This window comes from Mobula birostris, chromosome 7 (assembly GCF_030028105.1).
Source record: "Mobula birostris isolate sMobBir1 chromosome 7, sMobBir1.hap1, whole genome shotgun sequence".
Taxonomy (NCBI): Eukaryota; Metazoa; Chordata; class Chondrichthyes; order Myliobatiformes; family Myliobatidae; genus Mobula; species Mobula birostris.
The window spans coordinates 66160503-66282398 of NC_092376.1; the positions used below are offsets into that span (position 1 = coordinate 66160503).

Genomic DNA, 121896 nt, shown 5'->3' on the forward strand with positions numbered 1-121896 from the left:
AAACTCAGACAATGAACACAGTTAGCCTCTATTTTTATTGGAGTGATCACATTTACAATAATAGAAGTCAGAAAATGAATGAATCACGATATTATGACACTCAATATTTCATAATGCATTTTGCTTACATGTCGCAGTGCATCGAGAGTGTCACTCATTTTTCACTTGCTGCTTCCAGACATCTGACATCTCTTGGCTTTAACCAGCCTGTCAACATCAGGGACCAGTTTCTGGGCAGTTGTGATTTTCATAATGTCATTTAGATGTCTGTGTGTCAGCTGCTAGTTCAGTTTGGATTTATTAGTGCTCATCATGGACAACGCCTGCTCACAGAGATATGTCGTCCCGAACATGCAAAGGATCTTTGAGGCAAAGTCTGTCATCTTGGGGTACATCGGTCCCAGGTGTTGATAGAATGAGTCCAGACCCACAGTCTCAAATTTATATTTCAAAACCGAGTTACACTGAATTTCAATTAGTTCCATTTGGAGCTCCTCCGGCACATCTGATGCTGCGTTGACAGCAAATGGCGAGCAAAATAGTGAGAATTCCTTCTCGAGCTGAATGAAGACTTGGAAACAATTCTGAAACTCATTTTTCAGCCAAGATATTTTGTCCTTGTACCTGTCCATGTTGTCATTATTCCCATGAGTGACACGCACAGACTGCAAAGAGGGGAAATGAGCTGGGTTGTTCTGGGATAGCTGCATCTCCCACAGGCCTAATTTAATTTGAAAGGCACGAATGCTGTCGTAGTATTCCGTAACAAGTTTGCATGTTAACATTAAGCATATTTAAGTGCTCTGTTATATCCACCAAAAATGCAAGATCATGAAGCCAGTCTGGGTCATCCAACTCTGCCCCTGACTTCCCTTTCTCATTCATGAATAGTCCAGTTTCTGCACATAATTGAAAAAAACGTTTGCGTACAACCCCTCTGCTCAACCAGTGGACATCAGTGTGGTCGGGTAGGCCATGTCCAATATTACTTTCAGACAAAAGAGTGTCAAATTGCCGATGGTTGAGTCCCTTGGCTCTAATATTAACCATTTTTATTACTACATCCATGACATTGTCCATTTTCAGGCTCCTGCTACATAATGCCTCTTGCCGTATAATACAATGAAAATTCCAGAATTCCTGCTCTGGATTCTCTGTTTGAACTTTCTCTCTGAGTTTCGCAACAACACCTGCCTTTTTCCCGACCATGGACAGTGCGCCATCTGTTGCCATGTTAACAGCGTGACTCCAGTCAACCCCAGTCTGTCCAAGGCCTCGACAAGGCTGGAGAAAACGTCGTTCGCTGTTGTGGTGTTTGTCAAGGGCACCATCTCCACAAACTCCTCAGTGATGGTCAAAGATGCATCAACACCACGAATAAATATTCCTAATTGAGCTACATCAGTCACGTTGGTGCTCTCATCAATTGCAATAGAGAAGGCAATAAATGACTTCACTTCATCTTTTATTTGACTGTTCAAATCTTCTGCAAGGTCCCTGATTCTACCACATATTTCTTGACAAGCTGATATTACCAAAAGCGTGCCTCTTCTCAGGGCACACCAGCTCTGCCACCATCAGCATGCATGCTTTGATGAATTCCCCCGAGTATGGCTTTGACACAGCAGCTATTTTGTTGGCAATAATACCGCTGGCCTTGATAGCTCCATCATGAGTCTCTTGACTTTTGGTGAACACTGATTGCTGCTTTTTCAGAGCTGCATCAAGCTACGCAAGAAACCAGGAAAAATTTAAAGTTTCTGAAACAGAGACATTATGAAAGTGGATCTAAGTCTATGAAAATACTGGTGTGGAAACTGAAAAAAAAGAGCAGAAAATATAATTCATAGAATTAGGGATCCAAGAACAAAAATGATAAAAAAATAAGCTAAGTGAAATTCAAGAACCTTTTGAAGTGTTTTACAAAACTTTATATTCCAAAGTTCCAGGGGGAAGCATAACCCAAATTGACACCTTCCTAAATTCTCTAGTTACTCTCTTTAAGCAAAGAACAAAATAGAACAATGACTGCTGACATAACTGAAGTTGAACTAAAAGCTGCAATTAGTAGGTTTAAATTAAGCATGTCACAAGGATCAGATGGGTATACGGCACAGTGGTACAAAAAATGAAAAAATGAGTTAATTCCTGTCTTGCTGCCCACACTGAACTGGGCTCTAAAAAAGGTACAAATGCCACCCAGCTGGAAGGAAGCAATAATCTCAGCTATACCGAAAGAAGGCAAGGATAAAATGGAATGTGGGTCATTCAGACCAATATCCATTCTTAACGTAGATTATTTACCTCCACCATGGCCAAACGATTAGAAGGGTTTCCACGCATACTGATACATAAGGATCAGACAGGTTTTATACAACACCAAACACAAGACAATATACAAAGGACACAACATTATGGATCATATACAAAAAAATAAAATTGAAGCGATAGTGATAAGCGTAGACGCTGAAAAGACATTTGATTCCGTCAATTGGAATTTTCTTTACAGAATTTTACATAGATATGGTTTCCATGGCACAATTATTAAAACTACACAGACACTATATTAAAACTATACAGACACCAGGACAATCTCACCTGGTCCAGGAACACCACTGGGATTGTGAAACAGGCCCAGCAGAGATTGCACTTGCTGAGGAAGCTTAAAAAAGCATCGCTCCCCACTAACATCTTAACTGCATTCGACAGAGGCGTGGTTGAGAGTGTGCTGACCTTTTGCATCACAACCTGGTACTCCAGTTGCAGTGCTGTCGACAAAAACGCCTTGCAGAGGGTGGTTAGGGGAGCAGAGAAGGTTATTGGGGTCTCCCTACCTTCTGTCTAAGACCTCTTTCAGAGTCGATGCCTCCAGAAGACACGGTACATCATTAAAGACCCCTCACACCTTCTCCAAGAACTGTTTGTTCTTCTGCCATCAGGCAAACGTTACAGGAGCATCAAAACTAAAACCACAAGGCTACTAAACAGCTTCCTCCCACACGCAGTCAGACTGCTAAATAGCTGCTCCACCTGACTCTGCTTTGGACACTTTTAACTTGTACTGGACACTTATAACTGATTTTAACTGACATGTGGCTGTTGTGTTTTACTATTTATTGTTATGTTTATTATTTAGTGTTACGTTTGTTATGTTATGATTGCACTGCCCCTGAGAAATGCTGTCTCATTCTGCCCTGCAGAGCTGATGTATGGTTAGAATGACAATAAAGTTTTTTGAATCTTTGAATCTTGAATATGGTAACCCTACTGCTAGGATTAATATCAATGGATACTTATCAAATAGTTTTACCCTAGAAAGGGGCAAGAGACAGGGTTGTGCATGGTCACCGCTACTCTTCGCATTATATCTGGAACCATTAGCTCAATACATCAGACAAAATGAAGATATCAGGGGAATTACTATTAAAGGGACAGAGCATAAATTAGCCTGTTACGCGGATGACATTTTGATCTATCTAGGGCACCAACATACTCTTTACCTAAATTGATGCAATCCTTTGAACAATATGGTCAATTATCAGGATACAAGATCAACATAGATAAAACCCAATTACTTTCATTTAACTATAGCCCACCAAGAGAAATTGAAAGTAGATATCCCTGGGCATGGCAAAGAGTCTTTCAAATATTTGGGCATCATTATGCCAAAAGACTTGGCAAAATTACCAGAATGTAATTATCAGCCTATATAAAAAAATTAAGGAAGATATAACAAGACGGGACCTAATTCCTTTTTTTAGTCTCAGTTCAAGGATTGAATCTATTAAAATGAATATACTGCCCAGAATATTATATCTCTTTCAGACCCTACCAATAGAGATTAATCAAAATCAATTCAATGAATAGAATAAAATGTTATCAAGATATACATGGCAAGGTAAAAGGCCTAGAGTTTGTCTCAAAACTTTGCAATTAGCCAAGGAAAGGGGGGGGGGTGAGAATGGGGCCTACCTTCTCTTAGAGATTAATATTTTGCAGCACAGTTGAGAGCTGTGATATGTTGGTGCAAGCCATCATATGACGCTCAATGGAAAAACATGGAGGAGGGGATACTTCCCATCCCCATACAGGCAATTTTGGCTGATAACAACCTAAAAAGGTACATAAATACTATTGATAACCCATGAGTGAAAAGGACTCAAAGTATGGAAAACTATTACAAAAGAACATAAACTAGAGGGAGATATTGCAATTCTTACATGGTGTGCATATGACTCGGATTTTATGCCGAATAAACGGGATGCTAGATTTAAGGACTAGACAGCTAAAGGAATAACAGTTCTTTGCAATACAATGAAAGAAGGAACACTGTTCAGTTTTGAAATGCTTAAAGAGAAACACCTATTAGAAAAACAAGACTTTTTATTTACAGATGCGACAGTATGTTAATAGGACGGTTAAAAATGTAACCAAGGCAAGTACATGATTGACAGAGCTATTTAAAAAAGCATATAATTGAGCTAACAGTAGTAGAATAATTTCAAGCATGTATAAGGGTTTGTCAAATCCTAAAACACATTCGACTTCATACATTAAAACAAAATGGAAGAAGGAAGGAGGGATAATTATATCTGAGGAAGAATGGACAATAATATGGAGGTATCAATGGAAGTGTACCAGTTCACAGGGAAGGAGGGAGTTTGGATGGAAAAACTTGATAAGATATTTTTATTACACCCTCTCAGAAATCCCATTATGATAGTAACCTCCCTGTTTGCTGGAGAAATTGTGGAGATCAAAATGCAAACCATTATCATATTTTCTGGGATTGCCCCGTTATCAAAGACTATTGGAGTGGGATACACAGTGCCCTACAAGACATTTTTAAATGTGAAATACCCTTTGAAAGTATTTTGGGTAAGTACCTCAAGAATGGTTGAAAATAGATAAATATTTAATGAATATACTGCTGGTGGCTGGTAAAAAGACTCTTACCATGAAGCGGTTATCACAGGAGAGTACCAACTTTAAATGTATGGATGGAAATTACAATGGACATTTACAGAACGGAGAAGATAACAGCATCTGTTAATTATAAGTTGGAACAATTTGATTCATGCTGGGAAAAATGATTTAACTACATAACACCTCATAGGCCTGATTTTATTCTCACAAATCAATGAATATGTTGTAAAAAAAAATCACTCCCTACTTGTACATAGTTTTCTCTTTTTGTTTCTTACTTTCCTCTCTTTTCTATAAGTGTATACCTCAGACAAATATTATGTAGAGACTTGTGGCATATATATGTACAATGTCTGAAATACATCTTACGGAAATGTTTGTTTGATGATGAACTTCAATAAAAAATAAATTACAAAATAAAAGTCACTGTTGCAAACAGTGCAGTGAACAACACGGTCATTATTTTTGACCAAAGGGCTTGCTTCTATGGTTTGACTATGACTAGGAGTTTCAATGATAGTTAAGATATATTTCTAGCTAGATACATTATATTTCTTTCCTATTTCGTCAGTTATATTTTACTGTATCTTTCATAAGTTAGTTTAAAAGGGAAAAAACATCACAGGAGTGTCAGCCCATTACATCAAAGTAGAAGCGCATAATAATAAAACCTTAAATAATATCTGAACTTGATTATTGCTACTAAATCAATAGGCAAAAACAAAACCCATAAACCCAAAGAACATTTATAATGAACATTCCATCTGACCAAACAACTGAAGGTGGATTTGGTTTCCTAAATAGTGAAATGCTATGTCAGGTGATCAATATTTCATCAGCAGCAGCATACGTCGTGTTGTATGTCATGGGCGATTATGGTCTTTTGACCATGATTGTTCTTGACAAATTTTCCAACAGAAGTGACTTGCCATCTTTGCCTTCTTCTGGACAGTGTCTTTGTAAGAGGGGTGACCCCAGCCATTATCAATATGCTTCAGAGATGGTTTGCCTAGTGCCAGTGGTCGCATAACCAGGACTTGTGATATGCACCACCTGCTCCCACGGCTCCACGTGATCCTGATTGGGGGGGGCTAAGTATACCATACCCATGGGTGATCTGCAGGCTATTGGAGGGAGGGAGTACCTTATACCTCCTTTGGTAGAGACATATCTCCACCCCAGTATCTGAAAGCTTCATAGCAGTGACAAATAAATTTACAGATCCAAGCTGCAGTAATTTATAAAAAAAATTACTTTTGCCTCTCTATAATTGCATTGTCATCATGCAGTGAACCTAACCAAGACTGTAAATACATAGCATAGTATAGCAGAGCAATACCTAAAAGTACTAATGCAAAATTAAAGGTTCTACAATGACTAACTGTAACATCCAAACCAGACCACAGAATACTTAGCTTCCAATTCATAAATAAAGCAGATACTACATCAACTCACATCTTGTTAGCGCTAGCCAATAGGCTGGTCCTGGACTTACTTCCTGGCATAATTTACATATTACTATTTAACTATTTATGGTTTTATTACTATTTAATTATTTATGGTGCAACTGTAACAAAAACCAATTTCCCCCGGGATCAATAAAGTATGACTATGACTACTAATAAACATTTAAGAATTAATTTTTTTACTGTTGCTCAACATTAGCCATAGGAATCAAGAATTTGTATCTGAATAACAAGCGATCAGTATTGCTATGTATAAACTTAGAAATCATACTTATAAGTTATAACCAATAAAAAATCATTAAGAACTAAAAAATGTGTATTAGCATATTGCAAAAAGTTCCGAAAGGAATGATAAAGGCATGAAATAGCTATAGTTGTCTATATTATTGGCAATTTATAAGGATCCACATTATTACAATGAATGAAGCTGGCTGTTTTGCTGTTTAGTTTTTACAGGGGTATGTCGTCAGCAGACTCACTTCGTTTGTATAAACGTACAATCGATCAATTCTTCAAGTAAACCCTTCTTTGATATCTTAAAAGCGTGGAAAACAGTGAATCTGTATACATCAGACACATGACTAACCAAAACAAGTAGAAGGAACCATGAGAGAAGCCGTGCAAATAGTATGTTCCTGACCTACATTTTACCACCGTATTTACGCTAGCAATACACCAAGAGCCACACAGTGCAGGGACAAATCCGTTAAATTCCTCTTCGTACAGAAACTAACGGATTTGGTCTGATGACGACGTATCGAAGTCAGTTAGGTTTTATTTGGACCAATTTGAAGAATGATAGCTTGTAGTCACAGTGTGTGCACAGTAGATGGAAGCAACACCAAGATTTGTGGAAAAGATGCCACCACACCATGGTACCTACCAGTTAATAACATACAATTAAATGAAATGAAGCCCAGATCATGAACTGGGTGTGTTTTTTTTAAAAAAAATAGGTAATTTATTCTCATTATTGGAAGATCCCCTTCCCATGTATCAATACAGGGTAATAGATTTAAAATCTCTCTCTTCTACCACCCACCCTTATCTCCAGATCAAGCTCACAGTGAAGATCCGAGGGAGTGCAGAGAGCATCATCGGTGGGTAAGTTGGAGGTTGTTCGTTCTTTGCCGGCCTACACCCCAACTACCACACACACACGGCAAAGGCCTCCCCGGGACTAAGTCTGGGTGACAGACATTTTAAACTAAAGTCTCATTCTTGGAAAGTTGGTGGGAAAGCGCCTCCCTTCCCCGCCCCTATCCCGCTTAATTTCATTTACATTTTCGTCTGGCGACATGTCAGGATTGCTGTTCTCATCGCTCAGTTTCTGCCTCTTGGCCGGCATGTCTCCCCGAGCCGCGCTTTCCGACATGATGCACACAAAGGGTCGACGTCACTCCACACAGCCGCGACGTCACCGAGTCGCAAAAGAAGCGCGGCTGTCGTGAAGTGCGGTTGTGGGCGCGAAAGGATGCGACCGCGTTGGGGTTGCTCATCTTGATGAGCGCGTCTACTCCGTAGATCGGGCGGTAGCATTTCAAATTTTTTTTAATGTAAGCTTTGTCAAGAGTGAGGTAGTGGTAGCGAACTACCTTCTTCAACCGCTGTAGCCTAACTACCGTTGGTTACTTAGGGACCGAGGAATTAAGAGCCAGGCACAGACACAAATTTCTGGAGGAACTCAGCAGGTCAGACAGCATCTATGGAAGAAAAGTACAGTTGACGTTTCATGCCGAGACCCTAAGGCAGGACTAGGAGCCAGGGTTAGGTTACTGGATCGATCGAGTCTGCACTGCCATTTAGTGAGATTGTAATGCCAAAATTATCTTCATATCCTCCAATGATAATTGTCTCATCGGATATCTATTGGTCTCTTCTCCACAGTCCTTTGACTTAGACTCTCAATACCCTGAAACAAAATATTTTGATTCATGTACCTTAAGCAAGTGACTCTTTTTAAAACAAAAATAAAGTCTAAATTTAGTTTACTGCCAAAGGAAACGCCCTCTGCATCCTCCTTATCATGACCGAATGAAATGTTTCAACATAGTGTGTTCTCGCACTCTCACTCTGATACTTTTCTTGTTAGATGTAACAAATCTCCATATTCCAGTGAGTGAGGCATTGAATACTTTTAATGTGATCTTAGCCTAACAATAATATTCGTCAATAAAACAAAATGTGATCACAAAAAAGCTAAGATCCTGTGACTAACTTGGTGATGTTAGTAATGCAATCATATCCAAATTGCAAAGTTTTGAATCCAACTTTGACTCCAGAGACTTGAGTATTAGGTTGACACTTAAGATGGGGATGTTTTAGATTTTGAATGAGACTTTAAACTGAGGCTTGATCTATTATTTCACATGGATGTAAATGATCCCATGCCATTATTTTGACAACCCTGGAGTTACTTCCCAGAGTCTCTTCCAGTAAATGGTGGGGCATCAGCCATTCCGGATCCAATCAAAGGTGTATTTCTTGGTCTCATATGTCTTTTATATGATCACCAGTCACTGCTGGATACTAAGAACATCAAGTACTACAGGATTATCCCGTCAGTGAGTTGTTCAATAGCAATAGAGCTGGACTAATTGTATGCCATTGTGGTGTTGTGGCCTGGACTTGTTTTGTCAAGACAGTGCGCAATCCAACAAGCAGAGTGAATGATGATCTTGGACATTTTACTGTTATCGCAAGACCTTGTTGGACATTGGTAACATTGTATACTGCAAGCGGTGAAAGGGTGTTCAGAGCAGGGGAGGTGGTTGAAACAAACAGCAGGATTTCATTGTTCTGTTTTGTAGAAGGCATACTTCTACTAGAGAGGGGGAATTTCGTGTATTCTGACTAGCTGTGTAGGGAACTGATTTGATCAATGGTGCTCAATTTTCTTCCTTCCTCCATTTTTTAAAAATGAAGGTGAATAAAGTTCTTCCAAATGAAAATCTCTGTGCTGAACAATGTTGTGCATGATGAAGCACATTGTGATCTGGAGACCCTCCTTCACATGAACTAAAGGAGTACGCTCGACCCATCTTGGTTGCTAAAAAGCATTTTCTTCATTTTTGACACATCTGATAATGAAGTTCTGGCTTCTTTATACCTGTTTCTTATTCACGAAGTCTCTCACAGTTGTGGAAGGGGTAAATTAGTCTCTCATCATTCAGCTTGACAATTCCATAAGTATAGTAAGGATTTATTATTGTAAATTTTATATATATCGTTTATATTGTTTACTTGGAGCCGAACTTTCCGCTGACACGGGACTTTCAAAACGCAAGGAATTGAAGCAAAAATGGCATTTTCTAATGACATTTATTGATGTATAACGAAAGCCGGTAATAAAATCTATTTGCATTAAAAGTCAGGTGCCAACCAAATTATTTATGCAATTAATTTTCAGTGAAGTAAGTGCAAAGAGTCCACGAGAAAGACGCTCGTGAGAGCAGACATGGTTACCAGGGGAACAGCGGTTCGGGGAGGGCTTCCGGTGTGAAAGGTCGGAGGGCGGTGGCGGCGTTGCGGGTTCGAGAAGATTCTGCGTTTGCCAGTGAGGGAAGGGGGGAAAGGAGCACTAACATGTCAGAGATTGTCCGGAGTTGTGTCCGAGACACTGAGTGACAGCGCATCTGTTGAGACACCATGTTTGGGTGCCTGGTTGCGGGTCGATTGGTAAGTTTATTTTGGAATTTCTTCCGTGCGCAGCATGTACATTTTGGCGTTAAAATATTATTTTTCATACCAAATAGTTTTGAGTTTGGAAAGCAATATGGCAGTTTCAGTTGGTGAGAAGTAATGTGGGGAATAAACGACTGTTTTGGGGGAATAAAAGGACCAATGGGTTTAAATTCTGTTTCTCTGCCCTGTATTATTCTGGGAACGGTTTGGCTTGTGTTGTTAGTTTGCCTTTTATGTCCTTGGTTTGAAGTCATCAATCAATTCCTCGGTCTTGATAATGAGTGCAGTGTTGTTGCAACACCACCTGACCGGCCTCCTTGTCGCCGTGTGAGGTTCTGCCAACGACAGTAGTAGTGTCATTGGTGAATTTATAGCTGGCGTTCGAGCTGTGCCTGGCCGCACGGTCAGAAGCGCAGCGAGCGTAGAGCAATGGGCTAAGCACGCATTCTTGGTGTGTGCCTGGTACATAGGCCCAGGTTTTTGAAGCTTGTCGACTAGTACTGGTGAGAAGATGGTGTTGGTTAATGTTTACTTGGAGCAAAGCTCTACTTGTCCAGTGCTGTATGTTGCAGAAGTAACTCGCCACTAAGACAGTAACTTGGTGGGAAAGGTGAGGTGGTAGTTGTGGGGTTGATAGTGAAGTAGGTTTGGGTATTCAGGTGAGAATGAGTTTCATAATAGGAGTTCCAAGACTAATATTTCTTTACTGAAGTGTGCTGCCTAAGTTTAGTGCAGTATTCAGGATCTGAGCAAAAGAGAGTGAAGATAGTTTTCTCACGTTTCTATTCCATGCCTGATGTCAAAAGTGGCTTCCTTTTTAAATTACTTTTAGCAGTAAGTTATTTAAACAACATTGTTCCTTTACTGTTTTAGGAAATGGTTCCTCCTTCCCTGGATGCAAAATAGGAAACCTTATACGTTGCCATTTAGAACTCCTTGATAGTTGAGGTGAATAGGGAATGCATTTAAGAGAAATGAGGATGCCACACAGAGAAGAAAAAGACTATTTATCTATCGATGTTATCTTGCTTATCCATCTAGCAATACAGAATGGATCTTCAGGCCACACTGCCCCAGCAACCCCTATTAACCCTAACCTAATCCTGGGACAATTTACAGTGACCAATTAACCTACGTACTATGTCTTTGGACTGTGGGAGGAAACCGATGCACCTGGGGAAATTATGTAGAGAGACTCCTTGCAGATGGTGTCAGAATTGAACTCAGATGTGCCGGACTGTAATGGCGTTGTGCTAGCATAAAAACCTTACATAATGAGCTGATGAAATACGACTTCATGGTTCATTGTAAAAAAATATGTGCTTTTGTCTCTGTTATAACTTGGCCATTGTGAAAATATTATAATATATCTTGGGCCTCTTTTTTATGCTATTTATCCATTAGTGGTGTTTCTCCTCAATATCTAGGTGCAGACAGATGCACAACAAGTTGCAGAGGGGAAATTTGTCTTTAATCTTCCTGATTATGAGAGCGTCAATCACGTTGTGATCTTTATGCTGGGGACAACACCATTTCCTGTAGGAGCAGGAGGATCTGTCTATTTTTCTTACCCAGACAAGTGTGGGATGCCGGTGTGGCAGTTACTAGGATTCATAACTAATGAAAAACCCAGTGCAATATTCAAAATATCACGTTTAAAGACACGTAAGTAGAAGTTGGCTTTCAAAGTAGTGTCTCTTATTATTGAGTATAAGGGAAAAGACAGGTTTAAATATTGAAAGAAATCTCGATAACTATGGAAGTATTTTAGTTATTTAGATTTTAAATTAAACTTTAAATATTAACAGCAAATGCAACAGTCAATTTACACACAAGGTTCTACTTGCAATGATGAAATAAATATTTGATCTTTGTTGCTGAACCATGTTGGGACTGATATCTTTCATGTCTTCCTGAAAACTGGGGCATGCCTGAAACGTCGACTGTACCTCTTCCTAGAGATGCTGCCTGGCCTGCTGCGTTCACCAGCAACTTTGATGTGTGTTGCTTGAAGTTCCAGCATCTGCAGAATTCCTGTTGCATGCCTTAATGTAATAGTTTATCAAAAAAACATCTGCCTTAGCAAAATTGTACCGACTCTTTGTACTGCTATGATGGTTCCTCAGAATGTGGAGTTTCAAGTCAGAGTCGTTTGGTTTTGCGATAAGGCAGCCATTGACTTTTAAATTACAATATCACTACTAAAACGACAAACTAGTGTACTGAATTAGGCTGCTGCCAGGAATCTCCACCATGGTTTGAAGGTGCCACCACTCACCTGACCTAATCTATCTTTCTGACCTTCATCTTTGAGACTAATTGTGAGATTGAACAATGACTGTACCATAGGCAGTGAAATGTGGGAGATCCTGCTTCAGAAAGCCCTTGACAGAAAGCAAATCTAGGGTAGACTCATCTTTGACAAAGCTTCCATTGACTATCTCTGGTATTCTAAGATAACGTAGAACAGTACATCCCAGTACAGGTTCTGTTCCCCCCCCCCCCCCTTTACGAAATAGAGCGTTCCTATGAAACCCTTCTTAAGCCGAAAAGGCGTAAAGCGAAGAAGCAGTTACCATGAATTTGTATGGGAAAAATTTTTGAGCATTCCCAGACCCAAAAAAAACCTACCAAATCATACCAAATAGCACATAAAACCTAAAATAACACTAACGTATAGTAAAAGCAGGAAAGATATGATAAATACACAGCCTATATAAAGTAGAAATAATGTATGTACAGTGTAGTTTCACTTTCCAGAATTGGGAAGAAAAAGCCAAAAAACGATTTGTAGGAAAAAAAATCGTCACGTACACGCATGCGCACACACTTGCCTGCGCAAGGCTTCACTGTCATGGTAGTCTTTCTCTATAACGGCTCGCTGCAAAACAAACGCTGAATGCTATTTTCTCTTTTCGTAAAAGCAAAAATCCTTGTTTGGTTAGCGAAAACAGGTACTAATGTATGTTTTGAGTAAAAGTGAAGTGGCGTAAAGCGACCATTTGTAAAGCAGGGGACGCCTGTACTGGCTCATTGACTGACAATATTGTGGCTATCCTTTAACATCCCCAAGATCAATCTAACTTTTTCCTACCACATAATCCTCTATTTTTCCTTCAACTATATGCCTATCTTAGAATCTTTGAAATGTTCCTAATGTATTTGGGTTTACCACTACCCTGGCTGTGCATTCCATGCACTTGCCACTCTGTGTTTAAAAACAAACTCTTACATTCCCCCCCCCCCCCCAACTTGCCTCCAATCACTTTAAAAGTATGTTCTCTTATGTTAGCCATTGCCATCCTGGGAAAAAGGTCTAAAGAGGAAATCCCTAGCTTGCTCAGCCTTTCCATATAACGTGTAAGATTAAAAAAAAACTATTAAGATCAAAATAAATAATTGGAAATCATTTCAAAGTTTTAACAAAATAGTTAGGAACATTGAGCTAAAGCAAAATCATGCAAAACCCTAAGCTTCCCCTCTGCCTTTTAACCTTCAAGTTCAAATTCCCCAGTGAAATCATTGGAGTTTCTAATCCTGCACCAGGTTTATCGTGGTATCAGATCTTAATGTTAATTCCTCCAGCATTACTCACCTTTGGTATAAAACTGAGTCAAACATCGTACTATGATGGATTCTACCTGAAGGTTTTGCTGTGTAATTTATTCAATTTATAGTCTAACTATATCGTACTTAGAAATAATTTTTAAATACAATAATTATTGAATACAATTCTACTAGTGTGCAATTTTTGTATGTGTGGTATAATTAACAATGCGCTAATAACTTCATTGGAAAAGTTTATATTGTATGCTAGAGTGTTTTATTTGTGCATATCACCATGCAGAAGAAGGGAGCCAGCATCCTTTTGGGACAATGAATATTGCCCAGACGCAGTCAATTGCCCAAATTGGCATCTCTGTGGAGCCCATGGAACTATTAACGCAGCAGACTCCAGAAGCAAGTGCATCTGTATCGACAGTTGATTCATTTACACAGGTAGGTGCAGAAACAAGAGTGTTCAGGGAAGTTTAGAAAAGTACTGTAAGTAAAAGAGTGGATTTAGAGGAAGAAAATGAGCTGAATATATATCAGAACACTTCAAACTTGAGAAGTCACTGCAAAATAAATATCTATACTTCCAACTGCTCATATTCTAGGTGAGAGGGAACCAATCACAGACATATTAATAAAAACAATATTAATAATACAATAACAAAAATAATAGTATTAACCTATTAAATGCTAGAAAACTTGAATTTTTGTGCTGATCTTTAAAGGCAAACGCAGCAACCATGTTGATAATGCCACACTTTGTTCACTTTTTTAAGTTACTTTAGTAAATTCAGCCTTGCATTTATATCAGCTGGGGCGGTAATATTTCCTGTTTTTTAAACAAAATTTTAGTCTCAAAATTGATTTAACTTTTTTGTTTGGCTGAGGTTTTACTTTTGTGTTGGAGCAAACAATAACTATTATACCAGTAAAATCTTCTTTGGTGTTTCTTCAGTATAAAAGTACTTTGAACTCCAAAAAATGCTTTTGACACTTAATTTGAGAGGTGAGGAAGATAATTGTATTGATTTAATCTATGATAGATTTATGATTACGGTTATAACTTGTATCACTGTAGATTTCTTCTTGGGAACAATAGACTTTCCCTTAAGCATTTTGGTCAACTCTGATTTAATTGTTAGATTTCCTTCCTGGCCCTACAGAAGTCAAAGAAACAGGGTAATTGTGTAAAATGACCGTAAAATTTTGAATTTGTGTGTATGGCTCATGAATATTTATTTTTGGTAAAAGAGCCATTAATGTTCTTGTTTCCCTCCTAGTCCAAAATTTAGAATGGAGTAATTTTGGGAACTCAGTTCCATTTTGGGTTAACAGTTTTTTTAAAAAAAAATTGCCTTGGTGTAATTTATGTGTAAGTTAATCTGTGAAAGAATCGTAAACTGTTAGCACAATTTTTTTTTACTAATCTGTATCATTCATGCTTCTGAGTATTTTGTAACACGAATTCAGTAGTCTGTTCCCTCCCTAAAATTATACGCACTTTTCATTCAAGAATCAAGTTTGAAAATGTCTCTTGAATACTGCTAGCAGTATTTTAATTGTAATCATTTTTGAATTTTGTGTTGAATACTGAACTTCAGAGTCTTAACTGTCCTTTAATTTATGTTTTCAGTTTACGCAGAAGATGCTAGACAACTTCTATAATTTTTCATCCTCTTTTGCACTGACCCAAGATCGGATGACTCCAAATCCTACTGAGATGTTTATCCCTGCAAGTGTTGTCATGAAATGGTAAATATACATGTCTATTGTTAACTATTTTCAATGACAGTTATAGGATGTAGAGCTGGGTTGAGAAATGGCAGATGGAGTTCAGTTTGCAAAAGTAAAGTGTGAAGTGATTCTCTTTCAATTTCTCTTTCAGCTCCTCCCAGTTTCTCCAAACTCAAGGTGTAGCCATGGGCACAGGCACAGGCCCCAGTTATGCCTGCCTTTCTCTTGGCTACGTGAAACTGTCTATTTTCCAAGCCTACACTGGTAATGCTCTCCACCTCTTTCTGTGCTCCATTGACTGCATTTGTGCTGCTTCGTGCACCCATGTTAAGCTCAGCATGTTCATCAACTGTACCTCCAACTTCTGTGCTGCCCTCAAAATTTAATTGGTCATCTCTGACACTTCTCTCCCCTTTTTCAATTTGTATCCATATCTGGATACAGATTGTCTACTGATATCTTTTATAAATCTAACTTTCACAGCTCTCTTGACTGTAACTCTTCTCTATCACATAAAAATGCTATTCCTTTTTCTCAGTTCTTCTGTCTCTGCTGCATCTATTTTCAGAATGAGGCTTTCCATTCCAGAACATGTGAGATGTCCGCCGCCTTTAAAGACCAATTTTTCCCTTCGTCTGCCAGTGATGCTGCCCCCCTCCCCCACCATTGATCTCCATTTCCCAGACATTCACTCTACCACCATAAAAAGGGTAGAATTGTCATTGGAGCCCTATTCTAAGAATGGATGTGATGGCATTTGAGAGTGTACAGAAGAGGTTCACGAGAATAATCCTGGGAATCAAAGGGTTAATATATGAGGAGCGTTTGATGGCTCTGGACCTGTACTCACTGGAGTTTAGAAGAATGCAGGGGAACCCCATTCAAACCTATAGAATAATGAAAGGCTTAGAAAGAGTGAATGTGAAGAGGATGTTTCCAATACTGGGAGCATCTAGGACAGGGGCACAGCTTCAGTCTACAAGGACACCCCTTCAGAACAGAGAATAGGAGGAATTTCTTTAGTTAGTGAGTCTGTATAGTTCATTGCCACAGATGGATGTGGAGGTCAAGTCGTTTGGGTATATTTTAAGTTGATGTTGATAAGTTCTTAATTAGGTTCTTGATATCGAAGGTTACAGGGAGGAAACAGGAAAATGAGGTTGAGGGGGGAGAGGGAAAAGAAATTAGCCATAATTGAATAACAGAGCAGACTCAAAGGGCCAAATGGTCTAATTCTGGTCCTTTGTATTATGGTCTTATTAGTCAGGAGATTGAGTTCAAGCCATGAGATAACATTGCAACTATAAAACCCTGGTTAGTCCACACATGGAATAATGTGTTCAGTTCTGTTCACCTCGTGAAGGATGTGGAAGCTTTAGAGAGGGTGCAGAGGAGATGTAACAGGATACTGCCTTGTGCATGTCTTATGAGAATGGGTTGAGTGAGCTCAGGCATTTCTCTTTGGAGTGAAGGACAAGAGGTGACTTGATAGAGGTGTACAAGATGATAGAAGGCAGAAACTTCTTTTTCCAGGGTGAGAAAGTTTAATATGAGTGGGCATAATTTTAATGTAATTAGAGGAAAGTATCGGGGGAATGTCACAGGTAAGTTTTTTTTCCCCCCACAGAGTGGTGGGTGCATGAAACGTGTTGCCAAGGGTGGTGATAGAGGCATATATGTTAGGGACATTAAAGAGGCTCTTAGATGGTCACATACATGATAAAAATATGGGAAGGAAAGATTAGATTGATCTTAGAATAGGTTAAAGGTTGGCACAACATTATATGCTGAAAGGCCTTATACTGTGCTGTAATGTTCTGTGTTGAATTGTTACATTCTTCTACGGCATTTTGATCAAATTGCTATCTTTGAAAAGGTTTTTCCATCTCTTGATCCAGTGTACATCAATAGAATCAAATATTTCATTTTAAAATATTTTAAGTTCTGTACCATGATAAGATATAAAAGCAGGAGTGGGCATGTGTGCATCCCTCAAAATAAAGCTCTATTCAATAAGTTTATCTTTCTCAAGTTTTACATTATTTATCATGGCGCTTCATTCCCTTGGTGATCAGGAATTTATTAACCTCAGCCTTGAATACACTCATGTTCTAAGCAGTCATAGCCGCCTGAGTAGAGATTTTCACAGCTTCACAGCCTCCGGAGTTGTTTCAATTCTAAATGATCACGGTTCACCTCAAGACTACAGACAAAATGTTAAGAAGCATATATTAACAAAAATAATTTGACTTGTGAACCGGTCTTTTTAACTTTAAATCTCTTCTGATGGTGATTGGAAGACTTGTGGAATAAGTGTCCAGTAACAGTAACTTATTGAAGATATCAAGCTTAACTAGGTTCAACAAATCTTTTTGTTACTTCAGTTAGTGGCAGCTTTATTATTCACACTGTATTTGAAGATTCTCCTTGTGGGGCTTTGAGCTAGAGAGATTTCTGCAGCTTTGTTCACTAAATATTTAGCAGCCTTGTGGAGCTCAGTGATGATGGCTGGTTCTTTGCTTGTGAAGATCAGGAGGGAAGAAGAGGCCTCAGGAGCAACGGCACGATCATGGTGACTGTAGAGGCCACTTCTGGATTTGCAGAATCTGGAGCACTAGGGACATGTGAACAGATGGGGTGCTGGCACTTGGGTAGTAGGATCCTTCCTGCATCTCCTCTTCTCTTCAGCAGTCGTTCTTCTGGATTCCTCAAAATACTTGGCTGCCCCATGGATCAGCATTCTCCAGCGATCTCTGTCGTAAGCCAGCTGCTGTGCTGCCACTCATTGACCTCAATGTTTGCCTGAGAGTGCTGCTGCTGAAGTTGGTCTTTGTACCTCTTGCGTGGGGCACCACGATCTCTTGCCCTGAGAGAGTTCTCCGTAGAGTATTGCTTGCGGTAAGCTGGAGTTGTCCATGCAAGACGTGGCATGACAAGCAAAGCTGCTTGAGCAGCAAAGTGGCTTCAATACTTGGAAGTTGAGCCTTCTCCAGTGGAAGCTCAGTAATGTCTTGATATTGTAGCTGGTTCAATACTGTAAATGTGTCTGATATTCCTGTTTATGATCTGTATTTTAACCTCCATGTGCCATTCACATATTTTTCAGTCATCTAGAACATAGGGAACATCAGACTGCTTGGTGATTCTGCTCATGGCCCTGGGTAAATCTTCCATTCACAAACTTAACATGAATGGATTTGATCAGCAGTTATTCCTAATAACTTAAGGATCTTTTTGGAAACCTAAGTGATAGTGGAATGTGTCCATGAGGTTGTTCCTAAACAGAGGTAAATTGGAAGATTGTATTAATTGATTAGTGTATGATAATTATTGTATTGCTTTCATGTTGACTTTGGCTGTGACCTATATTTAAGATGCCCTGCTGAGTAACATTTCTTTGTTGGTACTAGCTACTTTACTAAGTAGATGGTTTGATTGTTATTTTACAAGTGATTTATTTCTTGGGTGGGGGGGTTGGGGGAGGAAGAAAATTACACATTATCCATCTCTATAACACTTTCTTTTATCCGTTATATAAAAACAAATGTGGATTACAATGAGCGCTTACTCGGACCTGTTCAGGTATTGCAAATAAACAGCTGATTTGAGGTTTCATTTCTGTATTGACAGTGAAATATTTATTTCTTTTTGTCACCCAGCGATTAATTGATTTTAATTGTATGCTTTGTACGAAAAGACAAGAATTCCTGGCAAATACTTCTCTTCCTTTGTTATTCCCAAAACACATGGGATAATTATTGCAGTGTTTGAAAGATACTACAGGAAGAGTGATTTGTAAAGGCCAAAAAATGACTGACTTAATCTGAGCAGATATACCAAGAAAACTGATATAATCTTTGTTCCTTATTTTGCTTATTTAATTATGTTATTAATCCCTCTGTTTTCTTTTTTTCCCATTTATCAGGTATGAGAATTTTCAAAGAAGATTGTCCCAAAACCCAAATTTTTGGAAATCATAAACTCTGCTGCTGAAGCGAATTGTAACTATCAATGCTGTTCATCTGTTTAAACCATTTTTTAACAAACCTTTCACAAAATGTCACTCTGAATACAAATTTGCATAGTAGTCAAGTTGGTTTGTAATTTATTTTGGAATACCTGTCATGTGTATATTATAATTAGTAAGAAACTTTTAAAATTGTGTTTGAACTGCCACTTCTATTTAATGAATTTACTCTGAATTGGAATTCAGCAGCTGAAAATGCTTAGAAGCTCTATCACATATATTAATGGCATGAATGGGTTGTTAGTCATCTAGAAAGAAATTCAGAAGGATACAAATTCAGTTCTGCTATATGCAACTGCAATTTTTAAAATATTGTATCTAAAATACTTTCTAATTTTTTGCTAAAGTCAATGGTGTATATAACTTATGAAGACTTGGCTGTGTTTCAATGAACACTGCTTTATTAGTTTAAATTTTATGCTCTATACTGATACCTCCATTCTAGTCAGTTATTTACATGAAATACCACTTTTTTCCTCTGTATTTTAAACTTATAGTTACCAAGGTAAAGAAAAACTGAAAAATTGGATTGCAAGATATTCCAGTGCTTAAAGTGCATTGAGGGAACATTTATATGTTACCATGAATCAAGGCCAAACATCTCAAATTTCAACATCAATCAAACCTCAAAGTTCTGAAACAGGAAGTTCCATTATGATAAACTTTTACGTGAAATTTTGGTTGTAACTTGCTGGATAGTATTTTGTGACAGTCGGAAGTCATGAGTTGAATATGGCTCAGTATGGTTTTGTAGAATAGTGTTGGTTGTATATGGAGTAATATGCTTTTCCTTACATTGATAGGAGTAGATGGAGTAACACAAGTAGAAGATGATCTCTCTGTCTCTGTACTTGCATACCCAGGTCCACTTCAAAGCAAAGTGCATGCAAGAAATGCTGAAGAGCATTGTGAAGAGACTTGTGGATGGGAAAGGGGCAGGTTGTTGGAGAAAAGGCAGAAATTTGACGGTAAAGCTAACCACAGAATCGGTTTAGTAGAATTCTTAAAGATTTGTGGCAATGGAAACTTATCAATGTAATGAACACTAATGCAGCCCAATGAGAAATGAACAACATATATAGTCCTTAAAATGGGTGGATGGTACTTAATGTAGTGTTGACTGATTGGTACTTAATATAGTAAGGTAACTAAATTTTTGCCTTGAGACTAATTATCTATATAAGTCGAAAAGCTTCCAATACAGCTGTTAGTGGGGCAACAAGAAAGCTTCTTTTGCAAATTCTTCAAGTACAAATTGACAACTGGATGGAGAATCAGGGTTGCATGAATTGAAAATTATTCCAAATATCACTGGGATACAAGATTAGTTAGCTATTCTAACTAGTCTGTTGAAATGGAGGCTTTTTGTGCAAAAGGATCTTCATTTCAGCAGGTCATTTCTGAAACTGGAAGAGAATGACAAATGGCGATCCTTCTCAAGATCTTCATAATTTTCATCAAAAATAGTAAGTGATGCTGGAAAATAGCTTATAACTAAGAATTTATTTGGATGCACAATTAATTATTCAATTTGCTTAAAGCATTGCTTTTAAGATTACGTTTTTTTTTATTGAGTTCATCTTTTACTGACTGGCTGTATTGGGGGGGAAAAAGATATTTTTTAACCGCTCATCATCATCATCAGGTGCCATGCCAAGTTTGAGCTGTGACTACCATGTCCCACATACTCCTGTTTCGGGTCAAGTGGATCAATTCATTGGTATTCATTTCCAGTTCTCTGGCTGCTGTCTCCATCATCATTTGTCTTTGCCTTCCACTTGCTTTGTTCCCTTTGATCTTTCCCATAATTACCGTGCATCCTAACTCCTCTTTCCTAATCACATGTCCAATGAAGTTACATTGCCTTTTCATGATCTCATACATTATTTCTCTTTTTGTGCTTGCTCTGTTCATGACATCCTGGTTAGATGCTCGTTTCGTCCATGATATTCTTTGCATCCTCCTCAAAAACTACATCCCCATTGCTTTTTACCATTAGGTATATTTTTCAGCTAATTAATGTATACCTTTGTAAATATTTGCCTCCAGTTTGAAATCTGGCACACACTAAGGCAAACGGTTGTTGATACCAACTAGATTGTTGAAGTTTGTGCCAGATTTCTACCGCCCATAATATCTGGCATTGTTCCTCAATCAAAAGTTCATCTGAAAAGGACTAGCTTTATTATTTAGATGATGACCCCTCATTTTAGACAGCTCGAGCAGCCAAAATAATAATTTTCTCCTTTGATCAGTTCCCTTAATATTTTGGAAGATCATTTCAAAAAATAACTCGTTCTTAAAATTTAGGAGCTACCTCTTATGTATATAAAAATCTAAAATTTTATCTCTTAGTTTCCATGTGTCATCAGTGTTAATCAATGAAAAGAGAAGTGAAAAAATTCAATTGCTCTAAATTTCTATTAACTTGCAATTATATAACCATAATCATTCCTTCACAACTTTATTTCCATGTGACACACAAAATGCTGGAGGAACTCAGCAGGCCAGGCAGAATCTATGGAAGAAAGTACAGTCGACGTTTCGGGCTGAAACCCTTCAGTAGGACTTGCAGCACCTTTAGAAAAAAGTACAGTCGACAACCCTTCAACTGTACTTTTTTTCTATAGGTACTGCAAGTCCTGCCAAAGGGCTTCAGCCCGAAATGTCGACTCTGCTTTTTTTCCATAGATACTGCCTGGCCTGCTGAATTCCTCCAGCATTTTGTGTGTGTTGCTTGAATTTCCAGCATCTGCAGATTTTCTCTTGTTTATTTTCATGTGAGTTTTGATTGTCAACCAACATCTGATGTAAGGTGCCTGGTTCTTCCTCCTTCCTGTACTTTTTTTTTGAGTTTTTCTGTTGAATCTATTCAGATAATGCCACTTCATATACAAGCGTTATTGAAATATTTTTTTAATCTTCAATGGTGGACTTCTTCCTCTATAGTTCACAGTAGCCTCAATTGTTCCTCCCTATTTACTGCAGTTGTGACCTTAACCATTTTTTCCTCTCAGTTTGGAATCATAATAAGATATATATTTGGGGACGGATCACTGATGGAAGCCTGAGTACTGATATCTACGTTACCTGGAGACATAATTGGGATGAATGTGCTGCAGGGACAATCAGTGCAGACTAAATTGGGAAAATTCACATTTGGTATCTTAGTGGGATTTGTGAAGTGGTAACCTCATGAAATACCACCACCTAGTGCTGTGGTTTGTGTGAAGCAGTACAGAATAGCAGGAGGAGATTAAGAAATTTCAGATTACCATCAAGGGGTTGCTAAAACAAGGTGTGATCAGGCATGTAACCTCAAGAGTGTAACAGTTCTGTGTAGCCATTAAAGGAATCGGGCAGCTCCAGTCACTGATAAGCTGGAATCCAGGGGTGGAGAGCAGATGCCCTAAACCCAGTCACAGAAACAGTTCTGCAGCAGCAGGGAGAGAGTGGTTTCAGCCAGCTAGCTGAAATGGTGGCATGAGTTGCCTCCGCTGCACGAAATCGATAAGCTGCACATACAGTATACAATCTCTTGGGCAGTGGCATTTGTGAAAGCTGTGTGGATGATAGGGTAACTGATACAGGGAAAGTCCCTGTGTTAGCAGCCACTCTCGGAACAGATCTGGGAAACAGCCCAATGAATGGAGATCATTGCTTTCCATGTAGACGCCCAGCAGAAAGACTCCTCTCTGTCTATCACTTTTAATAATAACGTGAGCCAGTTAGAGTGAGTAGATCTCTTTAGCATTCTGGAATCCCATGTAGTGGGACAGTGGGCAGATAACATACTAATGCCACCTTTGTATGTGGCTGCATCAGGTTGTGCATTGGAACCTAAATATGTGGGCACTAAGTACCAGTATGTGCTGAGATTCTATCTATCTCTGATGGGGCCTAGGTGTGCAACAAGAATTAGCTGGAGCAAGCTGGGCAGGTAAAATAGAAATTGGGACTGTAGGGAGGGTGCCCCTATCAACCGGGAAGAGCCTAGTCATCAGATGTGAGGTGCTATTAGAATTGCTGTACTTGGTGCAGGTGTGGCCCTTCCCTGACTCCTCCAGCTTGGCAATCACCCGAGCTGTTTTCAGATTCATCTGGGGATCTAAGATAGAGCAGGTCAGATGAGTCACAATGCAAAAGTCCTTGGACAAAAGGGGCAAAAACATACCCAATATTGCCCTCACTCTGATGACCACCTTCATGTGTGGCTTCATCAGGCTGTGCATGGAACCTAGATACGTGGGCACCAAGTACTACAACGTGCTGAGTTTCTATTGTCCCCTGTGTTGAGAAGGATGGGTCTGGGTAGGGAGCCACACCACATCTCATCAGATGGTTGATGCTGCATTACCTGTCCTTTGTGGAAAAATTCTTCTAGACCAGTGTTTCCCAAGCTTTATTAGCCCAACACCCCCTCTAAAGCACTTTCATACTTGCCAATGGCCCCTTAAGCACCTTCATACTTGCCAATGCCTCTCTTAGGTACAATATACTTTTCAGCACCCCCACAATGTAAAAATATGTCTACCATATGCTTTCAAGAGAAAAAAGATTCTCCTTTAAGTTTTTATTTGTCCTGGGCTGGCTGGTGGCGCAAAAACATCAGCGCTGGACCCGGGAGCGGAAGTTCCCAGGTTCGAAACTAGTCGGGTCCGCCCCCGAGTACGCTTTCCATCCGTGCCGGGTTGAGTGCCGAGATCACAACTCGACCTCATAAAGGGAAGAATACTGCGAAAATGCCTGTGTGAGGAGTGGCGCGCCACGCAGTCTCTCTCTCTCTCTCTCTCTCTCTCCCTCCGTGCCTTCTAAAAAGCCATGAAAAAGATATCATCACGGGCGCAGGCAGGCACACGCCAAAAAGACAACAAATTTTTATTTATCTTTAAACCCAGCTTTACCAGTACCTGTACACTATACGGCAGCTTTGATATCAATGTGATCCTTGAGCTTGATGGTTTTAGCAAGAGTTGAAGTTGTGACAGCAAAAGCCTTAAGACCCCACACATAACAATGTCCAAGCAGTTTTTGTTTTTTGTGAGTATGTGGTTCACTGCACTTGAAGCCTCTTTCAACTAGGTAGGAGGATGGAAATGCAATGAAGAGCAGTTTGGCTCTTCTCCAAATACCAGGAAATTTTGTATGACAGTGTAGCCACATACCCCAAAGGCTAACATTTTTGAAAAGCATTTTTGTGGCTTCATTTTGAATTTTGATATTTTTTTTCTTGTAAGCTCTCTTCCTGTTGTTCCACCTTGTGAAGCAAGGGGTTTATTATCCAGTCCAGAATTTCCAGATCGTTCAAATCCTTGAATTGATTCTAAAATCCTTCAGTGACTGTAGGTGTAAACAGTACTCTTGCAAATTACCATCTCTGAAAGAGAGTGCTATACTTTCCATGCAGGGAAACTGAAAACATTCTTCTCCCAATGTTTTACTTATATATTTCCAATAAAAGTGGACAACTCACTTTTTCCCTGGATTGAATTGAAATCCTCACCGTGCAGTTTCATATTTAGAATATGCATTTTTTCATATAGATCAGCTAGGTATGCCATGTCTCTACATAGAAGTTCAGTCTTTCCCATGCTCTTGTCGACATTGAGCAAATATTCAACCAATGTCAAAAAGATTGAAGAAATTTTTAAGGAGAAGCCTTTTGACAGCCATCGCACTTCATTGTGAAGAAGTTATCTTGGCATAACTGGTGAAATGTTCTGCTATTTAATGGATGAGCTTCAATTTTGTTGATAGCAGATATTACAAGAGTCTTGCTTGAAGAAATTCGCTAGCTTAGGTTTTTGGCTGCGAAATGTTGACAACAAATTCCACAATGGATTGCAAACAGACTTGGAATTTCTTTTTTCATAAATGCCACTAAACCAGCAAGGTGAACTGTCATAGATGATGCTCCATTTGTTGCACAGGAAATCATATTCCTAATGGGAATACTTTTATCCTCAATATACATTCTGAGCTCAACATAGATTGATTCTCCATTGAGATTTCTTTTTAACTTTTTACATTTTTGATAAACCATACATATGCCATTAGCAATGCCTTGTTGTCTTGCACAGTTGACTCATCCAGTTGTATCCCAAATTCTGTTTTTGTAGCTTTGTGCATAGTTGATGCTCAATATCTTCACTCATTTCATCGGTACAATGAGTTAGTGTTATTACTCAGAGGAGTAATATAAACACGAACTGGGAATGCCTATTGGATGTTGACGATGGCAGCAAGTTGGAATGATGGTAGCAGCATGCAAAGGAATGGCAAGGTGAAAATGAAGACAATCACATTAACAAAAATTATGTTGACAAGGATTCAGACTGGAATCTGAATGTTAGTCGGGATAGAGCTGGTGTTCGGCAAGCTACCTTTGTACTATTCCAGTTAGCACGATTAACCAATCATGTATGGTCTCATAATCCCCAAAGATGGTTCTTGACCTCACTTATGAAGCCAGGTCCCTTTGAACACCTCAAGAGGAATCCTCAAGGTTGGCAGGTTCACTGGCTCCATTCCACAGTTCAGTTCCTGTGGAGAAAGTTGAGACTGTAGAAAAAGTTGAGAGGGTGTACTTGACTTACCAACTGTTAAATTGCATGAACTCGTTCTGTGCCGTGATTGTAGGGGAAGTTTTGGGCACCCCAGTTGTTAATTTTTGCATCCTGAGTAATGTCTGGTTGGTAAGGTCGGATGAGACTGCTGAGTTTCAGATGTGATGATGAGCACTCACTCTGTGCAGAGCTATGGTTCTTCCTGTTTTCCAGTGCCTCACCAGTTTTTTTGGGAAGTGCTTGCTCTACTAATGATTGGTCAAGTCTCATGCCTCAAGTTAGGTTGCTGCTACCCCACCCCAAGAATCTTGAATGTCCTCCCACAATTTTTGTTTTCCCATATGCCCCCTTTGGACACATCGCTGCCCCCTTGGGGATCATTGTTCTAGACCAACACCTTTGACCGCTGTTCCATCAGGCAGTGGTCAGCATGAAATGTCCTGCAGACACTGCAGAAAAAGGACTCGAAGGACACTGTGGGGTGGTTTTCTGAGCAGACTGTCTAGATAATCTGACAGAATGCCTCACCAGGCCTCACCAACACACACCAAGACCTTGCCTGGGAGAGCCCCCCGTCAGATCCTTCCAGCATATCCGGAACATCCTCCCACAACATGTTGTAATGACTAGTGGGGAAGAGACAGCACTTCATCTCATTGTGGACTGTGGGTTTGTGAAGCGGGTGTAGATAAAGAAGAAAGGGCCCGTGTCACAGTTCATTCCAGACAGCTGTGTGACAGAGGACTCTCTGAACTCCGGGCCATTCCCAGGAACATGTACAGAGACAAACGTGCTGTTGGTAGATTATCAACTTGGTGAAAAGCACTGTTTGGTCTGCAAACAGATGGAGATGTATGTGGAGGAATGTTGCTGACAGGCATGATCTAGGCTGCAGGAGTAAGTGCTGAGTGACACACTGAAGCTTGTTGCAACCACCACAGGAGCTCAGTGGGGAAGGACCACAGTGTATGGTTTTTCTCCTATTGGAGACGGAGGGATCGGGGAAGGTGAGAAAGCCACTCAATTAGTATTGTGGTGGTATACTACCCTGGAGTGCCACATGAGTGGTAGCAGTGCTATTGATGTACATGAATGCAATAGGACATTACAGAAAGCATTGACTATGAATGAAAAGACATTGAATGGGTTATTCTTGTAAATATTTTAATTTGTTTTTAAAAAAATCTGTCCTCAGTGTTGTGAAGGATGGGTCTAACCCTGTTACCACACAACGTCTCCGTTATCTGGATGTTGTCACACTACCTGTGTATTGTGGAAAAGTTTTTCTGGACCAACACCTTTGATCACAAGTCCATCAGGCAATGGTCAGCATGGAACATCCTGCAGACACTGCAAGAGAAGTACTCGATAGATACAGTGGAGTGGTTTCTTGAGCAGGCTGACCAGACCATCTGGTAGAATGTCTCATTAACAAAGATCTTGCCTGGCTGGCAGTGAGATGGGTCTCCGAGACAGATCCTTCCTGCATGCGCGAAGCACCACTCCTACAGTATGCTGCCTGCGGGATGACTAGTGAGGAAGAGGCTGCAGCTCACCTCTTTGCGGACTGTGGGTTTACAAAAAGGGTGTTGAGAAAGGTGAAAGAGCCTGTGTAACGGTTCATCCTGAGCAGCTGCATGACAGGGGACTCTGGTCTACAGCTGTTCTCATGGACACAAACATCAAGTTCTGTTGGCAAATTATCAACTCACTGAAAGATTCTGCTAGCTAAGGGGACACACAGAGGCTTGGAACAGTCACCTCAAAGGCTTGGTGGGGAAAAATTACAGTTAGTGTACTTATCCTACTGGAGAGGTTGGAGGAACCCCTCAATTATAATAATAATATTCCCCCTCCCCAGAGTGGCACACAATACCAATATGTACCAAGACTGTTTACCCTCCTTCTTTAGAATTAAATGGACGCAATCCAAGATGTCCCTGACCCTAGCACCTGGCAGGAAATATACTTATCCGTGTGTCTCTATCATGCAATATAAGCACCCGGTGTGAGAGATTTCATTAAAGATTAATGAACAGTTGGGAAAATGTAGAGTGTAGGTGCAAGGATAGGTCATTTGTCCTTTGAGCCTGCTCCACCTTTCAGTATAATCAGTTTCGGCTGAACTCTCTCTACCCCTAAAATAAATAACTCATTGAATACATTTAATGATTTGGCTTCAACTGCATTTCAGTGGTAGTGATGCCACAGATTCATAAAAGTACATTTATTTCTTACTCGTAACTGATTTATCCCTAATCCTTACTGCCATTAGAAACTTCCTTCTTGCGTCTAATCTTCCAGTCCAGTTAGAATATTAGGGGTTTCCCCTCTCGTTCTTGTATCCTGTTAGTTTACTGAGTCTAATTAATCAAACCTCTGTACATATATGCCAGTCCTGCCATCTGAGGAATCTTCACTAAACTTGCTCCACAGCCAGAACTTAAACAAGGGCTGTCTTTTCAAGTCTCTACAGCTGCAGCAAAATTCCCTGCTTTGATACTCCACTGAAGGTACAATCACATGTTTACCTTCAGAAATACGTACAAGACAACCTGGTCCAGTTGCTTTCCCAATCTCTTCCAATTCAGATGTGGTTTTTTCTATTATTGCTACCAAAGTTGCGGAGACCTTACAATACTGATGTAAGATCACTCTTTTAGAGAATCAAACTGCTAAAAGCATCTGGCCGTGTCTCTAGATCCTGTGTAGATCAAGTGACGGAGGCATCTGCAGACATTTTAACCTCTGCCTGCTTCAAGGAGTTTCCCACCTGCTCTTAAGAAGACCACTATCATCCCAGTACCAGAGAAAACAAGTCATTGTGCCTTAATGACTACAACCTGGGAGCTCTGACATCCAGCAGCATGAACACGAGATTCTAGATGCTGGAAATCCAGAACATCACACAAAATGCTGCAGGAGTTAAGCAGGTTAGGCAGCTGATGATCATTGATTAAGGGTAATTTCCAAAGATGCTGCCAGGCATGCTGAGTTCTTCCAGCATTTTGTGTGTTGCTTCACCATCATGAAATACTTTGAAAGACTAGTCATGGCACCCATTAACTCTAGCTTCCCAGACAACTTTGATGCATTACAATTTGTTTACTGCTGAAGCGGGTCTATAACAGATACCATCTTCCTGGCCCTTCAACTAATCTTTGCAGCATCAGGGCAGTAAAGACACTAATGAAAACGTATTTATTGACTACAGATCCAATTTCAGTGCTATTCCAAGCAAATTCAGCATTAGAGTCCTAAACCTGGGTCTCAACACCTCCTTTTGCAACCCGATTGTCTTTACTAACAGGCCACAGCAAGGATATGCAACAATCCTTTCAATATGATAATCCTTAGCACTGGTGCCCCATAAAGTTATATCCTCATTCAAGGCTGTGTGTTCAGATTCTGCTCAAACTCCATCTGTAAGTTTGCAGATGATACCACCATAGTGAGCGGAATTCCAAGTGATTTGAGTTGGGGAACAGGAAGGTGATAGCCTAGTGACATAGTGTCATGACAAGAACCTTCCTCTCAATATCATCAGAACTAAAGATCTGGTCATTGACTTCAGGAAGGGGATGAAGCTGTGCACATGCTCCTGTTTATATCAACACTGCTGAGTAAAATTGGTGAGAGCTTACATTTCTGTGAAATGAACAGCAATAGCCTGTTCAGTAGACATCATGATGAGACATCTAAAAAGCTTATTGGCAGCTCTTCTCCCTGGGGTGGGTAAAAAATAAAATTTGTCATGTCCCTTGTTGATGCATCAGAGGAAACATCCTATTGGCTCCATTATGGCTTGTAATGGCAACTGCTCCTGTGACCACAAGAAACAGAGAGTTATGGATAGCTTAGGACATCCTCTGCTTCATACACTACAAATCTTGCTTTCTCCTTAAAGTGGCTAACATAAGGTAAAGATGCTACCCAACCTGGACATTCCTCTCCCATCGGGTAGAGCATGTGAAAGTATGTACCTTGAGGCTCAATGTCAGCTTCTATCCCACTGTTAGAAGGCTATGGAACAGTTCTGTTAGTATAAAATTGTCATGTGGCAGCAACTCGATGCATAAAATCATGCAGACAGGTCAAGCAGTTTAGGTGCTCAGGTCAAACATCAGAATGGGGAAGAGATGTGATCTAAGTTATTTTGACTGTGGAATGATTGTTGGTGTTGAACGGGGTGGTCTGAGTATCTCAAATACTGCTGATCTGGGATTTTCATGCACGACATCTCTAGAGTTTACAGAGAATGGTGTGAAAAACAAAAGCTAGTGAGCGGCAGTTCTTTGGGTGAAAACACTGTTAATGACAAGTCAGAGAATAATAGACTGGTTCAAACTGATAAGGTGACAGTAACTCAAATAACCTCGTGTTACAACAGTGGTGTGCAGAAGAGCATCTCTGCATGTATGATACATCAAGTTTTGAAGTGGATGGGCTACAGGAGCAGAAGACCATACTGAGTTCCACACCTGCACATATAGTGGCTACTGTGTATATCATAAATTACGACGGAGCAGTGGAGACAGGCAAATGACTGATGCAATAGCTCCTGGCTGCAACTGCAAGAAGGACCCGTTTATTCCTACAACAAACAAATGATCGGATTAAGTTGGTCGAGCGGCGTCTATGGGAGAAAGGAAACTGTCCGTATTCCGAGTCGAAGACTAACATCAAGACTAGTCGTTGCAGATTCCCGTCGCCTATCCTCATCTGTTCTTTAATTCGCGTATTGCTCACTAATCTGACTGCAGTTTGCATTTTGCGTCGGAACAGTGGAGAAAGGCAAATAACAAATCTATTATCCCGATTACATCCACCCGGTTCCTCTTCTTCCCTTACCACCTTACATCAGTCTCTAGTGAAAATGGTTGGAAGATGGGTAGGCATGTTATTTTGTTACTTATCACGTACTGCCACTTGGCTTGTTTTGCATTCGCCAAATAAAATAACTACACTGAGATTAATGTTAATCCACAAGAAAAAGAGACTAACCAATTTCTGGATGTGGACATTTATTACTGGAGTTGCAGGTAAAAGAAAAGCCCTCTGACGGTGGTCCGGTAGACCTTATCAATTTAACGATCGACAAAGTATCATAACTGCTGCCCATGATAATAGAGCCTGCATTAAAAAGTAGCACATTTTAATAGTGCTGTGTTTACTGGATTTTCTTTAGCTTATTACAGGACCTGTTAATTATCGACGCTGAACAGAGGGACGATGTTTCAGCTGCGAACAGTTGGCTTGAAACCCACGTGAAATTTTTGGGACCCTGCACAGGCATTGCTGTAGAGTTTCCGGGTAAAATATGTGTGTGGGGGACACTTGCATTTTTGGGGGTGAAAATTCTTGTCTCTAATAGCGACTTCCTACTGTGTTTTTTTTACAATTTTCAAGACCAGCAGTTTGTATGTTTATGGGTTAATAGGTTAATTAGTCATATGCGTGTGATTGTGGGCCGAAAGAGACTGTTAACGTGCGGTATCCATAAATAAATAGCTGCGGCTGTCGTGAATCTGAAAGGGGGAAATGTGGGAGAGTGAAAATGAATTAACATTATTTCAGGTTGAATATATTTCGGCAGAATTGGGGAAGAAAAAACAAGTGAGTTTAAATTGCAGGGAAGATGTGAGGAGGACAAATAAGAAAACGTGAATAACTATTCTGAAATGACGCCAAGGTTCCTTTGCAGGTAAGCTATAGATAAAGTTATTATTTAGTTATAGCTTGAGGGCAATTTGAAGGAAAACAGGATCAAAAAGCTATGAAATTAGAACGGTCATTTTTTTGCCAGGCCTTTCTTCCGCCCAGGTATTGTTGCTGCCCAGGTTGGGACCCAGCCAGTTTCGAATTTAGGACCACTCCTTCAAAGTCCAGTGCTGATGCCACTACATCACCGGCCAGCATTATTAATATTACATATTGATAATCCTTTGTCGCAAGTGGGAAAACGCTGAAGTTTGAAGTTACAGAAAAAAGCTAGAAATGCAAAGAAGACGGAGTGCCCGCTAATAGGATAGTGACTACGAGAAAACACAGGCCATATTGGTGTAATCGAAGTGAGGATTTTTAAATAGGGGAAATGAATGAAACCGGACGTAAGCAAAACTGCTGGGACTGAAATATGTATAAGAATATATTTGCCGGCAAAAGGCAATTGCCAGTTAGCTGTTTAACGGACGGTGACCTAGTGGCCCTCTATCCTGTTCTGGAGATCTCGGATAGCGTAGAGAATCCGGGATTTTCAATGCCAAGTGCTTGTCCACTTCGATAGTTTCGCCACTTGGTTACATGAAGAACACTTGTTGTCCGCGACGTCACACTAGGTAACCGAGTTGGGGTGATAGGTTGCCTGTCGCGTCCTAGCAACGGCGCTGCCGGCTGGTTGATGTCGGAAGCAGCGGCGGAGAGAAAGGATCGCCGAGCCAGAAGCTCAGGGGAACGCAAAACTTTAGACAATGCTTGAGACCCTACAGTGCGCGATCTTAGAATTTGGTAGAAGCTTCTTCCTAACTCTCTCCAATCTTTCGGCTGACGGTAAAGATTTGTTCAATAATATTTTATTGAACTGATTATTCTCATACTAATAGTTTGGGTCAAACAAATTCATTTTCTTCTCATTGGCATGAGGTACAATTGAATCGCAGCGCGTGATATAGCGATTTCATGTGTCGAAAACTAAACGCTTCAGCTTTATTTGTTTTGTAAGTTACTTCAGCTTGTTTTCTCATCAGATATTGTGAACATATGGGCAAATGTTTCTGCTTTCGTGGATCGCCATATGTCCCTACAGAAGGTAAGAGTTAACTGTGTCTTGGAAGTTGCTCACCGTTGTCGATAGTAAACTTCTGAATAAAAGGTGATATAAACTCGACAGCGCAATTGCATCTCTGAAATACGAGATAATTCTAGATTTTGCTGAATCCGAATGAATAAGGAAATATTAATATTTAATAAACAAGAAATTCTGCTGATGCTGGAAATACAAAGCAACTCTGCCGGAAACATCAACTGTTCATTTCCACGGATGCTGCCTGAACTGCTCAGTTCCTGCAGCATTTTGTGTATGTTGATTAGTATTTATTACTTCAGTTAATATTTCCTCCAAAATATAAGTTGTACACGTGCTCGTTAAATTTTGCGGGTATGAACGACGAGGCATGTAATAAGTGGGGCAACGTTCAAAATCAACAAAATATCAGCAAAGGATGAATATTTTATATTTATAGTTTTAAGTATTGTGTTAATGATTAATGATAATATGGTGCGTAAATTTTTTTTTGCGAAATCTTGTATTTCAGGGAGTACACATTTCGGGACTGGGGACTTTTACTTTTTCACAGCAAAGACTGAATGTTGGACATAGATTCATATTAATTCAAAGGCCAGTATTCGTGATGTCTGAAAAACTCCTGCAGATCCATGGATTATCGCGCGCAAAACAGCACGTATCTGGTAATGTCATCTTAATACATCAATAATCAAATATATTCCAAATAATATATATATATAATAGACGTATTACGAGTTAGCTGTAATTAATTGCATACGATGAAGAAATGTTAAAAGGTTAGCAAGGCATTGGTCAGTTCAAAAAGTAGAAAAATTACGTCATCTGTTGATTTACTATTCTCATTTTAAAAAGATTAAATTTGACCAAAATTCATATAGTATATCAACACTTATGATAATACACAAACATTAATTTGCTGTGGTGAGTAGCATAAAGTATTTGGAAAGGGCTTGGATATTTCAATCAAGCCACCCTTCGCATAACAACACTCACAAAATGTTGGAATAGGCATCATCCACAGTCGACGTTCGGGCTGAAACCCTTCTTCAGGAGGGGAAAGGAAAGGGGAAGGCGCCAGAAAAAGAAGGGTGGGGAGATGGGAAGGAGGTCACCTAGAAGACGTTGGGTGAAGCCAGATGGGTGGGAAAAGTAAAGGGCTGGAGCGGAAGGAATGTGATAGGAGAAAAGGAAGGAGGAGGGGGAAGCGATAGGTAGGTTAGAAGAGGAAAGAGGCCAGAGTAGGAAATGGAAGAAGAGAAGACGGAGGGATTTTTTTTTAAACTGGAAGGAGAAATCGATATTCATGCCATCAGGTTGGAGGCTACCTAGACGGAATATAAGGTGCTGTTCCGTCACCCTGAGGGTAGCCTCATCGTGGCACAAGAGGGGACCGTGGGCCGACATGTCGGAACAAAAATGGGAATGTTGGGTCAACGGGAATTATCACTTTTGGCGGATGGAGCAGAGGTGCTTGACGAAAGGGTCCCCCAATTATCAACGGGTCTCACCTATGTGGAGGAGGCCGCATCGGGAGCACTGGTTACAATAGCAACCCTTGTAGTGAAGTATTGCCTCACCTCGAAGGAGTGTTTGGAGCTTTGAATGGAGGTAAGGGAGGAGCTAAATGGGCAAGTGTAGAATTTTAAGTGCCGGGAGGGAGATTAGTGAGGAGGGACGAATGGACAAGGGAATCATGAAGGGTGCGATTCCTGCGGAAAATGGAGAGTGGGTGGGGGGCGGGCGGGGGAAGTAAACGTGTTTGGTGGTAAGATTCCTTTGGAGAAAGGGGAATTTACGGTAAGTGTGTTGGATGCTGAGGCTCATGGGGTGATAGGTGAGTGACGCCTCCCTCTATTAGGGTCGACCATGGATACTTCGTCCTAGCTGTCTAGATATGGCGAGCAGGCTGCTGCTAATATTGCAAGCTCCCCCCTCTCCACACATATGATGAACACAAAGGAACAGCTGAAGGGTCTCGGGCTGAAACGTTGACTACTTTTTCACTTAGGTGCTGCCTAGCCTGCTGAGTTCCTCCAGCATTTTGTGTGCGTTGCAAGGAACAACAAAGACTGAGTTTTGTACCAGCAACGTCGCAGGAGTTGTCAGTCAGCGTTGAACTCAAGACTGCCTTGGGTCTAGCTCCAGATTTTTCCCTGGGGGGGGGGGGTTCCGTGAAGCCGCAAGGGTGCAGAGGTTTGAGATCAGAGTTTTCCTTCTCCTAGATGAACTACCAACCACGGCTGACGAGCCCTTTCTGTCCGAAGCGACTGGATTTAGACGCCAGTAACCCGCCTTTGCCCCTTCTCCTGTCAGTAGAAACGGTGCCGCCGGGTTTAGTAGCTAAGGCACACGTGAAGACGGGAAGGCTGTACCAGGTTGTCAGAGGCTAGCTGAGGCGCATGCCAATGGGAGCATTTAATGGGTAGTGGGGGCTTGTCCCTATTTATTACCACCCCCGGCTATAACAACCGTAAGGAACCGCAAGTGGTAGGTAAGGACAAGAAAACTCTTAAGAAGGCCGGAAGATGGGATGAGCATGGATGACCGGGGAATGGAGGGGATGCGGTGGCATCAATAGTGGAGGAAAGGAAAACCCGCTCTTTGAAGAAGGAAGACATCTCTGTTGTCCTGGAAAGGGAAAACTTACCCGGGGAACAGATGTTGCGGAGACGAGGAAAGGGAGAAAACGGAATAGCAATTTTACAAGAGGCAGGGTGGGAAGAGGTACACTATAGTTAAGATAGTCGTGGGAATTGGTAAGTTTATAAAAGATGTCGATCGACAGCTTGTCTCCAGAGATGGGGACAGAGATATCACGAAAGGTGAGGGAGGTGTCAGAAATAGACCAAATGAATTTAAGAGCAGAATGGAAGTTAGAGACTAAGTTGATAAAATTGATGAGCTCAGCGGATGTGCTTGATGTAGCACCAATGCAGTCTCAGGAAGATTTGGGGAACATTACCAGGGAAGACTTGGAACATGGACTGTTCTACCTAGCTAACGAAAAAGCTGGCATAGCTTGGGTCCATGTGACTACCCCTTGAGTTTGGAGAAAGTGGGAGGAGCCTAAGGAGAGCTGTTGAAGGTGAGGAGAGTTTCTCAGATGGAGTAGGGTGGTGGTGGAGGGGAACTGGTTGTTTTTTTGTTGAGAAAGACCTAAGGCCTTGATGGGGAATAGACTGGGCATCCACGGTGAAAATGAGGCTGTTGGGGCCAGGAAATAGAAAGTTAATGAAATCGAAAGCATGGCATGAGAAGTATCATGAATATAGGTGGGAAGGGACTGACCAAGGGGAACAGAAATGGAGTCAAGGTATGAAAACACGAGTTCAGAGGGTCGGGAGTAGACAGAAACAATAAGTCTACCCAGACAGTTAAGTTTGTGGATCTTGGGTTGGAGTTAGAAACGAGAAATGCATTGTAAGGGAACTGAGTTTGGTGGCAGTGGATGGGAGTTCTCCAGAGTTGATGAGGTCAGTGATGGTTTTGGAAACAGGTTTCTGATGGTCTGCTGTGGGGTCCTCTTCAAGGAGTAGGTAAGAAGAGGTGTCTTGAGTGTTACCACCTGGCTTCAGCAAGGTAGAGGTCAGTCTGCCATACGAAACTAGCACCCCCACCCCCCCGTGAATTTGATGGTAGCATTGGGATTGGGTCAGAGAGAGTAGAGGGCAGTGTGTTCAGAGGGGGTGATACCCCTTGAATCAGGCTGCTATAGGATAGAATTTTCTTTGTCATCAATTCTATGCGTCAGAGACTACAGTTTAAAAATTGTAAAGTACTTTATACTTTATAATCCTGATATTGCGAATGGGGAAGTATTAAGCACATTAGGCTAAAAGTAGAAGCCATAAATCTGATATTTGTAAAACTGGAAGACAAATCAAAGAAATCTTTGCACAGAGAATCTGGAAATCACAGCTATAAAAAGCAATTTAGGGAAATACTATAGGAAAGTTGCTGACGAAAATGAAAGAGAATAGAATAGAGCATTAAGCAACACACACAAAATACTGGTGGAATGCAGCAGGCCAGACAGCATCCATAAGAAGAAGCACAGTCGACGTTTCAGGCCGAGACCCTTCATCAGGACTAACTGAAAGAAGAGATAGTAAGAATAGAGCGTTTTGTTGATTGAGTTAGAAGATTGGTGAGTAAAGGTTTGTGTGATGAATGAATGTTAGCATGGACTAGTTACATCAAATAACCTGATTTGGAGCCGTTCTTTCTTTGTTGTGTATAATTTGTTTTGTTATCATTTCAGAATGAAGGAGGAATTTTACTTCAGTAGTGACACGTTTTATTACAATCACAATATAAATTTAACATGAAAGACATGCATGATATAAGTTTGGTTTTCCTTTAGCTTCCCAATTCATGCTGGCTGCATCTGCAGAGTATTTTCATACAGTAATGGTATCAATTATGTCTTTTGTGTTCAAAATTTGAAAGGAAAGGAATTCCAATTTAACTATGAAAAAGTATGTACTGTATATATATTTTGAAAATCAAAAATATTTGGATATTGAGTAGATTCCTGATTTTTTAAAAATCAAATTGTGAAAGGGAGCAACAGTTTTTATGTTATATTTGATAGTTACTTTTCTCTGTAACATGAAGCCTTCCTTCCCTTACTTTTGCTGTACCTCACCCTAAAGACCATTTTTGAATTGCAGTTTTCAGCAGTATAAGACCATAAGAGATGGAGCAGAGGTAGACCATTCGGCCTATTGAGTCTACTCCATCAGTCCATCAAGCATGATTTATTATTTCTCAACCCCATTCTCCTGCCTTCTCCCCCTAACCTTTAACACTCTTACTAATCAGGAACCTATCAACCTAATACTTGACCTCTGGCTAAGTAAATTACTCTTTATCTCTGTTCTAAAAGGATGCCTTTCTATTCTGAGGCAGGCCCACTGGTCCTGGACTCCCCCCACTATAGGGAACATGCTCTCCACATCCACTCTATCTAGACCTTTCAATATTCTATAGATTTCAATGAGATGCCCCCTTCTTCTTCTAAACTCTAGTGAGTACAGGCCCAAAGCCATCAACTGCTCCCTAAATGTTATTCCCAGAATCATTGTTGTGAACCTCCTTTGGGTCCTCTCCAATGCCAGCACATCCTTTCTTAGATAAGGGGCCCAAAACTGCCCACAATACTCCAAGCGTGGTCTGACTAATGCTTTATAATGCCTGAGCAATGCATTCTTGCTTTTATGTTCCAGTCCTCTCGAAATGAATCCTAATGTTGCACTTGCCTTCCTTACCACTGACTCAGCCTGCAAGTTAACCTTTAGGGAATCCTGGATGAGGACTCCCAAGTCTCTTGACATCTCTAATTTCTGATTTTTCTCCCTATTTAGAGAATAGTGTACACTTGCATTCCTTCTACTAAAGTGCATGACTATACACTTCCCAACATATATTTGATTTGCCAATTTGTCTGCTCTCCTAATTTGTCTAAGTCGTAATGCAGATTCCCTTTTTCCTCAATACTACCTGCCTCTTGACCTATCATTTGTAAACCTGGCCATAAAGCCATCAATTCCATCATCCAAATCATTGACATAACCTGATAAGAACTGACCCCTGTGCAACACCACTAGTCATTGGCAGCTACCCAGAAAAGGCCCCTTTACTCCCACTCTTTGCCTCCTGCCAGTCAGCCAATCACCTATCCATACTAGTATCTTTCCTGTAATACCATGGGCTCTAATTCTGTTCAGCAGCCCCACATGTGGCACCTTGTCAAAGGTCTTTTGAAAATCCAAGTAAACAACATCCACTGATTCTCCTTTGTCTATCCTGCCTGTTACTTCCTCAAAGGATTCCAACAAATTTGTCAGGCAAGTTTTCCCCTTTAAGAAACAGTGCTGACTTCAGCCTATTTTTATCATGTGCCTCCAAGTACCCCAAAATTTCATCTTTAATGATGGACTCTAACATCTTCCCAACCACTGAAGTGAGGTTAACTGGCTTATAATTTCCTGTCTTTTGCCTCCCTATCCTTAAAGACTGGAGCGGCATTTGGAATTTTCCAGTCTTCGAGAACGTTTCCAGAATCTAGTGTTTATTGAAAAATCACTGCTAATGCCTCCACAATCCCTTCAGCTACCTCCTTCAGAACCCAGGGATGCAGTTCATCTGATCCATGTATCTTATCTATCTTTAGACCTTTCAACCTCCCAGGCACCTTCTCATTAGTAGTAGCAACTACACTCAATTCTGCTCCTGAGACTGTTGATTTTCTGGTATACTGCTAGTGTCTTCCACAGTGAAGACCTATGCAAAATTCTTAAGTTTGTCTGCCATTTCTTCGTTCTCTATCACTATCTTTCCAGTGGACCAACATGTATTCTCATCTCTCTTTTACTCTTTATTTATCTGAAAAAACTTTTGGTATCCTTTTTATATTATTGGCTACCTTAATATCATATTTCATCTTTTTTCGCCTTACTGTTGCTTTAGTTTCCTTCTGTTGGTTTTTAAAATCTTCCTAATCCTCTAATTTTCCACTAATTTTTGTTACATCATATGCCCTTTCTTTTCCTTTTGTGCTGTCTTTGACTTCCCTTGTCCACGATGGTTACCTCATCCTCCCTTTTAGAATACCTCTTTATCTTTGAGATTTATCTATTCTGTGCCTTTCAATTGCCCACAGAAATTCTAGCCATTGCTCTTCTGCTGTCATCCCCGCTAGTGTCCCATTCCAATCAACTTTGGGCAGCTCCTCTCTCATGTCCCTGTAATTCTCTTTCCTCCACTAATACATTCGGTTTCAGCTTGTCCTTTTCAAACTCTAGGGTGAATTCTATTGTATTATGATCACCACCTTTTAAAGATTTCTTTACCTTATGCTCCTTAATCAAATCTGCTTTGTTACACAACCACAATCCAGAATTGCCTCTTTCCTAGTGGGCTCAACAACAAGCTACTCTTAAAAAGCTATCTTGTAGGCTTTCTACAAATTCCCTCTCTTGCGATCCAGCACTAATTTGATTGTCCCAATCTACCTGTACATTGAAATCCCTCATGGCTATTGTAACATTGCCCTTTTAAATATGCCTTTTGTATCTCCTGTTGTAACCTTGTACCCCACATCCTGACTTCTGTTTGGAGGCCTATTTATAACTCCCATTAAGTTCTTTTTATCCTTGCAGGTACCCACAAGAATCCTACATCTTCTGATTCTATGACAGCTCCTTCTTAGGATTTGATTTCATTTTTAACTAACAGAGCCACCCCACTTCCTCTGCCTATCTGTTTGTCCTTTCAATGTAATGTGGTTCCTTGGATGTTAAGCTTCCAATTGTGATCTTCTTTCAGCCATGACTCGTGATGCTTTCAGCAAGACCCACAACAATAGAGACTATGGTTGTTGGAGATGATGAAGTCCTGATAAGTCAAGTCATTCAGCACGTACACAGATGCAAATTCTAAAGATGTTACTAAGTAACAGGAAAGGCTAGAAAACCATTCAAACATGGTGGAATATCTCCACTGCAAATATTCTAGTAACTACAGTGTTAGGCTATCCCTTGAGAACTTTTGATTTTCTTTGATTTGGTAAAATTGTGAGCAGAGGCAAAAGGCTGTCAAAAATGATGTTTTGTTACTTGTCTTTCTCTAGGTGACATACCTATTGTTGAACTCAATTTTACATTCCTTGCTCTGGAGAGCCCTTATGATCGAGATACAGTTGAAGGATGTGTCAAAGAGACTTTGCAGATCATGAATCGTTATATCGCCTTTAACCGTGATGTTAATTTCACATTCGAAGACATTGGTGTGCTAACTATACGAAATAACAAGGTCAAAATGAAGTTTTATAGAGAATTTCTAAATGCAATGGATGGTAGTGGAAATTTAGTGAAATCCCTATCAAATGTAAGTAGAATAAACATTTTGAAAAGCAAAATAGATTTTTTAAAAAAAGCAATCGATTGTTTGAAAAAATTATTGCTCAGTAGCGAAGAATAAAAATCAAATTGACTATATAATGAGAGAATTTTAAAGCTATAATGCTGATCAAGTTGTTAACAGATTTATTTTTATCACTGATGTATGACTCAAATTTAAAGTGAAATTTCTAGCCAATCATTGAAGTGGCTGTTTATGCATATGCTCAGTGTCCAATCTGATCTTGAATGGAAGGAAGTTCATTGAGGCAGCTGAAGATGGTGAAGATGATTGTGTCTAGAACTCTGCCCTGAGCATTTCTGCAGGGATGTTCTAGGACTGCAGTGATTGAACACTGTTCAAAACTATCTTCCTTTGCACAAAGCAAATTCCAATTGATGGAGTACTTTATTTCCTTGGAATTTGGCAATGAAATTGGTTTATTATTGCCACTTGTACTGAGGTACAGTGAAAAGCTTGTATTATATACTGTTTGTCTAGATCAGTGTTTCCCAAACTTTTTTTTTTAGCCCAACATCCCCCTAAAACATTTTCATACTTGGGCACAATATACTTTCTGGTGCCCCCTTGGTGTAAAAACATGTCTACCATATGCTAGAATGAAAAAATGATTCTGTTTTAAATTTTCATTTGTCTTTAAACCTAGCTTACACAGTACCTGTGCATTGTACAGTAGCTTCGATATCAATGTGATCCTTGAGTTTGGCTTTTAGCAAAAGTTGAAATATCTGGTTCAAGTTGTGACAGCAAATGCCTTAAGTCCACATACCTAACAATGTCCTAGTGGTTTCTGTTTTTTGTGAATATGTGGTTCACTGCACTGAAGCCTCTTTCAATAAGGTAGGAGGATGAAAATGTAATGAGCATCTTGGCTCATCTCCAAAGACCAGGAAACTTCATATGACAGTGTAGCCACATACCACAGAAACTGACATCTTTGAAAAGCATTTTTGCTTCATCATTCTGAATTTTGATAATTTGTTCTTGCAAGCTCTGTTTCTGATGTTCCACCTTGCAAAGAAATAGGTTAATTACCCAGTCCAGAATTTCCAGATCGTTCAAATTCTTGAATTGATTCTGAAAATCCTTCAGAGACCACAGGTGTAAGCAGTACTCTTGCAAATTACCATCTGTGAAAGAGAATACCATACTTTCCATACAGGAAAACTGTGAGAGCATTCTTCTCCCAATGTTTTGCTAATGTGGTGGTAAATCTGTGGAATTCTCTGCCCAACGAAGCAGTGGAGGCTACCTCAGTAAATATATTTAAGACAAGATTGAATAGGATTTTGCATAATGGTGGAATTAAGGGTTATGGGGAAAAGGCAGGTAGGTGGAGACTAGTTAATGGTCAGATCGGCCATGATCTTACTGAATGGCGGAGCTGGCTCGACGGGCCAGATGGCCGACTCCTGGTCCTATTTCTTAGGTTCTTGTGTTCTTATTTCCAACTTTTTGATGAAAGTGGACACTGCTCTTTTTGCCTGGATTAAATTGAAATTCCCACCCTGCAGTTTCATACTTAAAATGTTCATTTTGTCATATAGATCAGCTAGGTATGCCAGAGCTGCATGTAGAAGTTCAATCTTATTTCCCATTTTACCATACTAGGGAACCATTCAATAGTCATAACAATGGGATAGAAGCTGTCCTTGAGCCTAGTGGTATGTGCTTTCAGGCTTTAGTATTTTCTATCAATGGGAGAGGAAAGCAGAGAGAATGTATGGGTTGGGTGTTTTGCTGAGGCAGTGAGGTAGGTAGGGTGTAAAGCTTAGCTTCACTTTTAAACTGTTCCATCTCAGCAATGACACTGTAGAACCAAGATTACTTAAACATCTATAGCAATAATGCTTGCACTTGCACTTGATTAGAGGTCGAGCTTCAAGACATTGTTGATGTTTTCACTGAAAACATATGAGAGATTATGTCTTACGGTAAACATCTGTAAGACGGAAGTCTTCCACTAACCTGTCCTGGCTGCATCATACTGACTTCTAACAATAAAAATTCATGGTCAGGCCCTGGAAAGCATGGGCAAATATGGTTGATTGAGGAAAAGACTAAAGACCAAGCCCTCAAACCAGGCACGCAACTCACTACATACTGGGCAGCTGTGATTCTTGTCTTCATTTATGCTTCTGGCCTCCAGATTACCTGCTGCAGGTATCGCAAGACACTGGAATAAAAATTACCACCAATACACTCTCCACAAATCTAAATTCACTAGAAGGATAAGCAAGCCAGCAATCAAGTGTGCTCTCCTGGGTTACCATCCATTTTATTGAGGCTGTAATTACACTATATCAGCTATGTTGATAGACTATTACATTTAAATGCTTGACAGCACCGTCCTGAAAGAGGTACTGTACTCCAAATTCTGTCATGGGAAAAGATCACCAAGTAGATAAAGGACCAAATTTAAGGATATGCTGGCTTATAAAGTGGAGAAGGATTGAGGAATAATCACGATGCAGGAATACATAGAGGCCCCAAACACGTCTGGAAGGAGTAAATTACCTCACAAATTTCTCACTTTCTTGCTACATTGGGCTCTGTGGTTCCCATATTGACTTCATTGGCCACCTCAGAACCCATAAAGCTTGTGGATCATCCTTGATGCTAACAAGAAAAATGAGGTTAACTGCACTCTATGTACTTTGATTCATGAGATTTTTCTCTTTGTACCTTTTATTATGGCACTATTTACTTGTCAGTTTGTTTGCTGAGCAACATGCTGGCACATTGTGTCTGTTTCTCTGGGATGCAAAACACTGCTTCCTTAAGTGAGCATGAAAAATGTACTAAGGTTGCTCTGGAAGCAAGGATTTTTGTAGTGCCACCTTATTGTAAGCTGATATCACATTCAGATTTGGAAGCAGATGAAATATTTATATATTTTGTGGACAATTATACTATCACAACAATTTTATAAACTTGTTTGTGAGGTCTTGCATGCTCAGTAGTTGATTGAATCTGATTATTGGGCAGCCCATGGACAAGCCTTTCTTACAATGCTCTCTCTGCAAATTCGCTGATTACAATCCTTTGATAACTCTTTCGGACCACCACACTAACAATTGTTCCAAATATTTTGTTTTCTTGTATCAGATTTATAATTCAGCAATTTCATAAGTTTGGGCATCAAACTTCTGAATTATTTCAAAGAGGGGAGCATATCCAACCTTTTGCAGGGAAATGGGATTAGTGAATGCGTGAGGGTTGTGTGAATAAAAATGTAATTTTTCTGCATACCTGAACTCCATTCTATCCCCCTTGGTTCAGTCCCTTCCCACCTCCATCAATGGCACTTAGTATGGTCTCTATTTCCTCAACAACATTTACTTTTTCTGGCCCTGACAGCCTCATTTTCACCATGGATGTCTAGTCCCTATATACTTCTATTCCCCATCAAGGCCTTGGGTCCTTTTCAAGAAAAAAACCTGACAGGTTCCCCTGCACCACCACCACTACCCTTCATCTGAGAGACTAGTCCTCACCCTCAACATTTCTCCTTTGGCTCCTCCCACTTTTTCCAAACTCAAGGGGTAGTCAAGGCACCTGCATGGGACCCAGCTATGCCTGCCTTTTTGCTAAGTAGTCCATGTTCCAAGTCTTCCCTGGTAATACCCCCCCCCCACTCTTCCTGCATTGGTGGTGCTGCTGCATGCACCCATGCTAAGCTCATCAATTTCATCAACTTTGCTTTCAACCTCTACCCTGCCCTTAAATTCACTTGATCCGTTTCTGACATCTTTCTTCCCTTTCTTAATCTCCCTATTTCCACCTATGGAAAGAAACTGCCTACCAACATCATTTATAAACTTACTGATTCCTATGGTTATCTTGACTATACTCTTCCCACCCTGTCTCTTGTAAAAATGCTATTCCTTTCCCTTAGTTTCTTTATCTCCACTGCATCTGTTCCAGGATGAGTATTTCCTTCCCAGGGCATCAAAAATGTCCTCCTCCAGAGAACAAGGTTTCGATTCCTTCACCATTGATGCTGTCCTCACCTGCATCTCCTCCATTTTCTGGACATCCACACTCACCCCTTCTTCCCACTGCCTTAGAGCAATATAGTTCCTCTTGGCTTCATCTCCCACCCCATGTGCCTCCGATTCCAACACACCATTCTCCACAACACCACCATCTTCAATGGGATCCTACCACCAAACACATCTTTACCTGCCCCCCCATCTCTCTGCTTTCCGCAGGGATTGCTCCCTCCATGATTCCCTCATCCATTTATCCCTTCTTATATCTTTCTCCCAGCACATATCCCTGCAAACAACAGAAATGCTACACCTGCCTATTCACCTCCTCTCTTATCCCCTTTCAGGGCCCCATACAGTTCCTCCCAATGAGGCAGTACTTCACCTGCAAATCAGTTGGGTTTTTCTATTGTATCTGGTGCTCCTACAGAGTCCCCTACATTGGTGAGACCCGACGTAAGTTGGGGGACCGCTTTGTCAAGCACCTCCGCTCCATCCTGGTGGCCAATTATTTCCTGGTGGCTAACTATTTTAATTCTTATCCCCATTCCCGTTCCGAGATGTCAGTCCTTGGCCTCTTCTATTCCCTTGATAAGGCCACTCCCAGTGTGGAGGAACAACACCTCATATTCCACTTGGGTAGCCTCCAAATTGATGGCATGAACATCAATTTCTCTTTCCAGTAATTGTTTCCCCTCCCCTTTCCTCCTCTTCTATTCCCTACTCTGGCCTCTTACCTCTTTTCACCTGCTTATCACTCCCCCCGGTAGAAACTCCTTTTTCCCTTTCTCTTACAATTCACTTGACTCTCCCATCAGATTCCTCCTTCTGTAGCCCTTCACCTTTCCCAGGCACCTGGCTTCACTTACCACCTTAATGCTCGTCCTCCTTCCCCTCCCGCCACCTTTTAATTTTGGCATCTTTCTCCTTCTCTTCTCGTCCAGAAGAAGGGTCTCTGCATGTACTATTGACTGTTTAATCATTTTCACAGATGCTGCCTAAGCTACTCAGTTCCTCCAGTTTTTTGTGTGTGTTGCACTGGATGTTACTTTTCCTTCTTGAACCTTCTGTTTAAGTGCTGTGTATTTTTAGCTTTTTAACTTCTGTAGTAGTTGTGTTAAGAATACTGAGTATGTGTTTATTTGCCTGAAGCCCAATTAAAAGGACTTGGGCTTCCAATATAATCATTTGGTTTTAGTGTGGTTTCCTTAAAAAATCATTCTGGAACATTTAGAATTGCCTTATGTCAGTAACAAACAAAATCTTCAATTTATTTTCAGCTCACTGTTTTAGGCCAAATAGTCTTGCCTTGCTTACAGTCTGAATGACTTCTGTCACTCCAATACAGTTCCCATACCTTTTAAATGGCTCCTCGCTGTATCTGTCTTCCTTTCTCTTATTCTCTCTCTACTGTGCCCAGTCCAGTCACTGCAGCAGCTCCCTCTGACTAACTGTCCCAATATCAGAGCTACAAGGTCCCACAAAAATTCAGAAGAGCAAAGAATAGGAGCAATGTTAGGTCGGTTGCCCCTTGAGCCTGAGTTGCCATTCAGTGAGATGTTGGCTTCCATCCTTTCAATCCTCCTGAGAAGGATATATGCTTCAATAGTCATAGAACACTACAGGCCCTTTGGCCCATCTAGTCTGTGCCAAACTGTTATTCTACTTGGTCCCATCGACCTGCACCTGAACCATAGCTCTCTATACGCCTCCCATCTATGTACTACGTCATGAATAGTTGTAATGCTTCACTCCCAGTTGAGCTCAGCTGCTTTTATGTACACTTTGAAAAGGAGAATAAAACCACACCTGTGTGAATCCCTGCAGCATCTGTTGACCCTGTGATCTCTGTCTTGAGGCTGACATCAGAACATCTTTCAAGAGGGTGAACTATCGAAAGGCATCAGGCCCTGATGGTGTACTTGATAGGGCACTGAAGAACTGTGCCAACTAACTGGCGGGCGTGTTTAGAGATATTTTCAATCTCTCATTGCTGCAGTTGGAGGTTCCCACCTGCTTAAAAAGGGAGACAATCATACCAGTGCCCAAGAAGAACAGGGTGAGCTGCCTCAATGACTATCGGCCGGTTTCTCTTGCATCTACTGTGATGAAGTGCTTTGTAAGGTTTGTCATGGCTCGAGTCAGCACATGCCTGAGCAAGGACTGCTACGATTTGCCTATTGCCGCAATAAACTACAGCAAATGCAATTTTATTGGATTACCTGGACAATAGCAATACCTACATCAGGCTGCTGTTTATTGATTACAGCTCAGCAGTCAACACAATCATACTCTCAGTTCTAATCAACAAGCACCAAACCCTGGGTCTCTGTACCTCCCTCTTCAAATGAATCCTTGACTTCCCAACTGGGATACTATAGTCAGTGTGGATCGTAAACAACATCTCCTCCTCATTGACAATCGACACTGGTGCACCTTAAGCATGTGGCTTAGCCCACTGCTCTACTCTCTTTACATCCACTTTGAGCTAGGCACAGCTCAAATGCAATCTATAAGTTTGCTGATGACACAACGATTGTTGGCAAAATTTCAGATGGTGATCAGGAGGCAAACAGGAGCGAGATAGATCAGGTGCTTGATTGGTGTTGCAACAGTCTTGCACTTAATGTTAGGCCAAGGAATTGATTGTGGACTTCAGGAAGAAGAAGTCAAGGGAACACACAACAGTCCTCATTGAGGGATCAGCAGTGGAAAGGGTGAGCAGTTTCAAGTTCCTGGGTGTCAACATGTCTGAAGATCTATCCTGGGCCCAACATATTGATGCAATTGTAAAGAAAGCGCAACAAGAGCTTTATTTTATCAGAAGCTTGAGGAGACTTGGTATGTCATTAAAGACTCGCAAATTTCTACAGATGTACCGTGGAGACCATTGTAACTGGTTGCATCATCATCTGGTATGGAGGAGCCACTGCATAGGATTGGAACTTCTGCAGAAAGTTGAAAACTCAGCCAATCCATCATGAGCACTAGCCTCCCCATCATCAATGACACCTTCAAAAGGCGATATCTCAGAAAGGCGTATCCATCACTAAGGACCCCTATCATCTCGGCCATGCCCTCTTCTTACTGCTACAGTCAAGGAGGAAGTACAGGAGCCTGAAGACATACACTCAACATTTCAGGAACAGCTTCTCCTCTGCCATCAGATTTGTGAATGGACAATGAACCTATGAACACTACCTCACTTTTTTTGCTCTTTTTTTTTCCACTGCTTTTTAAATTTATTTTTTTTACACACATGTATACACTGCTTATTGTTTTTTAAATATATTTTGATTATTGTAATGTCCTGCTGCTGCAAAACAACATATTTCATGCCTGTGATATTAAACCTGATTTTAATTCTGATTCTGGTGAACCTTCTCTGCAAATTCCTCTAAGGCAAGCACAATCTTTCTCAAATGTGGCAACTAAACTACAATGGTGTGGTCTCGCCATTGCCCCCAAATCCCTTGAATCTTTAGCACTACAACATTTGGTTTTTGAGTGCTGACTATCATCATGGATGCAATATTCCCAGTTCGTGGCATCACATACTACATAATAAACCTTACCAAAAAGATGGGCACGTACACAATATTTTCCATTCTCTAACATCCTTGGTCCTCATTTACTCCATTTGATTTGTGAGTTTATTTCATTGAATGGAACTCCATTTCATTGTGGTATCTGCAACTCTTGCCACATCTTTTGTTTTCTCAGTTATTTGCAGCCAATTCTTTTGAGAATTGCTGACTACCTTTAAATGGAAGGAAATGTGAAGAAATCAAGTTCATGAGGCAGTAATGAAAAGCAACACTCAACACGCTGGAGGAACTCAGCAGGTCGGGCAGCATCCGTGGAAAGGATTGGTCAACGTTTCGGGCCGGAACCCTTCGTCAGGACTGTAGAGGGAAGGGGCAGAGGCCTTATCCCTCTACAGTCCTGACAAAGGGTTCCAGCCCGAAACCTCGGCTGATCTTTTCCACGGATGCTGCCCGATCTGCTGAGTTCCTCTAGCGTGTTGTGAGTGTTGCTTTGATCCCAGCATCTGCAGGTCATTTTGTGTTTAAGTAATGAAAATCAGATTTCTTTAATTATCAAGAGGGTTCCTGATGCTCTTTCTATCTCTTCCCATCCATGTGATCAGACTTGCACTGTCAGCATAAAACACAATTTCTGGTTAGAATTGCAGCTGTGCAAATTTCTTCCTTGCACTGAGTCAGATCATAAAAAGTTAAAGTCTGTCCCGAGCCTTATGGGCTCATCAGGCCGGTGCTTATGCCGGTTTCTGTGGCGTGAAGCGACTGAGAGTACAAGACTCCCCCCCCGGATAGGACGCCAGTCTATCGCGAGGTTAACCCCCAGCATTTTGCCGGTACCCATTTTAACAGGGTGGACTGGAGTAGTGTGTGGTTAAGTGCCTTGCTCAAGGACACAACACGCTGCCTCGGCTGGGGCTTGAACCCACGACCTTCAGATCGCTAGTCCAATGCCTTAACCACTTAGCCATGTGCCACACTTCAGATCATAAAGAAGCATAATAATGTCTGAAAATTCTAAGCAGTCTGTGCCTGACTTTTTTCCCATGATTGATAAGACTCCTGGTAAACAAGTTTGAAGTTACTTCAATTTTTTTTCCATGAAACAAAATTGTAATTATTTAGAGGTTGCTTCTTTCATCAAAATCAGAGTTGATTGGAAATTGCCATGGAACTGAGAATGAACAACTTCATGTAATTGAAATCCTCTCTTCCTGGAAGTTTGGTAAGGAATGCATATTTTGTTTTGGCAGTGGAATATGTTTCATTGTTCCATTTTTGAACATTTAATTTATGAGCTTTAAAACAATAGTGTCTACTTCTATTAATGTGAATTTCCTTCATTTAAAGTACTGGATAATGTGACTGTTTTGCCAAAAGTTTAAAAAAAATACAACTAAAGAAAAGGTGAATAAACAACACTGATAGCTGAACTGAGGTAACAGTACTTTTAAGAATCAATACAATTATTTCTCTTATAACAGCGACCTGGAACTGCGGACTCAATAAAATCAATCAAAGATGCATGTTCAGTTCGGCCTGCTACAGCTAGTTCTGTTCTGTTTCCCAGGTGAGGATCCTTGCACACATTGCAAAAGTAATTCTTGAGAAGAAAATATTGAGTGCTTTATCAATTTTATTAAAGAATGTCATGAAAGCATTTGGTTCAATATAACCAACAATGAAATGACATGATTATTGTAATTTAATTAAATATTATCAACAGAATTATATTTAAACATTTTTCTTAGTTAATTACTATACTTAAGATGTGAGGACATGTTCTACACTGATAACTTGAGTTCAATACTGAAGAATACTTCTGTTAAAGAAGATAGTGTTGTTTAAATGAAATATTAGACTGGGTTGCTATCTGCCAGTTTCAGGAGATTTAGAGTATTCTACAGTAGAGAAAATGAGCCAATTGTTTTGTTTATGGAGTGTTAAAAAAAGATGATCGTGCAGAAGGTTAATAATATCTGTCACCTATAGCCCAATGTGTTCATGTTGGCTTTCGATCAGAATAACTTATTAGCTCACCAATGCACCTTCTCCCTATTCCTTCTGAGGGAGAAATTCTATCATTCACAAGGTTAACCAGAAAACCCAGAGAAAGGCAGGAAGCCAATCTCTCAATCAGGCTCCAATCCGGGAGCGACACTCTCTCTTTTATGTTATATAGTCCATTGGATCCCCATTTGAGCTGATGAAACCACTGAGGCAATTCAAAGTTGCTTTCATTTCATTACTGTGAAATATAAGTAACATATAGTTATTGGTACCTGTGGATTCTTTGTTATCTTTAAACATGTATATACCTACAGTATCTCTGTTCCTAACTTTACTCTAGGATTCAATCAGTTGATGTCAATGAAAGGAAATCAGTGATTCCGACAATTAAAGAAGAAAATGAACGAGAAAGTGATGAAAACCCATGTAACATTCAAAACAGTGAGTTAAGCAAAGAAAATGAACAAACTGAAAAACTGAAGGAAAGTGAGAAAAGTAGAAAGACAACAGGTATGGGGAAGGAAACTACTCGTGACAATTCTATTGTCTTGAAAGGAAACCTAAGAGAATGACTCATTTAACTTGCTTTTAATTGCTAAATAACAGGTAGTATATCTTTTCATGCATGTTCAAAAGCTCCCATATCCCCAAATCAGCTTTTAATGGTTTTGCTTAAAATTAATCTCAAAGTACCTCAATTTATTTTTCTCAAATGTGACTTGATATACGTATCACATCCTTTGCGCATAGTTAATATTTCATTTTATTGCTAAAGTTTGTGTGATTGTTATACTAAATAGCATATATTATGGTGGCCCTTGGACAAAGATCTTGACTTAAAGACTGGGATGGTGGGTGGAAGAGTATCTGTAAAGGGTGTTGCTGAGAGGGTAGAATACCTGCATGGGTTGACTTGCCAATTCTTTTGGAACAAATTCAATTTATTTTCATCCTTTATAAACATTCAGAATCAGGTTCAATATAACTGACATAGGTCATGAAACTTACTGTTTTGTGGCAGCTATACAGTGCAAGACATAAAAATTATGAAAGTTTAAAAAAAACACACAAAAAGAAAGACATAGTGCAGTGGTGTTTATGAGTTCAAGATCCATTCAGATATCTGATGGTAGAGGGGATGAAGCTGCTTATAAAATGTTAAGTGTGGGTCTTCAGGCTCCTGTTCCACCTTCCTAATGGTAGTAATGTTGGCAGCAGCTCAGTGCATTTGAAGTAACTGATCTCAATCATAGTGTGTGACTGTAATTGCTCTTTCTTTTATTATTACTGTTTGATTACCTGTCCAAGAATATTTGTGGTTATGTTCTGCCTAAGTTAACAGATCTATTCTCCTTTTTGTATGTGATATGCCTATCTGTTGACCTGCATCTGTAAATGTGACCAAAAGCTATGTCAGTTTTACCTGTGGTACTCACATTGAAGAATAAATTTAAAAAGATAGTATGGGAAATGACCACATGAATCATGATACATTTCCTCATGCTACAGAGGAATTTCTTACCAAGAGGAGAAGGCATGATGCTAATGAAAAATGTGTGCAATTGAAATTGGCTTAATCTAGTTCAGGGGTTCCCTAATAGTAGGGGTTCATGGCATAAAAAAGGTTATGAACCCTTGATCTAGTCGGATGTCCAGGGTTCAGTGAGGAAGTTTAACTCCTGACTTTTTGACAGGACCTCTGTTTGTCCTAACACATCGCAGTAGATTATGTCAACTGTAGTACAGCATGATGCTTAGCTGTACTATCTCAGTCCTAATGGTTTGGAAAGCGTTTCCTTTTATTTACTCACAGAACGAGGAGATTTTATTAACCCCAGTTTCATTGTAACCACGCTATCAAAAGGGCCAGTATGAAAGCTGCATTTCTAATATTCATTGAGACCCGTGACCAGCTACAAACTCAAACACCGCTAAACGTATTTGGCTTTAATGCTTTGCAGAATTAAAGTCATTCTTTGCTTTTGAGTCTTGGGATATTTTTCAGCTGCTGCAGCTGCTCTGCCACATTTCATATTTTGATACTCATGGCCATTTTTGAAAGATCATCTCACACTCTACACTGAAGGAGAAGATTCCATCTACTTTTTCTTTAGTCTACAGAAGCTACTGATGGGCACAAACATTTTCTGAGATTGTTGGCTTCTCTGAAATGCAGGGAACCATAAACTGTTCAGGTCTGAGCCACCAGGAGATAAGCAGACACTTGGATCTCACCAATGGAACATTAGTTCAGACTCCCTGGTTAAGCAGCATCATTCTGTACTACAAATTTAAATGCTTTGCAGGTGTACTGCTAGTTCTTGTTTTTGCAGGGAATAGTGACATATTTGGCTGAAGAGATTTTAAGGTTTACCATCTTACACAGAAAGACCCACCTTCTCTCCTTCTGATTTAGTTACCTCATTGAAACTATTATACGTATTTTACTACCAAAAAAAAAAACAAACTGCTGGAGGAAATCAGTGGGCCAGACAACATCTGTGGACACAGTGATAGTCATTTCCCTCTGCTTCCAATATGCATTTTTTGACTAATCATACTCATTCACACTCATTCAACTCATTCTGCAACAGGTTTTGCCTTCCCATCGTAGTTTATGCACAGATATATGTATGTACAGGTGCAATGAAAAACTTGCTGCAGCAACATCAGAAGGATAGGGTGGCACGATAGTGTAATGGTTAGCACAATACAGTACAGGGGACCGGTGTTCAAATTTCTTCATGATCTTGCTGATCTCTAACTTTGCAAATTTCTCCAATCATATGCCCACAACCTGGTCCTATTTCATCCCATGTTTGATAGGCATAACTTTACCAATCAAAGCATGAAATCTCCCCTCAATCTCCTCCAGTTTCTTATTCTCCTTTAGTTCTTTTGGTAGAACCAGTTCGTGCGTGCGTGTATATCTCTTTCATTTACTTATTATACGTATTTGCTCTATTAGAGTTAAATGCAATTGTCTGAAGTCTATCCTGCAGATTATTTTGGCTGAACGTGTCTCCAGCTGAACTTTGCTCTTCCAATTTTCTTGAATACTCTCTCCATCTTTCTCTATTTGAAAATCATTTCTTCATCATCTCACTATTGCAACATCTGGTCTTTCACCCTTTAGCTAAACTCACCTTCTACTATTTTATGTTACAAAAAATGTATTAGATCAGTATCGGGTCAATTTTAATAGAGATAAGAATAGGATAGAAGTTGTGCAATTTACAATCACGTTGCTGTTTTCTTTAATACAATCAGAAAAATGACTTGGGCAGTTAGTTTAGTAGCCCACTATACATATGCAAATTAGTGTCCTATGTTGATTGTAGGATCACAGTGCAATTGTGACATAGCAATGGGCAGAACATGTCCTGTCCATAATTAGCTCATTGGTATTCATTATTAAAATCAGAATAATGTATAATTTAGGACACCATTGCTCCTAAAATGGGTAAGTTTCTAAAAATTCAGTGATTTTAGTGGAGTCAAGTGAAGGGTGATAATTCCTTTGGCCTTCAGTAAACATCTAGCTTTTTGTTGTGTGAAATGATCATTGACCTCAGGAATATTTACCCTAATATATCTGTGTCTTACTGTATACCCTGTAGTTCTCCTGAACTTACTATGATTCAGACACTTCACTTTGTTGTTCCCACCTTTCCCACTTTTACCCTATTGAATCCCCCTTATGCATGCCACTCCATCTGCCAACAACCATTCGTCTTGTCTTCATTCCACCTGCAGAGGTGGAAGACTAGCATTAATCTTGTTCAGATTGGTGAGCTCTCTGTGAAGATGAGTACCCCTCTCAGTTTATATTAATGGGATTTGATGTTCAGTTTCTCAGCCCATCTCTCAGCCTGGACACGTTAGGCCCCTTTACTGCCTTCCTATTCCTAATACCTATTTTCTTTTAACAGAAATGCCCCTTGTCAAGCAACCTACTATCACACAACCATTGGTTCCCACTAAAATCTCTTCTGTAGGCATGAAGGAAGATTTTCAAAAAAATGTTGAACCCAAAGATTTATCAGAAAGGTAATATCTGATTTGGAGGCATCCAATTTATTCCTTGTTTCATTTGTTATAACTTACCGCATTTGTGAAATGTAAGTGGCAAAAGTTCAATTTTTGTCAATATTCAATTTATCATCACTTCTGGGATGTGATCCTAAGTATTTCTAAGTAAGTGAACTTTTCACCATTGTTCTTGCAATGAACGTGACTAACTAATTTACGAAACATAGCATTCTAAAATACACTGTACAGTTTAATTTTGCTGCTAACATCAGTTTATAACTTGTGCCTTTTATCATCATGCATCATAAAGCAACCTGTGAGCTTTCATAAGGCAATTGGTAGTTGTACCTGCTCTTTATTGTGTGATGCATTTGTATTATCTTTCAATATTTCTATAGGTCTTTCCATTGTTTTACACTATACCGTATAAAAACAATATAGAGCATATTAGACTGGAGGAAATGGAGTTCAAGTGTATGGTTGTGCAGTGTAGAATCAGGAATAAAAATAAGTGTATATTTAAAAAAAATAGTACTGTAATGCAGTTTAGATTCGTATCCCAAAAGCAGTCCAAGCTAAAGACAATGGTCTTGTAATTACTATATAACCAGGCATATGAAAAGGTAATACTTACTTTGCTATAATTGCAGCACAGGTATAGTATTAAATGATGAATCCGCAGAATATTGTGAGATTAATTTAAGACTATAGGATCTTCTGTGCACACTTCTTGCAGGTAGAGGAGATAGTCCTTGAATTGAATGAGTGACAAAAAGGACTAGCAATTCCAGAATTGGAACAAGTGACAAAATCAGTTTTGGAAAAATAAATCTGCCGAGGGTAGAACTAATATAATGGAGAAAAGTTCTATTACATAATTTATGCAAAAGATAGTGGAATATTTTGTAAATAAAAGTTTGTTCAACACGCTTGTAGTTGGTAGCAGAAAGTTGTTGTGGTCCTTGTAAGTTATTGTAAGGTGCATTTGTGCATGGAGGCAGCTGTGTGGCATAATAATGCTTATATAGATGAATTTCCAGACTATTAACGAAAATTAAAATATTTAAGACAAAATAATTACAGAATAGTTATATGAGTTGCCTGTGAGTCCACAACTTTTCACAACTTGCATTAAGTACATATCTGCTTCAGCTTTGTCTCAGTTGTGTTGGGCACGTGGCCAAGTGGTTAAGGTGTTCGTCTAGTGATCTCAAGGTCGCTGGTTCAAGCCTCAGCTGTGGCAGCATGTTTGTGTCCTTGAGCAAGGCACTTAATCACACATTGCTCTAGTCTGTGCGAGGAATGGCGCCCCACACAGACTTCCAATCTGCGCCTTGTAAGGCATGAAAATGCCCGACGCAGGTCTCTCATGGTCTGAGTCGACATTCCCTCCCCCCTTTATTTCAGAAATATTCATCAGGTGGTTCATCTAAGATTTTTTTATGGTTAGCTTGTGAAGTGGTTTGTGTACTTAAGCAATGCCAAATGATTTTTTCCCCCAACTTGGAATCACAGTAATTGCAAGTAATTTCAGGAGTACAAGTGAATCATTCAAAATTAATCTGCAGTAATAAATGTTATGACATCACTCTCCAAATTAGAGGTGATTAATCACTACTGTAGGTTTTTATAGAGCTTCAGGCAAACTGATTAGAAGGAGCTTAGATGTGGGTGCAAGCATCCCAATTCTTCTCATCTTCAATCAGCATGCTCATGAAAGATGTGGATGTATGGACAAGAGCATAACATTTTTGACCCAGAAAACCTTTTATATCAGAAATAAAGATAGTATGGGAGGCAGTGTCCCAGGAGTTAAATGAACATAGTGATACTTGTAGATAGCATGGTTTCAGTGCCACAGGAAGTCTATTTGGCATTAACATATACTAAAATCCCATTCACTAGAATCTGCAAAACTACATTCATACACTGCTCTATTCAAAGCACCCATATAGTCAATGAGCTTTACCAGTCTTTACCAGTCAACCTTTCAATTTAATATGTCCCACACAAATTTGCACAGTTACCTAAAACCATTCACAAATATCAAGCTATTCACTTATGGCAGGTACATTGCAACATACTCATTAATGCTTTCCTCTCTCTACTGCAGTGGTGGGCTGTGATTTCAGTTTTGCAAGATTGTGGCTGTTGCTGTATTCTCCACAAACTGTGACACCCACTCTGTGGAAGAAACTGTAGAGCACCCTAAGACAAACACAAGCAATGTGCTTGAGTTCCTGTGGGAGTCTTCATTCTGTTCCTTGGCTGGGGTTGTAATTCTGCTGTTCAGCGCTACTAGGAATTCCACAGAAATTAAAGGTCTTGTATGCAAGTGATGGCCCTCAACTCCCAAGAACCATGGCTGCCATGCACATTACCAAAGAAAGAAAGGATCATGCTACCTTCCTAGGTGGCTGTCAGGATATTTTGATATTTTGGGGACTGATATGTTTTATAATGATAAACAGAGTTCACATTAGCTCCATTACCTCGGTGTAATTCATCACTTATTGAACCTTCAAGAACCTTAAGGAGAAAATGAGTTCCTCTTTCCTTGAGCAGGAAACCTTACCAGTCATATGCTACAGTATACTAAAAAGCAACTGAACTCCTGAAATGATGTGAAAAAGCTCATGGCTACGGTTATCTTCACTTCCTTAGGCAGAAATGTCTAGACATTGATAACACACGCATGCAGACACAGACACACACAGCTGAGGAACTCAGCAAATCAGGCAGCATCTGTGGATGAGAATAAACAATTGATGGCTCAGGCCTGATGAAATGGAAATGGTTTAACAGAAATTCTAATAATAAAAGAAAGAACACATGAGGAAAGTGAGAAAGTCACTCATGAATTTGTTCAGGCAAAGGTGCCTATGGAGATCATATTAAGTCAAGTGGATGGATACTTTGTGATCAAAAAGTACAAGAACTGTAGATGCTGGAAATCTGTAATAGAACATAAAATATAGAACACTACAGTACAGGCCCTTAGGCCTACAATATTGTACCGACCCTTTAACCTACTCTAAGATCAACCTAACCTTTCCCTCCTACATAGCCCTCCATTTTTCTATCATCCATGTGCCTATCTAAGAGCTTCTTAGATGTAGTTGCCTCTATATCACCCATGATAGGGTGTTCCAAGCACCAATCATTCTCTGTGTTTAAAATAAAAGGTACTTAACTATGACATCCCCCTTATACTTTCCTCCAATCACCTTAAAATTATGGCACCTCATATTAGCCATTTCCACCTTGGGATAAAGTCTCTGGCTATCCACCCAATCTATGCCTTTTATCATCTTGTACCTCACTGCAGAGAGAAAAACCCTAGCTTATCCTATCCTGATAAGACATGCTCATTGACCCATTCAGCATCCAGTAAATCTCCTTTGTGTCCTCTCTAAAACTTTCACATTCTTCTTATAATGAAGTGACCAGAACTGAACACAATATTCCAAGTGTGGTCTAACCAGCATTTTATGGTGCTGCAGCATTACCTTGTGGCCCTTGATTTCAATCTCCAAATTAAGCCCAACGCACTATATACTTGGCTTAACCACTCTATCAATGTGCTGCTACTTTGAATGATCTATAGACATGGACCCCACAATCCTTCTATTCCTCCACACAGCTAAGAATCCTGCTATTAACCATATATTCTGGCTTCAAGTTTGATCTTCCAAAGTGCATCACTTCACACTTTTCTGGATTGAACTCCATCTGCCATTTCTCTGCCCAGTTCTGTTACTGCCCCATTGTAACATAACAACCACACTATCAACAACACCACCCACCTTCATGTCATCTGCAAACCTATTATCTCATCCTTCCAGTTCCACATCTAAGTCATCACAAAGAGCAGGGGTCTCAAAACAGATCCTTGCAGAACATCACAGATCACTGACCTTCCACTCACAAAGCCATGTTGACTATGCCTAATCAGATTATACTTCTCCAAATGTTCATGAATCTTGTCTCTAAGAATCCTCTCCAATAGTTTGCCCACCACTGACATAAGGCTCACTGGTCTATATCAAAATCAGAAAATTTAGGTAATCAACCTAAAATGTTATGTATTTTTCTCTCTTAGCAGGTGCTGCTTAATTGGCTGTGCATTTCTACTATCTTCTATTTTTACTTGGGACTCTTTAGTGAACTGGTTTTCAAAAGGGTACTGAAGACGTAACTGTAGCACTACTTAAAACAAGAATTTCCCAGAGATCTTTGAAAATAAATTGAACAGTGTAAGCATGATGGAAGGACACAATCAGATTAATTGCCCCTAAATTATGTTTAACAGTTTGAATCTTTCAGGGAACACTGAAGGCACGAGTGAAGAAATGAAACCACCTCCTGGTTTGATTTAAAAAAAATATAGAACCTGAATATACCAGCCCTTGTATACCTAGCTTACAACCTTCTGAACTTTATGGGATAAACAGCAAATCTGTAATTAGCAAAACAGGTGTTGAACTTACCTTGACTATCACCTTTGTTCATAAATCTTGCAGAGTATTTGCATTATTTATTTATTCTCTTTGAGGTTAATGTTTAATATGTTTAATTAATTATGGAGAAGTTTAAAGCCATTAGCTTACATGATGGTCAAAGGTTTCAATTATCTCTTTCTTTCAATTTATTTAAGAATAACAATGGTCTGAGAAATGTGTTGAAAGGAAAACAAATATGATCTGAAACAAAACTCTGAAAAAGTATAACAGGTTCCTTATTAGTGAAATACATGATGGATGACTGAGAAATGCTAGTAAACATTGAGTGCCAAATAAAGATAATAAATTATTTTTTAATACACTTTTTTATTTTGCATTCATTTTTAGAAAAGAGTATTTGTTTGCTACACTTTTCCGTTTTTACATTTAGATAGAAGACTATTTAAAATAGGTAAGATGAGTTGAATTTTATATGGAACTCAGCAGGACAGGCAACATCTATGGAAAAGAGTAAACAGTCGATGTTTTGGGCCAACACCCTTCATCAGGATTGGAAAGAAAGATGAAAGGTCAGAGTAAGAACTTAAGAAATAGGAGCAGGTGTAGGCTATCTGGCCCATCGAGCCTGCACCGCCATTCAATAAGATCATAGCTAATCTGTCCGTAAACTCAGCTCCATCTGCCTGCCTTTTCCCCATAATCCTTAATTCCCTTACTCTGTGAAAACCTATCTTAACTGTTCCTTAAATATAATTATGAAGAAGCCTCAACTGCTTCCTTGGGCAGAGAATTCCATAGATTCACCACTCTCTGGGAAAAACAGTTTCTCCTCATCTCCGTCCAAAATCTTCTCCCCTGAATCTTGAGGCAATGTCCCCTAGTTCTAGTCTCATCTACCAATGGAAGCAACGTTCCTACTATCTTATCTATCCCTTTCAAAATTTTGTATGTTTCTATAAGATCCCCTCTCATTCTTCTGAACTCCAGAGAGTATAGTCCCAGGCGACTCGATCTCTCCTCATAGGTTAACCCCTTCATCCCTGGAATCACCTGGAAGAAGATGGGGGGGCTGGTGGGAAGGAAGAAGTACAAGGTGGTAGGTGAAACTGGGAGAAGGGAGGGGTGAAGTAAAGAGCTGGGAAGTTGATTGGTGAATGAGATAAAGGACTGGAGGAGGGGGAATCTGACAGGAGAGGGCAGAAGACCATAGAAGAAAGGGAAGAGGGAGGAACACCAGAGGGAATTGATGGGCAGGTAAGGAGTTAAGGTGAGAGAGAAATGGGAATGGGGAAATGATGAAGAGGGCAATTCCGGTGATTAGTTTATGGTAGTTCATTTCCATAGATGATGCCTGACCTGCTGAGTTCCTTAAGCATTTTGTGCATGTTGCTTGGATTTCCAGCATCTGCAGATTTTCTCATGTTTGGATTTTATATGAGGGTTCTCTGAGAACAAATGCATCTAAATAAGTAAAGTTTACCTAAACGTTAAAAGAAAGATTTAGTTCATCATGGACAGAAGGCTAAGTTAGAGTGAATGTGCCTAAATGAAATGAAACCTAGCTCCCCTGTGTTGACTGTACTCTTACACAAAGACAGTGCATTTAGCTACATTATGTTCCATCCCCTTTGCCAGTTTAACTGTGTGACATTGGACTCTGAGGATTCTAGCAATGCAACAAAAACTTCCTGCTTTTTTTTCTACAATCATACTGGGAAATCTGGCTGTAGAAGCTCTACCAGCTTAGCAGGTTCAGTGGCTCCAATCATATCAGAGAGTGTGAGAGGGAGTGTGTGTGAGAGAAAGAGAGACAGAGAGAGAGAAGACTGACTTTGTAATTTACATTTGTTTAATTCAATTGAGATGATTAGTTTGGTTAAATGACTTAATTATCTCATCTGTTCTTAAGTTTTCTAACTTAAAATTGCCCTTTAAAACTTTGAATTAATTTTAATTTTGAATCTTCTGGAAATTTCTGGGTGCTCTTTGATAATTTGACAATTTTGACTGCCGTTCATTTTAGGAAAGTGGATTATTCACTGTCAAAGCAGATTTGTAGGATTTTTGACTGGAAAGTCCTTTGCTATGTTGGGGCTTACTGGTCATGTTGGAGCTGGCTTTATTCAGGATTTTGTCAAGATTTAGGCAAGCAGAGAGAACAGGTGGTTCACAGCTCTGGATAATTATAATAAATGTGCATAGAAACAAGCCCTCTTAATAGGGTAGGCAGAGAGGTGTTTTTGAACAAATATAGGTCCCAAATTTTGTAGTGGATTGCACTTCTCTGTATTGTGCCAAGTTCTAGATTTCTGCACTTGTGTCAACTTGTCAGCTGTTCATCTGTAATTCAATAACTTTCATAGATTCAGCACATAAATGGATCCTTTGTATCACGATTTCCATTCCAAACTTTATGTCCATCTATACTTATCCCACTTCTTCACAACAGGACTGTATCCTTTTATGCCTTGCCTATATAAGTGAGTGTCTAAACCCCTCTTAAACCTATAAAAAGTATTCCCCCCTCAGAAGTTTTCATGTTTTATTGTTTTACAACATTGAATCACAGTAGATTTAATTAGGCTTTTTTGACACTGATCAACAGAAAAGACTTTCATGTTAAAGTGAAAACAAATTTCTACAAATTGGTCTAAATTTATTACAATTATTAAACACAAAATATTTGGTTGCATAATTAATCATTTCCTTCAAGTTAGTATTTGTTAGATGCACCTATGGCAGCAATTATAGCCTTGAGTCTGTGTGGATAGGTCTCTTGTCAGCTTTGCACATCTGGACACTGCAATTTTTCCCCACTCTTCTTTACAAAACTGCTCAAGCTCTGTCAGATTGCATGGGGATTGGGAGTGAGCAGCCCTTTTCAAATCCAGCCACAAATTCTCAGTTGGATTGAGGTCTGGACTGTGACTTGGCAACTCCAGGACATTAACTTTATTGTTTTAAAACCATCCCTGTGTAGCTTTGGCTTTATGATTGAGGTCATTGTCCTGCTGGAAAACAATTCTTCTCCCAGGTCACAGCTCTCTTGCAGACTGCATCGGGTTTTCCTCCAGGATTTCCCTGTATTTTGCTGCATTCATTTTACCTTCTACTTTCACAAGCCTTCTAGGCCTGCTGCAGTGAAACATCCCCACAGCATGATGCAGCCACCATCATAATTCACGGTAGGGATGGTGAGTTTTTGATGATGTGTGGTGTTAGGCTTACGTCAAACATAGCATTTAGTCTGATACCCAAAAAGCTCAATTTTGGTTTCATCAGACTATTGAACCTTCTTCCAGCTGACTTCAGAGTCTCCCACATGCCTGCTGGGAAACTCTAGCCGAGATTTCATATGAGTTTTTTTCTACACCGGCTTTTTCTTTACCACTCTCCTATGAAACTGCAACTGGTGAAGCACCCAAGCAGCAGTTGTTGTATGCGTGGTCTCTCCCATCTCAGCCACTGAAGCTGTAACTCCTAAAGAATTGTCATAGGTCTCTTGAGAGCCTCCCTCACTAGTCCCCTTCTTGCATGGTCACTCAGTTTTTGAGGACCGCCTGCTTTAGGCAGATTTACAGCTGTGTCATATTCTTTCCATTTCTTGATGATTGACTTAACTGTACTCGAAGGAATATTCAGTGACTTGAAAATGTTCTTGTATCCATCTCGTGAGTTGTGATTTTTCAATAACTTTTACACAGGGTTGCTTGGAGTGTTCTTTTGTCTTCATGGTGTAGTTTCTGCCAGGATACTGACTCACCTGTAGTTGGACCTTCCAGCTACAAGTGTATTTTTACTACAATGAATTTAAACACCTTGACTGCACAGTGGTGATCTCCATTTAACTAATTATGTGACTTCTAAAACCAACTGGCAGCACTGTAATGATTTGGCGTGTCATACTAAATGGGGTGAATACTTATGCAATCAATTATTTTGTGTTATATATTTGTAATTAATTTAGATCATTTTGTAGAGATTTTTTTTTTACTTTGACATGAAAGAGTCTTTTCCTATCGATCAGTGTAAAAAAAACTTTTTATAGGCACTGTAGTTGTTATGTTTTGTAGGGGAAATTTTGAGAGTGCAGAGTTTGTACGTTCCTGTCAGGATTAAAGGCAAATTGAATAGGAATAAGGAACCTTGGTTCTCAAAGGATATTGCAACTCTGATAAAGAAGAAGAGGGAGTTGTATGACATGTATAGGAAACAGGGAGTAAATCAGGTGCTTGAGGAGTATAAGAAGTGCAAGAAAATACTTAAGAAAGTAATCAGGAGGGCTAAAAGAAGACATGAGGTTGCCTTGGCAGTCAAAGTGAAGGATAATCCAATGAGCTTTTGCAGATATATTAAGAGCAAAAGGATTGTAAGGGATAAAATTGGTCCTCTTGAAGATCAGAGTGGTGGGCTATGTGCGGAACCAAAGGAAATGGGGGAGATCTTAAATAGGTTTTTTGCGTCTGTATTTACTAAGGAAACTGGCATGAAGTCTATGGAATTGAGGGAATCAAGTAGTGAGATCATGGAAACTGTACAGATTGAAAAGGAGGAGGTGCTTGCTGTCTTGAGGAAAATTAAAGTGGATAAATCCCCGGGACCCGACAGGGTGTTCCCTCGGACCTTGAAGGAGACTAGTGTTGAAATTGTGGGGGCCCTGGCAGAAATATTTAAAATGTCGCTGTCTATAGGTGAGGTGCCGGAGGATTGGAGAGTGGCTCATGTTGTTCCGTTGTTTAAAAAAGGATCGAAAAGTAATTCGGGAAATTATAAGCCGGTGAGTTTAACGTCGGTAGTAGGTAAGTTATTGGAGGGAGTACTAAGAGACAGAATCTACAAGCATTTGGATAGACAGGGACTTATTAGGGAGAGTCAACATGGCTTTGTGCGTGGTAGGTCATGTTTGACCAATCTATTGGAGTTTTTCGAGGAGGTTACCAGGAAAGTGGATGAAGGGAAGGCAGTGGATATTGTCTACATGGATTTCAGTAAGGCCTTTGACAAGGTCCCGCATGGGAGGTTAGTTAGGAAAATTCAGTCGCTAGGTATACATGGAGAGGTGGTAAATTGGATTAGACATTGGCTCGATGGAAGAAGTCAAAGAGTGGTGGTAGAGAATTGCTTCTCTGAGTGGAGGCCTGTGACTAGTGGTGTGCCACAGGGATCAGCGCTGGGTCCATTGTTATTTGTCATCTATATCAATGATCTGGATGATAATGTGGTAAATTGGATCAGCAAGTTTGCTGATGATACAAAGATTGGAGGTGTAGTAGACAGTGAGGAAGGTTTTCAGAGCCTGCAGAGGGACTTGAACCAGCTGGAAAAATGGCAGATGGAGTTTAATACAGACAAGTGTGAGGTATTGCACGTTGGAAGGACAAACCAAGGTAGAACATACAGGGTTAATGGTAAGGCACTGAGGAGTGCAGTGGAACAGAGGGATCTGGGAATACAGATACAAAATTCCCTAAAAGTGGCGTCACAGGTAGATAGGGTTGTAAAGAGAGCTTTTGGTACATTGGCCTTTATTAATCAAAGTACTGAGTATAAGATCTGGAATGTTATGATGAGGTTGCATAAGGCATTGGTGAGGCCAAATCTGGAGTATTGTGTTCAGTTTTGGTCACCAAATTGCAGGAAGGATATTAATAAGGTTGAAAGAGTGCAGAGACGGTTTACAAGGATGTTGCCAGGACTTGAGAAACTCAGTTACAGAGAAAGGTTGAATAGGTTAGGACTTTATTCCCTGGAGCGTAGAAGAATGAGGGGAGATTTGATAGAGGTATATAAAGTTATGATGGGTATAGATAGAGTGAATGCAAGCAGGCTTTTTCCACTGAGGCAAGGGGAGAAAAAAACCAGAGGACATGGGTTTAGGGTGAGGGGGGAAAAGTTTAAAGGGAACATTAGGGGGGGCTTCTTCACACAGGGAGTGGTGGGAGTATGGAATGAGCTGCCAGATGAGGTGGTAAATGTGGGTTCTTTTTTAACATTTAAGAATAAATTGGACAGATACATGGATGGGAGGTGTATGGAGGGATATGGTCCGTGTGTAGGTCAGTGGGACTAGGCAGAAAATGTTTCCGTACAGCCAAGAAAGGCCAAAAGGCCTGTTTCTGTGCTGTAGTTTCTATGGTTTCTAAAACATTAAACTAATTTAAAGGAAGACACGGCAGTCCAAAATGGGAGTCCAACTTAAGCAAGGTGTGCATGTACCATGTGATATTGTGATGATGTATGTAATTCATATATTTTGACATACAAGACCATAAGATATAGGAGCAAAATTAGGACTTTGTCCCATCAAGTCTGCTCTACCATTTCATCATGGCTGATCCAAATTTCCTCTCAGCCCCAATCTCCTATCTTCTCCCCATATCCGTTCATGCCCAGACCATCAAGAATCTATCAACCTCTCTCTTTAGTATATATAACGATTCAGCTTCCACAGCTGCCTGTGGCAAAGAATTGCACAGATTCACCACGCTCTGGCTAAAGAAACTCCTTCTCGGCTCCCTTCTAAAAGGATGCCCCTCTATTCTGAGCTGTGTCCTCTGGTCTTAGACTATGCCACCATAAGAAACATCCTCTCCTCATCCAGTCTATCAAGACCTTTCACCATTCGATAGGTTTCAATTAGGTCACCCCTCATTCTTCTGAATTCTAGTGAGCACAGGCCCAGAGCTATCAAATGCTCTACATATGACAAGCCATTCAATCCTGTAATCATTTTCGTGAACCTCCTTTGAACGCTCTCCAGTTTCAGCACATCTTTTCTAAGATAAGGGGCCCAAAACTGCACACAGTACTGCAAGTGAGGCCTCACTTGTGCTTTATAGTGCTTTTATATTCTAGTCCTCTTGAAACGAATGCTAACATTGCATTTGCCTTCCTCACCACAGAAACAACCTGCAAATTAACCTGAAGGGAATCCTACAGAAGGACTCCCAAGTCCCTTTGTGCTTCAGTTTTTTTTGTATTTTCTCTTCAGTTAGAAAATAGTCTACCCTTTTATTTCTTCTGCCAAAGTGCATGGCCATACACTTCCCAACACTATACAGGTGCCCCCCGCTTTATGAAAGATCTACATTAGTTCCCTGTTTTCACTAACAGAAGGTGTTTTCACTGTTACGAAAAAAGCAGCGCGCAAAAAAAAATCAGCGTGTGCCCCGAACAGCCGCTCCCTCCTGGATTTGGAACAGCATTCTCGCCGGCATTGCTTAAACACATGCCTGTGAGCAGCCATTTGCAAGATGAGTTCTAAGGTATTGGAAAAGCCTAAAAGAGCTCGTAAGGGTGTTACACTTAGTGTAAAACTAGACATAATTAAGCGTTTCAATCGTGGTGAACGAAGTAAGGACAAAGTGAGTTTGGCTTGTGGAAGTTAATGTTGAAGAGGTTTTGGCATCCCATGACCAAGAACTGATAGATGAAGAGCTGATGCAATTGCAAGAGTAAAGGATAACAATCAAAACCGAATGCAGTAACGAAAGTGAAGTCGTCCAGGAACTGGGTACGTTGGTTTAGGGCATATTTGCAGGATGGTTTGAGTGCTTACAAAGAACTGTATGATAGAAAAATGCGTGAGGCTAAGCAGTCAAGCAAGCCTTCCACATCAGCCATAGCAGACGACGAACCTCGACCTTTGCCGTCGAGGCAGGCAGACATAGGAGAAGATGATCTGCCTGCCCTAATGGAAACAGACGACCAGATGACACCCCAGTGTCCCACCACCCCAAACCCTGGACCGTGGACAGATACCGATCCACGGAGAATGCAGCGGTAGCCGGGAGGCACCCAGCACATCTTTAAGAAAAAAAGCCGAAATAAACAAGCTAATTAATTAGGTGCCACCCAGCGCGTAAATGTTGGCCCAGATCAGAGGTGATTGCTGATTGCATCGCCTCTGATCTGGGCCAACATTTACGTGCTGGGCGGCACCTAATTAATTAGCTTGTTTATTTCGGCTTTTTTTCTTAAAGATGCGCTGTGTGCCTCCTGGCTACCGCTGTACCCCTGCATTCTTCGCGGACCGGTATCGGTTTGCTGCCCAGAGGGTGGGGGCCACTGCACCACCCCAACCTGCGACAACTCAGCCTAACACACCATCATCAGTGTGCTCTGCGCTGTCTTCCCGATTCCCATAAGTGATACTACGCTGTACATAACATTATTTCTACTTTATATTGACTGTGTATTTTTCCGTGTTATTTGGTATGATTTGGCAGCTTCATTGCTTAAAGGTTACTGGAGAGCGCTTGCGCCGTGTTTTGCCGAGAGCGCTTGCGTGAGATTTTCGCTACGGAGAAAAGTGCAGGCAATTATTGTGGAAAAGTACAGTATTTCTACTTTATATAGGCTGTGTATTCATCATATCATTCCTGCTTTTACTATATGTTACTGTTACTTCAGGTTTTATGTGTTATTTGGCATGATTTGGTAGGTTATTTTTGGGTCTGCGAACGCTCACAAATTTTTCCCATATAAATAAGTGGTAATTGCTTCTTCGCTTTACGACATTCCGGCTTACCGTTTCCGAAGGAATGCTCTACCTTTGGAAGGCAGGGGAAACCTGTATTCCATCTTCCATTTCTTTGACCATTCTCCTAATTTGTCTAAGTCCTTCTGTAACCTCTTTACTTCCTCAAAATTACCTGCCCCTCCACCCCAATGAATTATTTAAATAAACAAGAATGTTTAATCAAACAACATACTGTATATACAAGATTACTCAAATATTACTGAAATGTTAAATACACAATAGTGATTGCACCTGATTCTATAACCTCTTCTTCGTCACAGCACGTCCAGATATTAACAGTCTCTGTTTAAAAAAAAATGTTGGGTCCCCTTTAAAGCTTCTTCCTCTCATTTTAAACCAATGCACGGTTGTTTTTAGTACCCCTACTGTGGTGGGGGTGGAGGGGTGGGAACGAGGGAAGGATTCTGAGTATCTCCCCTCTTCTATGCCTGTAATAATTCTGCATATCTTTGTCGGGGCACACTTCAGCTCTTTCACTTCAGGCAACATGGATCAAATACCCTCTGGAAATCTATAGAGTTAATGCCCACTGAAATTCTTAGTTAACTGCTCAAAAAGAAACACAATGAAATCAATGACATGGCATTTTCCTTGTATAAAATCACACTGATGGTCCCTGATCAGCCTCGTACCCCTCGAAATGCACAAGTCTCATCCTTTTGAATTTACTCCAGAAAATTTCTCACAACTGATACAAGGCTCATTGGCCTGTTGCCCCTCTTAAACAGAGGAACAACACAGGCCATCTCTATTCTTCCAACAGCTTGCCTGTTGCTAATGAAGATGCAAAGATTACCATCAGAAATGTCTCCTCACTTTCTTCCCGTAGTGTCTGGAGTTAAGTTTCCATCCACCTCCACATGTTCCAAGATAGCTATCACATTCAATCTTAGCTATCAATCTTCACATTCCCGATACTGACATACTGACTAGCAATTTACCCTTTCATGATCACATTGTTTTCCAGGTCCTTCTCCTTGGTGAAAGCTTATGAGAAGTGTACGTTTAGGACCTCACCCACATATAAATTATCCTTGTGGCTCCTATGGTGACCTAATCTTTCCCTGGCTACCCTCATATTCATTTCTAACATTTTTTTTTACTGTGTTCTGGCATTTAATTACAAATAGAGTGAGTTGAAATTCCATTACTTTTCCAGCGCTTCTGGGAAATCCAGCTGAATCAGGCAAACAGATTTCAATATTGATATACGAGGAGTGATTGATAAGTTAGTGGTATAGGTAGAAAGAGTCAATTTTAGAAAACCTAGCACATTTATTTTTCAACATAGTTCCCTCCTACATTTACACACTTAGTCCAGTGGTCATGGAGCATATGGATCCCTTCTTTATAGAAGTGGTCCACAGCAGGGGTGATTGATAAGTTCATGGCCTAAGGTAGAAGGAGATGAGTTATACAGCTCTCGTTACATGCATGTGCAGTTAAACTCTTTGAGTGATTATGCAGAAAGTTTGAAGTTAATAACTCATCTCCTTCTACCTTAGGCCACGAACATATCAATCACTGTGCACCACTTCCTGGAGGTCCAAGACGCCGACTTCTACAAAGAAGGGATCCGTTTGCTCCACGACTGCTGGACTAAGTTTGTAAATGTAGGAAAAATAAATGTGCTAGGTTTTCTAAAATTGACTCCTTCTACCTTTGGTCACAAACTTATCAATCGCCCCTTGTATGTGGGATGATCTATTTTGGAAAGTCAAACCAGCAGAGGACATACTATGAATAGTAGGGCACCAGGGAGTGTAAAAAAACAGAAGGGCATAGGAATACAAGTGCATTGAAAACAGTGTCACAGGTAGGCAGGTTGATAAAAATAGTGTTAGTGTGCTGGTCTTCATCAGTCAGGGCTCTAGGAGCTAGGATATTATGTTGCAGTTGTAAATGACATTCATGAAGTTGCACTTGGAGTACTATGTTTGTTTTTTGTCATCTTGTTATGGGAAAGATGTGGTTAAGATGAGTGCAGAAATGATTTGCAAGGATGTTGCCAGGTCCAGAAGGGAGAAGTTGGCTAGACTACTACTTTGTTCCTTGAAATGTAGGTGAATGAGGGGCAACTTAATAGAAATGTGTAATAATTTCAGAAGCATTGATAAAGTAAACAGTAACAATCTTTTCCCCAGGGTAGTGGAATGAAAAACTAGGGGGCATAGTGTAGGGTGAGAGGGGAAAGATTTAAAGTGGACTTGAGAGCAACTTTTTCCACGCAGGAAGTGGTGAGTTTATGGACCTGAACTGGAACAGCTCCATTCAGGAATTTCCCACAGGGATTCTGCACCAAGTGGCCAGAGGCAGTGGTTGAGCAGGCAAGATAGTATAATTTAAAAAGCACTTGGACAGGTAACACGGACGATCAGGGCTTAGCTGTGTACATACATCTATTGACGCTGCTGGACACATCTTCAGTGATGTTCCTGGAATCATCGGGTGTTTCGGGTCTTTCAACATCATACAACCTCCTCCAGGTGACCCAGCCAGGGCTGATCAAGCCCCAGCTTGTGTCCAGATGGCCAGCTACTTATGACTCCATGGCTCCCCTCTTTTGAGCCACAGCCATCTTGAGGCCCTCTCTGCCGCATCGGTGGTACTGCGGATGGCTCTCCTCTTCCTCTCTCCCTCGGTGCCCAAAATGCTGAATGCTCTAACTAAAGAATGGGCTACGAATCCCCTACAACCAACCTTCACTGGGAGACACCTCGCTCTCCATCCAGCCTGCTGACAGTTGCTGACCAGTCCTGCGTACTTGGAGAACTTCCTTTCAAAGGCCTTCTGCAAGCTATCTTCCCATGGGACTGTCAGCTCCAGCAGCACCACTTGCTTAGTAGACTCAGACACTAGGACAATGTCTGGTCGCAGGGTGGTGGCTGCGATATGGTTGGGGAACTTCAGCTGCCCTTCGAGGTCCACCAATAGCTGCCAGTCCCTTGCAGAGGTCAGAATGCCTGCAGATGTTCTTTTGGCAGGTATTGGCTGCTCCCCAGCTCTGACAAAGGCAATGGTCTGCTTGGAGGGTCGGGTCCGCTTCGCCCACTCAACTCCTGCGCTGACGGCTTCAGCGATGGTCTTCAGGACCTGATCATCCCTCCACCTGTACCGTCCCTCACCAAGAGCCCTTGCGCAGCCGCTGAGGATGTGCTCCAGGGTTCCTCGCTTGGAGCATAGTGGGCACGCAGATGACTCTGCCTTGCCCCATGTGTGCAGGTTTGATGGGCTTGGAAGCACATTGTCCACTGCCTGGATGAGAAATTGGATGCGGTGTGGTTCGGCTTTCCAAAGATCAGCCCAGGTCACTTTCCTCTCAACCGCATTCTCCCATCTTGTCCAAGCTCCCTGTTGCTTCATTCCCACCGCCTTGCAGGCTGTCATCTCCTCCACTACTGCTCTCACCTCCTCCTGAACTAGACGACGCCTTTCCTTCCTTCTGGTGTCCATTTGGGGAGTTGGAAAGGATCCTAGCCCAGCTTGGCCTCATGTGACCATTCCCACCAGCCTCCTGTGACGCAGCCTTGCCTCTGCCTCCTGAACAGCTTCCTTTGCCCTCCACTTCCTGCCAGTACTTACGGATCCCTGCTCTAGCCACCTTCGGGTCACTTGAGTCCCTATACTGTAGCACTTCTCTGGCTCTTGTTACCTTGAATTCTTCCTCCAAGGATTTGAAGGGCAGTTGCAGTGTCCATAGAGTGCGATGCTGCTCATGCTCTTTGGCAGCCCCAGCCATCTCCTGAGGTGGTTGCTAACCCTCCTCTCTGAGGTTTCGACTATCGAGATCGGAACTGCATAGACGGGGAGGGGCCACAGGATTCCAGGAAGAATGCCATGCTGATACACCCAGGCTTTAAACTTCCCAGGTAGGCCAGACTTGTCCACAGATTTCAGCCAGCCATCCAACTCGGTGCAGGTTGCCTGAATGGATGTTGCGTCCCTTAAAGAGCTGTCAAAAACTTTGCCTAAGCTCTTGACTGGCTTTTCTGTGTTGGTTGGGATGGCTATGTCTGTGATGCTGAACCGGAACTTGTTCTCCATCTTCCCTTTCCTCAGTACCATCGATCTTGATTTGGCAGGTTTGAAACGCATCCGGGCTCACTCCACCAGCTTTTCGAGCCCTTGCAGAATCCTCCGGCAGCCTGGGACTGATTCTGTGGTGACTGTGAGGGAGAATATAGGCTGAACACATGAAATAGTGAATAGCTGGGTGGGCATCATGGTTAGCTTGGGCTCATTGGGTTGAAGGGCTTGTATTGTGCTATATTGCTTTATGACTGAGCTACTTGAATCAGATTGAATGTAGTGCATCGATTCAATTCAATACAGTGAAGTAGTTGTAATGAGCTAAATAAATCATCATTTTGCATTCTTTTTCAATGTTTAAGCTGTTTAAAATAGTTTAATTGTTTCTGTACTTTTAAAAATGTTTTAAAGTATTTTTAATAGTTTTATTACTTTTTAGTAGTTTTTGAATATGTTAGATACTCAACTGGTTAAGCTGAATGTATAGCTCTGTTATCTGTCTGTTCTTTTCTCTTCAATTGTTGGGCAAGATAGTGTGCACTTCCCTCCAGCCTATGACTAAATTATATTACGTAAGACCCTGTCACAGTGCAGAACCTCAACAATAAGGATTGGAACAGCTCCATCCAGGTATTTCCCACAGAGACTCTACCTGCTCTGTATATTCTTGGCCCCAACCACCAAAAATTCTTGGCCATTTTAATTGTCTATAATCATTAAGGACCAATTATGTTATGGAAAGTATGCTAAGAACATGGATCTCACTACCACAAGAACAGCTGAGGTGAATACCATGGACGGAAATGAAGGGAAACTGGATAAGCGTGGAGGAGATAGAGCTGAGGTTAAGCTGACAGTTAGATAAAGTGATATGGGATGAGGCTTGAATAGAGCCAATGCTTGGTTAAGGTAATTGGTATGAATAGTCTGTTTCTGTGATTAAATCCATTGTAATACATTCTCTTCTATTGTTTCTTCTATATAATGATATTCTCTTTTTATGACACAACAGTGTAGAATGTCTGGTCTGGGAGCATGCAGATGAGGCAGCTGACACAATGGAAATGACTGAGTGTAATTAGAACACGTACGTTTGAGATGTTGGCATAGGGAAAGATATTAACATTGATTTACTTCTGCTGCCAGTGAATTTGAAGGATTTTTGTGGAACCAATCATGATAGTGTTGATTGAGTGCTTTGAATTGTCTCTTGGTGGAAGTCCATGGTGGAAGCATACTGGAATATGGGGATTATTGCCACCCAGTTAACTATAAATTCTGTACCTGATCTGAGGTCTTAATAGTTAATGTTTTTCCTTAAATGTCCAAAGCTGTGCTGGCATACTGAAGGCAAAGGTGAATTTAATTTTTTGCATTTACCTTCAGAGAGGTCTTCTGAGACATGGAGAGTGGTCCATATTTCCAGAATCCAACTATGAACCTTTATTTGTGGGATATTACAAAGCAAGGCTGGGCTTTCAGATAGTTAGTGTAAGGCATGCAGTGCCCTAAAAATGTATTTAGCCCCCAACCCTTTGTTCACATAAATGAGTATTACAACCAGGGATTTTGATCAATTTAACTGAGAATTTTTATTTGTGAAGCACTTGCTTCTCTTTCACAGTAAAGACAAAAAAAAAACAAGGAAAATTGTAAAGCATGAAAAACTAAAAATTTAAAAAATTCAAAAGTAATCATCTATCTCTTGCAACTATTACAGCTAGTAGTCTTTTGGATAGGTGTCTCTTAGCTTTGCAAAATGTAAGGAAGCAAGATTTGCCAATTTCTCCTTGTAAAATTGCTCAAGTTATGTCAGGTTAGATGGGGATCAGCAGTGGACAGCAAACCTGCGGTTACGCCAGAGATGTTCGATCAGGTTAAGGTCAGGACTCTGACTGGGGCACTCAAAGACATCAAATTTCTTCATTTGAAGCCATTCTAAAGTTGCTCTGGCAGTGTGCTTTATGTCGCTGTCCTGCTGAAAGATAAACATCCTCCCCAGTCCAAGCTTTCTTGCAGAAGCTAACAGGTTTTCATCCGGGATTTATCTGTACTTAGCAGCGTTCATCTTCCCATCAATCCTGACTTGATTTCTAGACCCTCCTGCTGAAAACATCCCCATAGCATGATGCTACCTCTAACATACTTTACAGTATGGTTGGTGATATCTGGCTGATGCACAATATTATAATTGTACCACATGTACTGCTTAGTGTTGAGGTCAGTAAGTTCCACTTTTGTCTCGTCTGACCACAAGACCTTCTTCCACATCTTTACAGTATCTTCTAAGTGACACTTTGCAAAGGCTTTACAGGCAAAGATATGTTTTTTTTAGTTGGACTTTTTCCTTACCACTCATCCATAAATATTCCTTTCGTGCAAGGCCTTAGAGATTGGGGAGCCATGATCTTCATCTCTAGTTGCAGCCACTGATTTCTGCAGTGTTCTGTCACAGTTGCTTCTCTTACAAGTGCCATTCTTCTCCGGCAACTAAATTTAAAGGGGTGGCCTGACCTAGGCACTGTGGTTGCATTTATATATTTTTTCCACTTTTTCATGATAGGCTGCACTGAGTAAGTGTAGAAGTATGTTCAGTGTCTTTGAGATAGTCTTGTACTCTTCGTCAGATTTGTGTTTCTCTATTATCATTTCCTTGACTTGTCTTGAATGCTCTTTTGTCTTCATTTTGGATTGGTCTGTTGAAAATTTACCATACTTTACAGAGGGGGTATTTATACTTATGAATTCATTGAAAACTGGTGATCCTCCAGTTTTCTACATTAACAAACTGGGTGAGTTGGTAAGGTAATACTGCACCTGAGGAAAGCTGGAGTAGTAATTATTAAGGGGATGAACAGTTTTGCAGCCTCACATTTTTGGTTTTTAATTTTTAGTAAATTGTTGACAGGTTTGGGAATTGGGAATTTTTCTTTTGATTTGACATGCTGTACAATGTTTTGTAAATTAGCTCAAAAATTCTACTTCAATATATTTTAAATTTAGAAAATGAGACAGCAAAATGTGAAAATGACTGTATGGTGCAAATACTTTTTCCAAGATACTGTATTCTCTCATTGAATAAGTCAATAATGATATTGTGCTCAACATGCCCAAATATTATCACTGTATTGCAGCTTCGTAACTGGGGTTGAAGTGTTCTTGGTTGTGCTGTTGTTGGAATGTTAATGGAACACTTTTCCACATGTCTTTTAGTTTGTGTAAGTGGGGTACTGTACTGCAGCAAAAAAAATCAGAAGAGTTTTGAGATGCAGATGCAATCTTGCTTGACACTTGTCTACACTGAGATGTAGCAGATTTAGGATGGAGGCAGCTTCATGAAGTCAGCTAAATTTGAAGTTTATTTTACATTCCTTCATGATTGATCAAATAGGAGCTTTTGTGGGGTCAGAAATGCCATGTACAGTGACTGATACTGCTCCCTGCATTTCTCTTGGGAGTGTTTGTATGGTGAATCATATGTATGGTTCCTGTAGATAGATAAAGTCCACATTGTGATTCAGAGAGGAGCTTATTAGCGACAGGGAAGAGGAGGTGAGGAGAACTCTTGTGATAACCCGTCCTGCAACAGATAGTGGTGAGATCCATCTATAGTTTCCATGATCAGATCTTTCATTTTTAAGATGGTCACAATTACACTGGCTTTGAGATTCTCTGAAATGTCCTCCGCACTTGGCTCCACCAAGTGTTGGAACTTCACTATGAATTCTGTTCGCCTTTGAAGCTTTGTAACTTTCCAGTTGGTATATGGTCTTATCATCTTATCGCCAGTCAGTGGCATTAGTGATATTGGGCCAAGTTGCTCGATGTGGGATGGAATCAAAAGGAGTTAAATTTTTAAAATGTTACAGTTCGAAGAGTTCTTTTAAGTACTTCTTTCAAGGTTACTGACTCCATCCTTCTTGATAAGTTCTCCTCAGCTCTTAGATCAACAGTGAGGTGAACCCTTGATGTTTGAGCCCTGACAGATCCAAAGAATCCTTGCATCTTGTGGTTATCACTGAGTTCTAGATGTCATGCATTCTTTCCATGCATTGTCATTTCTTTAGGTTGTAACTCTTCTTTTGAACCTTAACTGTCAGGTGTCTGTAGCATTGTTTCTATTCTCTTGAGGCATGGTGGTGTTTCAAATTCAAGAATGCCTTGTATTTGCAATTAATTAGCTCCAGGATGTCCTGGTCATTCTCATCAAAGCAGTTTTGGTGTTTTCTGCTAGCTGAGATTTTAATACTTCTACCACTAATTATGAAGTACCGTAGGCCAGGCCTGGTGCAGAGCACACTCTGAGGCCCCTGTTCGTTGAGGGTCATCAGGTTGTCTGTGAAGTGCTGATATTGTGGGATCCTTGAAACTATTAACACTTATTTTTTAAAAGTAGTTCTGTGGGCAAAATGTTTTGTTAATGAGAGAGCTCAGATAGATACATTCAGAGGCCACTGTATTAATTACCTTCTGTATTAGGATTGAGATAGTACGGGTGAGTTTTTCACTACACATCAACACTCAGTGGCTACTTTATTAGGTAACTCCTGTACCTAATAACAAAGCCACTAAGTATATGTTTGTGGCTTTCTGCTGTTGTAGCCCATCCACTTCACGGTTTGACGTATTGTGCATTCAGAGTTGCTCTTCTGCACACCACTGTTGTAACATATGCTTATTTGAGTTACCATCATCTTTGTCAGCTTGAACCAGTCTGCCATTCTCCAAGGCTTCCCCCCACCCCCCACAGAACTGCTGCTCACTGGAAGTTTTTTGTTTTTCGCACCATTCTCTGTAAACTCTAGAGACTGTTATGTGTGAAAATGCCAATCAGCAGTTTCTGAGATGTGTTGTTTTGTGGCAACAGCACAGTGCAAGACATAAAAATTGCTATGGGTTACAATCAATCAATAAATAAATAGTGCTAAAGAGGAATAATGAGATAGTGTTCATGGTTTGATGGACCATTCAGAAATCTGATGATAGAGGAAAAAAGCTGTTCTGAAAGCACTGAGTGTGAGTTTTTAATATTTATTTAAGTTTTATAGACCCCAGTTGATTTTTAATGCATGGGTATTATTTCCTATTTATTAATGTAAAAGTTTTAATATAATGTAATATTTTAATTTTTTATGTGGCTTGAGTGTAATTGAATATAAATATCATTGACATTAACAAATATTCAGTGGTAACACTTGCATTTCACAGCATTTGAGTCTGGGATAAGATTCTCATCAGTTATGAGTGAGATTCTGATCCAGCCAGCTGTCAGTGCTGATATAGTCTAGGGGTGATATGCGGTATGTGGATGTGTTGGGAACCAGGCTCTCAATGAAGGACGCAGCCCTGGGCCACACTGGAATAAACAGCATGGCATAGGGCCAGGCAGACCATAAGGTTCGACCTACCCCCATTACTCTGAAGATGTTAAATATAGTGATTTAATGCAGTGATTTTAAATCATGTATTTTTTTTCTCAATATATCTTCAGGTGGCCTTCTCCACATCGTTCTTTATCCTGTCAGTCTGCCATTCAAAGTACAAATGTGCAAACCATAAAGATCAAAACACCACCTGCCACTGCCTGTTCTGATCATTGCAGGGCAGGACAGGTATGTAATACTTTAAGTCTGAGGAATCAGTATAGGAATTTTTTTTTTCTCATAAGTAACTTTTGTGTTGTAAACATTATAGACAACATCCAAATGAAGGTTGGAGGACCAACACTTGATCTTGATGGATGCAATTTCTTAAGGCATTGGGCCATTTTTTTATCTTCTAATGGTCTATGCCATTTGTTTAAGTTCATAGGTTCACAAGGAGAAGAGAGAAATCTAATGCTATTTCCAACCTTATATATGAATGCAATACTTAAAACTTGAAATAACAAGAGCCTCATTGTAAAGTGTAGACTATTTATATATATCACCCATGTTATTGAGTGTCTAGGGTTACTGGACATAATCACATTCTGAAATGTTAATCTTTCAAACTTTGTGCTTCTCTACTATGATACAACCCTTTAGTCTTTATCTCTTTGCCGCCAGTTTTAATGAGAACAAGAACCAAACAAGCGCTCAACTCTTATGACATTTATATCATTTTAATTCTGAGCCTTATTTTCAAATGCTCTCACTCTCCTTTTCTCCTGTGTTTGGTAATTCAAAAACATGATATATGAAATTTCACATGGTACTTAAAAGGTGCCTCAACTGACCCTTATTTAAATTGTGTTACATCTCATCTGGCAAAGCTATATCCACTGTTTGCTCTTTGGTTTGCCAATTCTGAAGCCTTTTTTGGCTATGCAAATTGGTTGAAAACTTTCTTTCCCACTTTTTTGATGCCTATCCAGAGGTCCTGGTGGACAAACTGATGACGTGAGGTGAGCACTATTTCTTCAAAAACATCCTTAATGAAAGAATTAAATTCTTCTGGATGGCAGTGCAATATTACATCAGGTTAAAATAAAATGAATGGAAAGAATATGCCCTAGCACAACCTATTGCAAATATTTGTTACTCAGATATGCCCGAATGCTAAGTATGCCCCAAACTTGCAATTTTACAGGCTTCAGATAACAGATGAAATGTAAAGAAAGATATTGTGATTTGTTTCTACCTTAAGTATAATATATCAGATTTTGTAAACACCAAGAAATCAATTGTACTTATGCCTAACATTGAGGAAAGTTGCCAATGAAGGAAGAAATCTCTTTGGGGTGTCAGTAACCCTTCATGCCTGGTACCTCCAGATAATACCTTACTTTCAATAACAATAATGTAATCAGGCAGGGTTCTACAGACAATCATAATGGGTTAGATTTTGCTGACCTAGATCCAGAATCACTGTTCCTCCCTCCCAAATCCTATTCTTACTTAGCTTGATGTGGACGACCACTCTTGCTGATCCAAAGCATGCAGGGCTACATTGGCATGTGAGAAATTCCTGTGGGGAGAATTCCTGTGAGAGTCTCTTACCAGGAGAAGAGATTAACCAATTATGAAAACTGTAAATCTTTTGTAGTAGTTTTTACATATCCTTGCATGTTATTAGTAAAAGAAAATAATTTAAGTAAAGTTATACCCTCTGCTTTGATTCCAAGTTGTAAGATCTATGATCCCAATTGAAAATACTTAAAATCAAATCCCTGAGTTAATGCAGTCAACAAGACGGGGCTCCACTGTTGCACCACAAGGGGGGCTCCAGTGGTAGAAGTAACAATATATTTTTCACTATTTTTTTAAGCATGGGAATTCGAAATTATTATCTGAGGGAATGATAATGCATAAATACTAAATTAGCTATTTTAGAGTCTGGAACAATGGATCTCAAAGTGGGCATTATCACTCACTTGGGGGTGGTGAGAGTTTCTAAGGGGGCGATAAAGATAAAGGGGATGGTGGGAAGGGCACTTGGTAGCAAGGGGGGCAGCTGAGGGATTACAAGCTTAATTTAAGAAATAAATAACATTATAATCATTTGATCCTCAGTTCCTGGAAAATGATTACAATGATCATGTAATTACCTCACCTCTTGCTAACCCACCATTCTCTTAACATGCTCAACGCATGTTATAGTTGTTGAAAAGCAATGAGACACTTCTGTATTTGGCATATCATGAGAAATCTGGACTGAAGAAATTGTGTTATTTCCAGGCCTGGCCCATGCATTATTGCTGTTCACTAGTACAGTACAGTACTAGCTAGTATGATTCCCATACTCTAATCATGCAGTGATGCAATTCCTGTGAATTAGGTTAGGCATTCGATGGGGTAAAGTTCAGAATCTACCCTTTTGAATGTACTTGATCATATTGGCCTAACTGAGATATTGCTGCCCCACTTCAGGCAGAGAGTCATATCTTGCCTGAGCAATGATGACATCATACCTTTCCCTTTTATTCGTTACAGCACTTGAGGTTGGATTTAAACAATAGCCGATGGACTATGATCATTCATCCATAATGAAAATGGCAACAGCAGACCAAATGAAAAAGAACTAGTCAGTATAGAGTGGAGTATCTGAACTATAAATCTATACCAGCACCAAGCAACTAAAAGCAGCCATTGTGTCTGTTGTGTGGAAAAAAAGTCTTTTACAAATGAGGCAATGAAACTGGCCAGGCTCCTCAAACATTTGAAGGGAATACATTTGGATAAAGCAAACAAGAACTTGCTTACTTTCAGTCGCTTCGTGAAAACTTTCAGAAATGGAAAACACTGCAAAACATGTTTGCCAGCACTTCACAACAAAACAGTGACAGTTTGCGCTTCATACAAAATTTTTCATTGTTCATTGCTAAATTTAGAAAGCCCCATACAATTGGAGAAGAACTGATACTGCCAACAGAAAGGGATGTTCTGAGTGTGGTTTTGCATAAGACACTAGACCAAATAATTAAAACGGTTCTGCTCAGCGACAACTCCGTTTAAAGATGAATAAATGAAATGTTTGAAAATGTGGAAGATGCATTGTGCAACATACCTAGGACAACAGAATTTGCTCTGCAGTTGGATGAGTCAACCTTGCCGGGCTTAGTTATGTTAGCTCCTTAAAAGAAGAAAGCATGTTTCAAAAACAATGTTATTTGCAAGGGCACTAGAAATACAATACCTTGTAGAAATATTAATCCTGCAACCCTTTGTTCACAAAAATGAGTATTACAACCAGGGATTTTGATCAATTTAATTGAATTTTTATTTGTGAATCGCATGCTTCTGTTTGCACAGTAAAGCCCCAAAACAGAGAAAATTGCAAAGCATGAAAATCTAAACATTCAAAAATTGAAATGTCAACAGTTCAAAGGTATTCATTGCCCTTTGCTCCGTACTTGGTTGAACCACCTCTTGTAGCTATTAGCTTTGCATGATGTGATGCAGCAAGATTTGCTCAAACTGTGCCATGTTAATTGGGGAGCGGTGGTGAATAAAAATCTTGAAGTCTTGTCAGAGATGTTCGATTGGGGCCTGACTTTGACTGGGCCACTCAGGACATCAATTTTCTTCATCTGAAGCCACTCCATGGTTGCTTTGGCAGGGTACTTTGGGTTGTTGTCCTGCTGAAAAATGAACTTCCTTCCCAGTTTAAGCAGTATTCATCTTCCCATCAATCCTGACCAGATTTCTAGTCACTGCAACTGAAATGCATTCCCATATCATGATGCTACCTTTACAGTAATGTTGGTGTTACTCGCTGATGCACGGTATTAGATTTATGCCCACATACCGCTTAGTGTTGAAGCCAATAGGTTCCACTTTTTGTCTCATCTGAACACAAGACCTTCTTCCACATCGTCACAATATCTTCTAAGTCATGTTTGCAACGTCTTTACAGACAAGGATAAGCTATTTTTAGTACTTGTGATATAAATCTAATACTGTGCTTTAACTTATTATGACATTGTTTATTTGTCAGAACTATTCACAAAATTTCATGAAATCAGTCTTCAATTGCAAGGAAATGATATGAATCTTATTAGATTAGATTAGGTTCAACTTTATTGTCATTGTGCCGAGTACAGATACAAAGCCAATGAAATGCAGTTAGCATTTAACCAGAAATGCAAAGAACAATGTTATTTACAAAATACCTGCGAATAAAAAGTAAGTGCTACAGCACACAAATATAAAAGTACTGAGTCTGTACAATATGGGTACAATACTGCTTAGTGCTGTGATGTGAGGTTCAGCAGGGTCACAGCCTCAGGGAAGAAGCTCTTCCTGTGCCTGCTGATGCAGGAGTGGAGGCTCCTGTAGCACCTACCGGATGGGAGGAGAATAAATCAAAGTCATATCAGTCATCTCCACATTTCTGTCCAAGTTAGCCCTATTTAAGTGCAATTTAAGACCTTTCTGAGTTGGAAGAGAAAGAAAGAGTACCAGATGATGATCTTCAAGTATACTGTGCCCACATGGGTGAGCTGCATAAAATATGTCAGATACTTCAAGATCTTAATCTAAATTCCACATTGAGTAATAAATCCATTCTTGAACACTTGTAATGAGGAATCAGGAAGGATGGAGGAGGAACTGATCTTGCTACAAATTGACTTTGAGCTGAAGCAAAAGTTCAGTAAAGCATCGAGACTTCTGGTTGCAGAAAGAAATCTCTGAACCTATCCTTCACTGTGGAAAAAGGTCAAGATGTTCATTATTTCCAACATCATATTTAATGAAGTGCAGTTTCAATACAATCGTCCAACTTCTTTAAAGCAATGAAACAAACTGCAAATTACTCAACATGGGGTACTGCGATTCTGTCTGAGTGACATTCAGCCTGATGCTGAGAAGCTGATATTATGGCACCATCTCACTGAAAGGTGAAAAAACAATGAAGTAGTGAATAGTTAGACGACTAATGTATGCTCTAAAGTTGTCAATGATTACTGTTATTAAATGAAGAAGTAGTTTTATTTAAAGCTTTAAGTAGATTTAAATAATTTTTTCAATTATTTTTCTCTGCTTTGAATTTGCAGTTATGATTTTCTTTCACTGCATTGTAAATCAGAATTATTTATATTTTTAATGTAATTGCTGGAAAGTGGGGGGGGGGGGGTGGAGGTGGTGCTTGGGATGTGCTCTGAGAACTAAGGAGGAAGAAACCCGGAAAAGTTTGGGAGCCACTGGTCTTGAAGTTCTGTAATAATTAGTCATGGATTTGTAAGCCATCACAAACAACGTTAAACTTCTTGCAGCAAAGCACAACATTTTCAAGATTTTGTTTCACATATATAGTTTCCAAAGTTCTTATCAGTTCACTTATTCAGCAGATTTTGCTGGAGAATATTGAAAACAGTGCTTCCTGTGAAGGAGTGGGTATTCCATATTTAACTGCATACGCATATATTCCAGAAGTAGCTGTCATATCTCTCCCATTAAAATAGCAAGAGCTGATGGCATCACTATTACTTTTCACTACAAATCCATACTGTTACTGTGCGTATTAGATTGCTTTTTAGAAAATGGAACTATAAGTAAGGATGAGAATATAATAAAAAGATAGAGATCTTTAGTCATAAAATGATTTTCAAAGCATGCAGTCATACAGTGTAATTAGAAGCTTTGGAATGTGTCCCAAACAGGAGAGTGACCTGAACTTGCTGTTTGTTCTATGATATTAAAGGAGCTATGTTACCTTTGCATGCAACGAGCTCTGAAAAATTTCCCTATTGACATTTCGGAGAGCAGAAGAAGAAAAGAACTGGAGGAGGAGAAATTACTGCAGCAGTATCAACAAATGAAAAGCCAGGAGGCCATCTTCCAGGAACAGGTATATTAAAAACATTGTGAATAGAGAATCTTATTGAATTATAGAACCTGCACACTATAATGATTAATTGTTTACTGCTTTGCAGAGCAATTGATAAAGGAATTCTACAAAAAGCTAAGGCTCTGTAATGTGGAAAATTACACAGGCATGCTGCATGACTTGTTTCTTTCAAATAAAAATCAATTCTATGCTTTATTTTGTCTATTTATAGTGATCACCCTCTGTCAGAAGGATAGCAGTAAAAATACAATAATTTAGCTATAAGATGGACATTGAATAGCGGATGATTAGGAGAACAGTTTAAAAGAATTTGGTATTTATATTTTCAAGTTCCTCTATACATGTACAGATCGAAAAGGAGGAGGTCCTTGCTGTCTTGAGGAAAATTAAAGTGGATAAATCCCCGGGACCTGACAGGGTGTTCCCTCGGACCTTGAAGGAGACTAGTGTTGAAATTGCAGGGGCCCTGGCTGAAATATTTAAAATGTCGTTGTCTACAGGTGAGGTGCCGGAGGATTGGAGAGTGGCTCATGTTGTTCCGTTGTTTAAAAAAGGATCGAAATTATAGGCCAGTAAATTTAACGTCGGTAGTAGGTAAGTTATTGGAGGGAGTACTAAGAGACAGAATCTACAAGCATTTGGATAGACTGGGACTTATTAGGGAGAGTCAACATGGCTTTGTGCATGGTAGGTCATGTTTGACCAATCTATTGGAGTTTTTCGAGGAGGTTACCAGGAAAGTGGATGAAGGGAAGGCGGTGGATATTGTCTACATGGGCTTCAGTAAGGCCTTTGACAAGGTCCCACATGGGAGGTTAGTTAGGAAAATTCAGTCGCTAGGTATACATGGAGAGGTGGTAAATTGGATTAGACACTGGCTTGATGGAAGAAGCCAGAGGGTGGTGGTAGAGAATTGCTTCTCTGAGTGGAGGCCAGGGATCAGTGCTGGGTCCATTGTTATTTGTCATCTATATCAATGATCTGGATGATAATGTGGTAAATTGGATCAGCAAGTTTGCTGATGATACAAAGATTGAAGGTGTAGTAGACAGTGAGGAAGGTTTTCAGAGCCTGCAGAGGGACTTGGACCAGCTGGAAAAATGGTCTAAAAAATGGCAGATGGAGTTTAATACTGGCAAGTGTGAGGTATTGCACGTTGGAAGGACAAACCAACGTAGAACATACAGGGTTAATGGTAAGGCACTGAGGAGTGCAGTGGAACAGAGGGATCTGGGAATACAGATACAAAATTCCCTAAAAGTGGCGTCACAGGTAGATAGGGTTGTAAAGAGAGCTTTTGGTACATTGGCCTTTATTAATCAAAGTATTGAGTATAAGATCTGGAATGTTATGATGAGGTTGTATAAGGCATTGGTGAGGCCGAATCTGGAGTATTGTGTTCAGTTTTGGTCACCAAATTACAGGAAGGATATAAATAAGGTTGAAAGAGTGCAGAGAAGGTTTACAAGGATGTTGCCGGGACTTGAGAAACTCAGTTACAGAGAAAGGTTGAATAGGTTAGGACTTTATTCCCTGGAGCATAGAAGAATGAGGGGAGATTTGATGGAGGTATATAAAATTATGATGGGTATAGATAGAGTGAATGCAAGCAGGCTTTTTCCACTGAGGCAAGGGGAGAAAAAAACCAGAGGACATGGGTTTAGGGTGAGGGGGGAAAAGTTTAAAGGGAACATTAGAGGCAGCTTCTTCACACAGGGAGTGGTGGGAGTATGGAATGAGCTGCCAGACGAGGTGGTAAATGCGGGTTCTTTTTTAATATTTAAGAATAAATTGGACAGATACATGGATGGGAGGTGTATGGAGGGATATGGTCCGTGTGCAGGTCAGTGGGACTAGGCAGAAAATGGTTCGGCACAGCCAAGAAGGGCCAAAAGGTCTGTTTCTGTGCTGTAGTTTCTATGGTTTCTATTTATTTATTTATGAATAAATACTCCTTTTATTTATGTAGTACCATTAACATGGTCATTGTAAAATTGTCGCATGATTAGGCATGGATTAAATCTGGAGATTACTGGGCAGCATGGCTCGAAGTGCTGGAAGGGCCTATTCTATGCTATATCTCAATAAGTGAAGAATAAGTAAGTAAACATGGTACAGTATCGTAGGACCATTATCAAACAAAATTTGACATCAGGTTACAAAGTGAGATAGAGTAAATGAGCAAAAGTTTAATCAAATAGATTTGCATTACGATAATTCTTATAAAAGAGAAGAAGAGAGGCTTAACAGTTAAGAGAGAGAATTTCTGTGAGTAGGATTTTGCAGGCCAATGGTATAATTAAGGTGGGAGTTGAATTTGGGAATGTTCAAGAGGGCAGAATTGGAGGACTGGAGATATCTTGGAAGGTTATAAGGTTGAAATAAATTGTAGGGGAAGGAAAGGCCAGAAACGATGAACACGAAATTCTGCAGATGATGGAAATCCAGAACATCATTAACAAAATGCTGGTAGAACTCAGCGGGTCAGGTAGTGTCTATGGAGAGAAATAAACAGCTGATGTTTTGGAATGAGATCCTTGTTTAAAAAGACTTGATGAAAGTTAGTAAATGAGTTGTGGATTTTAAATGCTCCAAAGCTTACGAAGGGTAGAATGCGCAACACACATCAAGTTGCTGGTGAACGCAGCAGGCCAGGCAGCATCTCTAGGAAGAGGTACAGTCGACGTTTCGGCCCGAGACCCTTCGTCAGGACTAACTGAAAGAAGAGCTACTAAGAGATTTGAAAGTGGGAGGGAGGGGGGAGATCCAAAATGATAGGGGAAGACAGGAGGAGGAGGGATGGAGCCAAGAGCTGGACAGTTGATTGGCAAAAGGGATATGAGATGATCATGGGACAGGAGGCCCAGGGAGAAAGAAAAGGGGGGGGGAACCCAGAGGATGGGCAAGGGGTATAGTCAGAGGGACAGAGGGAGAAATTGGAGAGAGAGAAAAAGAATGTGTGTATATAAATAAATAACGGATGGGGTATGAGGGGGAGGTGAGGCATTAGCGAAAGTTTGTCTATCCACGGCCTCCTCTACTGTAAAGGTGAAGCCACACTCAGGTTGGAGGAACAACACCTTATATTCCATCTGGGTAGCCTCCAACCTGATGGCCTGAACATTGACTTTCCCAACTATGATTCCCCGAGACCCTGACGAAGGGTCTTGGCCCGAAACGTTGACTATACCTCTTCCTAGAGATGCTGCCTGGCCTGCTGCATTCACCAGCAACTTTGATGTGCATTGCTTGAATTTCCAGCATCTGCAGAATTCCTCGTGTTTATGAAGGGTAGAATGAGATTGATTGGTTAGGTACGTGTTATAATAGTCAAATCTAAGTGCAGCTGTGAGACTAAGAAGAGCTCCAACACCTTATTTAGGTTTGCTGACAACACCATTGTTGTTGTCCAAATCAAAACGAATGACATATCAGCATATAGGAGGGGGACTGAAAATCTAGTTGAATGGTGCCATACAATAAAATGTCAACAAAACCAAAGAGCCGGTTATTGACTGCAGGAGGAAGAAACCGGAGTCCTCATCAGGGGATGGGAAGTGTGAGGGTCAGTTGTAGTGTATTTAATATATCAGTAATATTGTAAATATATTGTTTGATTAAGCATTCTTTGTTTAAGTAATTCATTATGGTTATATTTGCACTTTAACAGGTACAGTACTGTGCAAAAGCCTTAGGCACATATGGTATGTATATCTTGGCTGCCTAGGACTTCTGCACACTACTGTACTCATTTTCTGTATTGCACTGTACTGCTGCCTGAAAAAATGTCTTGACATATGTGAGCAATGATAAACCTGATTCTGGTAAGTGTCTCTATAGTGGACTGAGAGTGACAAAGGAGCAGGGAGAGGGGAATCATAGTTGGGAAAAGAGGAGGGGAGAGGGGAAGGAACGGAAAGCACCAGAGCGACATTCTGTAATGATCAATAAGCCCATTTTTTGTAATCAAATGACCTTGCTTGGTGTCTCAGGGCTGTGTGTGTCTGCATCTGTGCCAGTCCCAACCCTGGCACCCCTTCTCTGTCACCTGTTCCTCGCCTCTCCTACGGTGTTCCACCCTCATCATTCCCAGCATCCTTTTCTCCTGTTGGAGTTACAAACTTGCTCTCCGCTGCACGTTGACGAATACAAAAGTCTTAGGCATATATATATAGCTAGGGTGCCTAAGACTTTTGCAGAGTACTGTACCTGCTGAAGTACAGCGAGATGTAAGAGTAAAAAAAAAGGTGCAGTGAGAAACGGTTGAGTAAAAAAAAAAATCAGCGCTGCGCATGCTCTTCAGAAAAGGAGACAGACTCAGCCAAGCCTTTTTTTTTAAAAAAGCAAGAAACGGAAGAACTCATAGTTTCATAAACAGAGTACTGGATGATGATAATCATAAGAGAAGAGCAAAAATGGTTGTCTACATTAGAAAGATTGAAGCATTCAAATATTGTTCCTAACTAAAGCACAGCACATATTTTAAAGAACAGTTGAAATAGCTATATCAGAAAATGCAACAAAGAGTAACATTAAATTACACTGCATATTTCAGTGGTATTCAAGAGAAAACTGAAATATGCTGTAGCAGTAAATAGCAACTAGTAATATTTCCATCTACATTCTACCTTGTGACAGAAGAACAGAATAAATGCTTTAAGGATAATCCCGAAATCTTTCTAATATGGCCATAACTTCATATGACTCTCCATTGCCCATTACAGCTGAAGCTGGAGGAGAAATATATGGAAAGCCATTAGCAAGTGGAAGCAGTAGAAGGAAGCGTGCAGTAATTCAATCACCCATTCATATCTCAAGCACTATAAGACGATGAGATGGCAACAAGGAGGTATATGGGAGTGAGAGATTGGCTGGTTGAATGGTATCGCAACAACACCTTCATACTCAATGTCAACAAGATCATGGAATTGATTGTGGAATTCAGGAAGGGAAGTCAGAGAACACACATGAGTCCTCATTGTGGGATCAGTGGTGCAAAGGGTGAGCAGCTTCAAATTCCTGCATGTCAACATCTCCAAGGATCTATCCTGATGCCAACATATTGATGTAATCACAAAATGCCACACCAGTGGCTCTATTTCAATAATAACATTTGATATATTGCTAAAGACTTACAAATTCCTGCAGATGTATGATGGGGAGCATTCTGACTGGTTGCATGACAACCTGCTGTGGAGTCTCCAATACACAGGGTCACAAGAGGCTGCAGAGGGTCTCAGACTCAGCCACCTCCATCATGGGCATAGTTCTCCCTACTTTTGAGGAAACCTTCAAAAGACAGCATCCATCACTAAGACTATAAGATATAGCAGAAGTAGGCCATTCGGCCCATTGAGTCTGCTCCATCATTCAATCATGGGCTGATCCAATTCTTCCAATCATCCCCACTCCCCTGCTTTCACCCCATACCCTTTGATACCCTGGCTAATCAAGAACCTATCTATCTCTGCCTTAAATACACCCAATGACTTGGTCTCCACAGCTGTTCTTGGCAACAAATTCCACAGATTTACCACCCTCTGACTAAAGTAATTTATTTGCATCTCAGTTCTAAAAGGACATCTTTCAATTCTGAAGCCATGCACTTCTAACATTCCGTTATATTGGCTCGTGTATGTCTAGGGGAAATCCAGCCCAGCACCCGCCTCAACACTCCCCACAGGGTTGGTCGCCGCCCGAATCAATCACAAACATCAATCATCAGCCAGCACACCCAGTAAATTTTAACAAATACACTTTATAGATATTACTAATTCTATGACATTAATATACATTTGATACAGAGAGGAAAGTAATGAAAAAAAAAGGCGCCAACACTTATCAAAGTCCAAGTTCTTCGCGCGCTACCGTTGGAGCTCAATTCGACTTCAGACGACCACCCGAATTCCGTCGACTCACGGCTCGGGACCACCCTGAGTGATCGACCGGAGCCTCTCCATACGTCCACGGTCTTCCTCGTCTCTCCTCCAACTCGCCGCCAAAACCCCGTCCACAGTCATATGATACAGCATGGCATCCGAAAACAAAACGATACATAACCACCCATTGGCTAATAGAAGGCTGCTATCTCAACTTAAAGTAAAAGAAACTGCTAGCGCAAACTCTCTTCAGCATTAAAGCACAACAGAGCTGCATTCCCCAGATTAACATAACAAAGTCGCCATTTTAAATGTAACAAAAGAAAGACCCCGTACACACTGTTGTCCTAGACTCCCCTACCATGGGAAATGACTTTGCCATATCTAATCTGCTCAGGCCTTTTAACATTTGGAATGTTTCTATGAAATCCCCCTTCTCCTGAACTCCAGGGAATACAGCCCAAGAGCTGCCAGACTTTCTTCTTATGGTAACCCTTTATTCCTGGAATCTTCTCTGAACCCTCTCCAATGTCATTACATTCTTTTTAAAATAAGGGGCCCAAAACTGCACACAATACTCCCAAGTGTGGTCTCACAAGTACCTTATATTCTATACCTCTAGAAATGAATGCCAACATTGCATTCACCTTCTTCACAACCGACTCAACCTGGAGGTTAACCTTTAGGGTATCTTGCACAAGGACTCACGAGTCCCTTTGCATCTCTGCATTTTGAATTTTCTCCCCATCTAAATAATAGTCTGCCTGTTTATTTCTTCCACCAAAGTGCAGGACCATACACTTTCCCACATTGTATTTCATTTGCCACTTCTTTGCCCATTCCCCTAAACCATCTAAGTCTCTCTGCAAGCTCTCTGTTTCCTCAACACTACCCGCTCCTCCACCTATCTTTGTATCATCAGCAAATTTAGCCGCAAATCCATTAATACCGTAGTCCGAATCATTGTCATACTTTCCGTCTTCTCATTATTACCATTGGGGAGAAGGTACAGGAGGCTGAAGAAACAGACCCAATGTTATTGAAACAGCTTCTTTTCCTCGGCCATCAGATTTCTGCACGGTCCAAGAACCCACAAACACCACGTCATAATTTCTCCTTTTAACACTATGCATTTATTCTGTAACTTATAGTAATTTTTATGTCTTTGCACTGTACTGCTGCAGTAAAACAATAAATATTACGACGTCTCTTGGTTGTCCATTGTATTCAATGATGGTAGTGAGACCTGTGGGGGAGAGTTTTTAAAGTGAAAAAGTACTGAGGCAGTTCCACTTGTTCTCGGAAGTCAGAATCCACTGGTACAAATAGTCATCGTAACTGGGGTCTTCCTTGGTTGCAGTGGATGACCATGATGACTTTAGTGCCTTCAGTCTCCATAGAGCATTGTAGAACCATCTTCCTGGCAGTTGGATCTCACTGTTGATCTCATCTGCCCAGTCTGCTGGAGCTGACTTCACATACTAGGGACAGGCATGTTCCTATCTCACCGGGTTAGGAGGCCTGCCAGCTATCTTCACCTGGTTTTGCCTGCCTGCCGAAGTGGTGTAATGGATGTGGCTGCTGTCGTATGCAAACAGCTACCTAGAACCACAGGTGAAAGCTGAGTGTCCGGTGGGGCCCAAAGATGAGTGAGCTGTTCCAGAATGGACATAACAAGCCCCTTCACCAGAGGTAGTACTCCTCCCTGGACACCCCATACATGATTTATAAGTGATAATAAATCTGATTCTGATTTTGATTTGCCCCTCCTGAGGTATATCTATAATTTTACATTGGACACATCATCCACTTCACATTTATATGTGCATATGAGAATAGCAAGTGCAGGCCACTCAGTTTCTCAAGCCTCTTTGACTTCAACAAGATCATGGCTGGTTTGCTCTACGCCTCATCTCTTCTTTGGTGCCCTATTTCCATATTCCTCGATTCCCTGAATTTTCAAAAGCACTTAACTACTTCCTCTTTAAAATACCTCAATGATATGGCTTTGCCAAGGTAGACTACACATTCTGCACCCTATGCATCTCAGGTTTAAATGATCATCTCATTTTCATACAGAATTCAAGGACTCAACCATGACCTTGGGGACCTACCAAAGACTTGTCCCATATGCCAGTTGTAGTGCTTTTCTTCTTGTTCCTCTCTGCACCTTGTGGTGTATTGGACACGAACTTTGCTGTTTGTTCAGCATTTGTCTGTTTTTGACGAGGCTGAGTTGCTAGCTCGACGCTCAACCCAGCATGGACAGAAAGTGTGCAAGGAGCCAGCCAGATCTGAACCCAGGACCACTCGCCTCAAAGTCCAGTGCGGATGTTACTACACCACCAGCTGGCATGTGGTGGTGCTCTTACTAAGCTGATTTTTCCTTTCACAACTTGGCTGTGAGTCAGCCAAGGTGTAATTTGTGTGAACTACTGGATCTGATTCAGTCAGGATTTACTGATTCCGTTCACAGTTATTGTGTAGTCTCAGCATAATAACTCCACTGTCGGGTAACCTTCCCCTCCTTTGTCGGTTTTCCCTGTCCTAATCTACCCAATTCCATGTACACTCACCCCCACAATCCCCTTTCACCTGTTTGTTTCCCATCCTCCATCCACTCTATCTACCTTCAGTCCTTGCACTCCTTCCCCTGCTGTTCCTTGTCTGTCAGCTTTCATCATCTGTAGTTCTTTGCTACCTTCATCTGTCACCTCCTAGGCTCTGTTGCTATTTACAGCCTTTTGTCTTCCGTTTGTCAATCACACTTCCTCACTTTTAGAAACATAGAAAATCTACAGCACATTACAGGCCCTTTTGCCCACAATGTTGTGCCGACCATGTAAACTACTCTAGAAGCTGCCTAGAATTTCCCTACCGCATAGCCCTCTATTTTTCTAAGCTCCATGTACCTATCTAAGAGTCTCTTAAAAGACCCCCTGTACCTGCCTCTACCACCTTTGCTGGCAATGCATTCCATGCACCCACGACTCTGTGTGGAAAAACATACCCCTGACATCCCCCTTATACCTATTTCCAAGCTCCTTAAAACTATGCCCCCTCATATTAGCCATTTCAGCCCTGGGAAAAAGCCTTCGGCTTCCCACACAATCAATGCCTCTCCTCATCTTATACATCTCTATCAGGTCACCTTTCATCCTCCATCTCTCCAAGGAGAAAAGGCCAAGTTGATTCAACCTATTCTGTTAAGGCACATGCTCTCCAATCCAGGCAACGTTCTTAAATCTCCTCTGCACTCTCTCTATATCCACATTCTTCCTGTAATGAAGTGACCAGAACTGAACTCAGTACTCCAAGTGGGGTCTAACTAAGGTCTTATATAGCTGTAGCATTACTTACTGAAGCTGGGTGCAGCCACAGCAAGGGCTCTATGTGGAAGAGCCACACTTTAGGGCTCCTGTTATTGCCTTCTAATTAGCTGAGATTCAGGATACAATACTGTGAGCTATTTGCCTTAAGGTTGAAAAATGATGTGCTAACGTTATAACATATGAAAATGTTGACCTGAATGCTCTAAATTACATTTACATTTTGCATGATAAAATGTATTCTGAAATTTAAAGAAAAACCTTTTTCAATTAGTTCTAAATACTGGAATGACATTCTGAAAAAGAATCCAGTGACATCTTCACCTTGTGCCATGGTTTCCCAGGGGAATAATGTTTCCTGGAAGCTAGAGTCCAGCCAATCCATCTTGAAAGGACAGTAATTCATAATAGTCCCCAGGTGATCCTCAGTGCTTCTTGAGGTACTCATCTGTTAGCAACAACTTCTGAGATTTCAACATGAACTGTTCATAGCTCCCGTTGCTGTACTTCTGTTCTACTCCATCGTCTCATCTCTGGCTATCTACCTCCTACCTTCAAGTCCAGATGAAGTGACTTGACCTGTAGCTTGTTTTTTTGCTCCAGATTCCAGCATCTGTCGTCTCTTCCATCCCCAATGAGGCCTAATGCCCTGATGGTAGAAAAGAAAATTCTGTTTTGGTAAATATATTTGTGGCCTCTTTTTTCCAAGCTCCAATATAGTTGTATATTTTTAAGTGTCTAAACCCTTTGTTCTTGTTGCCTGCTCCTATCCACACACAAGTTGCTTAGTTCCATTTCAATAATATTATCCATTCTACTCTGGCTTCATCGTATCTCCTGTTAGCAAACTGATTCATAGAGATTTGAAAGCTTCAATGCACTGCTGATGGAACATTTACCTTCCATTTTTTTTCATAAATATGACTGATGCTGTCATCCTTTCTTGCACTGATTTTAAATCTCTGCATGCTTTGGATGTGCAGGAGGCAAGACTTGTGCAAAATGCTGACCTAAATTTCAGGTCTCAAATTATCTAGGTGGATCTAGGTGAAGAATAATAGCTGGCAGAAAAGATGGTGGATTGAGGTGACTTGCTGAAAAGAAAGTTCTTTTCAGAGTGAAATTGTAATGCAGCAATGCCACATTATATTGTAGCATATATCAGTGGCATGAGAATGGAAGGATACCAAGGCTGGACTGGGTTCTTGACTTCCATGGGCAAAGTAGACCGGGGGGTGGGTGGGTGGGTGGGTGGGTGTGTGTGTGTGTGTGTGTGTGTGTGTGTGTGTGTGTGTGTGTGTGTGTGTGTGTATATATATTTAATCTCTGTTTAATGTCACAGTAGTTGCAGATCTCATTGTGTACTGTCATTGCAAATTCTAGCAGCACAGAAGTTGATCCTTTGGTCAGTAAAACTCCGTATACTGTAGGTTGATGATTTGTTGATGACAAGTTGATATGTGTCCAACCGTGTTTTAGGATTTTTTTGACTGCAGAATTGTTGATGCCATGCTGAAAAATGGAAGGTCATGGATCTAATTTTCCAGCAGGTACTAAGACATCAGAAAAGGGGCTCAACATTGCACTTTTCTAAGTTAATCTTGTATTCAGCTGTACAGCACCTTTTGTTTTACCTTTTTGAAAAATGAATGTCCAGATCAATGAAACCATTGTGAAACTTTCCTTGAAGAAGAATTGGTTATGCTTCTTCTCTTTTTCCTGGTAAAAGACAATTGCCTGTTCATACCTTCTGCATCATTTCTGGTAATCTAAATCTAGTACATTACCAAAGCTCCTTTGCTCATGACGCATGTTACTTCTTCAAAGAACTGCAATAACGTGGTCAAAAAGGATTTTCTTTCACAATGCCATGTTGATTTTGATTACTGCGATTTTTTGTTTTAAAAAGAGCTTTGCTCTAACAACGATTGATGTTGGAGGTGACTATTTAAAGATTTCTGCTATAGCTCAGTATTTGCTTCTAACATTTTCTTTACATAATAATTGTCTATTGTGCTTTTGAAAATGTTGATTTATTAGTTGCTTTCCATTTAGCTGGTGAAGACCTGTGTGATGGTGGATGCTGACACAGATTAAACTGTTCTGTGATGGGCTGGAACATGCCCTGCCTACAAAATAGCTGAAAGATGTTTTGAAAGCCAACTAAGCTACAACCTTCGTCTTTACTGCATATCAGATTTGTCAAGAATATTGAATGCTTCTAAATGTCACTAAAATAGCACAAGCACTAATAATTGTTTCTTATTTTATTTGCTTAAATAGCAATATGTTCTACAAATATTATTTGATGGCATTTTGTTTTAATGGCATTTAATGTGTTTCCACCATCAGTGTGAAATGTTGGCTGGCAGAGAATATAATCAAAAGATTTCAGCATTCAACATAGGAGTTGCTGAAGCCAAAAAGCGACGGAAGAATTCAAAATGCAAAGATGTCAATGTAAGATAGAAGCAGCATACCAGAAACTTTTATTTATACATTTTTACTTTGAAGAACTGCATTACTTAGAAATTAAATCCCATATATTTGAAACTATGAGAGTTATAATTAGAATATGTAAGATTATGTTATTTCAATATAGTTCATTGGTTCTAGAGTGAATAGCACAGAAATTTTGTATGCCATCCCCCAGTTAAACTCCCCCCCCCCCCCCCCCAACATACCATACACCCATTTTGACTCTAGTATTTGTTCGGTGAGCCTAATCAGTTGTCATAATCAAAACTACTGAAGACTAAAACAAAGCCGTAAATTTTTATATTTAAACACGTGGAGCTATGAGGGGCAGTATTTGTCAGCTCCTACTTTTATGTTCTCCTCCCTCACTGACATATCTGAAGACTTGTGGAGATGAGGCAAATAATCTAAATTAAAAGTAACTTCAGGAGTCACAATGGATGAGAGTTGATCATTCTGATTGTTAGAGAGTCAAAGACTAATTTACAACAATCCTTGTGCTTGGATCTTTTGGTTTAGACATGTGCCATCTAAAAATAGCTAAGGATAAATTTAGTCACTAGAAGTGATCTTCTTGGCCAGTCTTATAATAGACTGATTTGTCAGTGCTTTGAAAGTGTTCTTTTCTAGGCTACAATAGAAGCAGTAGTAGCTGAAAATGTTAAAAGATCTTCCTTTTGACTTGTGAAATTAGGCATATGTTCTCATCAATATTTTTTTTTCTGTTGAGCTCTGGATGTCAATTGAGCATTGGGATGTTGGTTACAAGTTTCAGGGTCACCTAAATAACAGTGACCTTTAAAAAGATACTGCACTAGTAATAGAGGAATGGGGAAGCAAGAAATATAGGCTGTACTATGGAGCATGTAGAAGGATATGAATGCACTGGAGAAAATACAGAGAAGATTTACGAGGATGAATATTCAACACAACTGTTCACAATATACATTAACGATTTAGAAAAGGGGAATGAGTAAAGCAGAGTAGTTTGCCTTTGACAGTAAACTGAGTGGAATAGCAAATGGTGCTGAGTACGTGGAGAATCTGCAGAAAGATATAGATAGGTTGAGTGAGTGGGCAAGGGTCTGACAGATGGAGTATATGTTGGTAAATGCAAGGCCATCCTCTTTGGAAGGAAAATCAAAGTAAAAGATGAGGTTAATATTCAGTTGGTGGTGGACTGCAGCACACCATTGCATAAAGGTATTTGGGAGTGCTTACATGAATCACAAAAGGTGCAACAGGTTTTGAATAAGACAAATTGAATGCTGGTCTTCATTGTCAGAGGGATTGAATTCAAGAGCGGAGATTATTTTGAAACTGTACAGGCTATTGGTGATGTCACACCTGGAGTACTGCATGCAGTTCAGGTCTGCTTATTGGAGAACCATAGAGGCAGGAAAATTATTTCCACTGGTAGGTGAAAATAAAACTCAGGGACATGGCCTCAAGATTTGGGAAGTAGGTTTAAGATAGAGCTGCGGATCTGTTTTTCCCAGAGAGGAGTGAATCTGTAGAATTCTCTTTCCTGGGTAGCAGTAGAGGCTACCACATTAAATATATTTCAGACACAGTTAGATAAATTATTGCACAGCATGGGAATTAGGTGTTATGGGGAAAAAGCAGGTAGGTGGGGCTGAGTACATGGCCAGATCAGTCATGGTCTTAATGAATGGTGGAGCAGGCTCAATGGGCCAATTGACATTTCTTTTCATATTTCTTAAGTTCTTTTGTTGTCAAAATTAGAGGACTTTAGTTATGTGGAGAGATTGAATAAGGCTGGGTTTGTTTTTCCTGGACAGAAGGAGACTGAGGGGTGACTTGATAAAAGTATACAAGTTTATTAAAGTATAGATAGGTTGATCGTCAATTATTTTCCCAATAATAGGCATACCAGAAACAAATGGGCTTAATTGTAAAGAGAAATGTAGGAGTCTTAAAAGTGATCTTGGGGTAGGTTTTCTACATGGAGAGTGGTTGATATGTGGAATACATTACCTTGGATCGAACTTAGAACATACAGCATTGGAACAGGCCTTTTGGTCCATGATGTCTGAGCTGAGCATGATGGCAATTTAAACTAAACCTTCTGCCTCCGTGTGGTCTATATCTATCCATTTTCTGCTTGCTCATGTGCCTCACTAAATCTTCTCAAACATTGCATCATATCTGCTTCAACCACTTCTCTAAGAGCACATTCCAAGACTCTACCATCTGAGTAAAAAATAAGTCTCATAAATTTCCTTTGTTTACCCTTCCTCACCTTAAAGCTATGCCTTGCAGTACTTGACATTTTTATCTTGAATAAAAGACTGATTACCCACCCTTTCTATGCCTCTCATAGTTTTATATAGTTTTATCAGGCCACTCCTCAGACTCCTTATGTTCAGGGAAAACACTCTGATCCTATCCAATCCTCCATAATTCTCCAATCCAGACCATAATCTAGTGAATCTCCTTGGCACTCTCTCCAGCATAATCACATCTTTCTGCTTGCTGCATCATACAAATCTAAGTGCTGTCGGCCTACATTCCCTGCTCCCCCACTTCTCCAGAATTTAGTGGAATCAGATGCAATTACTATACCTACCAGACTTCAAGACACACACTTAAATAGGTGAGGCGTAGAAGGCCAGTGTCCTAATGTGGGCAAATGGAATTAGTGCAGATGAGCATAAAGGTCAGCATGGATGAGGTGGGTCAAAGGGCCAATTTTTATGGTGTACGACTATGTAGATACATTAGAGTGAGTTGTAATTTAAAAATGTAATTTTCTGTTTGACCCCATCAGAAGTGTATTTAACAATTGCTGGTTAGCTTGCACAGCCCTATAGATTTTATTTTACTGGAGTTGTGAAGACCTAGAGAACTCTATACACTGTCCCCATTCATATTGAAAGGATTTAAGGCATTCTCAGGATGTGGAACATATTCTTGTGAAATTGACAAATTAATTCAGAAGCTACAGGTTCACATTATAATGCTATAAGTGCAGATTGCTTTACAAACTGAGCTTTAACTGCATATATTTTAGTAAATGCTTGTTCTGTGGATAGAATCTTGCACAACCAGATGTCTTTAAAACAGATAAAATTATTAATTTTTTTTGAATGTGTATTTTATACAAGGTAGACAAAGAACAAAAATTGAACTTAAAAAGGCAGCCCGTGACATAGTTCCCTAGGATAAAGCCCTAACCCAACTTCCCACAATCATGCTGAGTGACCGTGTGTGGTCCTAGCCCCTGTGACTTTAGAGCTCCATTTAATACATCAAATTTAAACTCCATTTCATACATGGCTTCCCTTTGGGACTTTGCTGTTGCTTGCATGGTAGGTAGGTCATGGTAATGCTTATGCTTTCGGCTCGAATAAGTGGGAAGGGTTAATGTTACTTGTTGATACTTGTGCGTGAGAGAGGTGGGAGGGGCCTTTGGGGTTCTTATGTTTTTTTCTCTGTCATTCATTCTTTGGGACTTCTATCGAGGATGTCTGCGAAGAGTAAGAATTTCAGGTTGTATATTGTATACATTCTCTGATATTAAATGGAACCATTCAACGATTGAACATTTACCTCAAATCATTACACGGGGTAAGGACAGCAACAATTTATCAATAAATAAGAATTACTGGGGATGCTTTTTACATGGAAAAACCATGTTCTGGGGATCACATTAATTCATGCATTGTTAATTGCTTTCAATAAGATGTACTACTTAATTTATTATGTGTTATTTATATGTTAAATTATAATGCTTAGATCAAATGTTGCCATTAAGTAATTTAAATGAGGTTCGTATGATTATATAACCATGTGCATTAAATGTGGTTGGGGTGAATCATAGCAAGAATTGCCTGGTCCAATTTCCCAATGAAAGTGTGAGAATTTAATGCTTAACTGTCTTGAAGTAATGTTTGGGATTTCCTCTTAGAATGGATACATATTCCAGAGGAGACTCTTGACACCACCAGTCATTCTGAAGCAACAGCAGTATGCACAGTGCTTGAAGAAACAGATGGAGGAGAAACAACAAAGAGAAAACAGAAAAAAACAAGATGAAGATTTTCTGGACCGATTAGAGCAAGTACAGTTAGCAGAAGAGTATGTGTTTTCAGTTCATTCTTGGAATACTGGAATAAAGGCAGTATTTATAACCTATACAAAATAATCCTAAAGGCATTAAGAGACAAACATATTTTAATTTTATTTATTGATGTAGCAAGATCAAATTTTGATGCTCATAACTGAATGTTCTTCAAAAGATTGTGGTGAACTGTCTCCTTTGTCCACTTCAGTCCTTTTAGTGGGGAGGCTCCCATAGTTGAATGAGAGTGTCAAGATGTTGACTTGAGGAAAGAGTGGAAATGTATTTCTAATTCAGAATGATTTTCTACCTTGAGGGAAAAGTACAGATAGTGAAATTCCAATTACTTAGTCCTTTTACATTCTTTGGACTGATGCATTCGAGAACTGACAAAGCCTTGGTGAGTTGCACTTTGCTGATTATACAGGCTACAAAGCAGGTCTGGTAGTGGAAACAATTAAAACAGAGTGTCAGAAAGCATGTGGATGACTTTCATTCCAATAGAATGGACTTTCACTGATTAGGCCAGTGGCTTGTCCAGATCAATTTCTCATTAACAATGACTCTCAGAGTGTTAATTGAGTGGATTGAGTGATGGGAATACCATTGTAAATCAAGGTACAGTGACGAGATTCTGTTCATTGGAAATGGTCATTGCCTACAGCCTGTGTGATGCCATATTAATACTCTGGCTAAATGTACTACCTCAGACGTGAAATGGTTCATGTTCAGAGAGAGTGACAATGGAATAGAATATGTGCTATGGAATCATAAATGAGCATTCCTACTTCTGACTTTATAAGAAAGGGAGAGTCATTGAGGAAACATCTGATAATGGTTGTATACCACAGAATTATCAGTCAAAGTCCTTAATTGGTGAATGGACTCCAACAATCACAGCAGTCTTTTATGCAGTGTCTATAATAAGAGGAATAGATAGAGTGGACAACCAGCACCTCTTCCCCAGGGCACCACTGCTCAATACAAGAGGACATGGCTTTAAGGTAAGGGGTGGGAAGTTCAAGGGGGATATTAGAGGAATTTTTTTTACTCAGAGAGTGGTTGGTGCGTGGAATGCTCTGCTTGAGTCAGTGGTGGAGGCAGATACACTAGTGAAGTTTAGGAGACTACTAGACAGGTATATGGAGGAATCTAAGGTGGGGGCTTATATGGGAGGCAGGGTTTGAGGGTCGGCACAACATTGTGGGCTGAAGGGCCTGTACTGTGCTGTACTATTCTATGTTCTATGACTCCAGTCAGTGGAGTACTTTCCATTAGACCATCTTTATCATGCAGACTGGATGACAGCAGCCATGCAGTGCTGTCCCAGGAAAAATTGAAAAACAGCATCAGCAAACAGGCTCAAGTTAAGAAAAAGTGACTTGACGACATTGTTTGTGCCATTTTTCAGCACTGCTGTTGACTGAGCACATATTAGCAAAGTTCAGATTAGTTGGATTGGCTTTGATTTGTTATTTGCAAGAAACAGATTCTTGGGCAATTTTTCTCATTTTGGGTATATTGTAAAGTTATAACAATATTTAAATAGCTTGGGCGATGCTTTGGCAGATTTGGAATGAATAAACACAATGAGCCGGTGGTCATGAGTCCTACCAATAGTTCTAGGACAGATGCAGATTGTTTGGGGTGCTGTAAAATTCATTTTTGGCTCTTACCCAGTCTTGAAGCTACATCCTTCAAATATCAGACAGCTGGTCAGTGGTGATACTTCCCAATCCACTTGTAGTGAAGGACATTAGACATCCTCCACCCAGTCCATGTATACTTTTTATCTTTGCTCTTCGACTTGTGTTGAATACTGAGTACTGATCTATCGTATGCATGAGGAGGGGAATAAGTTGTATCAGCAGAATGTTTCCTTGCTAGATATAATTTGAAACAATGTTAATGTTGAGGACACCCAAAGACCTGGCATCACCAGTGAGAATTCATATTTTAAACAGCCATCTTTTTTCAATCAGTCTTCTATTTTGGTCAATAGGCTCTCAAAGTTAGTTTTCAGTGTTATTATTTATTTTCTTTTGTCTCTCACATGCACTAACTCTATGGCTCAGTTGGCTTAGCTCTTAAATCAGAATATGTTGGGTTCACGTCCTACTGCAGAGACTTGAGTACAAAGATCAGGCCTGAGTGTTACCCATTCTGAGGAAGTGTGGCACTATGAAATTGCTGCTTTTATGTGGATAAATGTGAAGTTATCCACTTTGATGGCAAAAATAGGAAAACAGATCATTATCTGAATGGTGGCCAATTAGGAAAAGGGGAGGTGCAACGAGACCTGGGTGTCGTTATACACCAGTCATTGAAAGTGGGCATGCAGGTACAGCAGGCGGTGAAAAAGGCGAATGATATGCTGGCATTTATAGCGAGAGGATTCGAGTACAGGAGCAGGGAGGTACTACTGCAGTTGTACAAGGCCTTGGTGAGACCACACCTGGAGTATTGTGTGCAGTTTTGGTCCCCTAATCTGAGGAAAGACATCCTTGCCATAGAGGGAGTACAAAGAAGGTTCACCAGATTGATTCCTGGGATGGCAGGACTTTCATATGAAGAAAGACTGGATGAACTGGGCTTGTACTCGTTGGAATTTAGAAGATTGAGGGGGGATCTGATTGAAACGTATAAAATCCTAAAGGGATTGGACAGGCTAGATGCAGAAAGATTGTTCCCGATGTTGGGGAAGTCCAGAACAAGGGGTCACAGTTTGAGGATAAAGGGGAAGCCTTTTAGGACTGAGATTAGGAAAAACTTCTTCACACAGAGAGTGGTGAATCTGTGGAATTCTCTGTCACAGGAAACAGTTGAGGCCAGTTCATTGGCTATATTTAAGAGGGAGTTAGATATGGCCCTTGTGGCTACGGGGATCAGGGGGTATGGAGGGAAGGCTGGGGCGGGGTTCTGAGTTGGATGATCAGCCGTGATCATAATAAATGGCGGTGCAGGCTCGAAGGGCTGAATGGCCTACTCCTGCACCTATTTTCTATGTTTCTATGTTTATATTTGACATTGCATCAAGATGCTGCATTTGCTTACATGTGTGGATATTTCAAAAAGTGCCATGAAACTAAATTGTAGAATATTTTTCTGTTACTCTACAGTACTAGAAACAGATTAATTGGACATTGTTGTTTGTGGGAGCCTCGCTGTCAGCAAATTGGCTCCTGCATTTAGCATAAAGCGACCAAGCTACTAAAGTAGTCCTTTGCGTATGATTTGCTTGGAGATATCTTGAAAGGGATATATTTAGATACATGCCCATTCTCTTTTCCTTTCTTTGAATCATTAAATGTCATTTTCAATAGAAGAATTGCAGTGGATCAAAGAAGCATTTCTCCACCACTTTTCAGGGCAAGTAGGGATGGGCAATAAATGTTGACAATGCACACATCCCAAAAATGAATATAGAGAAAAGATATAATCTAGAAATACTCTAGCGCATGTTCAGATGACAACCCTGGAAGAAGTTTGAAGAAACAAAAAGGGAGACAAAAATAAAGAAATGATTAAAAATGTAATTTTGAAATATTTTATACAGTGGTGACAATTACTGAGAGCCCCAGGTAGAATGTTGTCTTCACTTATTTATTTCTACTCTAAAACCAACTGGAATGTTTTGACAGATAATGTATCTCTCTTTAGATTTTACAATGGTCATATCATTTATAAATGAAGTAAACCTGGCAATTATCAGCCTGTGAGTTTGACGTCAGTGGTGGGTAAATTGATGGAAGGTATTCTTAGAGATGGTATATATAATTATCTGGATAGACAGAGTCTGATTAGGAACAGTCAACATGTATTTGTGCGTGGAAGGTCATGTTTGACAAATCTTATTGAATTTTTTGATGAGGTTACTAAGAAAGTTGACAAGGGTAAAGCAGTGGATGTTGTCTATGTGGACTTCAGTAAGGCCTTTGACAAGGTTCCACATGGAAGGTTAGTTAGGAAGGTTCAATTGTTAGGCATTAATATGGAAGTAGTAAAATGGGTTCAGCAGTGGCTAGGTGGGAGACGCCAGGGAGTAGTGGTGGATAACTGTGTGTCAGATTGGAGGATGGTGTGTAGTGGTGTGCCTCAGGGATCTGTACTGGGTCCAATGTTGTTTGTCATATATATTAATGATCTGGATGATGGCGTGGTAAATTGGATTAGTAAGTATACAGATGATACTAAGATAGGTGGCGTTGTGGATGATGAGGTAGGTTTTCAAAGCTTGCAGAGGACAGTTAGAAGAGTGGGCTGAAAGATGGCAGATGGAGTTTAATGCTGAAAAATGTGAGGTGCTACATTTTGGTAGGACTAATCAAAATAGGACATACATGGTAAATGGTAGGGCATTGAAGAATGCTGTCGAACAGAGGGATCTAGGAATAATGGTGCATAGTTCCCTGAAGGTGGAATCTCATGTGGATAAGGTGGTAAAGAAAGCTGTTGGTATGCTGGCCTTTATAAATTAGAGCATTGAGTATAGGAGTTGGGATGTAATGTTGAAATTGTATAAGGCATTTGGTAAGGCCAAATTTGGAGTATTGTGTACAGTTCTGGTCACCGAATTATAGGAAAGATGTCAATAAAATTGAGAGAGTACAGAGGAGGTCTACTAAAATGTTGTCTGGGTTTCATCTCCTAAGTTACAGAGAAAGGTTGAACAAGTTAGGTCTTTATTCTTTGGAGTGTAGAAGGTTGAGGGGGGACATGATAGAGGTGTTTAAAATTATGAGGGGGATTGACAGAGTTGACGTGGATAGGCTTTTTCCATTAAGAGTGGGGAAGATTCAAACAAGAGGACATGAGTTGAGAGTTAAAGGACAAAAGTTTAGGGGTAACATGAGGGGAAACTTCTTTACTCAGAGAGTGGTAGCTGTGTGGAACGAGCTTCCAGCAGAAGTGGTTGAAGCAGGTTCAATGTTGTCGTTTAAAGTTAAATTGGATAGATATATGGACAGGAAAGGAATGGAGGGTTATGGGCCAAGTGCAGGTCGGTGGGACTAGGTGAGAGTAAGAGTTCAGCACAGACTAGAAGGGCCGAGATGGCCTGTTTCTGTGCTGTAATTGTTATATAGTCATATGGTTATATTTATCATTTCTGTTCTTTACTGGCCCCTGCACCCAAAATATTGATCTGAAGATTCACATTTATAATCTCCTCTGCAAATCCCTATGTAATCTTACCTTGTTCTCCTTTTTGTGCTGTCCACTAGCTATTATCTATATCAGGCTTGCACATCCATCTATCTACAACCATCCCTTCTTCACCAGGGCTTTTACTCCTTACATTCAAACCCTCCTGAATTTTACTCCAAAAACTTCTCTATTCTTCATCTCCCTCTACTTCTACCTAATTAAAGTTGCATCTTTATTAATTTTTCATAAACTTTCTCAAGTTCTGTGTGATGGTTGTTCTCTTGCAAAATATCTTGAAATATTTTGTTGCTTCAAGGTACTCAGTAATGGTATCTTATTGTTATATAAAATATTCTGCAAATATACAAAAGCTATTATTGTCTTCATTTAAAATGCCCAAGTATCTTTACCAAGGAATAGCTTTTGTTTTACAGTCTTGCTGTCCAGAGAGAGATGTATTTGAAAGAGAAGCAGGAACAAAAAGAAGCCTATAAAACTGCATTAGATATACAGGTAAAGAAATGTGCATTCAAATGTAGGACAACTGTAAAAACTGCTGTTTTTGTACAAAAAGATAGGGGAAGCAATAAAGCAACTTCTGTGGGTTAGTTCTTTGAAAATTATACCCTCTCTTAAGACTGTTGATGTTGCAGGATTTCTTGAACTGCTTTGAAAGCTTTTTTCACGATAATTTTATTTGTCCTGGTAGACAATAGTAAAAGTAAAATCATGATCAAAATGTAAATTTTACAATATTGATGTTCCTCCAATAAGTAGTGTTATTATCAGCATTATTGCAAAAATGAGCCATCATGACAAACATATTTGCTAGGTCATGTGATACCTCAATTAGACTATTTGATTCTATTATTGATTACCAAAAGTAGGTGTTCTTTTGCCAAGTTAACTATTGTTCTTGATAAATGTGAGTGAAGCCTCCATCAATCAGGGTCAACCATGGAATTTGCATCCTAGCTGTCTTTGTGATACGCAAGTCTGAGCAATACAATACGAAGAGCAAGCTCCCCCTCTCCACACATCTGATGAATCTAAAGGAACGGCAGAGATTGATACATTTTGGCACCATGAGCTTCGCAGGAGTTGCAAGTTATCATTGAACTCAACCTAGGAGTAGCCTAAGAACTCCAGCTCTGGCATTTTCCCTCTGGGTGTACTCCTGAACCCTCTCCCACCCACCCCCCCCCCCACCATGAGTGGGTATAGCCACAAGGCAAAGACGGTTTGAGATCGAGTTTTCTTTCTCCTAGATGAGCTGACAAGCCCCATCTGCCTGAAATGACTGGTTTTAAGGCATCAGTAACCTGCCTTTGCCCCTGCTCCTGTCAGTAGAAACTGTTTTGCCGGGCTTAGTAGCTAAGCCACATATGAAGGCCAGGAACTGGACAGTTGTCAGAGGCTATTTGAGATGCACACGATTGGGAGCTTGTACCCATTACTACCCACTGCTATAAGAACCTTAAGGAATTTGATAAAGGTAAAACATAATCAATATGTATATTTTATAAAAGGCTTAACATAACAGAAGAAATATGAAATGGTAGAAGTCAATTTTACCTGATAATTTTCCTGATGTTATTTTAATAATTACAGCCAATTCACTTACCTTAAAGAAGTTGCTTCAAACTCCATGATGCCAATGAGGTATCCTGATTAAAGTTAGATTTATGAATATTTATTCACATTGTGTCCTTTTGCACCAATGGAGGATTTTCTACTTAAAAAAATATTTTACACATGGGGTGAAAGAAACGGGGACAAAAAGTAAAAATTTTAGTCCATGGGACTTGCAAAAAGGAATGTAAATGGAGAAGAAGGACTACTTTTTCTCCCAATTTAATATAAAATGTCATCATTCTATGAAGTTTGGAATGCATTTATTAGCCATGAACAACAGCGATCAAACAAGTCCGTCAGGAAACAGTATTCAAATGTTGTTTAATAATGCTGCAAAAACTTTCCGCTCTTGTCCATGAGTAGTTGGATAACTTCTGAAAATTTTCCAGGAATAGTGAATAATTAATTACTGAGCTCAATCAGGTCTCCTCTCCTGAGGCTAGGCTTAAGCATAGGGCCATTTGAGCTAATGGTCTAGATGTGGAGGGATGAGCACTAGAATTGAGCCATTGGCTAGGTGCCCCGGAGATGTAGCCAGCTGTTGAGAGTAGAAGGTCAATGGAGGCTAGTCACTGGTGTTAAGGAAAAGGAGGCACCATATTGAGGTCAGGGGAAGAAGATTGCTTATGGAGGTGGAGAAAGAAAGACTCCAAATATAGGTATATCTGCTCATGTAGTTAAGAGCTATACCCATAAAGATAGAGGCAAGGAAGCTACCCACTCAGTTGTGGACATCGGCAGAGGGGAACACCCAACAGCATTGGTGGATAAGCACCAACTGACTGGTGAAAGCACATTAGCTAGTTGGAAGGGCACTGGCTTGTGGCATTGGTGGCAGGGCATTGGTCTGCAGCAGTGATAGAGGGGCACCAGCCTGCTGAATTGCTGGTGAGGACCAACCAGCAATACTAGTGGAGTCATCCAATCAGCTGCATGTTGTATGGACAGCTTGATCTGAAACCCCCCTTTCATTATACATCAGATAACATAATAAAAATAAACTCATTCACAAATATATGATGTTGAAAAGACTTGAGCGCTTGATTAATAGCACAAGCTAGGCAGGGTAGGACCTTATTTCTTGGAATATGGGAGATTGAGAGGTGAATGTACAGAAGTGTAGAAAATCAAGAGGCATCATAGGGTAAATATACAGTACTGTGCAAAATCTTAGACACGTGTGTGTGTGTGTGTGTCCCAAAGGATGCTGGGAATGGTGAAGGTGGATCGCCATGGGAGGGGTGTCGGACAGGTGGCAGAGGAGGAGTGCCAGGCTTGGGGGGAGGGGTGGTGTAGGTACAGACACACTCAGCTTTGAGACACCAGGCAAGGTCATTTGATTCCAAACAATTGATTAATAAATCATTACAGAATGTCTCTCTGATGCTTCCCTTTTGTCTCCCTTTTTCCTAACCATGATTGCCCACTCCCTTCCCCTTTCCTACTCTCAGTCCACAATAGAGACCCATATCAGAATCAGGTTTATCATCACTCACACATGTCATGAAATTTGTTGTTTCTTGTGCCACCAATACAGTGCAATACATAAAATGACTACAATACTGTGCAAAAGTCTTAGGCACCCTAGTTATATATACTGTATGTGCATAAGACTTTTGCACAATACTTACATAGTCATTTCCTTAGGAAAGGGAAACTAAAAACTAGAGTCCATAGATTTATATCAAGAGATGAGAATTTTTAAAAGGAATCTGAGAAGCAACTTCCTCATGCACAGAGTAGCAGGGATATGGAATGAAACTGTCAGAGGAAGTGGTTGAGGCAGGTCTAATAATATTTAAAAGACATTTGGATAAGTACATGAAAAGGAGGGGTCTAGACGGATATGGGCCAAACGTGTCAAATTGGCTAGCTTGACAAGGACAAGTTGGACCATGTTGTTTTACTGTGTCTCTATGTAATTTCTAATCCATCTATATCTAGAGAAAAGAGAAACCACGTCAGCTGCCAGCATTTGTCTCTGATTCTTCTGGGCCAATCTTTGGTGGTTCTGAGTTACCTGGGAAGTCAGAAGAACAAAAGCAAGCAGCACGTAAGCTTTGTAAGGAGCAGATGCAGGCTGCAGCTGATTGTAAGAGAGGTGCTATTCTGAATCAAATCTATGAACAGAAAACTGAGTTGGAAATGCTGGAGAGAAGCAAAAAAGGGTAAGTTAAGGCATACTTCCCAGACTGAATTTTTGCTGTTTTGTGACCTGCCTATAATTTTATAAATGCCTCTATTTCTGATGGAACATTGACAAATTGTGGAAGTTGGAACTGTTAACTGTTTTAGCTAGTGGCCTCCGGAGCTCCCAGTGGATTCAATCATTCTCTTTAAACTGTAAATAGAGGGGAGAGGATTATTCCCATTTATTGCTGCACTTATTTGTTCTTATAATGTAGTGATCAATAGAATAGAGTTGCTACCTCTCCCTGTGCAGTAGTGCCCTGTATATAAAAAAAAAATAATTAAATGTGCAGAGGAAGCATATGAGAGTGATTCCAGTGGATTTAGTTGGTTAGCAGTGAGAATGAATCAGAATTAGAATCAGAATCAGGTTTATTATCACCGGCATGTGACGTGAAATTTGTTAACTTAGCAGCATATTCAATGCAATACATAATATAGAAAAAAAAACAAAATAAAATAATAATAAATAACTAAATCAATTACAGTATACGTATATTGAATAGATTAAAAATCGTGCAAAAAACAGAAACACTTCTGTACCTCCTACCTGATGGTAGCAGTGAGAAAAGGGAATGCCCTGGGTGCAGGATGTTCTTAATAATGGACGCTGCCTTTCTGAGACACCGCTCCTTGAAGATGTCGTGCGTACTTTATAGGCTAGTACTCAAGATGGAGCCGACTAAATTTACAACCCTCTACAGCTTCTTTTGGTCCTGTGCAGCAGCCCTTCCTCCCCATACCAGACAGTTAGAATGCTCTCCATGGTACATCTATAGAAATGTTTCAGTGTATTTGTTGACATACCAAATCTCTTCAAACTCCTGATGAAGTATAGTCACTGTCTTGCCTTCTTTATAACTGTATTGATATGTTGGGACCAAGTTGGGTCCTCAGAGATCTTGACACCTAGGAACTTGAAACTGCTCACTCTCTTCACTTCGAATCCCTCTATGAGGATTGGTATGTGTTCCTTCGTCTTACCTTTCCTGAAGTTCACAATCAGCTCTTTCGTCTTACTGATGTTGAGTACCAGGTTGTTGCTGCGACACCGCTCCACTAGTTGGTATATCTCGCTCCTGTATGCCCTCTCACCACCTGAGATTCTACCAACAATGGTTGTATCATCAGCAAATTTATAGATGGTGTTTGAGCTATGCCTAGCCTCACAGGCATACCATCTTATCTGGAACATTATCATGTTCATGTTTTTTTAATGCAGAACGAAATGTTGAAAACTTTTTATAATATTGATCAGAAACAGCATTAATGGGGGATCTAAAAATGTCCATGTGATTAACTAATATAAAATTTGGTCAAAATGAGAAGGTAAAATCATAATATTAGCATTTGCTTTAGACACAGCTAATAACAATGAGCACATGGCTAATGCTTATTAGGAAATATCCTCACAAACTATCTGTGATTACAGGTGAAAATGAGCATTTCTTTTGGGTACTTGTATTTTTTGGGGGAAGATATGAAATAAAAATTTCAATATTCCTTCAGTTGTTCAGTTGATGGTTGAGCTAAGGTCATGAGAGTGTCTCAAATTTAAATCACTCTCTAACACTGCATTTTTGTTTGCAACTGTAAAATCTAAAGTAGTTGAGTACCAAAGGCTATAAAAAGGATGAGGTGGAGAAGAGTGGATTAGAATATTACTTTAAAATCATATAACATGATGAACTTCTATTTTACATGAACTCTCATTTTACTGATTGAAATTATTTGAACATTACGATAGTTCTATATGTCCATATTACCCATATGTCATCACTTTACGACAATGACTTTCAGATTGATCAAATAAACATTTATGTACGAGTCACAAATACGCAACCTAAATTTCAGAGAATTGGATCCTCGATTTCCTCACTGGCAGACCCCGACAGTTCAGATTGGCAACAACATCTCCTCCGCAATCTCCAACAGCACATGTATACCACAAGGTTGTGTGCTCTGCTCACTTTGCTATACTATATACTTATAGTATACTCTGTACTGTGAGGTTAAGCCAGGCTCCAATGTCATATTTAACTCTGCCAATCACACTACTGACATTGGCTGAATCAAATGTGGTGACGAATCAGCATATAGGACATAGATTGAAAATCTGGCTGAGTGGTGCCACCACAGCAACCTCTCACTCAATGACAGCAAGATCAAGGTGTTAATTATTGACTTCAGGAGGAGGAAACCAGAGATTCATGAGACAGTCCTCATCAGGGGATCAGAAGTGGAGAGAGTCAGCAACTGTAAATTCCTCAGTGTTATCATTTCAGAGGAACTGCCCTGAGCCCAGATTATAAGAAAGCATGGCACTCCTCTACTTCCTTAGAAGTTTGTGAAGATTCGACATAACATCGCTGCTTGGTATGGAAACACCAATGCGGACATCCCACCTCTCCCGGAAGTTCCGGGAGCTTCCCGCGTATTAATAGTGGCTCCCTGATGCCCGCAAATTATATACAATATCACGGAAATCAAGTTTTTTGAGAGTGAGCGAGAGAAAGCAAGAGAGAGCGCAGGAGCGACCACGAGAGAGAGAGCGCGCGCGCGTGCATGAGTGAGAGAGAGAGAGAGCAAGTGGGTGAGAGAGAAAGCAAGTGAGAGCGAAAGCAAGCGAGAGAGAGAGCAAGCTATTGCCCATGGTGGGTTAAGACTGTAAGACATGTTGAGGTAAGTTTAACAGGTGTCATTTGTTCATTAGCATAGCTAACGTTATTTAAACTAGCTGGCCAGCTGCTAAGGAGCTACTCTATTGCACACATCCCACCTCTCCTGGATGTCTCCTGCAAATTGATGGTGCTACCTCCCTGAAATGAGTTTTTGCAGGGTGGGATGTCTGCCAATGCCCTTGAATGGAAAATCCCACAAAAAGTACTGGATACGGCCCAGTCCATCATGGGTAAAGCCAACCCACCATTGAGTGCATCTACACGGAGTGCTGTCTTGGGAAAGCAGCATCCATCATCAAGGACCCCCAGGCCATGCTCTTTTCTCACTGCTGCCATCATAAAGAAGGTACAGCAGCCTTGGGACCCACACCACTAGGTTCAGGAACAGTTATTACCCCTCAGCCATCAGGCTTTGAACCGGAGGGGATAACATCACTCAACCTCTCACTAAACTGTTCGCATAACCTATGGATTCGCTTTCAAGGACTCTTTATCTCATTTACTGTGTATTTATTTATTTATTTAGTATTTGCACAGTTTGTTATCATTTGCACATTAATTTATTTGTCCTGTTAGGTGTGGTCTTTTGTTGATTCTATTGAGTTTCTTGGATTTACTGTGTATGCCTGCAAGAAAACAAATCTCAAGGCTGTACTGTATATGATATAAACTGTATGTACTTTGATAATAACTTTACTTTGAACTTCTGTTGTCTGTCTGAGGTATACTATTAGACAGGTTAGACAGGATTTCAGGATATCCCAAATTAATTTGTAACGATGAAGTACTTTTGAATATGCTTAGCATAGTGGTTAGCACAATGCTATTACAACTCGAGATGTCGGAGTTTGGAGTTCAATTCTGGCGTCCTCTTTAAGAAAGTTTGTACGTCTTTTCCATAAAGTACAAGGGTTTTCTCTGGGTACTCTGGTTTCCTCCCACAATCCACTGGTTAGTTGGTTATTCTAAATTGTCCTTGAATTAGGCTAGTTTTAAACCTGTGGGTTGCTGGGCGGCATGGCTCGGTAGGTCGAAAGGACCAGTTCCATGCTGTATCTATAAATCAGCAATTCAAAATGACTGAAAACAGGTTGTTTAATCACTATTGGAACATGTACAGGTCCTCTTCAGCTTTCAGACGCCCATGTTCTCTACAGCCCCTACACACAAATAAGTATTTGGAAGACCAGTGGTGTGGATCTGCAGGGCTGAAGAGATCTTCTGCCACCTGGCAACCCAGTTCACAGTCACATTTCTGACTACAGTTCAAGCAATTCACAGGAATGGAAACCTACCATAACCTGGGGACAACATGTACAAGATATGTTGATTATGTTCCCTTTGATAAATACCTGAACAGAGAAACACAAATTGTCACTCCGTTAATAATCATATTTGAATGTTTTTCACAGCTTAATAGAGGAACATAAAAAGCGTTATGAAAATTTACAGAGAATGCGTAGAACTTTAGAGGAAGCCTGGGATGAAAATGTAGCTATGAAACAACTGAAAGAATATGAACAAAAACAACATACAAAGTAAGATGATGAAACCATCATAATCATAAAATTATGCTGTAATTCAGTTTTAATAGTGTTCATAATCATTCCAATATCTGTAGAATTAATATAGTGATTACTTTAAATAAGTGTTTGATGCTTCAACCAAAGTCCATGCTTCCTAATAGTAAGTAGGATAAGATTCAAAATTTTGAAGAAGAATATGGAAAAACATCAAAAGAATTCAACTGCATGAGCAAAGCTTGAGGTTGTACAGTTTGCATATGTTCTGGCCTTCACTTTCATACACTTAAAGTTTTGATTAATTGATGAACACACCATGCTTTTGCTTGCCACTTAATTTTCAGTGCTAGAGAAGTTATTGAACAATAACCAGGCCTTAAAATGACATGAAACATTTACAACTAGAATTAATAAGTTGTGACTGAAAATGAATATTTAATATAGAAACATAGAAACATAGAAAATAGGTGCAGGAGTAGGCCATTCGGCCCTTCGAGCCTGCACCGCCATTCAGTATGATCATGGCTGATCATCCAACTCAGAACCCTGTACCTGCCTTCTCTCCATACCCCCTGATCCCTTTAGCCACAAGGGCCATATCAAACTCCCTCTTAAATATAGCTAATGAACTGGCCTCAACTGTTTCCTGGGCAGAGAATTCCACAGATTTACCACTGTCTGTGTGAAGAAGTTTTTCCTAATCTCGGTCCTACTGACTTCCGCTTTATCCTCAAACTGTGACCCCTCGTTCTGGACTTCCCCAACATCGGGAACAATCTTCCTGCATCTAGCCTGTCCAATCTCTTTAGGATTTTATACATTTCAATAAGATCTCCCCTCAATCTTCTAAATTCCAACGGGTATAAGCCCAGTCGATCCAGTCTTTCATCATATGAAAGTCCTGCCATCCCAGGAATCAATCTGGTGAACCTTCTTTGCACTCCCTCTATGGCAAGGAAGTCTTTCCTCAGATTAGGGGACCAAAACTGCACACAATACTCTAGGTGTGGTCTCACCAAGGCCTTGTACAACTGCAGTAGTACCTCCCTGCTCCTGTACTTGAATCCTCTTACTATGAATGCCAGCATTCCATTCGCCCTTTTCACCGCCTGCTGTACCTGCATGCCCACTTTCAATGACTGGTGTATAATGACACCCAGGTCTCATTGCACCTCCCCTTTTCCAAATCGGCCACCATTCAGATAATAATCTGTTTTCCTGTTTTTGCCACCAAAGTGGATAACCTCACATTTATCCACATTAAATTGCATCTGCCATGAATTTGCCCACTCACCTAACCTATCCAAGTCACCCTGCATCCTCCTAGCATCCTCCTCACAGCTAACACTGCCGCCCAGCTTCGTGTCATCGGCAAACTTGGAGATGCTGCATTTAATTCCCTCATCTAAGTCATTAATATATATTGTAAACAACTGGGGTCCCAGCACTGAGCCTTGCGGTACCCCCCCTAGTCTGCCTGCCATTCAGAAAAGGTCCCGTTTACTCCCACTCTTTGCTTCCTGTCTGCCAACCAATACTCTATCCACATCAATACCTTACCCCCAATACCGTGTGCTTTAAGTTTGCACACTAATCTCCTGTGTGGGACCTTGTCAAAAGCCTTTTGAAAATCCAAATATACCACATCCACTGGTTCTCCCCTATCCACTCTACTAGTTACATCCTCAAAAAATTCTGAGATTCGCCAGACATGATTTTCCTTTCATAAGTCCACGCTGACTTTGTCCGATGATTTCATCACTTTCCAAATGTGCTGTTATCACATCTTTGATAACTGACTCTAGCATTTTCCCCACCACCGATGTTAGGCTAACGGGTCTATAATTCCCCGGTTTCTCTCTACCTCCTTTTTTAAAATATGCATATACAGTATATTCATGCTGTTTCCGTGTATTACATTGCCGAATATCATGGCAAAATAGTGTCAAAGCAATGCTTTTAGAGGAATTTTTAATAGGTACTTCCTCACCTATGTAAAGCATGCCACTTAACTGCATATTTTGCTTGATAAAGCCATAAAATCAGAGAGATTTACATGTCAATCAATCTTAATTTGTATGCTCAAAGTGCCTATTATGACTCATCTTCTATCCATCGCATGCCTATCTTCTTCTTGGAAGTCTGTCAGGAATGACGATGACGTCAGTGACACCTCTGATGAAAGCGAAGCCTGAACTGGGAAACGCAGGTCTGCTCACAGATCGGACACGTTATGGCCATTGGAGGTCAGGTCGTCTCTCCTTGCAGTCCTGGTGCTTTTTGATCGAGATTGTTAGCCATTGTTCTTCGAACGTGCTGGTGCCTTTGTAGACTGCCAGGCGCCAGGCATTGTGATCTTTGGCCGAGGCCTCCCAACCAGTCACAGGGATGTTGTATGCCTTCAAGGACACTTTCATGCAGTCTTTATAGAGCTTTGTGGGGTCTCTCTGCTTTCTGATGCCATGTGCCAGCTCGGAAAAGAATACCATCTTTGGAAGGCAGTTGTCTTCCATCTGGATCACATGTCCAACCCTTCAAAGTTGAGCCTTCATGATCAGTCTCAGTGCCACAGCTCTCGGCCCTTTATAGGACTTTTGTGGTGGGGACTCTGTCTTGTCAGGAGATGCCCATGATTTTTCGAAGGCATCACAGGTGGAACTGGTCAAGCATCTTGATGTGCCTGCTGTATGGGGTCCATATTTCACAGCCATACAGCAGAGAAGTCAGGATGACTGCTCTGTAGACCACCATCTTCGTCTTAAGCCGGATGCCAAGTTCTCCCGATACACGTGTCCATAGCCTGCCAAAGGATGCCCCAGCTTTAGCAAGTCCATTTGAGACCTCTCTGTCTAGACTGCAGGAGGTGGGTGGCAGCTTCCCAGGTAGGTGAAGGCGTCAACATTGTTGAGCTGTGTGCCTTCAATCTCAATTCGTGATTCCACAGGGTTGGTATGGGGTGCGGGCTGAAGTAGAACTTGTGACTTCTACAGGCTGATGGTTAAGCCGAATTTTCTTGCTGCCACAGCAAGGCAGTCAGTGAGCTCCTGCAGGACCCTTTCACTGTGCTCTGCAAGATGTCTGCGAAAAGGAAGTCTCGTACTATTGCTTCCAGCATTTTGGTCTTGGCCTTGAGGCGTCGCAGATCATTAGTCCTGTAGCGAATTGTCAGTCTGTGAAAGAGCAAAGAACAGCATCGTGGCAAACAACAGGTTGAACAGAGTAGGTGTGAGGACACAGCCCTGCTTGACACTATTGGTTACTTGGAAGGGGTCAGAAGTGCGGCTGATTTCAATGGCCCTGGCTTTGTGGAATGACCTGACAATGCTGACCGGTCTTGGGGGGGGCAGCCTAACTTGGTAAGGATATGCCAATGGCCTGTGCGACTGACGGTATCAAATGCCTTTGTCAGGTCCACAAAGAGGAGTAGAGGTTGTGGTTCTGTTCCTGGCACTTCTCCTGGATTTGTCTGACAGCAAAGATCATGTCCACTGTCCCTCTGTTAAATCTGAAACCACATTGGCTCTCTGAGACAAATCATCAAGGAGGTGAGAGGTAACCCTGTTAAGTATGTTACGGGCCATGATCTTCCCAGCAATGCTCAGGAGTTGTCACAATGTTGTTGTCACAGGATGCCCTGCCTCCCCCACCCCCCACCCCCGTTCTTGTACAAGAGGATGTTGTTTACATCCCTCAAGTCCTGTGGTACACAGACTTTCCCCCAGAACTGCTGCGTGAGCTCTGTCAGCCTCTGAAGAAAACTTCTGGTGGGATCCCATCCGGGCCAGGAGCCTTACCTTGCTGCAGCTGGTTGACTGGCTTCCTAGCTTCTATCACTGTGGGGGTATCATCAAGGGCCTCCAAGACTGAGTGCTGGGGCATGTCTTCTATGGCCTGGTCATCTATCTGGGATGGCCTATTCAGCGGCTGGTTGAAATAGCCTGCCCAGCATTGGACAATGTTGTCTTTGTCAGTAAGGAGCGCTCTATCCAAGGAGCATACAGGTGCCATGATGTTAGAGGAAGCTCTGTATACTGCCTTTTGACCATCAAAAAACTTCTTTGCGTTGCTCTGGTCAGCATAGTGCTGAAGTTCTGCCACTTTGGCCTCCCGCCACTGATCTTTCATCTTCTGCAGCTCAGCCTGGACTTTACTACAGAGGTGCTTCAAGCGGTCATGTTTGGAGGTTGACTGCTTGTCACTGAACCAGCATGCAAAGGCTTCCTGCTTCTGCTTGTGAAGGGTGACAGTATCAGAGATGTTCTCATCGAACCAATCCTGATGCTTCCTCTTGGGGTACCTGAGAACAGCACTTGCAGTGCTGTACAGGGTGTCTCTGAAGACAGAGCATGCTGTTTCTGGGTCTGCTTCCTCAGGCAGTTGCTCAAGTTGTTCCTCCAGTTTACTGATCAGCTCTTCGTTGATGCTGGGGTCAGCAAGCCATTGAATGTCCAGCTTCCACTTAGTGTCAGCCTGCTGGTGCCTGTGTGCCCTGGCCATCTGCAATGACAGCTTGCTTCTCAGCAGGATGAGGTCAGTCTAGCAGTCTGCACCCCCCATTGCTCTGGTGATGATCACATCCCTGATGTCCCAGTGCCTTGTGAGCACGTAATCAGTCAGGTGCCAGTTCTATGAGCGCGGGTGCAACAAGGTTGCCTGGAAGTCCGGAAGCTGAAAAAAGGTGTTGGTGATTGTCAGCCCATTTTCTGCACAGAAGGTGAGTAGTATCTGCCCATTTGAATTCTCCTTTCCAAGGTCATGCTTGCCAGTGACTTCCGGCTAAGACTGATGGTCGCTGCCTACTCAGGCATTAAAGTCGCCTAGTAGCAGGATCTCACCACCAAACAGGACAATGACTACAAGAACGTCCGAACACCACTATTTGCATATTCCCTGCCAAATCACATACCATCCTGTCTTAGAAGCAAATTATCATTTACTATCATCATTGATGGGTCTAAATTCTGAAAAATATCTTCCCAGTGGCATTGCAGGACTGTAGTGGCTCAAGAAAGCATCTTGCCATCACTATATGATGTATAGTTGACTTGAAGATCTTCACTATTTAATAAGCTGGTAGCTTGTTAACTCAAGTTAAACTCAATGTGCTAACTATTTTGAATTTACTTCACAGAGCAGGAAGCATTTTTCTACTTGATCAATCTAAGAACTACCGTAGTTGTTATCAGTGTAAGCGGCGTTTATCAAACTGCGGGGAGACAAGCATTTGGAACAACTCATTCATTACAACTAGAACATAAAGAATCGTCATATGGACAGTCAACTCAAATGAAAAATAATGAAAATTCCCATATTTTTAGTAATTAATGTTTCCATACATTTCTTTCAGATTAATGTGGAATTGTTTTCATGGGTATATATGTTGCACTGTTAATAATTTTTCTTATGAAAATGTTTTTCTACTGTCAGATAATATATTCATATTGCAACAGAGATGTTTGAAATAATTTCTACCCTTGAATACATAGAGGCAGAACAAACAAAAAAAGGTACTGCTTTGGGACCTTCAGTTATGAGATTTGGATTTGGACACATTTAACCTTTTATAAATAATCCCCAGAAGTTTCTTTGCTGAAAAAGCTTGGAGCTGTATATATTTGAACACTGAAATCTGAACAGCAGCTGTTTGGGCTAATTAGCATTCAGATCAATTTTTATTCTAATGTTGATCAATCCAATCTTCATCTGGAGATATTTTTCAAAAGTCAGATTTAGCAGTTTTACAGCCTCATATTTTCTATAATAAATCACAAGTTTGGGCAGAAACTTTGAATTGGCAGTTTGGTCATTCAATGGATAGATGCCGTTGTTCCTTATTTGTTTTCCATACACTAGAGATATGACCAGCCATTGGTGTTCTGTAATGAGTTGCCATTCTAGCCACTCATGCTATATTCATGTGAATTAGCTGAAATAAATAATTTCATGAAACAATCAGGCCAACAAATATAAGCAGTATGGAAGTTGTACATGAGAGTTGTAAACTGCGTATGTGCAAAATTAAACAGTTTTTACACAATACTTGTTTTTGTTTTTTTTATATGATCCATAATTTCACACAGTAAGTAAGGGAAGAGCTTTCTTCATGGTACAAGACAGCTATGACGGAGTTTTGGGGAGTTGGGAAATTAAAATCACCATGTCAGAGTCCAATGATTTTGAAAGATCATTACTAATGCATCCACAATCTCTAACGCTACCTCTTTTAGAACGCTAGGGTGCAGTTCATCTGGTCCGGGTGACTTATGTACCCTTAAGTCTTTCAGTTTTTTTAGCACCTTCCCCCTTGTAATAATAATTACACTCACTCCTCTTCCTTCACATACCATAACATCTGGCACACTGCTTTTGTCTTCCACAGTGAAGACTGGTGCAAAATACTCATCTAGTTCATCTGCCATCTCCTTGTCCCCTGTTATTATTTCTCTGGACTTATTTTCTAATGGTCCTCTATCCACTCTCATCTCTCTTTTGTTTTTTACATACTTGAAAAAGCTTTTGCTATCCTCTTTGATATTGTTTGCCATCTTGCTTTGATATTTCATCTTTTCCCTTCTAATGATTTTTTTTACTTGGTGTCTGTAAGTTTCCCAATCCTCTATCCTCCTGCTAATTTTTGCTTTGTTGAATGCCCTCTCTTTTGTTTTTACATTAGCTTTGACTTCCCTTCTCGGGTACAGTTGTACTATTTTACCATTTGAGTACAGTATTTCTTCATTTTTGGAATACATCTGTCCTGCAGCTCCTTCCAATTTACATTGGACAACTCCTCTCTCATACTACTGTAATTTCCTTTACTCCATTGTAATGCTGCTAAGTCAGACTTTACTTTCTCCTTATCAAATTGAACTCAATCATATTGTGATCACTGGCTCCTAAGGGCTCTTTTGCCTTAATCTCCCTAATTGCCTCCAGTTCATTATATAATACCGAATCCAGTATAGCTGATCCCCCAGAAAGTTCAAAGAAAAACTGCTCTAAAAAGCCATCTCATAGGCATTCAACAAATTCGTTCTCTTAAGATCCATTACCAACCTGATTTTCCCAATTGACCTGCATGTTAAAATCTCCCACAACTATCATGTTGCCCTTTTGACACATTTTTTCTATTTCCTGTTGTAATCTATGGTCCACATGCCAGCTACTGTTGGGAGGCCTATATATAATTGTCAGCAGGGTCCTTTTACCCTTGCAGTTTCTTAATTCAACCCACAAGGATTCATCATCACAGTCCTGGCATAATTCCTCTGTACTTCTCATTGAGCCTCATAGGAACCATGACTTCATTAAATTATGAGAAACAGTTTGCATTGGAACATAGTGGGCAAAAAGATCTCAGGAATTCCCAGATAGTAAGTTATTGAAAGGTATGTCTAATCAGATAGGATGAAGGTCTTGCTGGAGAGAGCATGCCTTTGTTTTGCAGTTTTTACCTAGGCCAAAGCTGGAACTCTGTCCTGTTTTACTCTGTTCTAGTTTTTGGTGCCTATCTATGATATTCTTCAACAAGAGTGAATTTAACTACCATGAATTACCATTGCTAAGTCGTCCTATCAATAACTGATGGTTATCACCAACCACAAAGTCAACTGCATAAACCACTTAAGTACTGTGGCAAAAAAGGCAGGTTAGAAGCTGAGTATTCTATGGCCAAGGATTCTCCTTCTGACACTGCAAGACCTTTCCATCATCTACAAATCAGGAGAATTCTTTTCACTTGTCTTGATGAAAGAGAGCAGTTCCAATGAATTTCAGAAAACAACACTGTCCAGACAAAGCAGTCCCAATTGACAGGCATGCCAATTTCTCCATAAATATTAATTGCCTCCTTAACTGCTGGACAATAGCTGCACTGCATCTTAAATAGCCAAGCTACTTGGACATCACTTCCCAAACGCTTGACCTCAACCAACAAGAACAATAAGGTAAGCAGGCCCATGGGAACACCCTAACCTGTGGATTCCCATACGTACTGCACATCATCCTGACATGGAACACATAGCCATTTTCTCATTGTAACTGGGTCTAAAGTTTGCAATTCCACATCCTTGAGCATTGTAGAATTATCTTCACCAGAAAAGTTGTGAGGGTTCAAAGTTCACCACAAACTACATAAGGGCAATTGGGAATGGACAATAAATGTTGGTTTTACTAATGACATCCAGATATTAAAAATGTTGGCCATTTGCTTTGGGGGATGACAATGAAGTAATCTTTCAGGATTATCAGAGAACAGAAAGGCTAAATCAGCTGAAGGACCTCTGGTTGAGTTTAATACACAACTAGAGTTGACCTTCAGATTACTCATACTTTCATACATGTCTTTTAAGATTGAAAATTATTATTTTAATTAAATAGCATTATTTCTATGAATTGTGCTTAAAATCTACACACTTTAGTAGAAAACAAGGTGAAACAAAATATATCATGAAAAGCCATGTGGGAGGTTTTATTAACTGTTAGGATTAGAACAAGTAATTTTCTAAAACAGTATGATTATGAATCACTATTTGAATTTCTTTGCAAAGAAATGTATAGCAATGTAGTACAAATTACTACAAACACAAGTTTTTTTTTCTTTGTAAGGATTGCATTGTTGAAATATGGCAGAAAATAAATATTTTGGCTGCATTAACTATTTTTAAATAACTGTTTCTGATTTTTAAATTTTGTTTATGAAAAGTTAATAGAACTTCCAATTACAAAATCAAAATGAGATTTCAGTCACTTTTTGGTATACATTTCATTTCTGCAGCAGCTTAAAACTAGCAGCGATTTGAAGGAAGTATTGGATTCCATAGGTAGATTTTGAGGAACCAGATCCAGGGAGTGAAAAGTGAACAGAATTAATCCACCACTGTTCAGTGAAACCAGTTGGATAGTTAATGGCCTGAACCAATTGCACCATCAGCCTTATTATCAAAAATGAATTATTATGAAGGGAGAGATCCAGATGCACTGTAGGAAAGAAGGAAATTTGAAGGTAGTGAACCAGTTGTGGATTTGCTTGTCCTTGTCCAGGTACTATGCTTTCTCCAGAATTAGATGATGGAGCCTGGGAATCAAGAAAGGCCAGAAATCAAAGAAAGGGGAAAGCGAAGGTGAGCAGACAGGTAGTGCAGAGCACCCCTGTAGCCATTCCCCTGAATAATAAGTTTACCGTTCTGGATACTGTTGGAGGGGACGACCAACCAGGTGTGAGCCACGGTGGCAGGGCCTCTGGCGCTAAGTCTGACCCGGTGGTGCAGAAGGGTGGGACGGAGAAGAGGAGAGCTGTCGTCATTGGAGACTCTATAGTCGGGGAATAGACAGGAGATTCTGTGGACATGAGAAGGACACCCGCATGGTTTGTTGCCTCCCGGTTGCCAGGGTCTGGGAGGTCTCTGACTGGGTGCACGACATCCTAGTACAAGAGGGAAAGCAGCCAGAAGTCGTGATACATGTTGGTACAAATGACATGGGCAGGAAGAGGGATGAGGTCCTGAAGTGTGAGTTTCGGGACCTAGGCAGAAGGCTGAAGAACAGGACCTCAAGGGTGGCGTTCTCAGGATTGCTGCCAATGCTGCGTGACAGTGATGATAAGAATTGGAGGAAATGGCAGTTGAATGTGTGGCTGAGGAGTTGGTGCAGGGAGCAGGGTTTTAGATTTTTGGATCATTGGGATCTCTTCTGGGGAAGGCAGGACCTGTATAGATTGGATGGGTTGCACCTGAACCCAAGGGGGAGCAATATCCTCACAGGTAGGTTTGCTAGCATGGTTCAGGAGGGTTTAAACTAATTTACAAGGGGAATGGGACCCAGAGTGATAGAGCAGTGAAAGAAGTGCATGGAGTAAAGCCAGATCTAACATATAGAGAGGCTTTGAGGAAAGAGAAGCAGAATAAATGGTGTAAAGGTAGTAAGGCAGAAGGGCTGAAGTGTGTGTACCTCAATACAAGAAGCATCAGGAACAAAGGTGATGAACTGAGAACTTGGATACATACATGGAATTATGATGTAGTGGCCATTACAGAGATTTGGCTGGCACCAGGGCAGGAATGGATTCTCAATATTCCTGGATTTCAGTGCTTTAAAAGGGATAGAGAGGGGGGAGAAAGGGGAGGAGGGGTGGCATTACTGGTCAGGGATACTATTACAGCTACAGAAAGGGTGGGTAATGTAGTAGGATCCTCTTTTGAGTCAGTATGGGTGGAAGTCAGGAACAGGAAGGGAGCAGTTACTCTATTGGGGATATTCTATAGGTCCCCTGGTAGCAGCAGAGATACAGAGGAGCAGATTGGGAGGCAGATTTTGGAAAGGTGCAAAAATAACAGGGTTGTTATCATGGGTGACTTTAACTTCCCTAATATTGATTGGTTCCAAGGGTT

The 121896-nt window shown here is 40.4% G+C and overlaps 2 protein-coding genes across 9 annotated transcripts; both read left to right on the forward strand.

Moving 5' to 3' along the window:
* The first annotated feature begins 9904 nt into the window (after nt 1-9904).
* On the forward strand, nt 9905-20330 carry hikeshi (heat shock protein nuclear import factor hikeshi). Of its 4 annotated transcripts, none has more exons than XR_011886583.1 (6): nt 9905-10070; nt 11504-11741; nt 13924-14075; nt 15265-15383; nt 18472-18652; nt 19291-19883. XR_011886583.1 is itself a non-coding variant. In XM_072263355.1 (6 exons), exons 1-5 carry the CDS (start codon nt 10041-10043, stop codon nt 19343-19345), a joined length of 594 nt encoding a protein of 197 aa, XP_072119456.1. In that variant the 5' UTR covers nt 9905-10040; the 3' UTR covers nt 19346-19366; nt 20256-20330. The 4 variants fall into 4 exon arrangements, 3 of the variants coding, with proteins under 3 accessions (XP_072119456.1, XP_072119457.1, XP_072119455.1); XM_072263355.1 differs by lacking the exon at nt 18472-18652 and adding an exon at nt 20256-20330 and having other exon boundaries at nt 19291-19366; XM_072263356.1 differs by lacking the exon at nt 18472-18652 and adding an exon at nt 20196-20214 and having other exon boundaries at nt 19291-19366.
* On the forward strand, nt 19890-117538 carry LOC140200267 (coiled-coil domain-containing protein 81-like). Of its 5 annotated transcripts, none has more exons than XM_072263352.1 (16): nt 20297-20360; nt 31536-32507; nt 32705-32766; nt 33272-33425; nt 40397-40653; nt 49705-49790; nt 50571-50740; nt 54163-54280; nt 76788-76908; nt 82421-82567; nt 94128-94235; nt 98185-98354; nt 103917-103995; nt 107062-107285; nt 111401-111526; nt 116643-117538. In XM_072263352.1, exons 2-16 carry the CDS (start codon nt 32429-32431, stop codon nt 116767-116769), a joined length of 2028 nt encoding a protein of 675 aa, XP_072119453.1. In that variant the 5' UTR covers nt 20297-20360; nt 31536-32428; the 3' UTR covers nt 116770-117538. The 5 variants fall into 5 exon arrangements, with proteins under 5 accessions (XP_072119451.1, XP_072119450.1, XP_072119452.1 ...); XM_072263353.1 differs by lacking the exon at nt 20297-20360 and adding an exon at nt 22069-31271 and having other exon boundaries at nt 31536-31662; XM_072263350.1 differs by lacking the exon at nt 31536-32507 and having other exon boundaries at nt 19890-20360; nt 32689-32766.
* Nucleotides 117539-121896: the final 4358 nt, after the last annotated feature.

Coding starts and splice junctions, on each gene's coding strand:
- LOC140200267 (XM_072263349.1), top strand. CDS start 20,174: ATGCTTTTCCTTACATTGATAGGAGTAGATGGAGTAACACAAGTAGAA. Junction 32,767..33,271: donor GCCATATGTCCCTACAGAAG/GTAAGAGTTAAC, acceptor CTTGTATTTCAG/GGAGTACACATTTCGGGACT. Junction 54,281..76,787: donor CCCAAAGATTTATCAGAAAG/GTAATATCTGAT, acceptor ATATATCTTCAG/GTGGCCTTCTCCACATCGTT.
- hikeshi (XM_072263355.1), top strand. CDS start 10,041: ATGTTTGGGTGCCTGGTTGCGGGTCGATTG. Junction 10,071..11,503: donor GCCTGGTTGCGGGTCGATTG/GTAAGTTTATTT, acceptor CTCAATATCTAG/GTGCAGACAGATGCACAACA. Junction 15,384..19,290: donor GCAAGTGTTGTCATGAAATG/GTAAATATACAT, acceptor CCCATTTATCAG/GTATGAGAATTTTCAAAGAA.